Source organism: Ursus arctos, chromosome X (assembly GCF_023065955.2).
Source record: "Ursus arctos isolate Adak ecotype North America chromosome X, UrsArc2.0, whole genome shotgun sequence".
NCBI classification, from domain to species: domain Eukaryota; kingdom Metazoa; phylum Chordata; class Mammalia; order Carnivora; family Ursidae; genus Ursus; species Ursus arctos.
Genome location: NC_079873.1, coordinates 47,278,376 through 47,422,554, shown reverse-complemented (window position 1 = coordinate 47,422,554; position 144,179 = coordinate 47,278,376). Strand labels below are relative to the sequence as shown.

Sequence of the window (144,179 nt, the reverse complement as noted above, 5' to 3'; positions counted from 1 at the left end):
TGGCTTCAAGGCTTACATATAGTTATTTAGTTGATTTTGAGGGGTTTTTATTTCTTAGTATGGTGTTAGAAAGTGGTCATGTGATTCTTTTTCATGTAGCTGTCCAGTTTTCCCAAATCATTTATTAAAGTGAAAGTCTTTTCTCCAGTTAATATTCCTACCTCCTTTGTCAGAGATTAATTGACCATATAATTGTAGGAATATTTGGGGGGGCAGGTCCCTGCTCTGTGTCATTAATCTATGTGTCTATTTTTGTGCCTGAACTATCTTATTTTGATTACTGCAGACTTGCATATTATGAAATTTGATATTGTGATACTTTCTTGAGATATAATATCACCTCTTCACTATAATCAGGTACTCCACTGGTGTTTCCTTTGTTGGCTGCATGTACCCTACAGTTGTGGGTGAGCTTCGTCTGCCTTTAATCCAGTTAGCTGCACTGGCACGCTTCGCCTATTGTATGTGCACTGAGCAAGGTTCGGTCCTTGTCCTGTTTAGGGGCCTGCCTAAGGCTGCTATGTGTTTGTCGTTGGGCTTTGTCAGTAGTCATGCTACCTGCCTACTCTCAATCCATGTGTTGCAGTTGTGTGCATGTCAAACTGCAGGGCACTCTCCCTGCCTAACCCTCTGAAAGGCTTTCATTAGTCAACTGGGCCTACAGTCAGACTATATGTCTACCCCAAGTCTGAATGCTGGGGCTACAGTCACAGTGATCAGCAGATACTCTGTCTGCACTGACAAGTATAAGCTTTGGTTTCTGGGACTGTGAACACACTGGTATGTGGTTATCTTTTCCTATCTCCAGGGCAGCAGTCACTTTGGTGTGGCACCTAACCATGCCAGGGTTGCTTATAAGGTGCCTCAGTGCAAGAGTCACTGTAGTGTGATGCCTGCGCAGTGGAGCAGATTGGGTGGTGTGGATTCACAGGGAAACATGGGAGCAGAGCACACGTTGGTAGCAAAATTGGTGGGAGAGTATTTGAACTGGTTCTGGCTATTTATGCTTAGAGTGTTCTCAAGTGTCCTGGGAACAGGAATATAAATGGTACCCACCAGCACTTTTGTTCTTGTATAAGTCTAAAAAGCCCTGCCTGTCCAGTACATGTTGTTAAGTAAGATTAGTAAATAAACCTATTTTATGTATACCTGAGGCTCTATTCAAACTGCTGCTTCTATGCTGTGGCAACCTGGTTGTTATGCTAGCCCTTTAAGGTTGGGATTCAGTTCCCTTTTGCCCTCTGGCTCTCCCAGATCTATGCCCATGATTTTTTTAAGCACCCAGAATTAAGACCTGCTGATTGTAAAAACTCTCAAAGTTAAGGCCCACTAGTTCTCAAAGCCAAATGATACGGAGACTCATCTTCCCAGTTTGAGTTCCCCATGCATGGAGACCCTAGTTTGAGGTCTGATCCTCTGTTCTCTGTGTCTGTGGTGTTTCTCCCACTTATGGTTGGTCTTGTCAGGGTTTTGGTTCCTTACTGCATCTCAGCCCCTCTTAGCCTTCTTGATGTGGTCTTGTCTCTATTAACAATTGTGGAAAGTCTGTTCTGCCAGTATTCAAGTCATTTTCAGAGTTAGTTACACTGATGTGGCTGTTATCTCAGTATGTATGGGACAATGTGAGCACAAGATCTTCCTACTCTGCCATCATCCTAACCTATATTCCTAATTAGATAATATAAATAAACATGATTAGAACATAACTTGGCTGATAATGTTAAGTACTATTACTAATGTTTATTATTATTATTATTTCTTTATATAATTTTCACAAATATTTTATGCATATAATTTTTTTCATACATAGTAGGAAATAATACATGATGGTGATACATAAAGTAAGGAATTTTTTTCTTTGTTTGTTTTTGGTTTTTGTTTTTTTGTGGGTAAAGTGATAGAAAATTATTAAGTGAAGATACAGAAAAAGCTCTCAGGAGTGAGAGGGGTTGTGACAGTGTTGCCAACGAGGGCCTTTAGGGTTGGTCTTTTATAGAAAGCTAACCAGGGATTTTAAATCCTTTTAACATCTCTATTGATAACACCTTCAATGGCTTACTTCCTTTTTAGGGTCTGGTTATTATTTGTTGGTCACAGGTGATTTTCACAATGACACCCGTCCCACAGACCCACCCCAACATGACTAGGGTAGGGTGGTCCCCCACCCCACACACTTAGGGCAGAGTAGTCTTCCACCCCACATACCTAAGGTAGGGTGGTCCACCTAGGTTAGGGTGGTCTGATTTGCCCCTTATCTCTGGTTTCCCCATGCCTCCACATTTTGGGGATTTCTGTGAGCCTGATTACATAGCTCCCTATCTATCGCTCCCTTCCTAACTCCGCCTGTCCATTATTCATTCCTCCCCCTGGAATAGTAACCCTAACTGCCATTAGGGAATGGGAATATGACCACTCTGGCTACTTCCTGCTGAAATGGGGTGGCAGGCTGTGTGGCAGTTAGAATCTATCCAGGGGTTGGTCCAGGGGCTTGTGGTATGGCTCCAGGGGGTCATGATGGTCATCAATTTGTACATGCATCAGCACATGCAAAGGGATGAACATAAAACAAGTATTAGGCCCAAAATTATGATCCCATTCCTTAGATAAGATCCCCAATTACCAAGATCCCCAATCTACCAAATAGATCAGTGTATATCTTGATCTTATTCAATTGATCACAAATGTCGCCTATTAATTGGGACAACTTGCAGGAGTTAACTGTAATGTTACAACAACACATATGAGGAAAAAAAACACATATGAGGAAATTTTTCACACCATAAATGGTGTAGCAATAGTAGACAGTCAGTAGTGGTTTTTGAGAAGTCCTTCTCTGAATTTATTTAATTCTTGGCTGAGTGCATTTAGTGCCTGGGAAGTATCATTTAGAGTCCTGCTGAGCAAGCATACTGTTTTTTGCTTATTTTATATTGCAGTCCTAACGTAAGTCCTGGAAGTCTCATACTGAGCTTTGAGGCTCTTTTTACCAGGAGGGCTGTTGTATGCTTGGTTAAAGCCTTTGTTTGCAATTGTATGTCACTAGAGGTGGCTTCTAGGATAAAAGACTATGAGGGATGAAACTATAAAGAAGCTCTATGGACTCTGAGAAACAAACTGAGGGCTTCAGAGGGGAGGGGGTGGGGGAATGGGATAGACTGGTGATGGGTAGTAAGGAGGGCACATATTGCTTGGTGCACTGGGTGTTATATGAAACTAATGAATCATCGAACCTTGCATCGGAAACCAGGGATGTACTGTATGGTGACTAACATAATGTAATAAAAAAAAACGTTAAAAAAAGAAGCCCTTTTTGTTTGAGGTCCAGCCTTAACAATACCCTAATTACAAGGAATCACTGGCAAATGGGAGAAGACTTGTCTCAGGAGATAAGGGCATCCCCGAGTGCATCCTCCAATCAAATCATAAAGTGGGGGCATCTATTATCACCATGGGGTATGCTCTGGCTTTTTTTTTAATGACTTTTTATTATATTATGTTAGTCACCATACAGTACATCCCCGGTTTCCGATGTAATGCTCGATGATTCATTAGTTGCGTATAACACCCAGTGTACCATGCAATACGTGCCCTCCTTACTACCCATCACTGGTCTATTCCATTCCCCCACCTTCCTCCCCTTTGAGGCCCTCAGTTTGTTTCTCATAGTCCATAGTCTCTCATGTTTCATTCCCCCTTCTGATTACCCCCCCTTTCTTTATCCCTTTCTTCCCCTACCAATCTTCCTAGTTCTTATGTTCCATAGATGAGAGAAATCATATGATAGTTGTCTTTCTCTGCTTGACTTATTTCACTTAGCATTATCTCCTCCAGTGCCGTCCATGTTGCAGCAAATGTTGAGAACTCGTTCTTTCTGATAGCTGAGTAATATTCCATTGTATATATGGACCACAACTTCTTAATCCAGTCATCTGTGGAAGGGCATCGCGGCTCCTTCCACGATTTAGCTATTGTGGATATTGCTGCTATGAACATTGGGGTGCATATGGCCCTTCTCTTCACTACATCTGTATCTTTGGGGTAAACACCCAGTAGTGCAATGGCTGGATCATAGGGTAGCTCAATTTTTAACTTTTTAAGGGACCTCCACACTGTTTTCCAGAGTGGCTGTACCAACTTGCATTCCCAGCAACAATGGAGGAGGGATCCCCTATCTCCACATCCTCTCCAACAATTGTTGTTTCTTGCCTTGTCTATTTTGGCCATTCTAACGGGCGTAAGGTGGTATCTCAGTGTGGTTTTGATTTGAATATCCCTGATGGCTAATGATTTTGAACATTTTTACATGTGTCTGTTAGCCATTTGTATGTCTTCATTGGAAAACTGTCTGTTCATATCTTCTGCCCTTTTATGGTTTGTTTATTTGTTTCTTGTGTATTGAGTTTGAGAAGTTCTTTGTAGATCTTGGATACCAGTCTTTTATCTGTAGTGTCATTTGCAAATATATTCTCCCATTCCGTGGGCTGCCTCTTAGTTTTTCTGACTGTTTCCTTGGCTGTGCAGAAGCTTTTTATCTTGATGAAGTCCCATAAATTCATTTTATCTTTTGTTTCTCTTGCCTTTGTAGATGTGTCATGAAAAAGGTTGCTTTGGCTGATGTCGTAGAGGTTGCTGCCTATGTTCTCCTCTAGAATTTTGATGGATTCCTGTCTCACATCGAGGTCTTTCATCCATTTGGAGTTTCTTTTTGTGTATGGTGTGAGATAGTGGTCAAGTTTCATTCTGTTGCATGTAGCTGTCCAATTTTCCCAGCACCATTTATTGAAGAGACTGTCTTTTTCCCACCGGATGTTTTTTCCTGCTTTATCAAAGATTAGTCACCCAAAGAGCCGAGGGTCCATTTCTGGGTTCTCTATTCTGTTCCATTGATCTGTGTGTCTGTTTTTGTGCCAGTACCATGCTGTCTTTGTAATCACAGCTTTGTAGTACAGCTCGAAATCCGGCATTGTGATGCCCCCAGCTTTGTTTTTCCTTTTCAACAGTTCCTTGGCGATTCGGGGCCTTTTCTCTTTCCATACAAATTTAAGGACCATTTGTTCCATTCTCTGAAAAATGTCCTCAGTATTTTGATTGGGATAGCATTGAAAGCGTAGATTGCTCTGGGTAGCATGGACATTTTAACTATGTTAATTCTTCCAATCCATGAGCATGGAATATCTTTCCATCTTTTTATGTCTTCCTCAATGTCTTTCAAGAGTGATTTATAGTTTCTAGAATATAGGTCCTTTACGTCTCCGGTTAAGTTAATTCCAAGGTAACGTATGGTTTTTGGTGCTATTGTAAATGGGATGGATTGCCTAATTTCTCTTTCTTCGTTCTCGTTGTTCGTGTACAGAAATGCAACTGATTTCTGAGCATTGATTTTGTATCCCGCCACATTACTGAATTGCTCTATAACTTCTAATAGTTTGGGGGTGGATTCTTTTGGGTTTTCCATATAGAGTATCATGTCATCTGTGAAGAGAGACATTTTGACTTCTTCTCTGCCGATTTGGATACCTTTGATCCCTTTTTGTTGTCTGATTGCTGTTCACACGACTTCTAGTACTATGTTGAATAATAGTGGCGAGAGTGTGCATCATTGTCGTGTTCCTGATCTTAAGGGAAAGGCTTCCAGCTTTTTCACGTTGAGAATAATATTTGCTGTAGGCTTTTCATAGATGGCTTTTATGAGATTGAGAAATGTACCCTCTATTCCTACACTCTGAAGGGTTTTAATCAGGAAAGGATGCTATATTTTGTCAAATGCTTTTTCTGCATCAATTGAGAGGATCATATTGTTCCTGAATCTTTTCTTGTTGATATGATGTATCACGTCAATCGATTTGTGAAAGTTGAACTACGCTTGCATCCCAGGGATGAATCCCACTTGGTCATGATGTATCATCCTTTTAATGTACTGTTGGATTCTTTTTTTTTTTTTTTTGCTCTTTTATTTTTATTTTTTATTTATTTATTTTTTTTATAATGATTTTTTATTATATTATGTTAGTCACCATACACTACATCCCCGGTTTTCGATGTAAGGCTCGATGATTCATTAGTTGTGTATAACACCCAGTGCACCATGCAATATGTGCCCTCCTTACTACCCATCACCGGCCTATCCCATTCCCCCACCCCCTTCCCCTCTGTAGCCCTCAGTTTGTTTCTCATAGTCCATAGTCTCTCATGTTTCATTCCCCCTTCTGATTACCCCCCTTTCTTTATCCCTTTCTTCCACTACTGATCATTCTAGTTCTTATGTTCCATAGATGAGAGAAATCATATGATAGTTGTCTTTCTCTGCTTGACTTATTTCACTTAGCATTATCTCCTCCAGTGCCGTCCATGTTGTAGCAAATGTTGAGAACTCGTTCTTTCTGATAGCTGAGTAATATTCCATTGTATATATGGACCACAACTTCTTAATCCAGTCATCTGTTGAAGGGCATCTCGGCTCCTTCCACGATTTAGCTATTGTGGACATTGCTGCTATGAACATTGGGGTGCATATGGCCCTTCTCTTCACTACGTCTGTATCTTTGGGGTAAACACCCAGTAGTGCAATGGCTGGATCATAGGGTAGCTCAATTTTTAACTTTTTAAGGGACCTCCACACTGTTTTCCAGAGTGGCTGTACCAACTTGCATTCCCACCAACAATGTAGGAGGGATCCCCTTTCTCCACATCCTCTCCAACAATTGTTGTTTCTTGCCTTGTCTATTTTTGCCATTCTAACTGGCATAAGGTGGTATCTCAGTGTGGTTTTGATTTGAATTTCCTTGATGGCTAATGATTTTGAACATTTTCTCATGAGTCTGTTAGCCATTTGTATGTCTTCATTGGAAAAGTGTTCATATCTTCTGCCTATTTTTTGATTTGTTTATTTGTTTCTCGTGTATTGAGTTTGAGAAGTTCTTTGTAGATCTTGGATACCAGTCCTTTATCTGTAGTGTCATTTGCAAATGTATTCTCCCATTCCGTGGGCTGCCTCTTAGTTTTTCTGACTGTTTCCTTGGCTGTGCAGAAAGTTTTAATCTTGATGAAGTCCCATAAATTCATTTTATCTTTTGTTTCTCTTGCCTTTGGTGATGTATCATGAAAAAGGTTGCTTTGACCGATGTCATAGAGGTTGCTGCCTATGTTCTCCTCTAGAATTTTGATGGATTCCTGTCTCACATCGAGGTCTTTCATCCATTTGGAGTTTCTTTTTGTGTATGGTGTGAGATAGTTGTCAAGTTTCATTCTTTTGCATGTAGCTGTCCAATTTTCCCAGCACCATTTATTGAAGAGACTTTTTTCCCACCGGATGTTTTTTCCTGCTTTATCAAATATTAGTTGCCCAAAGAGCTGAGGGTCCATTTCTGGGCTCTCTATTCTGTTCCATTGGTCTATGTGTCTGTTTTTGTGCCAGTACCTTGCTGTCTTTGTGATCACAGCTTTGTAGTACAGCTCAAAATCCGGCATTGTGATGCCCCCAGCTTTGTTTTTCCTTTTCAACAGTTCCTTGGAGATTCGGGGTCTTTTGTTCCATACAAATTTAAGGACTATTTGTTCCAGTTCTTTGAAAAACATTCTCGGTATTTTGATCGGGATAGCATTGAAAGTGTAGATTGCTCTGGGTAGCATGGACATTTTAACTATGTTAATTCTTCCGATCCATGAGCATGGAATATCTTTCCATCTTTTTATGTCTTCCTCAATGTCTTTCAAGAGTGATTTATAGTTTCTAGAATAAAGGTCCTTTACTTCTCTGGTTAAGTTAATTCCAAGGTAACGTATGGTTTTTGGTGCTATTGTAAATGGGATGGATTCCCTAATTTCTCTTTCTTCGTTCTCGTTATTCGTGTACAGAAATGCAACTGATTTCTGAGCATTGATTTTGTATCCCACCACGTTACTGAATTGCTCTATAACTTCTAATAGTTTGGGAGTGGCTTCTTTTGGGTTTTCCATGTAGAGTATCATGTCATCTGCGAAGAGAGACATTTTGACTTCTTCTTTGCCGATTTGAATACCTTTGATCCCTTTTTGTTGTCTGATTGCTGTTGCAAGGACTTCTAGTACTATGTTGAGTAATAGTAGTGAGAGTGGGCATCCCTGTCGTGTTCCTGATCTTAAGGGAAAGGCTTCCAGCTTTTCCCCATTGAGAATAATATTTGCAGTAGGCTTTTCATAGATGGCTTTTATGAGATTGAGAAATGTACCTTCTATTCCTACACTCTGAAGGGTTTTAATCAGGAAAGGATGCTGTATTTTGTCAAATGCTTTTTCGGCATCGATTGAGAGGATCATATGGTTCTTGAGTCTTTTCTTGTTGATATGATGTATCACGCTGATTGATTTGCGAATATTGAACCACGCTTGCATCCCAGGTATGAATCCCACTTGATCGTGGTGGATAATCCTTTTAATGAACTGTTGGATTCTATTAGCAAGTATCTTGTTGAGGATTTTGACGTCCATATTCATTAGGGAAATCGGTCTGTAATTCTCCTTTTTGATGGGGTCTTTGTCTGGTGGGGATCAAGGTAATATTGGCGTCATAGAATGAGTTTGGTACTTTCCTTCTGTTTCTATTTTTTGAAATAGCTTTAGGAGAATAGGTATTATTTCTTTTTTGAATGCTTGGTAGAATTTCCCAGGAAAACCATCCGGGCCTGGAGTTTTGTTATGTGGAAGGTTGTTTATCACTGACTCAATTTCGTCATAATTAATTGGCCTGTTTAAGAAATCAATTTCTTCCTGTTTCAATCTTGGTAGTTTATAGGTTTCCAGGAAGGATTCCATCTCTTCCAGATTGCTTAGTTTATTGGCATATAGCTGTTGATAAAAATTTCTAATAATCCTTCCAATTTCAATGGTGTTCGTCGTGACCTCTCCTTTTTCATTCATAGTTTTAATAATCTGGGTCCTTCCTCTTTTCTTATGGATAAGTCTTGCCTGTGGTCTGTCAATTTTATTGATTCTCTCCAAGAACCAGCTTCTACTCCTGTTGATCTGCTCTACTGTACTTCTGGTTTCTGCTTGATTGATTTCAGCTTTAATTTTGGTCAACTGCTTCCTCGTGCGTGGATTAGGCCTGTCCCTCTGTTGCTGTTCCAGCTTCTTGAGGTGAGAATATAAAAACTGCATTTTAGATTTTTCTATTCTTTTGAGTGAGGCTTGGATGGCTATGTATTTCCCCCCTTAGGACCGCCTTTGCAGTATCCCATAGGTTTTGGACTGTTGTATTTTCATTCTCATTGGTCTCCATAAATTGTTTAATTTGATTTTTGATTTCTTGGTTTATCGATTCATTTCTCAGCGGGATGGTTCTTAGTCTCCAAGTGTTTGAGTTTCTTCCAAATTTTTCCTTGTGGTTGAGGTCCAATTTCAGAGCGTTGTGGTCTGAGAATATGCAGGGGATAATTTCAATCTTTTGGTATCAGCTGAGACCTGTTTTGTGTCCCAGAACATGGTCTATTCTTGAAAATATTCCATGGGCATTAGAATAGAATGAGTATTCTTTGGATCTGGGGTGTAGTGTTCTATATATATCTAAGAGGTCCAACTCATCGAGCATGGCATTCAAAGCCTTTGATTCTTTGCTTAGTTTTTGCCAGGGTGTTCTGTCTATTTCTGAGAGTGGAGTGTTGAGGTCCCCTACTATTAATGTATTTTTATTTATATGTCTCTTTATTCTGGTTAAGAGTTGGCTTGTGTATCTTGTTGCTCCCCTATTGGGGGCATATATATTTATAATTGTCATATCCACTTGTTGAATACTTCCTTTAAGAATAATATAGTGCCCTTCTGCATCTCTAACTATAGTCTGTAGTATAAAATCCAACTTATCTGATATGAGAATTGCTACCCCAGCTTTCTTTTGAGGTCCATTTGCGTGAAAGATGGTACTCCATCCCCTTACTCTCAATCTGAATGCATCTTTGGGTTCGAAATGAGTCTCTTGTAGACAGCAAATGGATGGGTCATTTCTTTTTATCCAATCTGCAACCCTGTGGCGTTTAAAGCAAGAATTTAAACCATTAATGTTAAGACTGAGTACTGAGAGATATGCTTTTAATTCTGCCATGTTGTCAGTAAAGTCTTTGTTTGTATTGGCTGTGACTTTCTGTTTTGTATCACTCTTGGGGCCTTTTTACTTTTATAGAGCCCCCCGTAATACCTCCTGTAGGGCTGGTTTCGTGGTTACGAAATTGGCTAGTGACTGTCGATTCTGAAATGTCTTTATTTCTCCATCAATTCTGAATGACAGCCTTGCTGGATAAAGGATCCTTGGCTGCATGTTTTTCTCTGAAAGCTTTAAAAATGCTCCCCCAACCCTTTCTCTCATTCCAGGTCTGTGTAGACAGGTCTGACGTAATTCTGATGCCTTTGCCTTGGTACGTGAGAAATTTCTTTGCCCTGGCCGCTTTCAATACTGTATCCTTGGATCTCATATTTGCGAATTGCACTATGACGTGACGTGGTGTAGGTCTGTCATGGTTGAGCTTGGGAGGGGTCCTCTCTGCCTCTTGGACACGAATTTTTGTTTCCCTTCCTAGATTAGGGAAGTTTTCAGCTACAATTTGTTCAAATATCTCTTCTAGGCCTCTGTTTTTCTCCACCCCCACGGGGATGCCGATGATTCTAACATTGGATCGTTTCGTTGAGTCAATAATCTCCCGTAGCCAACATTCGTGGGCGTGGATTTTTTTAAGACCATCTTCTATTTTTATTTTTTCCTCTATTAACCCATCCTCCAATTCACTAACCCTTTCCTCTGCTTCCGTGACCCTGGCCGTCAGAGCCTCTAGTTTTGCCTGCATTTGGCTCATAGAATTTGTAATTTCTGTCAAATTCGCTCTCATTTCCGCCCTTAGGGATTCTATATTCTCAGTAACATTTTTCTTAATACTTTTTTCAAGTCTACTCATTATCTTGACCATTGTTACTCTGAATTCCATTTCTGATAATTTGGTTATATCCATATCCGTTATTTCTGTGGCAGAGGCCACAGACTCAGTGTCTTTTCTTTGCTGGGGGGGGGGGTTTCTCCTTCTTGTCATTCTAATGAGGAGAGGTTGTGGGGTTGTCCAGAGCCCAAAATTATTGACTTGGTCCCAGGCCGTGCCCCTTGTTTTATAGGGATCTTAGAGATGTGGGCTTCTTCTTTAAAGATTTTATTTATTTACTCATGTGAGAGAGGGAGACAGTCAGCAAGAACGGAACAGAAGCAGGGGAGTGAGAGAGGAAGAAGCAGGCTCCCAGCGGAGGAGCCCGATGAGGGATTCCTTTCCCGCACGCTGGGATCACGCCCTAAGCCGGAGACAGGCGCTCAATGACTGCGCCACCCAGGCGCCTCGGGTTGTGGTCTTCTTGATTTTTCAGCCTGCCTTCTGTGTTCTGGGGGAGGGGCCTGCCGCGCCGATACTCAGGCAACCCTCTTTGGTTAGAGTCTCCGTGTCCCCTGCGAGGGAGGATAGGGATGTGCACTCTCTGAGCCAGTATTTCCAGGCTTTTGTTCTCTGGCGGCTTTCCCTGGCGGCCGGCTATGCCTCTTCTGAGGGTCAGAGCAGCAGAGGCTGCATTGTCACAGAACAGAGGGATTGCGGCCCGTTCTCCACTGATGTTCTGGCCACTTTAACTCTATTACTGTTGGTGCTGCTCAACCCTGCAGCGTCCCAGGATGTGCGCACCAACTCGGCGTCCCTGCCCTCACTTCCAGGGCCGGCGCGTCTCTGTCCTTTCTGTTTCTAATGCTGCCAGCCACCGGCCGGCCCGCACGCTCCCGGGTCTCCCGGTCTCAGTCTATGCCCGGTGAGCACACCTCGATTCTGCAGTTTCGTGAGAAGCCTGGTGGCGCGCGCACCCGGTTCAGGGTCTCAGTCTGCTGTTTCGCGGGTGCCGACCGGGAGTCCGCCCGCTCCCCCGTGCAGGTGGCCCGCCAGCCGCCAGCCGCCCCACGCGCGCTCCGGGAGCTCCCGGTCTTAGTCTGGATCCCGTGAGCACACCGGGATTCCGGTGTTCCGGAAGATGCCTGGTGGCGCGCTTTCACGGCTCACCGGTCTCAGTCCGCTCTCTCGCGGGTGCCCTCTGTGAGTCCGCCCGCTCCCCCATGCAGGTGGCTGCCATTTCCCGGCGCCCAAACGCGGCGGCTCCCTCCCCCTTCCGTTTATCTTCCGATATCTGTGCACGGTTTACAGCTCCCCTCTTCGTACCTCAATACTCAGCGCTGGAGATGTTCATTTGTAGAGATCCAGATGCATCATCCTGCGTCTCAGGCTGATTCTGTGGTTATTTAGGCTGGTCTGGTACCTATCCAGCTCGACTCAGGGGACCGGCTGAAAAAGGGGTCCCCTACTCCTCCGCCATCTTAACTCCCCTCTCCACTGTTGGATTCTATCATCCAGGATCTTGTTGAGGATTTTGGCGTCCATATTCATTAGGGAAATCGGTCTGTAATTCCCCTTTTTATAGGGTCTTTGCCTTGTTTAGGGATCCAGGTAATATTGGCCTCATAGAATGAGTTTAGTACTTTCCTTCTGTTTTTTATTTTTTTGAAATAGCTTTAGGAGAATAGGTATTATTTCTTCTTTGAATGTTTGGTAGAATTCCCCAGGAAAACCATCCGGGCCAAAGTTTTGTTATTTGGTAGGTTGTTATTCACTGACTCAAATTCTTCATAATTAATTGGCCTGTTTAGGAAATCAATTTCTTCCTCTTTCAGTCTTGGTAGTTTATAGGTTTCCAAGAAGGCCTCCATCTCTTCCAGATTGCTTAGTTTATTGGCATATAGCTGTTGATAAAAATTTCTAAAATCCTTCCAATTTCATTGGTGTTGGTCGTGACCTCTCCTTTTTCATTCATAATTTTAATAATCTGGGTCCTTTCTCTTTTCTTTTGGATAAGTCTTGCCAGTGTTCTGTCAATTTTATTGATTCTCTCCAAGAACCAGCTTCTAGTCCTGTTGATCTGCTCTACTGTACTTCTGGTTTCTGATTTATTGATTTCTGCTCTAATTTTGGTCAGCTGCTTCCTTGTGAGTGGATTAGGCCTGTCCCTCTGTTGCTGTTCCAGCTTCTTGAGGTGAGAATATAAAAACTGCATTTTAGGTTTTTCTATTCTTTTGAGTGAGGCTTGGATGGCTATGTATTTCCCCCTTAGGACCGCCTTTGCAGTATCCCATAGGTTTTGGACCGTTGTGTTTTCATTCTCATTGGTGTCCATAAATTGTTTAAATTGATTTTTGATTTCCTGGTTTATCCAGTCATTCTTGAGCAGGATGGTTCTTAGTCTCTAAGTGTTTGAGTTTCTTCCAAATTTTTCCTTGTGTTTGAGTTCCAATTTCAGAGCGTTGTGGTCTGAGAATATGCAGGGGATAATTTCAATCTTTTGCTATCGGTTGAGACCTGTTTTGTGTCCCAGAACATGGTCTATTCTTGAAAATGTTCCATGGGTATTAGAATAGAATGAATATTCTTTGGTTCTGGGGTGTAGTGTTCTATATATATGTATGAGGTCCAACTTGTCAAGTATGGCATTCAAAGCCATTGATTCTTTGCTTAGTTTTTGCCATAGTGTTCTGTCTATTTCTGATAGTGGGGTATTGAGTTCCCCTACTATTAATTTATTTTTGTCTATATGTCTCTTTATTCTGGTTAAGAGTTGGCTTGTGTATCTTGCTGCTCCCCTGTTGGGGGCATATATATTTATAATTGTCATATCCACTTGTTCGATACATCCTTTAAGAATAATATAATGGCCTTCTGTGTCTCTAACTGTAGTCTTTAGTTTAAAATCCAATCTATCTGATATGAGAATTGCTACCCCAGCTTTCTTTTGAGGTCCATTGGCAAGAATGATTGTGCTCCATCCCTTTACTGACAGTCTGAATGTATCTTTGGGTTCAAAATGAGTCTCTTGTAGACAGCAAATGGATGGGTCATTTCTTTTTATTCAATCTACAACCCTGTGTCGTTTTATGGGAGCATTCAAGCTATTCACATTAAGACTGAATACTGAGAGATATGATTTTAATGATGCCATATTGCCAGTAAAGTCTTTGTTTGTATCTGTTGTGACTTTCTGTTCTGTATCCCTCTTGTGGCCATTTTACCTTTATAGAACCCCCCCTTAATATCTCCTGTAGGGCTGGTTTCGTGGTTACGAAATTGGTTAATGACTGGCGATTCTGGAACGTCTTTATTTATCCATGAATTCTGAATGACAGCCTTGCCGGATTAAGGATCCTTGGCTGCATGTTTTTCTCTGAGAGAGCTTTAAAAAGCAGCCCCCCCAACCCTTTCTCTCATTCCAGGTCTGTGTAGACAGGTCTGACGTAATTCTGATACCTTTGCTTTGGTATGTGAGAAATTTATTTGCCCTGGCCACTTTCAATACTGTATCCTTGGATCTAATATTTGCGAAATGCACTATGACATGGTATGGTGTAGGTTTGTCATGGTTGCGCTTCGGAGGGGTCTTCTCTGCCTCTTGGAATGAATGTTTGTTTCCCTCACTAGATTAGGGAAGTTTTCGGCTACAATTTGTTCAAATATCTCTTCTAGACCTATGTTTTTCTTCACCCCCTCGGGGATGCCAATGATTCTGACATTGGATTGTTTCATTGAGACAGTAATCTCCTGTAACCTACACTCGTGGGAGTGGATTTTTTTAAGAGCAGCTTCTATTTTCGTTTTTTTTTCTACTAACCCATCCTCCATTTCACTAATACGTTTCTCTGTGTCGGTGACCCTGGCCGTCAGAGCCTCTAGTTTTGATTGCATTTGGCTCATAGAATTTTTAATTTCTGTCAGATTCGCTCTCATTTCCGCCCTTAGAGATTCTATATTCTCAGTAACATTTTCACTAATACTTATTTCAAGTCTACTCATCATCTTGACCATTGTTACTCTGAATTCCATTTCTGATAATTTGGTTACATCCATATCCATTATTTCTGTGGCAGAGGCCACAGACTCATTGTCTTTTCTTTTCTGGGGGAGACTTCTCCTTCTCATCATTCTGATGAGGAGAGGTTGCGGGTTTGTCCATAGTCCAAATTATTGACTGGCATCCAGGCCGTGTGCCCTTGTTTTATCGGGATCTTAGGGATGTGGGCTTCTTCTTTAAAGATTTTATTTGTTTATGTGGCAGAGAGCCAACCAGCGAGGTAGGGAACACATGCAGGGGAGTGGGAGAGGAAGAAGCAGGCTCCCAGCGGAGGAGCCCAATGAGGGACTCCTTTCCGCAACGCCGGGATCATGCCCTACGCCGAAGACAGGCGCTTAATGACTGCGCCACCCAGGCACCTCTGGATGTGGGCTTCTTGATTTTTCAGCCTCTCTTCTGGGGGAGAGGCCTGCCGCGCCGATACTCAGGCAACCCTGTTTGGGTAGAGTCTCTGTGTCCCCTGCGAGGGGTGATGGGGGTGGGCACACTCTGAGCCGGTATTTCCAGGCTTTTGTTCTCTGGCTGCTTTCCATGGCCGTTTGCTGTGCCTCTTCTGAGAGTCAGAGCAGCAGCGGCCGAATCTCAGCCTCTGTCTCAGAACAGAGGGATCGCGGACCGTTCTCCACTGATGTTCTGGCCACTTTAATTCTGTTACTGTTGGTGCTGCTCAACCCTGCAGCGTCCCGGGATGTGCGCCCCACACCCTGTGTCCCAGCCCTCACTTCCAGGGCTGGCGCGTCTCTGTCCTTTGTTTTTCTAACACCGCCAGCTGCCAGCTGCCCCACGCGCTCCTGGAGCTCCCAGTCTCAGTCTGGTTCCAGCGAGCACACAGGAGTTTCAGAGTTCTGTGAGAAGTCTGGTGGCATGCGCTCCCGGCTTAAGGTCTCCATCTGCTGTCTTGAGGGTGCCGCGTGCGAGTCCACCTGCTCCCCCGTGCAGGCGGCTACCGCTTCCTGGCGCCCGAATGTGGCGGCTCCCTCCCCCTTCCATTTATCTTCCGATATCTGTGTGGGGTTTCACGGCTCCCCGCTTCGTACCTCGATACTCAGCGCTGGAGAAGTTCATTTGTAGAGATCCAGATGTTTCTTCCTGCGTCTCAGGCTGATTCTGTGGATGTTCAGGCTGGTCTGGTACCTATCCAGCTCGACTCAGGGGACCGGCTGAAAAAGGGGTCCCCTACTCTTCCGCCATCTTAACTCCCGCTCTGGCTTTTAAAGAGCAATTTTGTCATCCCAGCCACATAGAATTTGTCAAGGTTATAGCTGAGTTATACAATTGTTGGGGAATCTACCCCATTTCCCAGTTGTTCAAGTAATCATATGCCCATGGGGTCCTGTTTTCCCCACAGTATGACAAGCAAGGAGATTGTCTATACATGAGCTATTGTTGCAATTTATGTGAGGTTTACCTCAAGTTGTCTAGCTTAGGCAAACAACATTCAAAGGTTGCAGAATACTCCATTATATGGGAGCACTAAGATTTATTTCACCAGTCCTTCTCAATAGATACTTGTGTTGCTTCCAGTCTTTGTTAACTTTAGTTTCAATAACTTCCCTAATGAAAATGCCATTGTATATATGTTCAGTCCCTATGTTATTTGGATAGTGATTTATTGTTTTTTTAATTTTTAAAAAGTTTTTGTTTTAATTCCAGTTAGAACATACAGTGTTATATTAGTTTCAGGTGAACAATATAGTAATTCAAAACTTTCATACATCGCCCTGTGTTGTTCATGAAAAGTGCACTCCTCAAATGCCCATCACTCATTTAACCCATCCCCACATGACCCTTGTCTCTGGTCAACATCATTTGTTCTTTATAATTCACAGTCCACTTCTCTGTCTCTCTCCCCTCTGTTACTTTCTTTCTTATTTTTCCCTTATTCTTTTGTTTTGTTTCTTAAATTCCACATACAAGTAAAGTCATATGGTATTTTTCTTTCTCTGACTTATTTCACACAGTATAATACCCTCTAGTTCCATCCATGTTGTTGCAAATGACAAGATTCCATTTGTTTTATGGCTCAGTAATATCCCATTGTATATTTATATACCACATCTTCTTTATTCATTCATCAGTTGATGGAACCTTCAGCTGTTACCATAATTTGGCTATTGTAGATAATGCTGCTATAAACATCAATGTACCTGTATCCCACCAAATTACTAATTTTGTATTCTTTGGGTAAATACCTAAGAGTGCAAATGCTGGATTGTAGGATAGTTCCATTTTCCTTCAAGTTTTTATTTAAATACTAGTTAGTTAACATATCTGGTGAAATTGGTTTCAGGTGTAAAATTTAGTACTTCATCATTTACAGATAACACCCAGTGCTTATCACAACAAGCGTCCTCCTTAATACCCATCACCAATTTAGCCCATCCCTCACCCACATCCCTCCATCAGCCATTAGTTTGTTCTCTATAGTTTGAGGCTCTTGTCGTTGGCTTCCATCACTCTTTTTTTTCCTTCCCCTATGTTCATCTGTTTTGTTTCTTTCACATATGAGTGAAATAATATGGTATTTGTCTTTCACTTACTGATGTATATCCCTTAGAATAAAAAATCTAGCTCCATTCACCTCATTGCAAATGGCAAGATTTCATTCTTTTGATGGTGTATATATATATACACCACTTCTTCTTTATCTGTCTATTAATCAGTCAATGAACAATTGGGCTCTCTCCATCATTTGGCTATAGTTGATAATGCTGCTATAATTATCAGGGTGCATGTGCCCCTTGAATATGTATTTTTCTATCCTTTGGTTAAATACCTAGTAGTGCAATTGCTGGGTCATAGGGTAGTTGTATTTTTAACATTTTCAGGAACCTCCATACTGTTTTCTAGAGTGGCTGCACCACTTTGCGTTCCCACTAACAGAGCAAGATGGTTCCCCTTTCTCTACATCATTGCTAATATCTATGGTTTCCTGTGTTGTTAATTATAGCCATTCTGACAGGTATGAAGTGATATCTCATCATGGTTTTGATTTGTATTTCCCTGATGATGAGTGATATTAAGCATCTTTTCATGTGTCTGTTAGCCATCTGGATGTCTTCTTTGGAAAAATGTCTGTTCATGTCTTCCGCCCATTTCTTAGCTGGATTATTTGTTTTTTGGGTGTTGAGTTTGATAAGTTCTTTATATATTTGGATACTAACCTTTTATCAGATATGTCATTTGAAAATATCTTCTCCCATTCTGTAGGCTGCCTTTTAGTTTTGCTGACTGTTTCCTTCATTGTGCAGAAGCTTTTTGTCTTGATTAAGTCCCAATAGTTCATTTCTCCTTTGGTTTCCTTTACCTCTGGAGACATGTCTAGTAAGAAGTTGCTATGACTGATGTCAAAGAGATTGCTGCCTGTGTTCCCCTCTAGGATTTTGATGGTTTCCTCTCTCTCATTTGGGTCCACCAATTTTGAATTTATTTTTGTGTGTGGTGTATGAAAGTGGTCCAGTTTCATTCACCTGCATGTGGCTGTTCAGTTTTCCCAACACCACTTGTTGAAGAGACAGTCTTATTTCCAATGGATGCTCTTTCCTGCTTTGTGTAAGATTAGTTAACCATATAGTTGTGGATCCATTCCTGGGTTTTCTATTCTGTTCCATTGATCTATGTGTCTGTTTTGTACCAGTACCATACTCTCTTCATGACTACAGCTTTGTAATACAGCTTGATGTCCATAATTGTGATGCCTTCTGCTTTACTTTTCTTTTACAGAATTTCCTTGGCTATTCAGGGTCTTAATGGTTCCATACATACTTTAGGATTACTTATGCTAGCTCTCTGAAAAATGTTGTTGATAATTTGGTAAGGATTGTGTTAAATTTGAGATTTCTTTGGGTAGTATAGATATTTTATAATGTTTATTCTTCCAATCCATGAGCAGGGAATGTTTTTGCATTTATTTGTGTCATCTTCAATTTCATTCATAAGTGTTCTATGGTTTTCTGAGTGCAGGTTTTTCACCTCTTTGGTTAGGTTTATTCCTTAGTATCTTATGGTTTTTTGGTGCAATTGTAAATGGGATAGATTCTTTGATTTCTCTTTCTGCTAGTTTATTACTGGTGTATAGAAATGCAACAGATTTCTGTACATTGATTTTATATCCTGTGACTTTGCTGAATTCATGTATCAGTTTTAGCAGGTTTTTTGTGGAGTCTGTCAGGTTTTATAGATAAATTATCATTTTACTGGCAAATAGTGAAAGTTCAACTTCTTCCTTCCTGATTTGGATGCCTTTTATTTCCTTTTGTTGTCTGATTGCTAAGGCTAAGACTTCTGGTACTATGTTAAATAACAATGGTGAGAGTGAACATACCTGTATTGTTCCTAACCATAGAAGAAAAGCTCTCAGGTTTTGTCCATTGAGGATGATATTAGCTGTGGGCTTTTCATATATGGCTGTTATTATGATGAGGTATGTTCCCTCTAAACCTACTGTCTTGAGGGTTTTTATCATGAATAGATGTTGTACTTTGTCAATTTTTTTTCCTGAATCTATTGACATGCTCATATGGTTCTTATCCTTTGTTTTATTAGTGTGGCATATCACATTGTTTGATTTGCAAATATTGAACCACCCTGGCAACACAGGAATAAGTCCCACTTGATCATAGTGTATATTTTTTTTAATATACTGTTGAATTTGTTTTGCTAGTATTTTATTGAGAATTTTTGCATCCATTTTCATCAGGGATATTGGTCTGTAGATTTCTTTTTCAGTGGAGTCTTTATCTGGTTTTGGTATCAGGGTAATGCTGACCTCATAGAATGAATTTGGTAGTTTTCTTTCCTTTTCTAATTTTTGGAATGGTTTAGGAAGAATAGGCACTTACTGTTCTTTAAATGTTTGATAAAATTTGCCTATGAAGCCATCTGGCCCTGGACTTTTGTTTGTTGGGAGATTTTTGATAACTGATTTAATTTATTTGGTGCTTATCAGTCTGCAGTATGCAATCTGTTCTGGATAATGTCTCATGAGCACTTGAAAACAAATGTGTACTGTGCTCCTTTAGGATGGAATGTTCTGAATATATTTGTTAAGTCCAACTGGTCCAGTGGGTCATTCAAAGCCATTGTTTTCTTTTTTATTTTGTTTGTCTATTGTCATACCTGGGGTATTAAAGTCCCTACTATCATTATATTATTCTCATACAGTTCCTTTATGTTTGTCATTAATTGTTTTATATATTTGGGTGTTCCCATGTTGGGTGCATAAATATGTACAATTGTTACATCAATTTGTTGGAGTGTCCCCTTTATTATGATATGGTGCTCTTGTTCATCTGCTGTTAAAATCTTTTTTTTTAAGTCCAATCTACCACCTTACACCAGTTAGAATGGCAAAAATTGACAAAGCAGGAAACAACACACGTTGGAGAGGATGTGGAGAAAGGGGATCCCTCTTACACTGTTGGTGGGAATGCAAGTTGGTACAGCCACTATGGAAAACAGTGTGGAGGTCCCTCAAAAAGTTAAAAATAGAGCTACCCTGTGACCCAGCAATTGCACTACTGGGTATTTACCTCAAAGGTACAGAGGTAGTGAAGAGAAGGACCATATGCACCCCAATGTTCATAGTAGCATTGTCCACAATAGCTACATTGTGGGAGGAGCCGAGATGCCCTTCAACAGATGAATGGATAAAGAAGATGTGGTCCATATATATGATGGAATATTACTCAGCCATCAGAAAGAACGATTATGCAACATTTGCAGCAACATGGATGGGACTGGAGGAAATTATGCCAAGCGAAATAAGTCAAGCAGAGAAAGACAATTATCATATGGTTTCACTCATTTATGGAACATAAGAAATAGCAGGAAGATCAGTAAGAGAAGGAAGGGAAGAATGGGGGGTGGTAAACAGAAGGGGGAATGAACCACGAGAGGCAATGGACTCTGGGAAACAAACTAAGGGCTTCAGAGGGGTAAGGTTAGGATAGGCCGGTGATGGGTATCAAGGAGAGCACATATAGCATCGAGCACTGTGTGTTATATGCAAATAACGAATCATGGAACACTACATCAAAAATTAAGGATGTACTGTATGGTGACTCACATAACACAATAAAAAATAAAAATAAAGAAAAATAAAGTCCAATCTTCTGATGTCTGTATTGCTACTCTGGCTTTCTTTTGACAGTCATTTGCATGATAAATGTTTCTCCATCCCCTCACTTTCAATCTGTAGGTGGTTTTAGATAAAAAATGAGTCTCTTGTAGGTAAGATATAAATGGGTCTTGTGCTTTTTTCTTTTTATCCATTCTGACTCTCTATGTCTTTTGATTGGAGAGTTTAGTCCATTTACAATCAAAACAATATTGACAGATATGTTTTCATTCCCATTTTACTATTTGTTTTGACATTGTTTCCAGAGATTTTCTCTGATCCTTTCTTCTCTTTGTCACTTTTGGTCTCTCCTTGGTACTTAGAGTCCCCTTTAATATTTCCTGCAGTGCTGGTTAGTGGTCGAAAACTCTTTCAGTTTTTTGTTTTTGTTTTTGCTTTTGACTCGGAATCTCTATCTCTCCCTCTATTTTGAATGATAGGCTTGCTCTATAGAGTATTCTTGGTTGCAGATTTTTCCCATTCAGCACTTTGAATATATCATGACATTCCATTCCAGCTTGTCAAGTGTCTGTTGAGAGATGTGTGGCTAACTTTGTGAGTCTTCCCTTGTAAGTTAAGGATTTCTTTTGTACTGCTGCTTTTAAGATTTTGTCTTTATCATTATATTTTGTAAATTTAGTTACATATGTCTTGGTGTTGGCCTGCTTTTGTTATTTTGATGGGAATTCTTTTTGCTTCCTGGATCTGGATGTCTGCCTCCTTGCCCAGAGTAGGGAAATTTTCATCTATTATTTCCTTAAATAAATTTTCTGCCCTTTTTTCTCACTTTTTATCTTGTACTTCCATAATACAAATGTTATTACATTTGATGGAGTCACTGATTTCCCTAAGTTTATTCTTGTGTTTCATAATTTTTCTTTCTCTCTTTGCTTCAGTCTAATTATTTTCCATTATTTTGTCTTCTATATCACTAATTCATCCTCTGCTTCTTCCAGCCTTTTGTTCATTGCATCAAGCCTGTTTCCAATCTCAGCTATTTCATTATTCATTTCTGACTGTATCTTTTTTTTAAACTCTTTTATCAATGTGGTAAGGGTCTCCCTGAAGTCTTCCATTCTTTTCTCAAGCTCAACTACCATCCCTATAGTTGTTATTTTAAACTCTCTAATCAGGCATATTATTTATATCCGTTTTGCTTAGATCTCTGGCCATGCCCTTATTTTGTTTCTTTCATTTGGACTGACTTCTTCCATCCTGGCATTCTGTCTATGTCTCTGCCTTCTTCTCTGTGTTAGAAAATCCCATTATGTTTCCTGCTACCAAGAGTAATGGCTTTATGAAGAAGAGGTAGTATATTGTCCAGGGCCTTATGCTTCAGTGAGAGTCTCTGGTTCGTGTTATGTGCACTCTGTTTTTGAGTTTTGGGTGCTCTATCCTTCAGGTCAATTGTCTTCAGAGCATCTCCTTGCCTGCAGTGGGCAGTGTTTGGTCTCTGGCCTGAATGTGGTGAGTGTTATCTAGGTGTGCTCTGTTCTGCTTGTGAATTGAACCCTGACACACCCTCCATCAGAACTGAGGCACTGCAGATCTCTCTGGTTAAGAGACGTGGTGTGGGCATGGGTGTCTGCTGGTCTTCTGGGTAAGGAGCCTGCTGTGCTTGGATTGAGGCAAGCTTGACCAAGAACATCATTCCTGTCAGAGCACAGGGGTTTTGGGCTTGTAGTAAGCAGGTTAGGTAGTCAGTGTGGATGCTGTGTTGCTTCCCACAGGTTGTTCTGTGTTTATGCTGAAGGGCAGAGGAGGAAAATGTTGCCAGCAAGGTCCTTTGTCCCCGGAGAGTCATATCCAGGAATGCTGCCTCTAAAGTATGTGTTCCAAGAAGAGCAAATAATCTCCCTTTGTGTGCCACAGGTGTTTTTAGATCACTGTTTCCATGTCATCTGCCCATGGGTTTTTTGCTTGGTTTCTTTCCAGGAGTAGGTCAGTGTCCTCAGCTCTCTATCACAGTCAAGCCCACTGACCTTTAAAACTCCAGTCTTTAATCTCTGCTGGTTCCATGAACTCACAAAAATCAGCCCCTCTTGTTTTCCCAGCCAATATCTTTGGGGAAATGTTCTCCTTGTGCATTTCCCTGTGTGCTCCCCTCTCTCACCTTTCTCTGTAACCAGGGCTCCCTTCCCTCCACATCATCCAGGATCTGTTTCTCCCCTAAACTACGTTTCCACACTTCCTACCATTATGTGGCTTCTTCTCTCCCTTTAGTTGTGGAGTTTGTTCTGTCAGTCTTCAGGTTGATTTCTTGGGTGTTTAGAATTATTTAATAGTTATATAATTGTGTTCATGGGACAAGATGAGCGCAGGGTCTTGTCAGTTCTCTGCCATCTTCTCTCCCCATTTAAAGAAGAGTTAATACCTATTCTCTTCAAACTATTGCAAAAAAAATATAAGGGGAGAAAAACTTCCAAATTCATTCTATGAGGTCAGCATTACCCTGATACCAAAACAAGTTTACAGACACCACAAAGAAAGAGAACTAGAGGCTGATATTTCTTTTTTTATTATAATAATATTTTTTATTATGTTAGTCACCATACAGTATATCCCTGGTTTTTGATGTAAAGTTCCATGATTCATTAGTTGTGGATAACACCCAGTGCACCATGCAATACGTGCCCTCCTTACTACCCATCACAAGCCTATCCCATTCCCCCACCCCCCTCCCCTCTGAAGCCCTCAGTTTGTTTATCAGAGTCCACAATAGCTAAATCATGGAAGGAGCCGAGATGCCCTTCAAAAGATGACTGGATTAAGAAGATGTGGTCCATATATACAATGGAATATTAGTCAGCTATCAAAAAGAACGATTTCTCAACATTTGATGCAACATGGACGGCACTGGAGGAGATAATGCTAAGTGAAATAAGTCAAGCAGAGAAAGACATTTATCATATGGTTTTTTTCATCTGTGGAACATAAGAACTAGGAAGATCAGTAGGAGAAGAAAGGGATAAAGAAAGGGGGGTAATCAGAAGGTGGAATGAAGCATGAGAGACTATGGACTCTGAGAGGCTGATATTTCTGATAAACATAGATTAGAAGTACTCCACAAATTCTTGCAAACTGAATCCAACAGTACATTAAAAAACATTCACAAATACTGATTTTTTCACTTTTTCCTTACTGATTTTATTTCTTTTTGTTGTCTGATTGTTGTGTCTAGGACTTCCAGTACTATTTTGAATAAAAGTGGTGAGCATGGACATCCTTGTCTTGCTCCTGACCTTTGGGGAAAATCTCTTAGTTTATCCCCACTAAGGATGATGTTAGCTGTGGGTTTTTCTTAGATGTTTTTTTCTTATGTTGAGGTATGTTTCTTCTAAGCCAACTTTGTTGAGGGATTTTATCATGAATGTATGTTGTCAAATGCTTTTTCTGCATCTATTGAATGGATCATATTTCTTATGAATGGATCATGTTTCTTATCCTTTCTCTTATTGATATGATGTATCATGTTGGTTGATTTGAGAATATTGAAACACACTTGCAACCCAGGAATAAATCCCACTTAATCATGGTGAATGATTTTTTAAATGTATTGAATTTGGTTTGCTAGTCTTCTCCTCAGGATTTTTGTGTCTATGTTGATCAGTGATATTGGCCTGTAGTTCTCTTTTTTGGTGGTGTCCATATATGGTTTTGGTATCAGGGTAATGTTGGCCTCATAGGATGAGTTTGGAAATTTTCCTCCCTTTTCTATTTTTTTTGATTAGTTGGAGAAAAATAGTTATTAACTCCTTTTTAAATGTTTGTTAGAATTTGCTGGTGAAGCCATCTGGTCCTGGACTTTTGTTTGTTAGGAATTTTTTGATTACTGATTCAGTTTCTTTGCTGGTGATCAGTCTGTTCAAATTTTCAATTTTGTCCTGTTTGTGTTTTAGTAGTGTATATGTTCCTAGGAACTTATCCATTTCTTCTGGGTTGTCTAATTTGTTGACATATAGTTATTCATAAAACTCTATGATTGTATTTCTGTGGTGTTGCTTATTTCTCCTCTTTGGTGATTTTATTTGACTCCTCTTTTTTTCTTGATAAGTCTGGCTAAAGGTTAATTAATTTTTAAAATTTTTTCAAAGAACAAACTCCTGGTTTCATTGATCTGTTCTATTGTTTTTTAGTTTCTGTATCATTTATATCTGCTCTAAACTTTATTTCCTTCCTTTTGCTGGTTTTATGTTTTGTTTGTTGTACTTTTTTCTAGCACCTTCAGGTGTAAGGTCAGGTTGTTTGAGATTTTTCTCACTTCTTGAGATAGGCCTGTACTGCCACAAACTTTTCTCTTAGAATCACCTTTACTGGACCCCAGTGTTTTTGGACAGTTGTATTTTCACTCGTTTCTGTGTACTTTTTAAATTCTTTTATTTCCTGGCTGACCCATTCATTGTTTAGTAGAATGTTGTTTAATCTCCATTTATTTGTACTCTTTCTATTTAAAAAAACTTTTTTCTTATAGTTGACTTCTAGTTTTAACCGTTGTGGTCAGAGAAAATGCATGGTATGACTTCTGTCCTCTTTATTTTGTAGAAGCTTGTTTTGTGGACTAATATGTGATCTATTCTGTAGAATGTTTTGTGTTTACTTGGAAAGGATGTGTGTTCTGCTGTTTTAGGATAGGTCAAAGCAGAGTCTTTAGTCACAACAGTTTCCTACCCAGGGATGGTATTTGTACTGATATAGCTTTGGAGTTTAAAAATGTCCCAATACCCTCTTATTCTATATTACTTCTTACAATAAAACGAACAAAATGTTGAGAAGAGGGATCGGCAGAAAAACTTAGCCAACTGAGCCTCTATGTCACAAACTCTTATGGAATTCCTTGTAAGAAATATATAAAAGGAGCACACAGTCTTCATGGAGCCCCATTCAGAGAAATGGCTGAATATGTTCCCCAACCCGGGGGAGGTCCTTATGTACTGAAATAGAAAAATTATTGTGTCTATACATCCCAGCTTCCTTTCTTGCCCCGTGTTACTATAATGTAGTTTCATTACAACTTTACCCAACTAATGGAAAAATTATGATCTACTCATGCCATGCTGTGTTGAGGAAACATAGAATGGAGATAAAGTCAAGATATTAGCCATGGTTTAAAATAGTTTTTATTAATAAAAAATTACAATAATCAGAGATAAGATTGCTTAGTACCCATGCACACAACCTGCTTGGCTGCCACAGAAAGTCCCACTGGCCTAGAACAGAGAATCCTCTAAGTGGCCATGCTATCTCAAGCAATTCTTGATTATCGATCTCTAATATAGTTGTATGTGAGAGATTGCTCATGATCGTAGCCTGGAAGCCATGTCTCTGGAGCAAGAATTCATATAAAATAGGGGAAAACCCAGGTGTTGTTCTACAACACTATAAGAAGGAGGCACAAACATAAGAGTAATAGAAACTAAAGCTTAATATACTGTTCTATAATTTCTTTAAACAATGACATAAAATTTAATCAATCCCTTCACTGCAGTCTCCTTTTCCTGACACACAAAAATGGAGTCAGTTTCTGAAACTGCTTTCCCACTGTGACCTCCTGTCAACAAACAGGAATGGACACCACTAGGGACTTTCTTCTTATTATTCAACAATACAATGAAAACAGCACTGCATACACATAGTTATAAGGTAATGTCCAACACAACTACTTGTACTGACCCTGGGAAATATCTACTAGAAGGGAAGGAGAGTTTCTTAACAGTTAACAAAATAGCCTTGTTCCCCCTGCCCCTGCCCCACCACCAGTAAAAGGAAATGGAAGGTAAAACCAGTGTTTGAGAATCAAAGAAATATCCTGTCACTGGTATAAATTCTATCCTCTTCCATTCCACTCCCACCCCAACCACCCCACCCCACTCCCCTCCTTATCTATATGATTTAGAGTACTGTAAGTAGAGAAAAAGAAAAATGTAACTGGTAAAATTGAACTGGCCAAAGTCTGAAGAGCTCTAGGAAATTGCTATTGTGCTTCTAACAGTGTTACATGTAATGTGGTCCAAAGAAAGTTAGCATAAGGAAATAATTCACCTTTTGAAGCAATGGATTTTGCCTACTTATTCATTCGGGCCCTTTTGTGCTTCAAGTCTGGAAACAGATGAGAATCCTACAGTTAGTAATAAAGTGAATGTAGGGGGAAGGAAGAGAAGAAATAATATTACTTCATGTGACCACTCTTCATTTATCCTTGTTAATGACTCAAATTTAGCTCTTTATGACCCAGGAGGACTAATTCTTTCCTTTATCTAGGGTAAATTAAGGACACTATGGTTATTATCATAGTGATGATCATAATACTTTGTCATTCATTTAAGGATCTCCCATTATTTTTGCCAACATCTATTAATGGGAATCCTCACAACATTTCTGTGAGGTAGATTTTTGGATTCCCCATTTTGTAGATGGGTTAACTGAGGCACAGAGAGGTGATGTGATTTGCCTAAGGTCAACCAAGTGAGAGAGGAAAATATGGAGAGAGGTAATTTAGGGTAGCACCCTTATTGTCAGAGAGCCATATTTACCAGTGAGAAAAAGTAGTGTTAAGTGTTTCTTTTGATCGGGCACACCTACTTTCTTCTGTGTCCATCTCTCTGTATAAGTATTAACACACCAAGAAGGATTAATAATTTCTCTTACTTTATCCAATGGTGGGTCAATTCCCAATGTCTTGGTTCTTGAGAAAACTTTTTCTGGGAGGAGGATAGACTCCAAGTTCCTGGAACTCATATCACAAAAATCCCCAATTCCCGAATTTTGCAGCTCACTTGGTTTCAAAGAACTGTTGGAGTTCTAAAAATGTTACTATTATGTATTAAAGCTCTATGGTCTAGTTGTTTCTCACAGTCATACAGGTTAACAATTGAGATGCCACCATATATATATATATATATATATATATATATATATATATATAGGCATTGAACAAGTAAATAAATGGATAGCAGAGTGTGGGAGCCAGGTTTCTCACTGTTGGTATGGGAGGCTATAGATAAACAAAGGTAAAAATCTAGAATGAACCATGTGGTAATGGATTGGAGTTAAATCATCAGTATAAGCTCATTTTCAGCTTAATAAAGATGGATGATTACAGATAGAAAATTTATAGATATGTGTATACATGGGTTAGTGTACCCACATATATTTCCTTGCTCTGTCAGTTGAGACAACCTAGAAGCAACAATGCCCGGTAGCAAGAGCATACTTAATGTTCAGGTATTTGCTTCTAACGTAATTCTCTAGTAAAAGGAACCAGTACACCTTAAATAGCTGGTTGATTATAGGAGTGGACCAAAAAATATATCATTAGACCAGATCATTTTGTAATGCCAGAAAATAAGGATGTCCTAAAAAAAAATTGATGAGGGCATGTCAAAAGGACTTAGGAGTCAAACAAAAGGGTGTTCAATGGCCAAAGCTGGAACAATTTTAGAAGCAAAATAAATTTGTATTGGATTATAATTCAAAGTATAAAATAAATATCCATGATTCTCTACTGACACAAGTAAATGATTGCATAAATAGATAAATGAGGGAGACAAGACAAATTTCCCATGCAAGGAATTTCAAATAATTTATCTAGATATTCACCCACAAGGGTGTGGTGCATAATGCACCAATACTTAAGTCTGGGCTTCACATAGTGACTTCTTTCCAAAAAGTACAGCATGGAGACGGGGAAGGGAAAGGTACAGAGGAGAAATCTAGCAAACACCATCTCAGCCAGATGATCAAGTTTACCATTAAGTGTATAAGTCATGTTAATATAATATGATGCAAATGGCAGTTCACCTCTATAATTGTCCTCCCCCCAAACCCATAACCTCAGTTTCATCATGAGGGAAACATCAGACAAATCTCAATCGTGGGACATATTCCTCAAAACTGTCAAGGTCATAGGAAACAAGGAAAGTCTGAGAAATTGTCACAAACAAGAGAAGCCTAAGGAGGTATGACTATTAAATGTGATGTGGTATCCTGAATAGGATGTTAGAACAGAATAAGGATATTAGGTAAAAACTGAGGCAATCTGGATAAAGTTTGGACTTTAGTTAAAAATAATGTATCAATATTACTTCATTACTTGTAACAAATGTACCATACTAATGAAAGATGTTAATAATAGGGAAAACTAGATATAGGGTTATAGGGAAACTCTCTGTACTATCTTCACAATTTTCGGTAAATCTAAAGCAGCTCTAAAGTAAAAAAAAAGAGTTTATTTAAAAAGATCTTATACCATATGATTCACTCATATGTGGAATTTAAGAAACAAAACCAACAAACATATGGGGGGGGGCAAAAGAGAGAGGGAAACAAACCATAAAAGACCTTAAAGACAGAGAACAAACTGAGGGTTGATGGAGGGAGGTGGGTGGGGGATGGGCTAGATGGGTGATGGGTATTAAGGAGGGCAATTGTTATGAGGAGCACTGGATGTTGTATGTAACTGATGAATCATTGACTTCTACTACTGAAACCAATACTGCACTGTATGTTAACTAACTAGAATTTAAATATAAATTTTTTTAAAAAGGAAAAATCAATGGAAATAAGTTTTACAGGCCTAAAAAAATCTTACTCTCAAAAACCTTTTTGTTTTACCATAATTCATTTGACCTAATCTACCCAACCAGTTCATATTTTTCATTGTTTTTCCTGAATTTTCCAATCATAATTATCAATAGTTATGTTCAGCTGCCAATTATCTACAGATGGAGGAATTCCACTGCAATAAATCCCAGAATATTATCCAATCTTATAAAACAAGGCCATCTTTTGTGCCTTAGGCAACTGTCTACAAATGGTGCTTTGCTAGCATGAACACAGTAAATTCAATTAATTCCAATTGTTATCTAAGATAGTTCCTTTCCATTTCACTGTTTATTTAGCAAACTTCTATATGGTTTTGGTGCAGTACTGGATTGTAGAGTATTTGTATCTCTGTACTCTATGAAGTACTCTAAGTGCATTTGGACATATTTCTTAAAGAATATATAAATAATTGGAAGGATTTTATCATTGTTTGGAGGGGAAAGGACAGTAATAATAGGGTTTGAAATGTTTTCTAACAATAAACAATGAACAAATTCTCACATTACTTTGAAGGGAAAAAATTGAATAAAGCCTTAAGGATGTCAGGGATACCAATATTTACAATCTTAATTTGATCACCTTAACACAACAGTATGATTGATAGACTTTATGTATTAGTAGGTTATATGCTCAGTGCAAAAGATCCTGAGGTCTGAGGGGCACAAGTTAGTTATGAACTCTGGAAAAGAAGACTCAGGATCAAGCTCTGAGGAAAATGGGTAAGCTCTTTGACTCTACTGTGAAACACCACATCAACTACTCAATTATAAGCTTAAATTCATGTGTGACAGTATTTCACAATATGTCTTACAACTACATAGAAGTTACCTTTAACAGACTGGCCTTAGATATTTCTTAGTGTTTTATCAATTATAGTGTGGAACTTGCACACCAAAGGTCAGGGGAAAGCCTGCATCAAAATAACAATAATATTAAAAATCCACATGTCATTTCGAAAAATACACAGCCCTTGAATTTATGAGAGTTTCTGGTCTGGAAAGACACTGTAAGTTGAAATGAGGTAAATCACATCTGAGATACTATAGAAAGTGTTTGAATAGAAAAATTGTGTGCCTAATGTTATATATCAATGACCATAAGCACATTTTACTATTTAATCAACTGTAAATGATATACTGTGAGTGGTCTAAAGTTTTCTGAAGCAAAACATATAAAATTGGAGAAATACTGCAGGCAATCATTTAAAATTTTCTTTAATTTAGTTTTATAATGTGATCCCTGGGAGAATAAGTGCGCAGATCTACAAGGCCTCAATGAAATATCTGCCAAAAAAATCTGACCCATATTTGTCTCATCTGTAAAATATGAATGATGGGTAAGTCTAAGTCATTAAGATCCTTTCTTGGGGCTAGAATTTTTTGATTTAGTCAGAATGGATGATCTTGGGAGGTAGTAACCTAAAGTATTCATGCAGGCACCGGTTGAATATCTGCCAAAGAAAAAGAGTTCAATATGAAGACACCTTTACAAGACAGGCTGAATTTAAAACTAAGTGTTGCAAAGCCCTCCCTGCCCCCAGGTAGAGGAAGTATGCCATGTGGAGGTAGATCTGAGGTCCATGGCCTGGAATAGAGGGTTTTATGTCCCAGAGACTGTTATAAAAGAGTCCGGTTAGGTAAACAAATGTGTGTATTATGTAACCTGGCATAATGGCTAATGAAATGGTTAAGTGTTCATAGCACCTGCAGAACATCAAATGGCTTTTTGTGTCAGTTCTCCCTAAAATCATTTTATATGCCATTTGAAACACAGGAGTTCATGCTAATAATGCCATGGAATGAACACATTTTTTTCTTCCAACCCCTCACCTCCATATAACATGGCCCCAGTGTGTGATTTCTCATCATGCAATATGCTCATAATAGTTGCTTTATGTAAACAAAAGAATAAACAGTACACTGTAACCCCTCAAGACTCTGTCTCAACAGGCTGCCATTTGAATGAGGTCTGTGATTACGGCACTTTTGATATCCTATCCAAATGAAAGTTTCCCTCTATTTGTTTTCAGAATGATCTTGGTTTTGCTTGTTCCTATCACTGCCCAACATATTGGAACACTTTTCTCCCCACTGGTATGTCACTGTGTGCTTTGAATATTTGTTCAAATTTAACCTAATAGAGAAGGTAACTGCAGCCAAATCTTTATCCTGAAGGAGGATGAAGAAGAAGAGGAGAAGTAGAAGTAGAAGGTCATTTCATTCCTTTTGACGGACCTGAGAAGAAGCAATAGCACTGTCTGAAAACTAAACTATAAGAACAAATAGGATTGGATTTACAAAACCTTTGAGTTTGCTAGGGAACTCAGCTTATTCACTGAGAATATGACCTATATTCAGGACCCACATCCCCATAAATCTTACCAGCCATCTAAACTACTATGCCTTTTTCTTTTTAGGAACTTAAATAAATAGTCATTTTAAGACATGACCAACCACTTTTAAGTACTGATTCAAAAAAAAAAAAGATAAAAATTCTAGAAAATAAGAGAAAAAATTGGAATGAGAAGAAGTGTATGTTTGTTCACAGCCTTGAATTTGATTCCTGTTTTTGTAAAGAAATGTCTTATCTCAGAGCAAAGGTGGGGTGGGGGGTTGGGGGGCAACCATGGGTGCTGCACTGGAATTCAACCCATGGGAGGCTGTAAAAACTGGAGACTGGACTGTGGAGAGGTGAAAGTGGAATATGAGTAGCCCCCATGGAAGACCATCTGTCTTTTCCTACAGTCTCATCAACCTGGCTTAGTGAGCTGCTCCTACCCCATTCCCGAGGCAAGCTGAAGTCAAAGAGGAAAAGATGGTTATGATCTGATTGTGCATGCATGCACATGCGCAAAAAAGGACCAGCACGGCTCTTCTAGTGCAGTCTATGCTGCTCACATGGTGTCATGGCGCCTGCGGTGCAGGGATAGGTGGTCAGAGCGAGAAAAGCTACGGTTGCAGTCTGTACACCGGAAAGGCTTGATGCCTGTGTGCTTGCGAAAATGGCGGGTGAGTTCATCTGAACGAGCAAATTTCCAGGAGCAGCCATCCCAGGTGCATTTATAAGGCTTCTCTCCTGAAAAGGGGAATATGACAAAACGAAGGGAATCAGAGATGTTTGGATACTGGAAAGAGAACTGAGTATGTAATCTTTTATCAAGGCTTTGGTCAAAACTTGTGGCAATCACTTTGAGGAAATATTCTCTACCCTTACAGAAATACTGAAGAGAAGCCAAGATGGCAGAGTGGAAACCACAAAGGTGCTGGCTGAATGAAAGAGGCCTTTGCTGGACTTCTGACTCTACTGCATACTAGCTGTGTGACCTTAAATAAGTCACTTCTCCCTGGTCCAGTCTGTTTTCCCATCTCTAAAGGGGGATAAAAATACCTCAAAGGATGTTTGAAAAACCTTTTCTTTCTTTCTTTTCTTTCTCTTTCTTTCTTTCTTTCTTTCTTTCTTTCTTTCTTTCTTTTTCTTTCTTTCTTTCTTTCTTTCTTTCTTTCTTTTTCTTTCTTTCTTTCTTTCTTTCTTTCTTTCTTTCTTTCTTTCTTCTTTTTCTTTCAAATCACAGTAAGCAATAAAGCTTGGATCAAAACCCAGGTCTCTGACACTTTTCACTATACCACATTATAGTAACCATTACCTCTCTTCTAATAGCTTCCAACAAAAACTCAAAAATAAAACCATATACACTGAGAGAATATGATTCACTACAATGGGCCCTCCGCTAAGGTCACAGGCCTTCTGTGTAAGGTCAGACACTCAAGGGTACGGAATGGAGTTAAAGGAAGCTCATCAAACTTTTTGAAATAGCTCCGTGCGTGGTATCTTTAGGTTGCATTGGGTTTATATATGAAATATGTATGCTCCAAATAGAAAGCTAAATGAAAAAAAGTTATAATATAAAACACATTAACACAGTATGACCCCATTATATTGTACAGATCATATACCACATATGTATATACTCAGAATAAAGGCAATATCAATATATTTAAGTGTAAATTATGAGAAATGATTAACAGTGAATGAATATATGGAAAGTGAGGGTGAGAGTAGTAGGAAAACCACCTTTTCTTTTTTCCTACCTTTCTGTATTGTTTGAATGTTTTAAAAATCATAATGTTGTATCTTATAATAAAAATTTTAAAACAGACATAAGGAGATTTGTGGTTGGAAGTTATTGATGAAGTAGGAGGACCCTAGGCTCACCTTGTCCCATGAATGCAGCAAGATAACTATCAAATCATCCTAAATACCCTAGAAATTGACCTGAAGACTGGCAGACCAAAGTCCATAACTAAAGGTAGAGACAAGGCCACGCTGAAGAATGTAGGAAGTGAAAAGAGAGTTTGGGGGAGAAACTGATTGTGGCTGCTGTGGTGGAGAGGGATCCATGGCTATGAAGAGAGGCAAGTCAGACTAACACACAGGGAATCACACAGAGAAAACAAATCCCCAGAGCAATTAGCTTGGAAAGCAAGAGGGATTGGATTTCATAAGTCTTGCAACCAAGGGCTTAAAACCTAGCGTTTTAAGTGTCAGTGGGCTTTGACAGGATACAGCCTGAAGGGCACTGGAATTGCTCCTAGAAAGAAGGCAGGCAAACAACCAATGGACATACAGCATGGGAATAGTGACTGGATGAGTGCCTAGGGCAGAGTGGAAGGGTTATTCACTCATCTTAGAGCATATCCCAGATTGGTAGTATTTAGGGAGTGATCCATCTGGGAACAAAGGAACTAGCTAGTGCCATTTCCCTCCCCTGCCCCTCAGCATAAGCACAAGACCACCTTTGGGAAGCAGCACAGTGCCTACACTCCCTACTTAACCAGCTTGCAGCCCCACCACCCCATGCTTTGGTGGAACGACCCCTCTCAGTTTAGCTTGCCTCAGTCCCAGCACAGTGGACCCCTCCCCCAGAAGACTGCCTCAAAACCCTGCTCACATTGTGTTTCCCATCTCATGAGTTTTTCAAAGACTTGGTTCCAGTAGCAGTGGTGACAGGCCTTATTTCACAACCAGTCCAGAACACAGCTAGTTCAAAAGCACCACATTCAGGCCAAGGACAAAACACTGCCCATAACAGGTAAGAGAGCCTGTATGCACAACTGGCCTGAAGGATAAAGTGGCCAGGACAAACAACAGAGCACACACACCACACAATGGAGACACTCTGGAAAGTGTGAGGACCTGAGGAACAGGGGACACGACAGAACAGGGCACTACAGGACCTGTTCTTCATAAGGCTTTACCATCAATAACAGGAGACATAGCTGACTTTCCTAACACAGAGAAACAGACACAGAGACTTAGACAAAATGAGAAGACAGAGAAATTTATTCCAAATGAAAGAAGAGGATAATGCCACATCCAGAGATCTAAGCAAAACAGATATAAGTAACATGCGTGATAGAGAATTTAAAGGAAAGATCATAAGGATACTCACTGGGCTTCAGAAAAGAGTGGAAGACATGAGTGAGACGCATAACACAGAGAACAGAGATAAGGAATAACATAGCAGAGATAAAGAGCTCCATACATGAAATGAGAAACACATTTGATGGAATGAACAGCAGGCTGGAAGAAGCAGAGGAACAAAATAGTCACCTAGAATATAGAGTAATGGAAAGTAATCAAGCTGAAAAAGAGAGCAAAGGAATAATGCAAAATGAGAATAGACTTAGGGAACTCAATGACTCCATCAGAAAATAATAACATTCATATAATAAGAGTTCCCAGAAGAAGAAGAGAAAGTGGCAGAAAATGTATTTGAAGAAATAACAGCTGAAAAGTTCCCTAATCTAGGGAAGGAAACAGATATCCAGATCAAGGTGGCACAGAGAACTCCTATCAAGGTTGATAAAGGCAGACCAACACCAAGACAAACAGTAATTAAATTGGCAAAATTTGGTTATAAAGAAACATTTTTTTTGGCAGTGGGATAAAAGACGGTAAGTGCCAAGCCCATAAAGCTAGCAGAAGATTATTCAAAAGAAACTTTGCAAGTCAGAAAGCATAATATATTCAAATTGCTGATGGGAAAAATCTGCAGACCAGGACACTCTATCCAGGAAGGCTATCATTTATAATAAAAGGAAAGATAAAGAATTTCCCAGATAAAAACTAAATAAGTTCCTGACCACTAATTAACCCTGCAAGATATATACATATTTTTTATTTTAATGTTTTTTTATTATATTATGTTAGTCACCATACAGTACATCCCTGGTTTCTGATGTAAAATTCGATGATTCATTAGTTGCATATAACACCCAGTGCACCATGCAATACATGCCCTCCTTACTACCCATCACCAGCCTATCGCATTCCCCCACCCCCCTCCCCTCTGAAGCCCTCAGTTTGTTTCTCAGAGTCCATAGTCTCTCATGCTTCATTCCCCCATCTGATTACCCCCCTTTCTTTATCCCTTTCTTCCCCTACCGATCTTCCTAGTTCTTATGTTCCATAGATGAGAGAAATCATACGATAATTGTCTTTCTCTGCTAACCCTGCAAGATATATTAACGGGGATACTTTGAGTGGTAAGGAGAGACCCAAAGTGACAGCCTGAAGGTAAGAAACACAAAAGTAATAACAATGAATATCTTTGTAAAAAATGAGCTAATGAACTGACAAATAAAAGGATGTGAAATATGATAATATTAACCCAACACATGGGGAGGACAGGAATGAAAAATGGGTTCAAACTTAAATGACAATCAACTTAGTATAGACCACTGTATGCAGAAGATGTTATACATAAGCCTAATGCAACCATATATCAAAACCCAAAGATAAGTAGGGGAAAGATATCTGTGGAGTAGGAGGACCCTAGGCTCACCTCATCCCATGAACACAACCAGATAACTATCAAGTCATCCTAAATACACAGAAATAGACCTGAAGACTGACTTTTATTGTGGAGTAAAACTCCTCAAATAAAGGGAAAGAAGAGGCCGCCTCAAAGAAAGTAGGAAGTGTGGAGACATGGTTTAGGGGAGAAATGGATCCCAGGGGCTGTGGAGGGAAAGAACCATGGTTGCAGAGAGGGGGAGAGAGAGGGGAGCACAGAGGGGAACATGCAAGATTGTTTCCCAAAGACACTGTCTTGGAAAAGGAGAAGTGCTGCAATTCATGAGTTCTTGCAATACATAAGCATGGAGTTTTAAAGGACAGCAGGAGTGGATGGTACAGAAGGCACTGCACTGCTCCAGGAGAGTAGGCAGGCAAATAACCCAGAGAGAGAGCATGGAAACAGTGATCTAAACAGTGCCTGAGGCACATGGGGAGGAGATAATTCACTCTTCTTGGAGTATGTCCCTGAGAGGCAGCATTCTCAGTGACATCTCTCTGGAAAAAAGGTGTTGGCTGACTCTATTTCTCTCCTCTGCCCCTCAGCATAAACAGATCCACCTGTGGGAAAGAGTGGAGTGCCAACACTGGCTTCCTAACTTGCATACACCTGGCCTAACACTCCTACACTCTGGTGGGAGAGCCTTTCAGAGTCATGTTTGCCTGAGAGCTAGTGCAGCGATCCCCACCCCCCAGAACACCTGCACAAACCCCTGCCCACAACATGTTTCCTAACCAGAGAGCTCTGCAGGGCCTCAGTTCTGGTGGAGGTGGTGACGAGTTTCATTTCATAAGCAGGCCAGGGCATACCAAGTAAAACTCACTAGATTCAGGCAAGGGACCAAACATTGTCCACATTAGGCAAGACAAGCCTACACAGGGAGGAGTTAAGACGGCGGAGGGGTAGGGGTCCCCTTTTTCAGCTGGTACCCTGAATTGAGCTGGATAGGTACCAGACTATCCTGAATACCCAAGAATCAGCCTGAGATGCAGGAAGATACATCTGGATCTATACAAATGAACATCTCCACCACTGAGTATTGAGGTACAAAGCGGGGATCCCTGAATCTGTGTACAGATATTGGAAGATAAACAGAAGTGGGAGAGAGCCTCTGCATGTGGGCGCCGGGAAGCAGTAGTCACCTGCACTGGGGAACAGGTGGACTCCTGGACCGGCACCCGTGAGAGAGCAGACTGAGACCATGAGCCTGGGAACACATGCAACCAGTCTGAAAATCGGAGTTCTGGAGTGCACACGAAACACACAGAAACGGAGCTCTGGAGCACATGTGGGGGCAGGTGGAGGCTGGCGGATTTAGAAACACAAAGGACAGAGACGTGCCAGCCCTGGAAGTGAGGGCTGGGACACCGGCTGTGGGGTGCACAAGCCAGGATGCTGCAGGGTTTTTAGCAGCACCAACAGAAACAGAGTTAAAGAGGCCAGAAGAGCTCAGTGGAGAGCAGACTACGATCTCTCTGTTCTGAGACAGGGGCTGGGATTCAGCCACTGCTGCTCTGAATCTCAGAAGAGGCACAGAAAACCACCAGGGAAAGCCACCAGAGAACAAAAGCTCGGAAATACCAGCTCACATTGTGCCCATCACCATCCCCCCTCGCAGAGGACAGGAAGATTCTACCCAAACAGGGTTGCCTGAGTATCAGCGTGGCAGGCCCCACACCCAGAAGGCAGGCTGAAAAATCAAGAAGCCCACATCCTTAAGGTCCCTAGAAAACAAGAGCACACTGCCTGGGTCCTGGTTTGGGCTCTGGACAACCCCGCAACCTCTTCTCATCAGAATGACGAGGAGAAATCCCCCCCAGCAAAAAAAGGACAATGAGTCTGAGGCCTCTGCCACAGAACTAATGGATATGGATATAACCAAATTATCAGAAATGGAGTTCAGAGTAACAATTGTTAGGATGATGTGTAGATTTGAAAAAAAATTAATGAAAATATTAATGAGAATATAGAATCTCTAAGGGTGGAAATGAGAGCGAATTTGGCAGAAATTAAAAATGCTATGAATCAAATGCAGTCAAAACTAGATACACTGATGGCAAGGGTAAATGAGGCAGAAGAATGAATTAGCGAATTGAAGGATGCAATGGTAGAAGAGAAAGCTAAAACAGAAACTTGGCTCAAAAAATTCCAATCTCAAGAACGTAGGTTATGGGAGATTACTGAGTCAATGAAACGTTCCAATGTCAGAACCATTGGCATCCCTGAGGGGGTGGAGAAAAAGAGAGGTCTAGAAAAGATATTTGAACAAATTGTAGCTGAAAACTTCCCCAATCTAGCAAAGGAAACAAGCATTCGTGTCCAAGAGGCAGAGAGGACCCCTCCCAAATTCAACCACGACAAACCTACACCACATCACATCATAGAGAAATTTGCAAATATTAGATTCAAACCTCTTGGATACAGTATCGAAAGTGGCCAGGGAAAAGAAATTTCTCACGTACACAGACTTGGCATGAGAGAAAGGGTTGGGGGGGTTTAAAGTGACTTCAGAGAAAAACATGCAGCCAAGGATCATTTATAAAACAAGACTGTCATTCAGAATTGATGGAGAGATAAGGACCTTCCAGAATCGCCAGGCAATGACCAAATTTGTACCCATGAAACCAGCCCTACAGGAGATATTAAGGGGGGTTCTATAAAAGTAAAAAGGCCCCAAGAGTGATACAGAACAGAAAGGTACAATCTATAGAAATAAAGACTTTACAGACAACATGGCATCATTAAAATCATATCTCTCTATATTCAGTCTCAATGTAAGTGGCCTAAATGCTCCCATAACGCCACAGGGTTGCAGATTGGATAAAAAGACATGACCCATCCATTTGCTCTCTACAGACTCATTTTGAACCTAAAGATACAACTAGACTGAAAGTAAAAGGATGGAAAATCATTTTTCATGTCAATGAACCTCAAAAGAAAGCTGGGGTAGCAATTCTTATATCAGACAGATTAGATTTTAAACTAAAGACTGTAGTTGGTGATAGAGAAGGGCACTATATTATTGTTAAACGATGTATCCAAAAAGTGCATATGACAATTATAAATATCTATGCCCCCAACAGGGGAGCAACAAGATACACAAGCTAACTGTAACCAGAATAAAGAGACATATAGATAAAAATACGTTAATAGTAGGGGAACTCAACACTCCACTATCAGCAATAGACTGAGCACCTAAGTAGCAAATCAACAAATAAACAAGAGCTTTGAATGCCATAGTAGACCAGATGTACCTCATAGATATATATAGAACACTACACTCCAGAACAAAAGAATACTGATTCTATTCTAATGCACATGGAACAGTCTCCCGTAATAGATCATGCACTGGGTCACAAAACAGGTCTCAACAGATAGCAAAAGACTGAAATTATACCCTGCATATTCTCAGAACACAATGATTTCAAGTTGGAACTCAATCACAAGGAAAAATTGTGAAGAAACTCAAACACATGGAAACTAAGAACCATCGTATCCAGGATGATTAAATAAACCAGGAAACTAAAAATCAATTTAAACAATTTATGGAGACCAATGAGAATGAAAACAAAACAGTCCAAAATCAATGGGACATGGCAAAGGCAGTCATAGCTGGAAAATACATAGCCATCCAAGACTCACTGAAAACAATAGAAAAATATAAATTCAGTTTTTATATTCTCACCTAAAGAAGCTGGAACAGCAACAGAGGGACAGGCCTAATCAACACACGAGGAAGCAGTTGACCAAGATTAGAGCAGATCAATGAATTAGAAACCAGGAGTGCAGTAGAGCAGATCAACAGAACTAGAAGCTGGTTCCTTGAGAGAATCAATAAAATTGACAAACCGCTGTCAATACTTAACAAAAAGAATAGAGAAAGGACCCAAATTAATAAAATTATGAATGAAAAAGGAGAGATCACAACCAATACCACTGAAATTGGAAGGATTACTAGAAACATTTTTCAACAGTTTATGCCAATAAATTAAGCAATCTGGAAGAGATGCAGGCCTTCCTGGAAACCTATAAACTACCAAGACTGAATCAGGAAGAAATTGATTTTTTAAACAGGCCAATTAATTATGAAGAGATTGAGTCAGTGATAACCAACCTTCCAAAGAACTAAACTCCAGGTCTGGACGATTTTCCTGGGGAATTCTACCAAACATTCAAAGAAGAAATAATACCCATTCTCCTAAAGCTATTTCAAAAAAATAAAAACAGAAGGAAAGCTACCAAACTCATTCTATGAGGCCAATATTACCTTGATCCCCAAGCCAGGCAAAGACCCCATCAAAAAGGAGAATTACAGACCGATTTCCCTAATGAATATGGACGCCAAAATCCTCAACAAGATCCTGGCTAATAGAATCCAACAGTACATTCAAAGGATTATCCATCATGACCAAGTGGGATTCATCCCTGGGATGGAAAGGTGGTTCAACATTTGCACATCGATGAGCGTGACACATCATATCAACAAGAAAAGACTCAGGAACCATATGATCCTCTCAATTGATACAGAAAAATCATTTGTCTAAATACAGCATCCTTTCCTGATTAAAACCCTTCAGAGTGTAGGGATAGAGGGTACATTCCTCAATCTATTAAAAACCATCTATGAAAAGCCTACAGCAAATATTATTCTCAATGGGGAAAAGCTGGAAGCCTTTCCCTTAAGATCAGGAACACGACAGGGATGCCCATTCTCACTACTATTACTCAACATAGTACTAGAAGTCCTTGCAACAGCAATCAGACAACAAAAAGGGATCAAAGGTATCCAAATTGGCAAAGAAGAAGTCAAAATGTCTCTCTTCACAGATGACATGATACTCTACATGGAAAACCCAAAAGAATCCATGCCCAAACTATTAGAAGTTATAGAGGAATTCAGTAATGTGGCGGGATACAAAATCAATGCTCAGAAATCAGTTGCATTTCTATACACAAACAATGAGACTGAAGAAAGAGAAATTAGGGAATCCATCCCTTTTACAATAGCACCAAAAACTATTGGTTACCTTGGAATTAGCTTAACCAGAGACGTAAAGAGTCTATATTCTAGAAGCTATAAATCACTCTTGAAAGACATTGAGGAAGACACAAAAAGATGGAAAAATATTCCATGCTCATGGATAGGAAGATTAACATAGGTAAATGTCCATGTTACCCAGAGCAATCTACACTTTCAATGCTATCCTGATCAAAATACCAAGGACATTTTTCAAAAAACTGGAACAAATAGCCCTTAAATTTGTATGGAACCAAAAAAGGCCACGAATTGCCAAGGAACTGAAGAAATGGAAAAACAAAGCTAGGGACATCACAATGCTGGCTTTCGAGCTGTACTACAAAGCTGTGATCACAAAGACAGCATGGTACTGCCACAAAAACAGACACATAGACCAATGGAGCAGAATAGAGAGCCCAGAAATGGACCCTCGGCTCTTTGGGCAACTAATATTTGATAAAGCAGGAAAAAACATTCGGTGGAAAAAAGACATTCTCTTCAATAAATGGTGCCTGGAAAATTGGACCGGTACATGCAAAGGAATGAAACTTGACCACTCTCCAACACCATACACAAAAATAAACTCCAAATGGATGAAAGACCTCGATGTAAGACAGAAATTCATCAAAATCCTAGAGGAGAACATAGGCAGCAACCTCTACGACATCGGCCAAAGCAACCTTTTTCATGACACATCTCCAAAGGCAAGAGAAACAAAAGATAAAATGAACTTGTGGGACTACATCAAGATAAAAACCTTCCACACAGCCAAGGAAACAGTCAAAAAAACTAAAGGTAGCTCACGGAATGGGAGAAGATATTTGCAAATGATGCTACAGATAAAAGACTGGTATCCAAGTACTACAAGGGCCTTCTCAAACTCAATAGGTGAGAAACAAGTAAACAAATCATAAAATGGGCAGAAGATATGAACAGACACTTTTCCAATGAAGACATACAAATGGCTAACAGACACATGAAACAATGTTCAAAATCATTAGTCATCAGGGAAATTCAGATTAAAACCACACTAAGATACCACCTTACTCCAGTTAGAATGGCAAAAATGGACAAGGCAAGAAACAACAATTGCTGCTGAGGGTGTGGAGAAAGGGGATTCCTCCTACATTGTTGGTGGGAATGCAAGTTGTTATAGCCACTCCCAAAACAGTGTGGAGGTCCTTTAAAAAGTTAAAAATTGAGCTACCCTATGACCCTGCCAGTGCACTACTGGGTGTTTACCCCAAAGATACAAACGTAGTGAAGAGAAGGGCCATATGCACCCCAATGTTCATAGCAGCATTGTCCACAATAGCCAAATCATGGAAGGAGCCGAGATGCCTTTCAACAGATGACTGGATTAAAGTTGTGGTCCATATATACAATGTAATATTACTCAGGTTTCAGAAAGAATGAGTTCTCAACATTTGCTGCAACATGGACAGCACTGTAGGATATAATGCTAAGTGAAATAAGTCATGCAGAGAAAGTCAATTATCATATGATTTCTCTTATCTATGGAACATAAGGACTAGGAAGATTGGTAGGGGAAGAAAGGGATAAAGAAAGGGGGGGTAATCAGAAGGGGAAATGAAGCATGAGAGATTATGTACTCTGAGAAACAAACTGAGGGCTTCAGATGGGAGGGAGTTGGCGAATGGGATAGACTGGTGATGGGTAGTAAGGGGGGCACGTATTGCATGGTACACTGGGTGTTATACGCAACTAATGGATCGTCAAACTTTACATCAGAAACCAGGGATGTACTGTATGGTGACTAACATAATATAATAAAAAAACATTAAAATAAAAAAAAGGTATCCGAAGTAGCAAAGAAGAAGTCAACTGTCTGTCTTCACAGATGGCATGATACTCTATATGGAAAAAACAAAATAATCGTCCCCCAAACTACTAGAAGTTATAGAGTAATTCAGTTATGTGGCAGGATACAAACTCAATTCTCAGAAATCAGTTGCATTTCTATACACGAACAATGAGACTGAAGAAAGAGAAATTAGGGTATCCATTCCATTTACAATAGCACCAAAAATCCTACGTAATCTCAGAATTAACTTAACCAGAGATGTAAAGGATATATATTGTAGAAAGTACAGATCACTTTTGAAAGACATTGAAGAAGACACAAAAAGATGGAAAAATATTCCATGCTCATGGATCGGAAGAATTAACATAGTAAAAATGTCCATGCTTCCCGGAGCAATCTACACTTTCAGTGCTATCCTGATCAAAATACCAATGACATTTTTCACAGAACTGGAACAAATAGCCCTTAAATTTGTATGGAACCAGAAAAGGCTCCGATACACCAAGGAACTGTTGAAAAGGAAAAACAAAGCTGGGGCATCACAATGCTGGATTTCGAGCTGTACTACAATGCTAGGATCACAAAGACAGCATGGTAATGGCACAAAAAGAGACACATAGACCAAAGGAACAGAATAGAGAACCCAGAAATGGATCCTCTGCTCTTTGGCAACTATTCTTTGATAAAGCAGGAAAAAACATTGGGTGGAAAAAAGACAGTCTCTTCAATAATGGTACTGGGAAAAATGGACAGCTACATGCAAAAGAATGAAACTTGACCACTCTCTCACACCATACACAAAGATAAACTCCAAATGGATGAATGATCTCGATGTGAGATAGGAATCCATCAAAATCCTAGAGGAGAACATAGGCAGCAACCTCTACGACATCGGCCAAAGCAACCTTTTTCATGACACATCTCCAAAGGCAAGAGAAACAAAAGATAAAATGAACTTGTGGGACTACATCAAGATTAAAAGCTTCTGCACAGCCAAGGAAACAGTTTAAAAAACTAAGAGGCAGCCCACGGAATGGGAGAAGATATTTGCAAATGATGCTACAGATAAAAGACTGGTATCCAAGTTCTACAAGGGCCTTCTAAAACTCAATAGGTGAGAAGCAAGTAAACAAATCATAAAATGGGCAGAAGATATGAACAGACACTTTTCCAATGAAGACATACAAATAGCTAACAGACACATGAAACAATGTTCAAAATCATTAGCCATCAGGGAAATTCAAATCAAAACCACCCTGAGATACCACCTTACTCCAGTTAGAATGGCAAAAATGGACAAGGCAAGAAACAACAATTGCTGCAGAGGGTGTGGAGAAAGGGGATCCCTCCTACATTGTTGGTGGGAATGCAAGTTGTTACAGCCACTCTGGAACACAGTGTGGAGGTCCCTTAAAAAGTTAAAAATTGAGCTACCCTCTGATCCATCCATTGCACTACTGCTTATGTACCCCAAAGATCCAGACGTAGTGAAGAGAAAGGCCATATTCACCTCAATGTTCATAGCCACATTGTCCACAATAGCTAAATCATGGTAGGAACTGAGATGCTTTTCAACAGATGACTGGATTAAGAAGTTGTGGTCCATATATACAATTTAATATTACTCAGCTATCAGAAAGAATGAGTTCTCAACATTTGCTGCAACACGGACAGCACTGGAGGATATAATGCTAAGTGAAATAAGTCAAGTAGACAAAGACAATTATCAGATGATTTCTCTCATCTATGGAACATAAGAACTAGGAAGATCGGTAGTGGAAGAAAGCAATAAAGAAAGGGGGGTAATCAGAAGGGGGAATGGGGCGCCTGGGTGGCTCAGTCGTTAAGCGTCTGCCTTCAGCTCAGGGCGCGATCCCAGCGTTCTGGGATCGAGCCCCGCATCAGGCTCCTCTGCTAGGAGCCTGCTTCTTCCTCTCCCACTCCCCCTGCTTGTGTTCCCTCTCTCGCTGGCTGTCTCTATCTCTGTCAAATAAATAAATAAAAAATCTTTAAAAAAAAAAAAAGAAGGGGGAATGAAGCATGAAAGACTATAGACTCTGAGAAACAAACTGAGGGCTTTAGAAGGGAGGGGTTGGGGGAAGGGGATATGCTGGTGATTGGTAGTAAGGAGGGCAGGTATTGCATGGTGCAGAGGGTGTTATACGCAACTAATGAATCATCGAACTTTGCATCAAAAGCCAGGGATGTACTTTATGGTGACTAACATAATATAATAAAAGAACAAACAAAAAAAATCAAAAATTATATTCATCATAAGTATTGTTAGGCTAGTAAAATATTTCAAATACCAAATGATAAGACAAATAAATTGTACTCCTACAATTTTGTTAAGCTAAATTAAATGTGAGAATTAGAACATTTATTTTTAAAGAATTTTGAGAGATATAAGTAAATGTTTTTAATATGATGTTAGGAAATGTCCCAAAATATTGGGTTGTAGAATCTGGTGAGTTGTAATTTTTTATGTATTTTCTATATTTTCTAATTTTTTCCAATGAATATATGTTACTTTTAAATTAGTGAAATAAAAAAATAAAGATCCTTGTTTAAAAAAAAAAAAGAAAGAAAAGAAGAAAAAATGAACTTGTGGGACTTCATTTAGATGAAAACTTCTGCACAGCCAAGGATACAGTCAGCAAATCTAAGAGGTAGTCCTCAGAATGGGAGAACCTATTTGCAAATGACACTATAGATAAACAACTGGCATCCAAGATCTACAAAGTACTTCTCAAACTCAATACAGAAGAAACAAATAAACAAATCAAAAAATGGGCAGAAGATATGAACAGACACTTTTCCAGTGAAGACACACAAATGGCTAACTGACACATGAAAAAATGTTCAAAATCATCAGCCATCAGGGAAATTCAAATCAAAACCACACTGAGACACCACCTTATGCCAGTTAGAATGGCAAAAATAGACAAGGCAAGAACCAACAATTGTTGGAGAGGATGTGGAGAAAGGGGATCCCTCCTCCATTGTTGCTGGGAATGCAAGTTGTTACAGCCACTCTGGAAAACAGTGTGGAGGTCCCTTAAAAAGTTGAAAATTGAGCTGCCTTATGATCCAGCCATTGCATTACTAGGTATTTACTCCAAAGATACAGACGTAGTGAAGGGAAGGGCCATATGTACCCAATGGCCATAGCAGCACTGTCCACAATAGCTAAATTGTGGAATGAGCCAAGATGCCCTTCAACAGATGACTGGATTAAGAAGATGTGGTCCATATATACAATGGAATATTACTCAGCCATCAAAAAGAAGGATTTCTCAACATTTGCTGCACTATGGACGGTACTGGAGGAGATAATGCTAAGCGAAATAAGTCAAGCAGAGAAAGACAATTATCATATGGTTTCACTCATTTATGGAACATAAGATGTAGGAAGATCAGTAGGAGAATAAAGGGATGAAGAAAGAGGGGGAAACAGAAAGGGGAATGGACCATGAGGGACTATGGACTCTGGGAAACAAACTGAGGGCTTCAGAGGGATGGTGGGTGGGGGAATGGGATAAGCTGGTGATGGGTGGTAAGGAGGGCATGTATTGCATGGTGCACTGGGATTTATATGCAAGTAATGAATCATGGAACTTTACATCAAAAACTAGGGATGTACTATATGGTGACTAACATAATATAATAAAAAAATTATTATTAAAAAATAAAAAGAAAAGAAAGCCTATACAGACAATTGACCTGAAGGATAGATCAGCCAACGCACAACAGCAGAATACATGCAACACACACCAGAGTCTCCTGGAAGTGCCAGGCCCTGGGCATTACATGACCTGTACAAATTTTAAGGAACAGGATACAGAACTGCTTTTTCTAACACACAGCAGGTAAAGACATAATAAAATGCAAAGACAGAGGATTTTATCCCAATGAAGGAACAAGTTGAGGCCAGAGGCAGAGATCTAAGTGAAGTAGATATAAGTAATAGGCCTAATGAAGAATTTACAGCAACATATATAAGGATTCACACTGAGCTTGAGAAAAATATACAAGACATCAGTGAAACCTTTACCACCGAGATAAAAGACTTAAAAAAAGAATCATTCAGAGATGAAATGTGCAATGAGATTAGATATAAACATCATGCAAGGGAGAAAAGACTGGAAGAAATAGAGAAACGAATTATAAACCTAGAAGACAAAGTAATGAAAAGTTATTAAGCTGACCAAAAGGGTGAAGGAAGAATTATGCAACATGGGAATAGACAGGGAATTCAGTGGCTCCATCAGAAATAATAACATTTGTATTATAAGGAGTCCCATTTGAAGCACACAAAAAAAGAGGGCACAAAATTTACTTGAAGAAATAATAGCTGAAAATTCCCTAATCTGGGGAAAGAAACAGATATTCAGATCCAGGAGGCACAGAGAACTCCCATCAAAATCAACAAAAGTTGGCCATCAACAAGACATTTTGTACTTAAATTTGCAAAATATAGGGACAAAGAAAAATAAATCTTAAAAGCAGGTTGAAAAAAGAAGTCCTTAACATACAAAGGAAAACACACAAGGGCAGCTGGAAATTCCTCAACAGAAATCTGCCAAGGTAGAAGGGACTGGCACGGTATATTCAAAAGGCTGAATGGGAAGAATCTGCAGCCAAGAATGGTCTATCCAGCGAAGCTTTCATTCAGAATATAAGGAGAGAAAAACAGTTTCCCAGACAAATAAAAACCAAAGGAGTTTATGACCACAAAACCAGACATGCTGAATATGTTAAAGGGCACTCATTGAGTGAAAAGGAGAGATCAAAATTGACAAAGACAAAAGGATCAGAGAAAGTATTCAGAAGCAATGTCAAAAGAAGTAATAAAATATCACTAAATACATATCTGTTAATAATTACTTTCAATGTCAATGAAATAAATCCTCCAATCAAAAGACATAGGATGTCAGAATGGATAACAATAACAAGAGTCATCTATATGCTGCTTACAAGAGACTCATTTTAGGTCTAAAAACACCTGCAGACTGAAAGTGAAGGGAAAGAGAAACATTTTTCATACAAATGAAGGTCAAAAGAAAGCCAGAGTAGCAACACTTATATCAGACAAATTAGATTTAAAACAAAGACTGTAACAAGAGAAAAATAAGACATTAAATACAATCAAAAAGAGTAAATCAAATGGGAAGATGTAAAAGTGGAAATATGTATGTACCCAATATGGGAGCACCCAAATATATAAAGCAATTAATGACAAACATAAAAGAACTAATAGACAATAATGCAATAATAGTCTTTAACATCCCTCTTACATCAATAGGCATATCAAATAAGCAGAAAATCAATGAGGAATCAGTGGCTTTGAATGACACACTGGACCAGATGGACTTAACAGATATGTTCAGAACATTTCTTCCTAAAACAGCAGAATACACATTCTTTTCAAGCACACAGGGAACATTCTGCAGAATAGATTACACATTATCCATCTATCTACGTAGATTAGGTAACACAACAGGCCTCAACAAATACAAAAAGGCTGAAATCATATTATGGTCCTTTTCCAACCACAACTGTATGAAACTAGAAGTAAATCATAAAAAAATCTGGAAAGACCATGGTGTGTCTGGGTAGCTCAGTTAATCATCTGCCTTTTGCTCAAGTCACAGTCCCAGGGTCCTTGGATCAAGCCCCATGTTGGTCTCCTTGCTCAGTGAGGAGTCTGCATCTCCCTCTCTCTCTCTGCCTCCCTCTCCCCCTGTTCATGCTCTTGCTTTCTCTCTCTCAAATAAATAAATAAAATCTTTCAAAAAATTGGAAAGACCAAAAATACAAGGAGGTTACACAACATTCTACCACAGAATGAGTGGGTCAACCAGAAAATAAAAGAAATAAAACAAATACAGGGAAACAAATGAAAATGAAAACACAACACTCCAAAAATTTGGGATGTAGCAAAAGTGGTCCAAGTGGGAAATATATAGCAATACACGCCTACCTCAAGAAGAAAGAAAAATCTCCAACAACCTAACTCCACACCTAAAAAAGCCAGAAAAAAACAACAAAGCTTAAAGACAGTAGAAGGAAAAAAATAATAAAGATTAGAGCAGAAATAAATGATATAGAAACTAAAAAAATTAGAAGAGATAAAACAAAGAGGTGGCTTTTTGAGAAAAATAATAAATTAATAAGCCCTTAGCTATAGTTATCAAAAACAAAAGGAAGAGGATGCACATAAATAAAATCACAAAAGAGAGAAGAGAAATAACAACCAATACCACAGTAATACAAACCATTATAAGAGAGTATTATGAAAAACTACATGCAAATAATTTGGACAACCTGAAAGAAATGGATAAATTTGTAGAAACACATAAACTACCAAAATTGAAACAGGAAGAGATAGAAAACTTGAGCAGCCTAATAACCAGCAAAGAAAATTAATCAGTAATAAAAAAAAATCTGTATATATATATATATATATATATATATATATATATATATATATATATATATATAACTCAGCCATTAAAAAAATGAAATCTTGCCATTTGCAATGACATGGATGGAGCTAGAGAGTATTATGCTAAGCAAAATAAGTTTGTCAGAGAAAGACAAGTAGCAAATGTTTTCATTCATACGTGGAATTTAAGAAACAAATGAGTAAATGGGGAAAAAAGAGAGACAGAGAGAGAGGCAAACCGAAAACTAAAACAATGATAAAAGAACAGACTCTTAACTATAGAGAACAAACTGATGGTACCATAGGGGAGGTGGGGTTGGGTGAATAAAAGGTGTAATGGGAATTATGAAGTGCACTTGTTGTGATGAGACTTGTGTGATATATGTTATTGTTGAATCATTATATTGTACACCTGAAACTAATATAACACTGAATACTAATCACACATTAATTTAAAATAAAATAAAATATATATTAAAAATAATTGTGATTACTAGGGGCTGATGGGATGTTAATAAGAAGTACAAATTATCAGTTTTGCAGGATACGTAAGTCCTGGAGATCTAATGTAAAATAATTTGACTATAGTTAAAAATGTTGTACTCTATACTTGAAGTTTGCTAAGAGGATAGAACTTAAGTGTTCCAATTACTAAAAAAGTAACTATGAAGTAAGGAATATGCTAATTAGCTTGATTGTGGTGACTATTTCACAATGTGTACATATATCAAATTAATAAATTGCATATATAAATATATACAATTTCATTTATTTATTAAAGTTTTTATTTAAATTCCATTTAGTTAACATACAGTGTAATGTTAGTTCCAGGTGTACAATATAGTGATTCAGCACTTCCATACAACACCTGGTGCTTATCACAAGTTCACCCCTTAATGCCCATCACCTATTTAACACCCCCCCCCCACCTCCTGTCTGGTAACAATCAGTTTGTTATCTATAGTCAAAAGTGTGTTTCCTTGGGGTGATTGAGTGGCTCAGTCAGTTAAGCGTCTGCCTTCAGCTCAGATCATGATCCCAGGATCCTGGGATCAATCCCTATGTTGGAATCTCTGTTCAGCAGGGAGCCTGCTTCTCCCTCTCCCTCTGCCTGCCACTCCCCCTGCTTGTGCACTCTCTCCCTCTCTCTTTCCCTGTTAAATAAATAAATAAATAAATAAATATCTTTTTTAAAAAAGTGTTTCTTCATTTGCCTCTCTCTTTTTTCCCTATGTTCATTTGTTTTGTTTCTTAAATTCCATATTAGTGAAATCACACGGCATTTGTCTTTCTCTGACTTACTTTGTTTAATAACCTCTGGCTCCATCCACATCACTGCAAATGGCAATATTTCATTCTATTTCAAAGCTGAATAATATTCTATTGTATATATATGCTATATCTTCTTTATCCATTCATCAGCCAATGGACACTTGGGCTGTCTCCATAATGTGGCTATTGTAGATAATGCTGCTGTAAACATCATGGTGCATGTATTCATTTGAATTAGTATTTTTGTATTTTTATGGCAAATACCTAGTAGTATGATTGCTTAACCATAGGGTAGTTCTATTTTTAATTTTTTGAGGAACCTCCATACTTTTTTTTCAGAGTGGCTACTCCAGTTTGCATTCCCACCAACAGTGCACAAGTGTTCCTTTTTCTCTATATCCTTGCCGACACCTGTTGTTTCCTGTGTTGTTGATTTTAGTCATTATGACAGGGATAAAGTGATATCTCATTGTCGTTTTGATTTTCACTTCCCTGATGATGAGTGATGTTGAGCATGTTTTCATGTGTCTGGTGGCCACCTGTATGTCTTCTTTGGAAAAATATCTCTTCGTATCTTCTGCCCATTTTTAATCGGATTATTCGTTGTTTGGATGATTAGTTTTATAAGTTCTTTATATATATTGGATACTAACCCTTTATAAGATATGTCATTTCCAAGTATCTTCTCTCATTCCACCGGTTACCTTCTGTTTTGTTGATTGTTTCCTTCATTGTGCAGAAGCTCTTTATTTGAAGTAGCCCTAACAGTTTATTTTTGCTTTTATTTCCTTGTGTTAGGAGACATATCTAGAAAGAAGTTCCATTGGCCAATGTTAGAGAAGTCACTCTCTGTGTTCTCCTCTAGGATTTTTATGGTTTCAATATTTGCATTTAGGTCTTTAATCAATTTTCAATTTATTTTTTATGGTGTAAGAAAGTGGTTCACTTTTATTCTTTTCCATATTGTTGTCCACTTTTCCCAACACCATTTGTTGAAAAGACATTCTTGTCCCATTTGATATTCTTTCTTGCTTTGTTTAATTGATTAACTGACCATATAGTTGTGTGTTCATTTCTGGGTTTTCTTCCTTCCTTCCTTCCTTCCTTCCTCTTTCTTTTTCTTCTTTTTCTTCTTTTTCTTTCTTTCTTTCTTTCTTTCTTTCTTTCTTTCTTTCTTTCTTTCTTTCGTTCGTTCGTTTTCCTATTCTGTTTCATTGATCTACATGTCTATTTTTGTGCCAGTACCATGTTTTGATTACTAATGCTTTGTAATATTACTTGAAGTTCACAGTTGTGTGCCTCCACCTTTGCTTTTCTTTTTCAAGGTTGCTTTGGCTATTCAGGGTCTTGTGTGGTTCCATACAAATTTTAAGAATGTTTATTCTAACTCTGTGAAAAATGATGTTGGTATTTAAATATTAATTACATTGAAACTGTAGATTTCCTTGGATAGTACGGACATTTTAACAATATTTCTTCTTCCAATCTATGACCATAGAATGTCTTTTCATTTCTTACATGAGTGTTTATAGTTTTCACAGTACAGGTCTTTCACCTCTTTGTTTATGCTTATTCTTATGTATCTTTTGGTTTTTGTGTAATCGTAATGGATTGTTTTGTTAATTTCTCTTTCTGTTGCCTCATTATTGGTGTATAGAAATGCAACAGTTTCTGTACATCTATTATTTTATCCTGTGACTTTGCCCAATTCATTGATTAGTTCTAACAGCTTTTTTTTTGGTGGAGACTTTTAGGTTTTCTATATAGAGTATCATATTATCTGCAAATAGTGAAAGTTTTACTTCCTCCTTGTTGATTTGGATGCCTTTTATGTCTTTTCATTGTCTGATTCATGCGGCTAGGACTTACAGCATTATGTTAAATAACAGTGGTGTTAGTGGACATTCCTGTCTTCTTCCTGAGAGTAGAGGAAAACCTTTCAGTTTTTCCCCATTAAGAAAGATATTAGCTGTGGGTTTTTCATATATGGTCTTTATTATGTTGAGGTATGTTCCCTCTAACCCTACTTTGTTGAGGGCTTTTATCATGAACGGATGTTGTACTTTCATCAAATGTTTTTTCTGTACCTATTGAAATAATCATATAGATCTTAGACTTTCTTTTATTAACGTGGTGTATCATATTGATTGATTTGTGAATATGAGACACAATTTTAACCTGGAAATAAATCCCACTTGATTGTGGTAAATGATTTTTTAAATGTAATTTTGAATTCAGTTTGCTAGTATTTTATTGAGAACTTTTGCGTCTGTGTCCATCAGGTATATTGGTCTGTACTTCCATTTATTTATTTATTTATTTATTTATTTATTTATTTATTTATTATTTTTTGTGTCTTTATCTGGTTTTGGTAGCAGGGTAATGCAGGCCTCATAGAATGAATTTGGAAGTTTTCCACCCTTTCTTATTTTTTGGAAAAGTTTGAGAATAATAGGTATTAACTCTTCTTAAATATTTTGTAGAAGTACCTGTGTAGCCATCTTGTCTTGGAGTTTTGTTTGTTGGCAGTTTTTTTTTTTTTATTACTGATTCAATTTCTACCCTGGTTATTATTCTGTTCAAGTTGTCATTTCTTAATGTTTCAGTTTTGGTAGTTTTTATGACCTTAGGATCTTACCCAATTCTCCAGGTTGTCCAATTTTTGGGCTTATCATTTTTCATAATATCCTCTTATACTAGTTTGTATTTCTGTGGTGTTGGTTGTTATTTCTCCTCTTTTTTATTTGGGTCCTTTCACTTTTTGATGGGTCTGGTTAGAGGTTTATGAATTTCATTAATTTTTCAATGAACCAGCTCTTTGTTTCATTGATCTGCTTTATTTATTTATTCATTTAATTTTAGCTTTTGTATCATTAGTTTCTGCTCTAATCTTTATTTCCTTCCTTCTGTTGGCTTTTGCCTTGTTTTTCTTATCCTAGATTCTTTAGGTGTATGTTTGAGTTGTTTATTTGAGATTTTCTTACTTCTTGAAATAGGCCTATATTGCTATATACTTCCCTCTTAGGACTGCTTTTGCTGCATCTGAAAGGTTTTGGACCATTGTTTTCATTATCATTTGTTTCTATGTATTTTTAAATTTCTTCTTTGATTTTCTGGTTGATCCATTCATTATTTAGCAGCATATTGTTTAACCTCCATGTATTTGTGTTCTCTCCATTTTTTTTCTTGTGGTTGACTTCTAGTTTCATAGCGTTGTCATCAGAAAAGTTGCATGGTATGTTTTAAATATTTCGTATTTGTTGAGGTCTTTTTTGTGACCTAATATATGATCTATTCTGGAGAATGTTCCAAGTGCACTTGAAAAGAATGTGTACTCTGCTATTTTAGCATGGAATCTTTTGAATATATCTGGTAAGCCCACCTGATATAGTGTGTTATTCAATGCCATTTTTTCTTTGTTTATTTTCTGTTTAGTTCCTCTGTTCATTGATATAAGTAGGGTGTTCAAGTCTTTTACTGGGGTGCCTGGATGGCTCAGTTGGTTAAGCATCTACCTTTGGCTCAGATCATGTTCCTGGCATCCTGGAATTGAGCCCTGTGTCTGCCTTCCTGCCCAGTGGGGAGCCTGTTTCTCTCTCTCCCTCTGCTGCTTTCCCTGCTTGTGCTTGCTCTTTTTCTCTCTGTGTTAAATAATGTCTTAAAAAATATATAAAGTCCCCTACTATTGTTGTATTCTTTTCAATTAGTCTTTTTATATTTGTTATAATTAATTATTTTATATATTTGGCTGCTCCCATGTAGGGTGTATAAATGTTTATAGAACTGTAATATCTTCTCATTGGATTGTCATCTTTATGATTATATATTGCCCTTATTTGTGTCTTGTTAAAGTCTTTGTTTTAAATCTAGTTTGTCTAATGTAAGTATTGACACAGGCTTTATTTTGACAGCCATTTGCATAATAAAATTTCTCTGTCCCCTCATTTTCAGTCTGCAGGTGTCTTCAGGTCCAAAATGAGTTTCTTGTAGGCAGCAATAGATGAGTTTAATTTTTTTTATCCATTCTGACACCTTATGCCTTTTGATTGGAGCATTTAATCCATTTACATTCAAAGTAATTATTGATAGGTATGTATTTAGCGCCATTTTGTTGCTTGTTTTGTCCTTGTTTCTGGACATCTTCTCTGATCCTCTCTTGTCTTTGTCATTTTGGGCTTCTCCTTTGCACTCAATGAGTCCTCTTCAATAATTCCTGCACATCTGGTTTAGTAGTCCCAAACTGCTTTAGTTCTTACTTTTCTGGGAAACTCTCTTTTTTTGTTTTTATTTAAATTCCAGTTAGTTACCATATATGTAATATTTGTTTCAGGGTAAAAAAATGGAGACTCAATGCTTCCATACAACACCAAATGTGCATTAAGAACAAATGCACACCTTAATCTTTATCACCTATTTAACCCATGCCCCTATTCACTTCCACTTTGGTAACCATTAGTTTGTTCTCTATAGTTAATAGTCTGTTTCTCAGGTTGCTTCTCTTTCTTTCTTTTTTCCCCTTTGCTCAGTTGTTTCTTAGATTCCAAATCATAGGTTATTTGTATTTCTGTGCATGTCTAATTTTGGTTGGCATATGCCTCTCTACCTGCATCCATGTCATTGGTAATGGCAAGTTTTCATTCTTTCTTTTTAAATAGCTGACTAATATTCCATTGTGTGTGTGTGTGTGTGTGTGTGTCTCACTTCTTTTCTTCTTCTTCTTCTTCTTCTTCTTCTTCTTCTTCTTCTTCTTCTTCTCCTCCTCCTCCTCCTTCTTCTCTTCCTCCTCCTCCTGCTTCATCTCCTTCTCCTTTCTCTCCTTGTTCCTCTTCTCAAATGTGGAGTTAGGTTCTATGGCCTGGGTAAGGGAATATGCCTAGTCTCCTGAAGTATAGAGAACTCTCTAGAGGTTGAGATTTAGGGTTATGGATTAGGGGTTAGGGTTAGTGTTAGGGTTAAGGTGTTAGTGGATTATATTAATGAAAGAAGGTGACAGTTGAATGACAGTTTAAACACAGTGTAGTTCCAATGTGTTAAAGCTCAGGGCACTTCCCTTATTCTCCTATGCATCCATTTACAAACACACATATATTAATGAAAGAGGTGCACAACTCAAACCCCTGCCAGCCGGGAATCGAGAGATGGCATTCTGGTTCTGGTTCCAAGATGGCGGGGGAGCAGGAGACCTAAAGTTCATCTGGTCCCAGGAATTCAGCAAGAGAGCTACCAAACCATTCTAATTACCAATGAACGCAACTGGAGAATGAAGAAAAGAGTAGCAGAAAATGTATGAAAAGAAAAGCAACCACTATCTGCAAGAAGAAAAGATGGCAGAGGAGTAGGGGACCCCTTTCTCAGCTGGTCCCTTGAGTCGAGCTGGATATCTACTGGACCATACTGAAAACCCACAGAATCAGCCTGAGATGCAGGGAGATACATCTGGATCTCTACAAATGAACATCTCCAGTGCTGAATATTGGGGTACGAAGTGGGGAGCTGTGAAGCTGTGCACAGATATTGGAGGATAAATGGAAGGGGGAGGGAGCCAATGTGCTTGGGCGCTGGGAACAAGTACCCACTTGCAAGGGGGAGCAGGCTGGACTCCCAGACTGGCACCCACTAGATAGCAGACTGAGACCACGAGCCTGGGAACGCGCGTGCCACCAGGCTGAAAACTGGAGCTCTGGAGCACTCATTGGAACCAGATTAAAACCGGGAGCTTGGGAGCATGCGTGTCGAAACTGAAAACCGGAGCTCTGGAGTGCACACTCGAACTAGACTGAAACCCAGAGCTTGAGAGTGTGCGACTAGACTGAAAACCGGAGCTCCGGAGCACTCACTGAACCAGCCTGATGCTGGGAGCTCGGGAGCGTGTGCGCAACCAGACTGAAAACCAGCGCTCCAAAGCGCACGCACCACATTGAAACAGGGAGGTCAGGAGCACACCTAGGAACCAGGGGCAGCTGGTGTTGTTAGAAGCACAATGGACAGAGACGTGACGGACCTGGAAATGAGGAATGGGACAGCAGGTGTGGGGCACACAAGCCGGGACGCTACAGGGTTTTTAGCAGCACCAACAGAAACAGAGTTAAACTTTCCAAGAAAGCTCAGTGGAGAGCAGACTGTGATCTCTCTGTTCTGAGACAGAGGCTAAGATAAAGCCACTGCTGCTCTGACCCTCAGAAGAGTCACAGAATACCGCAAGGGAAAGCCACCAAAGAACAAAAGCCCAGAAATACCAGCTCACATTGTGCCCATCCCCATCCCCCCTTGCAGGGGACAGGGAGACTCTACCCAAAGAGGGTTGCCTGAGTATCAGTGTGGCAGGCCCCTCCCCCAGAAGGCAGGCTGAAAAATCAAGAAGCCCACATCCCTAAGGTCCCTCTAAAACAAGTGCACACTGCCTGGGTCCAGGTCAATAATTTGGGCTCTGGGCATCCCCACAAGCTCTTCTCATCAGAATGACAAGGAGGAGAAATCCACCCAAGCAAAGAAAAGACAATGAGTCTGTGGCCTGTGCCACAGAACTGATGGATATGGGTATAACCAAATTGTCAGAAATGGAGTTCAGAGTAACAATGGTCAAGATGATGTGTAGGTTTCAAAAAAATATTATGAAAATATTAACGAGAATATAGAATCTCTAAGGGTGGAAATGAGACCGAATCTGGCAGAAATTAAAAATGCTATGATTCAAATGCAGTCTAAACTAGATGCTCTGACGCCCAGGGTAAATGAGGCAGAAGAACGAATTAGTGAATTGGAGGGTGGGATGGTAGAAGAGAAAGCTAAAACAGAAACTTGGCTCACAAAAATCCAATCTCAAGAATGTAGATTATGGGAGATTACTGACTGAATGAAACATTTCAATGTCAGAATCATCGACATCCCCAAGGGGGTGGAGAAAGAGAGAGGTCTAGAAGAGATATTTGAACAAATTGTAGCTGAGAACATTCCTAATCTGGCAAAGGAAACAAGCATTCATGTACAAGAGGCAGAGAGAACCCCTCCCAAGGTCAATGAGACCAGACCTACACCACATCACGTCATAGTGCATTTCACAAATATTAGATCCAAGGATACAATATTGAAAGCAGCCAGGGGGAAGAATCCTCACTTACAGAGGGAAAAATATCAGAATAATGTCAGACCTGTCTACAGAGACCTGGCAGGCTAGGAAGGGTCGGCAGAGTATTTTCAAAATTCTATCTGAGAAGAACAAGTAGCCAAGGATCTTTTATCCAGCAAGGCTGTCATTCAGAATTGATGGAGACATAAGGAACTTCCAGGATCTGCAGAAACTGAAGGAATTTGTAACCACCAAACCAGCCCTACAAGAGATATTAAGGGGGGGTCTATAAAAGTAAAAATGCCCCAAGAGTGATACAGAACAGAAATTTACAATCTAAAGAAACAAAGACTTCACAGGCAACATGACATCATTAAAATCATATGTCTCAATAATCACTCTCAATGTGATTGGCCTAAAAGCTCCCATAAAGTGCCACGGGGTTGCAGATTGGATAAAAAGACATGACCCATCCATTTGCTGTCTACAAGAGACTCATCCTGAACCTAAAGATACATCCAGACTGAAAGTGAAGGGATGGAAAAAATTTTCATGCCAAAGGACCTCTACGAAAGCTGGGGTAGCAATTCTCATATCAGACAGATTACATATTAAACTACAGACTGTTGTTAGAGATACAGAAGGACACTATATTATTCTGAAAGAATGTATCCAACAAGTGCATATGACAATTATAAATATCTATGCCCCCAACAGGGGAATAGCTAGATACACAAGCCAATTCTTAACCAGAATAAAGAGACATATAGATAAAAATAGGTTAATCGTAGGGGACCTGAATACTCCACTCTCAGCATTAACAGATAACCTAAGCAGAAAATTAACAAACAAACAAGAGCTTTGAATGACATAGTGGGCCAGATGGACCTCATAGATATATATAGAACACTACACCCCAGAACAACAGAATACTCATTCTTTTCTAATGCACATGGAACTTTCTACAGAATAGACCATATACTGGGTCACAAAGAAGGTCTCAACCAATACCAAAAGACTGAGATTATCCCCTGCATATTCTCAGACCACAATGCTTTGAAATTGGAACTCAATCACAAGGAAAAATTTGGAAGAACTCAAAAACTTGGAAACTAACAACCATCCTGCTCAAGAATGATTGGGTAAACCAGGAAATTAAAAATCAGTTTAAACAATTTTTGGAGATGAATGAAAATGAAAATACATTGGTCCAAAACCTATGGTACACTGCAAAGGCGGTCCTAAGGGGAAAATACATAGCCATTCAAGCCTCACTCAAGAGAATAGAAAAATCTAAAATACAGTTTTTATAATCTTACCTCAAGAACATGGAGGTGGAACAGAAGAACAGGCCTAACCCACACACGAGAAGGCAGGTGATCAAGATTAGAGCAGAGATCAATGAATTAGAAACCAGGAGCACAGTAGAGCAGAGCAACAGAACTAGAAGCTGATTCTTTGAAAGCATAAATAAGACTGATAAGCCAATGGCAAGACTTATTCCAAAGAATAGAGAAAGGACCCAAATTAATAAAATTATGAATGAAAAAGGAGTGATCACAACCAACACCAATGATATATGAAGGATCATTAGAAAATTTTCTCAACAGTTTCAAGCCAATAAATTAAACAACCTGGAAGAAATGGATGGGATCCTCGAAACCTATAAACTACTAAGACAGAGACAGGAGGAAATTGATTTTTTAAACAGACCAATTAATTATGAAGAGATTGAAGCAGTGATCAAAAACCTTCTGAAAAACAAGCGTCCAGGGCCTGATGGATTCCCTGGGGAATTCTACCAAACATTCAAAGAAGAAATAATACCTATTCTTCTGAAGCTGTTTCAAAAAATAGAAACAGGAAGAAAACTACCAAACTCATTCTATGAGGACAGCAATACCTTGATCCCCAAACCAGGCATAGACCCCATCTAAAAGGAGAATTACAGACCGATATCCCTGATGAATATGGATGCCAAAATTATCAACAAGATCCTAGTTAATAGGATCCTACAGTACCTTAAAAGGATTATTCATCATGACAATGTGAGATTCACCCCTGGGACGCATGGGTGGTTCATCATACGCAAATCAAATAGTGTGATAGATCATATCAACAAGAAAAGAGTCAAGAACCATATGACCCTCTCAATTGATGCAGAAAATTCATTTGACAAAATACAGCATCCTTTCCTGATTAAACCCTTCAGAGTGTAGGGATAGAGGGTATATTCCTCAATTTCATAAAAATCATCTATGAAAAGCCTACAGCGAATATCATTCTTAATGGGGAAAAGCTGAAAGCCTTTCCCCTAAGATCAGGAACACGACAAGAGCATGCCCACTCTTGCCATTATTATTCAACATAGTAGTAGAAGTCCTTGCAATAGCAACCAGACAACAAAAAGGGATAAAAGGTAACCAAATCGGCAGAGAAGTCAAACTGTCTCCCTTCTCAGATGACATGATACTCTATATGGAAAACCCAAAAGAATCCACGCCCAAACTACTAGAAGTCATAGAGCATTCAGTAATGTGGTGGGATACAAAATCAATGCTCAGAAATCAGTTGCATTTCTATACACGAACAATGAGACTGAAGAGAGAAATTAGGGAATCGATTCCGTTTACAATAACACCAAAAATCATACGTTATCTCAGAAATAACTTAGGCAGAGATGTAAAGGATCTATATTCTAGAGACTACAAATCACTCTTGAAAGACATTGAAGAAGACACAAAAAGATGGAAAAATATTCCATGCTCATGGATCGGAAGAATTAACATCATTAAAATGTCCATGCTATCCAGAGCATTCTACACTTTCCATGCCATCCGGATCAAAATACCAATGACATTTTTCAAAGAACTGGATCAAACAGCCCTGAAATTTGTGCGGAACCAGAAAAGGCCCCACATCGCCAAATAATTGTTGAACAGGAAAAACAAAGCTGGGGGCATCACATTGCCGGATTTCAAGGTATACTACCAAGCTGTGATCACAAAGACAGCATGGTACTGGCACAGAAACAGACACATAGACCAATGGAACAGAATAGAGAACCCAGAAATGGACCCTCAGCTCTTTGGGCAGCTAATCTTTGACAAAGCAGGAAAAAACATCCTGTGGGAAAAAAGACAGTCTCTTCACTAAATGGTGATGGGAAAATTGGACAGCTACATGCAAAAGAATGAAACTTGACCACTCTCTCACACCATACACAAAGATAAACTCCAAATGGATGAAAGACCTCGATGTGAGACAGGAATCCATCAAAAATGTAGAAGAGACCACTAGGAGACCACAAAGGAGAGCAACCCCTTTGACATAAGCCACAGCAACTTCTTGCATGACACGTCTCCAATGGCAATAGAAACAAAATATAAAATGATCTTGTGGGACTTCATCAAGAAAAAAAGCTTCTGCACAGCCAAGGAAACAGTCAAAAAATGAAGAGGCAGCCCATGGAATGGGACAAGATACTTGCAAATTACACTACATATAAAAGACTAGTATCCAAGATCTGGAAAGAACTTCTCAAACTCAATACACGAGAAACAAATAATCAAATCAAAAAATGGGCAGACGGTATGAACAGACACTTTTGCAATGAAGACATACAAATGGCTAACAGACACATGAAAAAATGTTCAAAATCATTAGCCATCAGGGAAATTCAAATCATAACCACACAAAGATACCACCTTACGCCAGTTAAAATGGCAAAAATTTGCAAGGCAAGAAACAACAATTGTTGGGGGGAGAGAGTTAAGATGGCGGAGGAGTAAGGGAGCCCTTTTTCAGCCGGTCCCCTGAGTCGAGCTGGATAGGTACCAGACCAGCCTAAACAACCATGGAATCAGCCTGAAACACAAGAAGATATATCTGGATCTCTACAAATGAATATATCCAGTGCTGAGTATTGAGTTACGAAGCGGGGAGCCATGAAACCGCACACAGATATCAGAAGATAAAGGGAAGGAGGAGGGAGCCGCCGCATTTGGGCGCTGGGAAGCGGTAGCCACCTGCATGGGGGAGCGGGCGGCAGACTGAGACCGAGAGCCAGTAGCATGCGCCACCAGGCATCTCACGGAACTCTGGAATCCTGGTGTGCTCACTGGATTCAGACTGAGACCGGGAGCTCCGGGATTGCACGGGTGCGGCTGGCAGCTGGCGGCTGGTGGCTGGTGGCCTTAGAAACACAAAGGACAGAGACACACCAGCCCTGGAAGTGAGGGCTGGCATGCCGGGTGTGGGGCACACATCCCGGGATGCGGCAGGGTTGAGCAGTACCAACGGTAACAGAGGTAAAGTGGCCAGAATATCAGTGGAAAACGGGCCGCAATCCCTCTGTTCTGTGACAGAGGCTGAAATTCGGCCACTGCTGCTCTGACTCTCAGAAGAGGCACAGCAGACCGCTAAGGAAAGCCGCCAGAGAACAAAAGCCTGGAAATACTGGCTCACAGTGTGCCCATCCCCATCCCCCATCGCAGGGAACACGGAGACTCTACCCAAACAGGGTTGCCTGAGTATCCGCGCAGCAGGCCCCTCCCCCAGAACACAGAAGGCAGACTAAAAAATCAAGAAGCCCACAACCCGGGGCACCTGGGTGGCACAGTCATTGAGCGCCTGTCTCCAGCTTAGGGCATGATCCCGGCGTTCCGGAAAGGAGTCCCTCATCGGGCTCCTCCAATGGGAGCCTGCTTCTTCCTCTCCCACTCCCCTGCTTGTGTTCCCTCTCTCGCTGGTTGGCTCTCTGCCACATAAATAAATAAATAAATAAATAAATAAATAAATAAATAAATAAAATCTTTAAAGAAGAAGCCCACATCCCTAAGATTCCTATAAAACAAGGGGCACGGCCTGTGTCCCAGTCAATAATTTGGGCTCTGGACAACCCCGCAACCTCTCCTCATCAGAATGACAAGAAGGAGAACCCAGCAAAGAAAAGACAGTGAGTCTGTGGCCTCTGCCACAGAAATAATGGATAGGGATGTAACCAAATTATCAGAAATGGAATTCAGAGTAATGAGGGTCAAAATGATGAGTAGCATTGAAAAAAGTATTAACGAAAAGGTTACTGAGAATATAGAATCCCTAAGGGTGGAAATGAGAGCAAATCTGACAGAAATTAAAAATTCTATGAGCCAAATGCAGGCAAAACTAGAGGCTCTGACGGCCAGGGTCACCAAAGCAGAGGTACATGTTAGTGAAATGGAGGATGGGTTAATAGAGGAAAAAACGAAAATAGAAGCTGGTCTTTGAAAAATCCACACCCACGAATGTAGGTTACAGGAGATTACTGTCTCAATGAAACGATCCAATGTCAGAATCATCAGCATCCCTGAGGGGGTGGAGAAAAACATAAGTCTAGAGGAGATATTTGAACAAATTGTAGCCAAAAACTTCCCTAATCTAGTGAGGGAATCAAACATTCATGTCCAAAAGGCAGAGAAGACCCCTCCCAAGCTCAACCACGACAAACCTACACCACGTCACGTCATAGTGCATATTCGCAAATATTAGATCCAAGGATACAGTACTGAAAGCAGCCAGGGCAAAGAAATTTCTCACGTATGAAGGCAAAGGTATCAGAATTACGTCAGACCTGTCTACACAGACCTGGAATGAGAGAAAGGGTGGGGGGGGCGTTTTTAAAGCTCTTTCAGAGAAAAACATGCAGCCAAGGATCCTTTATCCAGCAAGGCTGTCATTCAGAATGATGGAGAAATAAAGACGTTCCAGAATCGCCAGTCATTATCCAATTTCGTAACCACGAAACCAGCCTTACAGGAGATATTAAGGGGGGTTCTATAAAGGTAAAAAGGCCCCAAGAGTGATACAGTACAGAAAGTCACAACCGATACAAACAAAGACTTTACTGGAACATGGCATCATTAAAATTCTCTCTCTCAGTTCTTAGTGTCAATGTTAATGGTTTAAATGCTCCCATAAAACTCCACAGGGTTGCAGATTGGATAAAAAGAAATGACCCATCCATTTGCTGTCTACAGGAGACTCATTTCGAACCGAAAGATGCATTCAGACTGAGAGTAAGGGGATGGAGTACCATCTCTCACGCTAATGGACCTCAAAAGAAAGCTGGGGTAGTAATTCTCATATCAGATAGATTGGATTTTAAACTAGAGACTATAGTTAGAGATGCAGAAGGGCACTATATTATTCTTAAAGGAAGTATTCAACAAGTGGATATGACAATTATAAATATATATGCCCCCAACAGGGGAGCAGCAAGATACACAAGCCAACTCTTAACCAGAATAAAGAGACATATAGATAAAAATACATTAATAGTAGGGGTCCTCAACGCTCCACTATCAGAAATAGACAGAACACCCCGGCAAAATGTAAGCAAAGAATCAAAGGCTTTGAATGCCATACTCGACGAGTTGGACCTCATAGATATATATAGAACACTACACCCCAGAACCAAAGAATACACATTCTATTCTAAAGCCCATGGAACATTCTCAAGAATAGACCATGTTCTGGGACACAAAATAGGTCTCAACCGATAGCAAAAGATTGAAATTATCCCCTGCATATTCTCAGACCACAACGCTCTGAAATTGGAACTCAACCACAAGGAAAAATTTGGAAGAAACTCAAACACTTGAAGACTAAGAACCATCCTGCTCAAGAATGACTCAATAAACCAGGAAATCAAAAACCAATTTAGACAATTTATTGAGACTAATGATAATGAAAACACAACAGTCCAAAATCTATGGGATACTGCAAAGGCAGTCCTAAGGGGGAAATACATAGCCATCCAAGCCTCACTCAAAAGAATAGAAAAATCTAAAATGCAGTTTTTATATTCTCACCTCAAGAAGCTGGAACAGCAACAGAGGGACAGGCCTAATCCACTCACAGGGAAGCAGTTGACCAAAATTTGAGCAGAAATTAATGAATTAGAAGCCAGAAGTATAGTAGAGCGGATCAACAGGACTAGAAGCTGGTTCTTTGAGAGAATCAATAAAATTGACAGACCACTGGCAAGACTTACCCAAAAGAAAAGAGAAAGGACCCAAATTATTTAAATTATGAATGAAAACGGAGAGGTCACGACCAACACCAATGAAATTGGAAGGATTATTTGAAACTATTATCAACAGCTATATGCCAAAAAAACTAAGCAATCTGGAAGAGATGGAGGCTTTCCTGGAAACCTATAAACTACCAAGACTGAAACAGGAAGAAATTGATTTTTTACACAGGCCAATTAATTATGAAGAAATTGAGTCACTGATAAACAACCTTCCAAATAAAAAACCTCCAGGCCCGGATGGTTTTCCTGGGGAATTCTTCCAAACATTCAAAGAGAAATAATACCTATTCTCCTAAACCTATTTCAAAAAATAGAAACAGAAGGAAAGCTACCAAACTCATTCTATGAGGCCAATATTACCTTGATCCCCAAAGCAGGCAAAGACCCCATCAAAAAGGAGAATTACAGAACAATTTCCCTAATGAATATGGATGCCAAAATCCTCAATAACATTCTGGATGATAGAATCCAACAGTAGATTAAAAGGATTATCCATCATGACCAAGTGGGATTCATACCTGGGAGGCAAGCGTGGTTCAACATTCGCAAATAGATCATCGTGATACATCATATCAACAAGAAAAGACTCAGGAACCATATGATCCTCTCGATGCAGAAAAAGCATTTGACAAAATACAGCATCCTTTCCTGATTAAAACCCTTCAGAGTGTATGAATTGAGGGTACATTTCTCAATCTCATAAAAGCCATCTATGAAAAGCCTACAGCAAATATTATTCTCAATGGGGAAAAGCTGGAAGCCTTTCACTTAAGATCAGGAACACGACAAGGATGCCCACTCTTGCCACTATTATTCAACAAGTTACTAGAAGTCCTGGCAACAGCAATCAGACTACAAAAAGGGATCAAAGGTATCCAAATTGGCAAAGAGGAAGTCAACATGTCTCTCTTCTCAGATCACATGATACTTTATATGGAAAACCCAAAAGAATCCACTCCCAAACTATTAGAAGTTATAGAACAATTCAGTAATGTGGCAGGATACAAAATCAATGCTCAGAAATCAGTTGCCTTTCTATACACGAATAACGAGACCAAAGAAAGAGAAATTAGGCAATCCATCCCATTTACAATAGCACCAAATACCATACGTTACCTTGGAATTAACTTAACTGGAGATGAAAAGGACCTATAGTCTAGAAACCATAAATCACTCTTGAAAGACATTGAGGAAGACATAAAAAGATGGAAGAATATTCCATGCTCATGGATCGGAAGAATTAACATAGTTAAAATGTCCATGCTACTCAGAGCAATCTACACTTTCAATGCTATCCCGATCAAAATACCGAGGGCATTTTTCAAAGAACTGGAACAAATAGTCCTTAAATTTGTATGGAACCAGAAAAGACCCCGAATCTCCAAGGAACTGTTGAAAAGGAAAAACAAAGCTGGGGGCACCTCAATGCCAGATTTCGAGCTGTACTACAAAGCTGTGATCACAAAGACAGCATGGTACTGGCGCAAAAACAGACACATAGACCAAGGGAATAGAATATAGAACCCAGAAATGGACCCTCAGCTCTTTGGGCAACTAAATATTTTATAAAGCAGGAAAAAACATCCTGTGGGATAAAGACAGTCTCTTCAATAAGTGGTGCTGGGAAAATTGGACAGCTACATACAAAAGAATGAAACTTGAGCACTCTCTCACACCATACACAAAGGTAAACTCCAAATGGATGAAAGTCCTCGATATGAAACAGGAATCCATCAAAACTCTAAAGGAGAATATAGGCAGCCACCTCTACGACATCGGCCAAAGCAACTTTTTCATGACACATCTCCAAAGGCAAGAGAAACAAAAGATAAAATGAACTTGTGGGACTTCATCAAGATCAAAAGCTTCTGTACAGCCAAGGAAACAGTCAGAAAAACTAAGAGGCAGCCCACAGAATAGGAGAATATATTTGCAAATGACACTACAGTTAAAGGACTGGTATCCAAGATCTACAAAGAACTTCTCAAACTCAATACACGAGAAACAAATAAACAAATCAAAAAATGGGCAGAAGATATGAACAGACACTTTTCCAATGAAGACATACAAATGGCTAACAGACACATGAAAAAATGTTCAAAATCATTAGCCATCAAGGAAATTCAAATCAAAACCACACTGAGCTATCACCTTACGCCAGTTAGAATGGCAAAAATAGACAAGGCAAGAAACAACAATTGTTGGAGAGGATGTGGAGAAAGGGGATCCCTCCTACATTGTTGGTGGGAATGCAAGTTGGTACAGCCACTCTGGAGAACAGTGTGGAGGTCCCTTAAAAAGTTAAAAATTGAGCTACCCTATGATCCAGCCATTGCACTACTGGGTGTTTACCCCAAAGATACAGACATAGTGAAGAGAAGGGCCATATGCACCCCAATGTTCATAGCAGCAATGTCCACAATAGCTAAATCGTGGAAGGAGCCGAGATGCCCTTCAACAGATGACTGGATTAAGAAGTTGTGGTCCATATATACAATGGAATATTACTCAGCTATCAGAAAAAACGAATTCTCAACATTTGCTGCAACATGGACGGCACTGGAGCAGATAATGCTAAGTGAAATAAGTCAAGCAGAGAAAGACAACTATCATATGATTTCTCTCATCTATGGAACATAAGAACTAGGAAGATCGGTTGGGGAAGAAATGGATAAAGAAAGGGGGGTAATCAGAAGGGGGAATGAAGCATGAGAGACTATGGACCATGAGAAACAAATTGAGGGCCTCAGAGGGGAGGGGGTGTGGGAATGGGATAGACTGGTGATGGGTAGTAAGGAGGGCACATATTGCATGATGCACTCGGTGTTATATGCAACTGATGAATCATTGAACTTTACATCGGAAACCGGGGATGTAGTGTATGGTGACTAACATAATATAATAAAAAAACATTTAAAAAAAAGAAGTTAAAAATTGAGCTACCTTATGACCCAGCCATTGCACTACTGGTATTTACCCCAATGATATAGACGTAGTGAAGGGAAGAGCCAAATACACCCCAATGTTCATAGCAGCATTGTCCACAATAGCTAAACTGTGGAAGGAGCCGAGATGCCCTTCAACAGATGACTGGATTAAGAAATTTTGGTCCATATACACAATGGAATATTACTCAGCTTTCAGAAAGAACGAGTTTCAGCATTTGCTGCAACGTGGATGGCACTGGAGGAGATAATGCTAAGTGAAATAAGTCAAGCAGAGAAAGACAATTATCATATGATTTCTCTCATCTATGGAACATAAGAACTAGGAAGATCGCTAGGGGAAGAAAGGGATAAAGAAAGGGGGGTAATCAGAAGGTGGAGTGAAGCAGGAGAGACTATGGACTCTGAGAAACAAACTGAGGGCTTCAGATTGGAGAGGGGTGGGAGAATGGGATAGACTGGTGATGGATAGTAAGGAGGGCTCGTATTGCATGGTCCACTGGGGTTATACGCAATAATGGATCATCGAACTTTACATCAGTAACCAGTGATGTACTGTATGGTGAGTAGCATAATAAAAAAACATTAAAATAAAAAAAATCAATTTCTTCCTGTTTCTGTCTTGGTAATTTATAGGTTTCCAGGGAGGCCTCCATCTCTCCCAGGTTGCTTAATTTATTGGCATAAAGCTGGTGATAAAATTTCCTTATGATCTTTCCGATTTAATTTGTGTTGGTTGTGACCTCTCCCTTTTCATTCATAATTTTGTTAATTTCTGTCCTTTCTCTATTCTTTTGGATAAGTCTTGCCAGTTGTTTATGGATCTGATTTATTCGTCCAAAGAACCAGCTTCCAGTTCTGTTGTTCTGCTCTACTGTGCTCCTGGTTTCTAATTCATTGATCTCTGCTCTAATCTTGATCAACTGCTTTCTAGTGCATGAATTAGGCCTTTCTTCTGTTGGTGTTCCATCTTCTTGAGGTGAGAATATAAAAAGGGCATTTTATTTTTATTTTATTTTATTATTATTTTAAACGATTTTTTATTATATTCTGTTAGTCACCATATAGTACATCCCCCGTTTCCGATGTAAAGTTTGATGATTCATTAGTTGCGTATAACACCCAGTGCATTTTAGATTTTTCTAATCTTTTGAATGAGGCTTGGATAGCTATGTATTTTCCCCTTAGGGCTGCCTTTGCAGTCCCATAGGTTTTGGATCATTGTGTTTTCATTCTTATTGGTCTCCATAAATTGTTTAATTTGATTTTTGTTTTCCTGGTTATCGAATCATTCTTGAGCAGGATGGTTCTTACTTTCCAAGTGTTTGAGTTTCTTCCAAATTTTTCCTTTCCAATTTCAAATCATTGTGGTGTGAGAATATGCGGGGAATAATTTCAGTCTTTTGGTATTGCTTGAGACCTGTTTCATGACCCAGCACATGATCTATTCTGGAGAATATTCCATGTGCATTCGAATAGAATGTATATTCTGTTGTTCTGTGGTGTAGTGTTCTATATGTATCTATGAGGTCCATCTGGTCCACTATGTCATTCAAAGCTCTTGTTTTTTGTTTATTTTCTGCTTAGGTGATCTGTCTATTGCTGATTGTGGAGTATTGAGGTTCCCTTCTATTAATGTATTTTTATGTATATATCTCTATTCCGTGTAAGAGTTGGCTCGTGTATCTTGCTGCTCCCCTGTTGGGAGCATAGTTATTTATAACTGTCATATCCACGTGTTGGATACATCCTTTAAGAATAATATAGTGTCCTTCTGTATCTCTAACTACAGTCTTTAGTTTACAATCCAATCTGTCTGATCTGAGATTTGCTACCCCAGCTTTCTTTTGAAGCCCATTGACATGAAAAATGGCTTCCATCCCTTCAGTTTTAGTCTGGATTTGTCTTTAGGTTCAAAATGAGTCTCTTGCAGACAGCAAATGAATGGGTCATGTCTTTTTATCCAATCTGCAACCCTGTGGCATTTTATGGGAGCATTTATGCCATTCATGTTGATTGTAATTATTGAGAGATATGATTTTAATGATGTCATGTTGCCTGTAAAGTCTTTGTTTCTATAGATTGTAACTTTCTGTTCTGTATCACTCTTGGGTTTTTTTTACTTTTATAGACCCCCCCCTTAATATCACCTGTAGGGTTGGTTTCATGGTTATGAAATTAGTCAGTGACTGGCGATTCTGGAAGGTCCTTATCTCTCCATCAATACTGAATGATATCCTTGCTGGATAAAGGATCCTTGGCTGCATGTTTTTCTCTGAAGGAGCTTTAAAAATGCCCACCCAACCCTTTCTCTCATTCTAGGTCTGTGTAGACATCTCTGACGTAATCCTGATACTTTTGCCTTGGTACGTGAGAAATTTCTCTGCCCTGGCCACTTTCAATACTCGATCCTTGTATCTAATATTTGTGAATTGTACTATGATGTTATGTGGCGTAGGTTTGTCGTGGTTGAATTTGGGAGGGGTCCTCTCTGCCTCTTGGACATGAATGCTTGTTTCCTTTGCTAGATTAGGGAAGTTTTCAGCTACAATTTTTTCAAATATCTCTTGTAGTCCTCTCTTTTTCTCCACCTCCTCGGGGATGCCGATGATTCTGACATTGGAACATTTCATTGAGTCAGTAATCTCCCATAATCTACATTCTTGAGATTGGATTTTTTTTGAGCCAAGTTTCTGTTTTAGCTTTCTTTTCTACCATCCCATCCTCCAGTTGTCTAATTCGTTCTTCTGCCTCATTACCCTGGCTGTCTGAGCATCTAGTTTTGACTTCATTTGATTCATAGCATTTTTAATTTCTGCCAGATTTGCTCTCATTTCCACCCTTAGAGATTCTATATTCTCGTTAATATTTTCATTAATATTTTTTTCATGTCTACACATCATCTTAACCATTGTTACTCTGAACTCCATTTCTGATAATTTGGTTATATCTATATCCATTAGTTCTGTGGCAGAGGCCACAGACTCATTGTACTTTCTTTGGTGGGGGTGATTTCTCCTCATCATTCTGATGAGGAGAGGTTGTGTGGTTGTCCAGAGCCCAAATTATTGACCAGGACCCAGGCAGTGTGCTCTTCTCTCCTAGGGAACTTAAGGATGTGGGCTTCTTGATTTTTCAGCTGGCTTTCAGGGGGAGGGGCCTGCCACACTGATACTCAAGCAACCGTGTGTGGGTAGAGTCTCCCCATCCCCTGGGAGGGGGGATAGGGATGGGCACAGTGTGAGCCGGTATTTCTGAGCTTTTGTTCTCTCGTGGCTTTCCCTGGCAGTTTGCTCTGCCTTTTCTAAGAGTCAGAGCAGCAGTGGCTGAATCCCAGCGTCTGTCTCAGAACAGAGAGATAGAAGTCCGCTCCCCACTGAACTCTTCTGACCTTTTAAACTCTGTTTCTGTTGGTGCTGCTAAACCCTACAGCATCCTGGGATGTGCACCCCACACCCAGTGTCCCAGCCCTCACTTCCAGGGCTGGCATGTCTCTGTCCTTTGTATTTCTAACACCGCCAGCTGCCAGCCACCCCCGCACAGTCCAGAGCTCCATTTCAGTGTGGTTCATGGGCACTCCAAAGCTCAGATAATCAGACTGGTTGCATGCGTTCCCAGGCTCATGGTCTCAGTCTTCTCTCTCCAGTCTTCTCTCTCGTGGGTGCTGGTCTGCGAGTCTGCTCGCTCCCCAGTGCAGGTGACTACCACTTCCCGGCGCCTCAATGCAGAGGCTCCCTCCCCCCTCTGTTTATCTTCTGATATCTCTGTGCAGATTCAGGGATCCCCGCTTTGTACCTCAATACTCAGTGCTGGAGATGTTCTTTTGTCAAGATCCAGATGTATCTTCATGTGTCTCAGGCTGATTCCGTCGGTGTTCAGGATGGTCTGCTACCTATCCATGTCAACTCAGGGGACTAGCTGAAAAAGGGGACCCTTACTCCTCCTCCATCTTAACTCCTCCCCAGCCTGCTGGCCTTTAAATCTCCATGCTTGAAACCCTGGTGGTTGCAAGAACTGGGGAAATTCAGCCCCTCTCTTTTTCTAAGCCAATGTCTTTGGGTAAACATTTTCCTTGTGTGTTTCCTGTGTGATCTTCTCTCATCCTTCTTTGTGACCATGGCTCCCCTCCCTCTGCAGCACTAGCAATCCATTTCTCCCCAAACCACATCTCCAGACTTCCTACCTTCTTTGATGTGGGCTCGCCTTTCCTTTTAGTTATGTAGTTTGTTCTGTATTTCTTCATATGTATTTCTGGGATATTTAGGATGATTTGATAGTTATCTGTTTGTGTTCATGGGACAAAGTGAGCCTAAGGTCCTTCTACTCCACCACCATTGTTCTCTACCTCAAATATATACAATTTTAATTCTCAACTACAGTTCATCAATGTTGTTGGGAAAAAAAATTAAACAATACAAAAGCTTAAAGGGAGGTGGCAGTGAGATCGGAACTGAGAGCATCTTAATAATAACTAATATTTGTTGAATATTTCCTCTATTCCAAATATTATTCTGTTTCACACTATTAATATTCCTAGATAAGGAAAGTGAGGCAGAAAAAGGTGAAGTAACTTTCTGCTAATGATGGTAGACTGGGGATGTCCAATGCAGACAGCGCAGCTTCACAATATATGTTCTTGGCCATTATGTCTACATCCTCAATAAAAGAATTATTTGAAGAATGAAATAATGGAAATTTAGAAACAAATAACCAAGGGCATAAAAGAATGTTAAAAATCAATGATACATTTTGATCCAAGGTGATTGGGTGATGCCATTATTAAAAACAAGAACTTGAAAGTTATGTTTAGTAGAAATTATTGTATCTGAATTTCCTGCTTTGTATAATTATAAGCTCAGTAGAGATGAATGGCTGCATTTTATGCTAGAAGTGGTACCCAAATAAGGACAAACCTCATGGTTCCTTGCTGAGAGAGTGTCTACCAGAGACAAGGATATTATTTTCTGGGACCTATTGCAATGAACCCTAATCTTTGGAAGTCAATGAAGCACGCATTTCTGCAGTTACCTCAGTTCCAAAGAACCTGTGCAATACAGAAATGTATACCTTGGCTGCACACCAAGGCTTAATTCCCACTTAGTGTGTTGATCATTGGAAAACACTCTATCTCTGTAAACGACACCTCTGTCCACCCAGTCCCCCAAAACAGAAATCTGAGTGTTATCAGTGTCCCCTCAATCATCAATACATTTCCTTTCCTGCACATCCACTCCCAACATACTAGTCAGGTTTTCTTCTTTTTTTGCCTGGATCACTACAGTAGCATCGTAAGTGGTCTTCCTCCTTCCACTCTTGTACCAGAATGTTTCTCCCGCCAATCACTGTACTCAATATGCCCTAGCTATGCTGAACTTTTGTTAGTTATTAAATAAGGCAAGCTTATCCCCCATATCACCGCTTTTGTACTCTGCCTAGCCAAGAACACTCTTTCCTCAATCTTTGGCATACCTGGCTCCTTCTCATATTGAGTAAATTACTCTATGTATGACCCTTGTTTAAATCTTGATTTGAACAAACATTTAAAAAAAATTTACTAGACTGTTGGGGAAATCTGATATTAAGAAATATGATATTGAGAGGGAAGAGTTAAGATGACAGAGAAGTAGGGGACCTGGGGCTTTCCTTTCCCTTGAACACGAGTGTATTGAGGTCAGATAACTTGGAACACCAAGGAAATCTATTTGAGGACTTGAAGAAGTATTTCCGTGGTTGGACAAAGAAAACATGGCAGGTGTGAGATGTGTGGAAACTAATTGGGAGAGGAAAAAGCTGCTGTGCTGTGGGGCACAGGGAACCCTTTCCACAGGGAGAGAAAAGGTAGAGAGGTGTTGAGAGAGTGTGGGGTGGGGTTTGCACAAGAAGAAAACCTCTCAGACTATAGACTGGAGAGATAAGGGAACAGATTGGGGCAGGTAATTTTGCAAACAGTGAATGTAGCTCAAACTCTGAACTTTGGAAGTGCTGGACTTTCACTGGAGGGGAGCTGTAGCATGTGCTGCTGGAGAGAAGGAGGGCTCTGGCCCAGAAGCACTCCCAAAGTGGTGTGGGGATCTCAGGGGTCTCACTGGGATAGTTCCCCTTTCTGGAACACATTTGGAAGAGGGCATATTGACTCTTAAAGGACAAAAGACCCTACAGGCACCAGCAAACAACCTTTCATTGGCAAGTGTCCAAGGCATGTGCAGAGGGTGGCTTAAGTAACCACTCCATTTCTCATTGCTACAGCATAGAATCCGGGCACTGTGCAGGTGGGGGACTGTTTTTCTGGGGCAATGGCACTAGTCAGAGCATAGTGATCCTCTAATCTGGAGGAGGGAGCAGATCAAATCAGTGCTGGCTCCTTTAAGATCTGGAGTTTTGAATCCCAGCACCATGCCAAAGAAAAAACACAGATTTGGAGTTTTAAATCGCAGCTTCACCAGAGATAAATGCAGGAAAGGTGTGCTCCAGGCATGCTGATGGCCCTCACTTTCCTGTGAGGGCTTCCTAAACAGCTTGGGTGGTGAGATCCCCTGTCCAGGGACCAGAGAGTGGGGCGTCATTTTACCTTCAATACCAACCCAGTGGGACATCAGAGAGCAGCACAGTGGCCCCCAGTGGAAGTGGAAGCTGCTTATATCAAACCTCGCCCCCTTGTGCTTGGGAAGTGCTTTTCTTTTACTGGGGCAGGACTGACTCTAAGCCAGCACAGCAGGCCTCTCACCCCGAAAAGCAATGCAGGCAGCACTCTGCATGCACCAAGTCTACTGAACATACAGAGCCCCATAGCAGCCCTTTCAGTTCTGGTGGAAATAGAACCAGGCTGCATTACTTCTTCTCTTCTCTCCTCTTCTCTCCTCTTCTCTCCTCTTCTCTTTCTTTCTTTCTTCTTTCTTTCTTTCTTTCTTTCTTTCTTTCTTTCTTTCTTTCTTTCTTTCTTTCCTCTTGGAATCAAGCTTATAGTTTTTTGTTTGTTAGTGAGGTTTTTTTTTTTTCCATTTCCTTTTCTCACCTTATGGATCAGGCTTCTTTTTCTCTTTTCCATTTCTTAGTTTTTTTTTCCTTATTTTTCTTTGGAACTGGCTTATAGTTTTTATTTTATTTTATTTTATTTTATTTTATTTTATTTTATTTTATTTTATTTTATTTTATTTTATTTTATATTTCCCCCATCACTTTTCCTTTTCTCTTATATTTGAAACACGCTTTCCTTTCTTTTCTTTTTCTTTCTCTCTTCTTTCCTTCCTTCCTTCCTTTCTTTTTTTCAGGTTTTTTTAAACAAACAAATTGAAGCACACCTAGATAAAGGTACAAACACCCCACACTGCAAGCAAGGGGAACACTACAGAGGAAAAACCAGTGGGAAAGACAGCCAAAAATGAAACAGCAGAGTGCTTACAGCATACACCAGAAGCATTTCCTCAAGTGCCAAGCCCTGGACAGTGGATGATCACATTTTAACATAACATTATTCTGAGGTGCAGGATATATAACAAATTTTCATGGCATGCAAAATATAGAAACTTAGCCAAACTGACAAGACAGAGAAATTCTCCCCAAAAGAAAGGCCAGGAAGATATCACAGCAAAGGACATGCTCAAGGCAGATATGAACAATATATCTGCACAAGAATTTAGAAAACAGTCATGAGACTACTTTCGATTTGAAAAAAGCATAGATGACACCAGAGAAATGCTTGCTGCAGAGATAAAGACCTAAAAACTAGTCAGGTTGATATTAAAAATGCTACAACTGAGATGCAAAACAGATTCAATATAATTACTACAAGGAATGAAGAAGCAGAAGAGAGTATAGGTGATATGGAAGATAAAATGATGGAAAAATAATAAAGCTGAAGAAAAGAGGGAAAGAAAACTATAAGATCATGAAGGTAGACAGGGAATTCAGTGATTCCATAGAGTAAAAAAAAATCTGTATCATAGGAGTCCCAGCAGAAGAGCAGGAAAAGAGGGCTGAGTGTTTATTTGAACAAATTATAATTGAAAACTTCCCTAATCTGGGGAAAGAAATAGGCATTCATGTTCAAGAGGTAAAGAAAACTCCCCTCAAAATCAACAAAACAAGTCAACACCATGACATATATAGTGAAACTTGCAAAATACAAAGATAAAGAAATGAGAGAATTCTGAAAGCAGCTCAGGAGAAAAAGTCCTTAAACTACAAGGGTAGACACATAAGGCTGGCAGCAGATCTGTCCACAGAGACCTAGCAAGCCAGAATGGGCTGGCATGATATATTCAGTGTTGAAATGGGGGGAAATGCAGCCAAGAATATTTTTTATCCAGCAAGTCTGTCATTCAGAATAGAAGAAAAGATAAAGGGTTTCTAAGGCAAACAGAAACTAAAGGAGTTCATGAACACAAAACAAGCCCTGGAAGAAATATTAAAGGGAACGTTTTGACTGGAAAGTGAGACCAAAAGTAACAAAAACTAGAAAGGAACAGAGAAAATCTACAGGAACAGCAACCTTACAGGTAATACAATGGCACTAAATTCTTATCTTTCAATAATTACTCTGAATGTAAATGGAGTCAATGCTCCAGTCAAAAGACATAGGGTATCAGAATGGATAACAAAACAACACTCATCAATATGCTGCTTACAAGAGACTCATTTTATACCCAAAGACACCTCCAGATTGAAGGTGAAGGGGTGGAGAAACATCTACCATTCTAATGGACATCAAAAGAAAGCTGGATGAGCCATTCTTATATCAGACAAATTAGATTTTAAACCAAAAATTGTTCATGGAACACTACATCAGAAACTAAGGATATACTGCATGGTGACTAACATAACATAATAAAAAATTATTATTAAAAAAATAAAATAAACCAAAGATTGTAGTAAGAGATGAAGGACACTATATCATAACAAAGGGGTCTATCCAACAATAAGATCAAAACTTGTAAATATTTATGTCTCTAACTTGGGAGCAGCCAAATATATGAATCAATTAATAAGAAACTTAAGAAACATATTGATGATAACACAATAATAGAACGGGACTTTAACACCACACTTGCAGCAATGGAAAGATCACCTAAGCAAAAGATCAACAAGGAAAAAAAGGCATTGAATGACACACTGGACCAGATGGACATCACAGATATATTCAGAGCATTTCATCCTAAAGCAGCAGAATACAAATTCTTTTTATTTTTTTTTATGTGGCTTAACAGAAATTTATTTCCCCACAATTCTGGAGGCAGGAAGTCCAAAATCAAGGTGTCAACAAGGACGTGTTCTCTTAAAGGCTCTAGAGGATGATCTGTTCCATGCCTTTCTCTCTTTCTTTTTTTCCCCTCTTTTTTCAGGTCTTTCTCTTAGCTCGTGGGTATTGTGATAGTTTATGGTATTCCTTGGCTTGCAGCTGCATAACTCCAATCTCTGCCTTCATAGTCACATGGCATTCTCCCTCTGTGTCTGTCTTTATCGGACTCTCTCCACTCTGTATCTCTCTTCTCTCTCTCTTTTTTTTAATGTATTATGTTAGTCACCATACAGTACATCCCTGGTTTCTGATGTAAAGTTCGATGATTCATTAATTGCGTATAACACCCAGTGCACCATACAACTCGTGCCCTCCTTACTACCCATCACCAGCCTATCCCATTAACCCACCCCCACCCCTCTGAAGCCCTCAGTTTGTGTCTCAGACTTCATAGTCTCTCATGCTTCATTCCCCCTTCTGATGACCCCCTTTCTATATTCCTTTATTCCCCTAATGATCTTCCTAGGTCTTATGTTCCATAGATGAGAGAAATCATATGATAATTGTCTTTCTCTGCTTGACTTATTTCACTTAATATTATCTCCTCCAGTGCCATCCATGTTGCAGCAAATGTTGAGAACTCTTTCTGATAGCTGAGGAATATTCCATTGTATATATGGACCACAACTTCTTAATCCAGTCATCTGTTGAAGGGCATCTCGGTTCCTTCTGCGATTTAGCTATTGTGGAGAATGTTGCTACGAACATTGGGGTGCATATGACCCTTCTCTTCACTACGTCTGTATCTCTGGGGTAAATACTCAAGAGTGCAATGGCAGGGTCATAGAGTAGCTCAATTTTTAGCTTTTTAAGGGACGTCCACACTGTTTTCCAGAGTGGCTGTACCAACTTGCATTCCCACCAACTGTGTAAGAGGGGTTCCCTTACTCCACATCTTCTCCAGCAATTGTTGTTTCTTGCCTTGTCTATTTTTGCCATTCTAACTGGCGTAAGGTGGTATCTTAGTGTGGTTTTGATTTCAATTTCCCTGATGGCTAATGATTTTGAACATTTTTTGATGCGTCTGCTAGCTATTTGTATGTCTTCATTGGACAAGTGTCTGTTCATATCTTCTGCCCATTTTTGTTTCTCACGTATTGAGTTTGAGAATTCTTTGTAGATCTTGGATACCAGTCTTTTATCTGTAGTATCATTTCCAAATATATTCTCCCATTCTGTGGGCTGCCTCTTAGTTTTTCTGACTGTTTCCTTGGCTGTGCAGAAGGTTTTTATTGCGATGAAGTCCCACAAGTTCATTTTATCTTTTGTTTCTCTTGCCTTTGGAGATGTGTCATGAAAAAGGTTGCTTTGGCTGATGTCATAGAGGTTGCTGCCTATGTTCTCCTCTAGGATTTTGATGGATTCCTGTGTCACATTGAGGACATTCATTTATTTGGAGTTTATCTTTGTGTATGGTGTGAGAGAGTGGGCAAGTTTCATTCTTTTGCATGTAGCTGTCCAATTTTCCCAACACCATTTACTGAAGAGACTGTCTTTTTTTCCATTGGTTGTTTTTTCTTGCTTTATCAAATATTAGTTGCCCAAAGAGCCGAGGGTCCATTTCTGGGTTCTCTATTCTGTTCCATTGGTCTATGTGTCTGTTTTTGTGCCAGTACCATGCTGTCTTTGTGATCACAGCTTTGTAGTACAACTTGAAATCCGGCATTATGATGCCCCCGGCTTTGTTTTGCCTTTTCAACAGTTCCTTGGCGATTCGGGGCCTTTCTGGTTCCATACAAATTTAAGGACTATTTGTTCCAGTTCTTTGAAAAATGTCATTGGTATTTTGATAAGGATACCACTGAAAGTGTAGATTGCTCTGGGTAGCACGGACATTTTAACTATGTTAATTCTTCCGATCCATGAGCATGGAATATCTTTCCATCTTTTTATGTCTTCCTCAATGTCTTTCAAGAGTGATTTATAGTTTCTAGAATATAGGTCCTTTACGTCTCTGGTTAAGTTAATTCCAAGGTAACATATGGTTTTTGGTGCTATTGTAAATGGGATGGATTCCCTAATTTCTCTTTCTTCAGTCTCGTTATTCGTGAATAGAAATGCAACTGATTTCTGAGAATTGATTTTGTATCCTGTCACATTACTGAATTGCTCTCTAACTTCTAATAGTTTGGGAGTGGATTCTTTTGGGTTTTCCATATAGAGTATCATGTCATCTGCAAAGAGAGACGTGTTAACTTCTTCTTTGCCGATTTGGGTACCTTTGATCCCTTTTTGTCGTCTGATTGCTGTTGCAAGGACTTCTAGTACTATGTTGACTAATAGTGGCGAGAGTGGGCATCTTTGTCCTGTTCCTGATCTTAAGGGAAAGGCTTCCAGCTTTTCCCATTGAGAATAATATTTGCTGTAGGCTTTTCATAGATTGCTTTTATGAGATTGAGAAATGTACCCTCTATTCCTACACTCTGAACGGTTTCAATCAGGAAAGGATGCTGTATTTTGTCAAATGCTTTTTCTGCATCAATTGAGAGGATCATATGATTCCTGAGTCTTATCTTGTTGATATGATGTATCATGCTGATTGATTTGCGAATGTTGTACCACGCTTGCATCCCAGGGATGAATCCCACTTGGTCATGATGGATAATCCTTTTAATGTACTGCTGGATAGAATTCCCCAGAAAACCGTCCGGGCCTGGTGTTTTGTTATTTGGAAGGTTGTTTATCACTGACTCAATCTCTTCATAATTAATTGGCCTGTTTAAGAAATCAATTTCTTCCTCTTTCAATCTTGGTAATTTACAGGTTTCCAGGAAGGCCTCCATCACTTCCAGATTCCTTAGTTTTTTGGATATAGCTATTGATAATAGTTTCTAATAATCCTTCCAATTTCATTGGTGTTGGTCGTGACCTCTTCTTTTTCATTTTAATTATAATAATTTGGGTCCTTTCTCTTTTCTCTTGGATAAGTCTTGCCAGTGGTCTGTCAATTTTATTGATTCTCTCAAAGAACCAGCTTCTATTCCTGTTGATCTGCTCTATGGTACTTCTGGTTTCTAATTCATTGATTTCTGCTCTCATCTTGGTCAACTGCTTCCTCGTGAGTGGATTAGGCCGGTCCCTCTGTTGCTGTTCCAGCTTCTTGAGGTGAGAATATAAAAACTGCATTTTAGATTTTTCTATTCTTTTGAGTGAGGCTTGGATGGCTATGTATTTCCCCCTTAGGACTGCCTTTGCAGTATCCCGTAGGTTTTGGACTGTTGTGTTTTCATTTTCATAGGCCTCCATAAATTGTTTAAATTGATTTTTGATATCCTGGTTTATTGAGTCATTCCTGAGCAGGATGGTTCTTAGTCTCCAAGTGTTTGAGTTTCCTCCAAATTTCTCCTTGTGGTTGAGTTCCAATTTCAGAGTGTTGTGGTCTGAGAATATGCAGGGCATAATTTCAGTCTTTTGGTATTGGTTGAGACCTGATTTGTGTCCCAGAACATTGTCTATTCTTGAGAATGTTCCATGGGCATTAGAATAGAGTGAGTATTCTTTGGTTCTGGTTTGTACTATTCTATATATATCTATGAGGTCCAACTCATTGAGTATGGCATTCAAAGCCTTTTATTCTTTCTTAGTTTTTGCCAGGGTGTTCTGTCTATTTCTGATAGTGGAGTGTTGAGGTCCCCTACTATTTACATATTTTTATCTATATGTCTCTTTATTCTGGTTAAGACTTGGCTTGTGTATCTTGCTGCTCCCCTTTTGGGTGTATATATATTTATAATTGTCACATCCGCTTGTTGGATAATTCCTTTAAGAATAATATAGTGCCCTTCTGCGTCTCTACTATAATCTCTATTTTAAAATCCAATTTATCTGATATGAGAATTGCTACCCCAGCTTTCTTTTGAGGTCCATTTGTGTGAAAGATGGTACTTCATCCACTTACTCACAGTCTGAGTGCATCTTTGGGTTCGAAATGAGTCTCTTGTAGACAGCAAATGGATGGGTCATTTCTTTTTATCCAATATGCAACCCTGTAGAGTTTTATGGGAGCGTTTAAACCATTTACATTGACACTACGAACTGAGAGATAGAATTTTAATGATGCCATGTTGCCAGTAAAGTCTTTGTTTGTATCAGTTGTGACTTTCTGTTCTGTATCACTCTTAGGGCCTTTTTACCTTTATAGAACCTCCCTTAATATCTCCTGTAGGGCTGCTTTCGTGGTTACGAAATTGGTTAATGACTGGCAATTCTGGAAGGTCTTTATTTCTCCATCATTCTGAAGGACAACCTTGCTGGATAAAGGATCCTTGGCTGCATGTTCTTCTCTGAAAGTGCTTTAAAAATGCCTCTCCAACCCTTTCTCTCATTCCAGGTCTGTGTAGACAGGTCTGATGTAATTCTGAAGGCTTTGCCTTGGTATGAGAGAAATTTCTTTGCCCTGGGTGCTTTCAATACTGTATCCTTGAATCTAATATTTGCGAATTGCACTATGACGTGACGTGGCATAGGTTTGTCGTGGTTGAGCTTGGGAGGGGTCCTCTCTGCCTCTTGGACATGAATGTTTGTTTACCTCACTAGATTAGAGAAGTTCTCAGCTACAATTTGTTCAAATATCTCTTCTAGACCTCTGTTTTTCTCCACCCCCTCAGGGATGCCAATGAATCTGACATTGGATAGTTTCATTGAGTCAGTAATCTCCCGTAACCTACAGTCGTGGGCGTGGATTTTTTTAAGACCAGCTTCTATTTTTGTTTTTCCTCTATTAACCCATTCTCAAATTCACTGATACGTCCCTCTGCTTCGTTGTCCCTGGCCGTCAGAGCCTGTAGTTTTGCCTGCATTTGGCTCATAGAATTTGTAATTTCTGTCAGATTCACTCTCATTTCAGTCCTTTGGGGTTCTATATTCTCAGTAACCTTTTCGTTAATACTTTTTTCAATTCTACTCATCATTTTGACCATCGTTACTCTGAATTCCATTTCTGATAAATTGGTTACATCCATATCCATTATTTCTGTGGCAGAGGCCACAGACTCACTGTCTTTTCCTTGCTGTGGGGGGCTTCTCCTTTCTGTCATTCTGATGAGGAGAGGTTGCTGGTTGTCCAGAGGCCAAATTACTGACTGGGTCCCAGGCATTGCCCTTGTTTTATAGAGATCTTAGGGATGTGGGCTTCTTCTTTAAAGATTTTATTTATTTATTTATGTGGAATTGAGACAAACAGCGAGAGAGGGAACACATGCAGGGGAGTGGGAGAGGAAGAAGCAGGCTCCCAGCGGAGGAGCCCGATGAGAGACTCCTTTCCGGAATGCCGGGATCATGCCCTAAGCCCAAGATAGGCGCTCAATGACTGCACAACCCAGGTGCCCTGGGTAGTGGGCTTCTTGATTTTTCAGCCTGCCTTCTGTGTTCTGGGGCAGGGGCCTGCCGCGCTGACACTCAGGCAACCCTGTTTGGGTAGAGTCTCTGTGTCCCCTGTGAGGGGGGATGGGGATGGGCATGCTGTGAGCCGGTATTTTCAGGCTTTTGTTTCTGGCGGTTTTCCCTGGCGGTCTGCTGTGCCTCTTCTGAGAGTCAGAGCAGCAGTAGCTGAATCTCAGCCTCTGTCTCAGAACAGAGGGATCGCGGACCATTCTCCACTGATGTTCTGGCCACTTTAACTCTGTTACTGTTGTTGCTGCTCAATCCTGCAGTGTCCCAGGGTGTGCGCCCCACACCCGGCATCCCAGCCCTCACTTCCAGGGCCAGTGCGTCTCTGTCCTTTGTGTTTTTAATGCCGCCAGCCGCCAGCCGCCCTCGCACGCTCCCGGAGCTCCCAGTCTCAGTCTGCTGTTTCGCGGGTACCGGTCCGGGAGCCCGCCCACTCCCCCGTGCAGGTTGCTACTGCTTCCCGGCTCCCGAATGCTGCGGCTCCCTCCCCTTTCCGTTTATCTTCCGATATCTGTGCGCGGTTTCACGGCTCCCCGCTTCGTTCCTCAATACTCAGTGCTGGAGATATTCATTTGTAGAGATCCAGATGTATCTTCCTGTGTCTCAGGCTAATTCTGTGGTTGTTTAGGCTGGTCTGGTACCTATCCAACTCGACTTAGGGGACCGGCTGAAAAAGGGGTCCCCTACTCCTCCGCCATCTTAACTCCTCCTCTCTGGAGATTCTTGAATCTCTGAAGGGTTTTAATCAGGAAAGGATGCAGTATTTTATCAAATGCTTTTTCTGCATCTATTGAGAGAATCATATGATTTTTGGCTTTTTCCTTTTGGATAAAATCTAAGACACCGATCAATTTGCGAATGTTGAACCACCCTTGCATCCCAGGGATGAATCCCACTTTGTCATGATGGATAAACCTTTTAATGTACTGTTGGATTCTATTAGCCAGGATCTTGTGAGAATTTTGGTGTCCATATTCATTAGGGAAATCAGTCTGTAATTCTCCTTTTTGATGGTGGCTTTGCCTTCTTTGGGGATCAAGGTAATATTGGCCTCATAGAATGAGTTTGGTAGCTTTCCTTCTGTTTCTATTTTTTGAAATAGCTTTAGGAGAATAGGTATTAATTCTTCTTTGAATGTTTGGTAGAATTCCCCAGGAAAACCGTCCTGGCCTGGAGTTTTGTTTTTTGGAAGGTTGTTTATCACTGTTTCAATCTCTTCATAATTAATTGGTCTATTTAAAAAATCAATTTCTTCCTATTTCAATCTTGGTAGTCTGTAGCTTTCCAGGAAGTCCTCCATCTTTTCCAGATTGCTTAATTTATTGGCATAAAGCTGTTGATAAAAGTTTCTAATAATCCTTCCAATTTCATTGGTGTTGGTTGTGACCTCTCCTTTTTCATTCATAATTTTCTTACTTTGGGTCTTTTCTCTGTACTCTTGGATAAGTCTTGCCAGTGGTCTGTCAATTTTATTAATTTTTTCAAAGAACCAACTTCTAGTTCTGTTGATCTGCTCTACTGTACTCCTGGTTTCTAATTCATTGATTTCTGGTCTCATCTTGGTCAACTGCTTCCTCGTGCATGGATTAGGCCTATCCCTCTGTTGCTGTTCCAGCTTCTTGAGGTGAGAATATAAAAACTGCATTTTAGATTTTTCTATTCTTTTGAGTGAGGATTGGATGGCTATGTATTTCCCCCTTAGGACTGCCTTTGCAGTATCCCATAGGTTTTGGACTGTTGTACTTTCATTCTCTTTGGTTTCCATAAATTGTTTAAATTGATTTTTGATTTCCTGGTTTAGCGAATCATTCTAAGCAGGATGGTTCTTAGTCCCCAAGTGTTTGAGTTTCTTCCAAATTTTTCCTGTGGTTGAGTTCCAATTTCAAAGCATTGTGTTCTGAGAATAGCAGGGCATATTTTCAGTCTTTTGGTATTGGTTGAGACCTGTTTTGTGACCCAGATCATGGTCTATTATTGAGAATGTTCCATGGGCATTAGAATAGAATGAGTATTCTTAGGTTCTGGGGTGTAGTGTTCTATATATAACTATGAGGTCCAAATCGTCGAGTATGGCATTCAAAGCTCTTGTTTCCTTGTTGATTTCTTGCTTAGGTGATCTCTCTATTGCTGATAGTGGAGTTTTGAGGTCCCATACTATTAATGTATTTTTTTCTATATGTCTCTTATTGTGGTTAAGAGCTGGCTTGTGTATCTTGCTGCTCCCCTGTTGGGGGCATAGATATTTATAATTGTCATATCCACTTGTTGGATACATCCTTTGACAATAATATAGTGGCCTTCTGTGTCTCTAACTATAGTCTTTAGTTTAAAATCCAATCTGTCTGATTTGAGAATTGGTACCCCAGCTTTATTTTGAGGTACACTGGCATGAAAGATGGTATTCCATCCCTTTACTTTCAGTCTGCATGTGTCTTTAGGTTCAAAATGATTCTCTTGTAGACAGCAAATGGATGGGTCATGTTTTTTTATCCCATCTGCAACCCTGTGGCGTTTATGGGAGCATTTAGGCCATTTACATTGAGACTGATTATTCAGAGATACGATTTTAATGATGCCACGTTGCCAGTAAAGTCTTTGTTTCTATAGATTGTACCTTTCTCTTCTGTATCACTCTTGGGGCCTTTTTACTTTTTTAGATCCCCCCTTAATATCTCCTGTAGGGCTGGTTTCGTGGATACGAAATTGGTCAATGAGTTGCGATTCTGGAAGGTCTTTATTTCTCCATCAATTCTGAATGACAGCCTTGTTGGTTAAAGGATCCTTGGCTGCATGTTTTTCTTTGAAAGAGCTTTAAAAATGCCCCCCCAACCCTTTTTTTCATTCCAGGTCTGTGTAGACAGGTCTGACCTAATTCTGATACCTTTGCCTTGGTACATGAAAATTTTCTTTGCCCTGCCCGCTTTCAATACTGTATCCTTGGATCTAATATTTGTGAATTGCACTGTGATGTGACATGACATAAGTTTGTCATGGTTGAGCTTGGGGGGGGTCCTCTCTGCCTCTTGGAAATGAATGCTTGCTTCCTTTGTTAGATTAGGGAAGTTTTCAGCTACAATTTGTTCAAATATCTCTTCTAGACCTCTGTTTTTCTCCACCCCATCTGGGATGCCGATGATTCTGTCCTTGGAACGTTTCATTGAGTCAGTAATCTCCCATAACCTACATTCTTGAGATTGGATTTTTTTGAGCCCAGATTCTATTTTAGCTTTCTCTTCCACTAACCCATCTTCCAATTCACTAATATGTTCTTCTGCCTCATTCACCCTGGCCGTCAGAGCCTCTAGTTTTTTTTTTTCTTGGTTGTTTTTTTTTTATAATTATTTTTTATTATATTATGTTAGTCACCATACAGTACATCCCCAGTTTCCGATGTAACAGAGCCTCTAGTTTTGATTGCATTTGGCTCATAGAATTTTTAATTTCTGCCAGATTCGCTCTCATTTCCGCCCTTAGAGATTCTATATTCTCATTAACATTTTCATTAATACTTTTTTCAAGTCCACACATCATCTTGACCATTGTTTCTCTGAATTTCATTTTTGATAATTTGGTTATATCCATATCCATTAGTTCTGTGGCAGAGGCCACAGACTCTTTGTCTTTTCTTTGCTGGGGCGATTTCTCCTTCTTGGCATTCTGATGAGGAGAGGTTGCGGGGCTGTCCAGAGCCCAAATTATTGATCGGGACCCAGTCAGTGCGCACTTGTTTTATAGGGATCTTAGGGATGTGGCCTTCTTGATTTTTCAGCCTGCCTTGTGGGGGAGGGGCCTCCTGCACTGATACTCAGGCAACCCTCTTTGGGTAGAGTGTCTGTGTCCCCTGCGATGGGGGAATGGGGATGGGCACACTGTGAGCCAGTATTTCCAGGCTTTTGTTCTCTGGCAGCTTTCCCTGGCAGTTTGCTGTGCCTCTTCTGAGAGTCAGAGCAGCAGTAGCTGAATCTCAGCCTCTGTCTCAGAACAGAGGGATCGTGGACCATTCTCTACTGATGTTCTGGCCACTTTAACTCTGTTTCTGTTGGTGCTGCTCAACCCTGCAGTGTCCCAGGTTGTGTGCCCCACACCTGGCGTCCCAGCCCTCACTTCCAGTGTTGGCGCATCTCTGTCTGTTGTGTTTCTAGCACTGCCAGCCGCCAGTCACCAGCCGCTCCCATGTGCTCCAGAGCTCCCGGTCTCAGTCTGGTTCCAGTGAGCACACCGGAGCTCCATTTCAGTGTGGTCATACACGCTCCCCAGCTCATGGTCTCAGTCTGCTCTCTCATGTGTGCTGGTCCGTGATTCCACCCACTCCCCCGTGCAGGTGGCTACCACTTCCCGGCACCCAAATGTGGTGGCTCCCTCTCCCTTCCATTTATTTTTAATATCTGTGTGCAGTTTCACAGCTCCCTGTTTCATACCTCAATACTCAGCGCTAGAGATGTTCATTTGTAGAGATCCAGATGTATCTTCCTGCATCTCATGCTGATTCTGTGGATGTTCAGAATGGTCTGTTACCTATCCAACTAGACTCAGGGGACCTTCTGAAAAAGGGTTCCCCTACTCCTCCACCATCTTAACTCCCTTCTCAGAATACAAATTCTTTTTGATTGCACATGGAACATTCGCCAGAATAAATCACATGCTGGGTCACAACTCAGGACTTCAACCAATATAAAAAGATTGAGATAATGCCATGCATATTTTCAGATCACAATGCTTAAAAATATGAGCCTAATCACAAGAAAAAAATTGGAAGAAACACAAATACATGAATGTTAAAGAACATACTACTAAAGATTGAGTGGGTCAACCAGGAAATCAAAGAAGAATTTAAAATATGTGGAAGCAAATGCAAATGAAAACACGAAAGTTGAAAAGCTTTAGGATGCAACAAAGACTGCCTTACAAGGAAAGTATATAGTAATACAGGCCTTTCTCAAGAAACAAGAAGTGTCTTAAATACACAACGTAACCTTGCACCTAAAGGAGCTGGGGAAAAAAAGCCCAGACAGCATATTAAGCCTAAGTCCAGCAAGAGAAGGGAAATAATAATGATTAGAACAGAAATCAATGATATAGGAATAATCAGAACAGAACAGATCAACAAAACTAGGAACTGCTCCTTTGAAAGAATTAACAAAATTGATAAAGCCCTAGCCAGACTTATCAAAAACAAAAGAGAAAGGACCAAACAAATAAAATCATGAATGAAAGAGGAGAGATCACAACCATCACTGAAGAAATACAAACAAGTATAAGAGAATATTATGAACAATTATATGCTAACAAATTAGGCAATCTGGAAGAAATGGATACATTCCTAGAAACATATAAATGACCAAAACTGAAACAGGAAGAAATAGAAACATACCCATAACAAGCAACAAAATTGAATCAGTTCTCAAAAATCTCTCAACAAATAAGAGTCCAACCTGGATGGTTTTCAGGGAAATGCTATCAAATATTTAAGGAATCATTAATATTTATCCCTTTTTTAACAACATTTTATTATTTTTTTGGCAGAGAGAGACAGAGCACAATCAGGAGGACTGCCAGGCAGAGGGAGAACAAGAAGCAGATTCTCTGCAGGGAGCCTGATGTGGGGCTCAATCCCAGGACCCTGGGATCATAACCTGAGCTGAAGGCAGACACTTACCCGACTGAGCCACCCACACACCCCAATATTTATTCTTCTGAAACTGTTCCAATAAATAGAATTAGAAGGAAAACTTCCAAACTCATTCAATGAGACCAGCATTACCTTGATCCCAAAATTAGATAATGTCCCCACTAAAAGGAGAATGACAGATATTCCTGATGAACATCGATACAAAAATTCTCAGCAAGATACTAGCTAATGGGATCCAAGAGTATATTAAAAGGATTATTCACTACGACCAAGTGGGTTTTACTCTGGGGCTGCAGGGATGGTTCAAAATCTGAGAATCCATCATCCTGGTACACGACATTAATAAAGGAAAGGTTAAGAAACACATGATCCTCTCAAAGGATGCAGAAAAAGCATATGACAAAATACAGTATCCTTTCTTGATAAAAACTCTGAACAAAGTAGGGATAGAAAGAACATACCTCAACATCATAAAGGACATATATGAGAGACCCACAGCTAATATCATCCTCAGTGGGGAAAACCTGACATCTTTTCCCTTAAGGTCAGGAATACGACAGGGATGTCAACTCTAACCACTGTTGTTCAGCACTGTACTGGAAGTCCAAGCGTCAGCAATCAGACAACAAAAAGAAATAAGCATCCAAATCAGCAAAGAAGAAGTCAAATTTTCACTCTTCACGGACGACATGATACTCTCTAGAAAACCCAAAAGACTTCAGCAAAAATTGATAGACCTGATACAGGAATTCAGCAAAGTCACAGGATATAAATTTAATGCACAGATGTCTGTTGCATTTCTACAGACTAACAATGAGGTAGAAGGAAGAGAAATTGAGGAATAGATCACATTCACAATTGCACTCAAAACCATAAGATACCTAGGAATAAACCTAACCAAATATATAAAATTGTGTACTCTGAAAATTATAGAACACTTATGAAAGAAATTGAGGAAGACACAAATATAAAAACATTCCATGCACATGGATTGGAAGAACAAATAATGTTAAAATGTCTATAGTATGTGAACATAATCTACAAATTCAGTACAATCCCTATAAAAATAACAGCAGCATTTTTCACAGAGCTTGAACAAAGAATTCTGAAATTTGTATGGAACCAAAAAAGACCCTGAATAGCCAAAGGCATTTTGAAAAAGAAAACCAAACCCAGGGACGACTGAGTGGTTCAGTCAGTTAAGTGTCTGCCTTCAGCTCAGGTCACGGTCCCAGAGTCCTGGGATTGAGTCCCACATCAGGCTCCTTGCTCGGTGGGGAGCTTGCTTCTCTCTCTGCCTGTCACTCTCCCTGCTTGCTCTCTCTCTCTCTTTCTCTCTCTGACAAATAAAAATAAATAAATACATAATACATATATACATACAAAAAGTCTTCAAAAAAATAAAAGAAGGGGTGCCTGGGTGGCTCAGTTATTAAGCTTCTGCCTTTGACTCAGGGCGTGATCCCGGAGTTCTGGGATCGAGCCCACATCAGGCTCCTCCGCGGGAAGCCTGCTTCTTCCTCTCCCACTCCCTCTGCTTGTGTTCCCTCTCTTGCTGGCTGTCTTTCTCTCTGTGTCAAATAAGTAAATAAAATCCTTAAAAAATAAATAAAAGAAAAGCAAAGCTGGAGCCATCACAATTCTGGACTTCAAGATGTATTACAAGCTGTAATCATCAAGACGATATGGTATTGACACAAAAACAGATGCATAGATCAGTGAAACAGAACAGAGAACCCAGCAATGAACCCTCAACTCTATGGAAAACTAATCCTCAACAAAGCAGGAAGGAATATCCAATGGAGAAAAAGACAGTGTCTTCAACAAATGGTATTGGGAAAATTGGACAGCCACATATAGAGCAGTGAAACTGGACCACTGTCTTACAAAATACAAAATATAAATTCAGCATGGATGAAAGACCTAAATAAATTCAGAAAGTCCTAAATATGAGACAGGAATCCATCAATGTCATAGAGGGGAACTCCAGCTGGCAATCTCTTTGACTTGGCCACAGCATCTTCTTGTTAGACACCTCTCCAGAGGTGAGGGAAACAAGAGCAAAAATGAACTATTGGTACGTCAACAGGAAAAAAAGCTTTTGCACACTAGAGGAAACAATCAACATAATTAAAAGGCAACATACAGAATGGGAGACGATATTTGCAAATGACTTATGAGATAAAGGGCTGGTATCCAAAATTTATGAAGAACTTACAGAAATTTACCTGGTTACCTATCAAACCATTTTGAACACCCACAATATCAGCCTGAGATGTAAGAATATATATCTGGATCTCTGCAAGCGGAAAAGCGACTGCTCTTTGCAAGGTAGGACATGTGGAGTTGTGAATCTATGGGAAGATATCAGAAGATAAACAAGGGGTGTGAGCCTCCATAAGATGGCTCCTGGAAAGTGATATAACACCAGAGCACTAAATCAGAACCCTTAGAAATCTGCTCTAGGGAGAGACATCCCTATCTGAAAGGGGATTTGGAAATGAAAAGGCAGAATTCTAGGTAGGGCATTGTGGTCTCAGGTAATGAGAGACCACAGAGCAAAAGCAGACTGTTTTTAAAAAGATTTTATTTATTTCTTTGACAGAGAGTGACAGCCAGCAAGAGAGGGAACACAAGCAGGGGGAGTAGGAGATGAAGAAGCAGGCTCCCAGTGGAGCAGGGAGCCCAATGCGGGACTCAATCCCAGGACCCTGGGACCACGCCCTGAGCTGAAGGCAGACGCTTAATGACTGAGCCACCCAGGTGCCCCAAAAAGCGGATTCCTGGTAGAGGGCCTGAGCATTGGAACTAGTATGCAGGTGATGGTCAGTGAGCCCAGGAAGGGACTCTCAGCTTGGATCACCATAAACGTCGAGCCAGGGCAGTAGATAACTGCTCTTTCCTTGAATAGCATGAAAAATTCTGGAATGTGGGCCTGTGACCAGGCAAAAACTCACAGAGGGGTAGTGGGCAGGAAAGGGCCTTGGGGTGGAACACAGACCTGATTCTGGAGCTTCAGGTGCATGTGCAAGCCTGCAGCTGCTTGCAGTGTTAGAATCACAAAGGGCAGAGATACTCCCAGCCCCCTGAGACTGCCTCTAAGAGAGTTGCTGAGGCATGCACTGAGGGAGGCTACATTTTTCAGTGGTGCATGCAGAAGAGGAGACTGTCCTGGAGGGTCTATTATAGAGGGCAGACTGAGATTTTTCTGCTCTGGGCCAGAGGTTTGGCTTTGGCAATTTTTGCTCAGAGCCTCTGAAGAGGCTCAGAAAGCACCCAGGGAACAAAAGCTACACAGAAGACTGGTTTCCACTGAACCCATCCCTGATGGGGGTGGGGTGGGGCAACTCCACACATGCAGGGTTACTTGAGAAATTCATGACAGGCCCCTCCTCTGGAAAACAGGCTGGAAAAACAGGTGGATAACAATTCTCTGGATCCCATAAGACTGTAAATGGCAATACCAAGAGAAAATTGTATACTGAGCTCCAGGTGTGGGCTCACGATTTGTTTATTTTTCTTTTTTTTTCTTTTTTTTTTCTTTTTTTTTTTTAATAATGATTTTTTATTATATTATGTTAGTCACCATACGGTACATCCCCGGTTTTCGATGTAAGGCTCGATGATTCATTAGTTGTGTATAACACCCAGTGCACCATGCAATATGTGCCCTCCTTACTACCCATCACCGGTCTATCCCATTCCCCCACCCCCCTCCCCTCTGTAGCCCTCAGTTTGTTTCTCATAGTCCATAGTCTCTCATGTTTCATTCCCCCTTCTGATTACCCCCCCTTTCTTTATCCGTTTCTTCCCATACTGATCATTCTAGTTCTTATGTTCCATAGATGAGAGAAATCATATGATAGTTGTCTTTCTCTGCTTGACTTATTTCACTTAGCATTATCTCCTCCAGTGCCGTCCATGTTGTAGCAAATGTTCAGAACTCATTCTTTCTGATTGCTGAGTAATATTCCATTGTATATATGGACCACAACTTCTTAATCCAGTCATCTGTTGCAGGGCATCTCGGCTCCTTCCACGATTTAGCTATTGTGGACATTGCTGCTATGAACATTGGGGTGCATATGGCCCTTCTCTTCACTCCGTCTGTATCTTTGGGGTAAACACCCAGTAGTGCAATGGCTGGATCATAGGGTAGCTCAATTTTTAACTTTTTAAGGGACCTCCACACGGTTTTCCAGAGTGGCTGTACCAACTTGCATTCCCACCAACAATGTAGGAGGGATCCCCTTTCTCCACATCCTCTCCAACAATTGTTGTTTCTTGCCTTGTCTATTTTTGCCATTCTAACTGGCGTAAGGTGGTATCTCAGTGTGGTTTTGATTTGAATTTCCTTGATGGCTAATGATTTTGAACATTTTTTCATGTGTCTCTTAGCCATTTGTATGTCTTCATTGGAAAAGTGTCTGTTCATATCTTCTGCCCATTTTTTGATTTGTTTATTTGTTTCTCGTGTATTGAGTTTGAGAAGTTCTTTGTAGATCTTGGATACCAGTCCTTTATCTGTAGTGTCATTTGCAAATATATTCTCCCATTCCGTGGGCTGCCTCTTAGTTTTTCTGACTGTTTCCTTGGATGTGCAGAAACTTTTAATCTTGATGAAGTCCCATAAATTCATTTTATCTTTTGTTTCTCTTGCCTTTGGGGATGTATCATGAAAAAGGTTGCTTTGGCCGATGTCGTAGAGGTTGCTGCCTATGTTCTCCTCTAGAATTTTGATGGATTCCTGTCTCACATCGAGGTCTTTCATCCATTTGGAGTTTCTTTTTGTGTATGGTGTGAGATAGTGGTCAAGTTTCATTCTTTTGCATGTAGCTGTCCAATTTTCCCAGCACCATTTATTGAAGAGACTGTCTTTTTCCCACCGGATGTTTTTTCCTGCTTTATCAAATATTAGTTGCCCAAAGAGCTGAGGGTCCATTTCTGGGCTCTCTATTCTGTTCCATTGGTCTATGTGTCTGTTTTTGTGCCAGTACCATGCTGTCTTTGTGATCACAGCTTTGTAGTACAGCTCGAAATCCGGCATTGTGATGCCCCCAGCTTTGTTTTTCCTTTTCAACAGTTCCTTGGAGATTCGGGGTCTTTTCTGGTTCCATATAAATTTAAGGACTATTTGTTCCAGTTCTTTGAAAAACGTTCTCGGTATTTTGATCGGGATAGCATTGAAAGTGTAGATTGCTCTGGGTAGCATGGACATTTTAACTATGTTAATTCTTCCGATCCATGAGCATGGAATATCTTTCCATCTTTTTATGTCTTCCTCAATGTCTCTTAAGAGTGATTTATAGTTTCTAGAATAAAGGTCCTTTACGTCTCTGGTTAAGTTAATTCCAAGGTAACGTATGGTTTTTGGTGCTATTGTAAATGGGATGGATTCCCTGATTTCTCTTTCTTCGTTCTCGTTATTCGTGTACAGAAATGCAACTGATTTCTGAGCATTGATTTTGTATCCCGCCACGTTACTGAATTGCTCTATAACTTCTAATAGTTTGGGAGTGGCTTCTTTTGGGTTTTCCATATAGAGTATCATGTCGTCTGCGAAGAGAGACATTTTGACTTCTTCTTTGCCGATTTGAATACCTTTGATCCCTTTTTGTCGTCTGATTGCTGTTGCAAGGACTTCTAGTACTATGTTGAATAATAGTGGCGAGAGTGGGCATCCTTGTCGTGTTCCTGATCTTAAGGGAAAGGCTTCCAGCTTTTCCCCATTGAGAATAATATTTGCAGTAGGCTTTTCATAGATGGATTTTATGAGATTGAGAAATGTACCTTCTATTCCTACACTCTGAAGGGTTTTAATCAGGAAAGGATGTTGTATTTTGTCAAATGCTTTTTCGGCATCGATTGAGAGGATCATATGGTTCTTGAGTCTTTTCTTGTTGATATGATGTATCACGCTGATTGATTTGCGAATATTGAACCACGCTTGCATCCCAGGTATGAATCCCACTTGATCGTGATGGATAATCCTTTTAATGAACTGTTGGATTCTATTAGCAAGTATCTTGTTGAGGATTTTGGCGTCCATATTCATTAGGGAAATCGGTCTGTAATTCTCCTTTTTGAGGGGGTCTTTGCCTGGTTTGGGGATCAAGGTAATATTGGCCTCATAGAATGAGTTTGGTAGCTTTCCTTCTGTTTCTATTTTTTGAAATAGCTTTAGGAGAATAGGTATTATTTCTTCTTTGAATGTTTGGTAGAATTCCCCAGGAAAACCGTCCGGGCCTGGAGTTTTGTTATTTGGAAGGTTGTTTATCACTGACTCAATTTCTTCATAATTAATTGGCCTGTTTAAGAAATCAATTTCTTCCTTTTTCAATCTTGGTAGTTTATAGGTTTCCAGGAAGGATTCCATCTCTTCCAGATTGCTTAGTTTATTGGCATATAGCTGTTGATAAAAATTTCTAATAATCCTTCCAATTTCAATGGTGTTCGTCGTGACCTCTCCTTTTTCATTCATAATTTTAATAATCTGGGTCCTTTCTCTTTTCTTTTGGATAAGTCTTGCCAGGGGTCTGTCAATTTTATTGATTCTCTCCAAGAACCAGCTTCTAGTCCTGTTGATCTGCTCTACTGTACTTCTGGTTTCTGCTTGATTGATTTCAGCTTTAATTTTGGTCAACTGCTTCCTTGTGCGTGGATTAGGCCTGTCCCTCTGTTGCTGTTCCAGCTTCTTGAGGTGAGAATATAAAAACTGCATTTTAGACTTTTCTATTCTTTTGAGTGAGGCTTGGATGGCTATGTATTTCCCCCTTAGGACTGCCTGTGCAGTATCCCATAGGTTTTGGACTGTTGTATTTTCATTCTCATTGGTCTCCATAAATTGTTTAATTTGATTTTTGATTTCCTGGTTTATCGAGTCATTCCTGAGCAGGATGGTTCTTAGTCTCCAAGTGTTTGAGTTTCTTCCAAATTTTTCCTTGTGGTTGAGTTCCAATTTCAGAGCGTTGTGGTCTGAGAATATGCAGGGGATAATTTTAATCTTTTGGTATCGGCTGAGACCTGTTTTGTGTCCCAGAACATGGTCTATTCTTGAAAATGTTCCATGGGCATTAGAATAGAATGAGTATTCTTTGGTTCTGGGGTGTAGTGTTCTATATATATCTAAGAGGTCCAACTCGTCGAGTATGGCATTCAAAGCCTTTGATTCTTTGCTTAGTTTTTGCCAGGGTGTTCTGTCTATTTCTGAGAGTGGAGTGTTGAGGTCCCCTACTATTAATGTATTTTTATCTATATGTCTCTTTATTCTGGTTAAGAGTTGGCTTGTGTATCTTGCTGCTCCCCTGTTGGGGGCATATATATTTATAATTGTCATATCCACTTGTTGAATACTTCCTTTAAGAATAACATAGTGCCCTTCTGCATCTCTAACTATAGTCTGTAGTTTAAAATCCAATTTATCTGATATGAGAATTGCTACCCCAGCTTTCTTTTGAGGTCCATTTGTGTGAAAGATGGTACTCCATCCCCTTACTCTCAGTCTGAATGCATCTTTGGGTTCGAAATGAGTCTCTTGTAGACAGCAAATGGATGGGTCATTTCTTTTTATCCAATCTGCAACCCTGTGGCGTTTAAAGCAAGAATTTAAACCATTAATGTTCAGGCTGAGTACTGAGAGATGTGCTTTTAATTCTGCCATGTTGTCAGTAAAGTCTTTGTTTGTATTGGCTGTGACTTTCTGTTTTGTATCACTCTTGGGGCCTTTTTACTTTTATAGAACCCCCCGTAATACCTCCTGTAGGGCTGGTTTCGTGGTTACGAAATTGGCTAGTGACTGTCGATTCTGAAATGTCTTTATTTCTCCATCAATTCTGAATGACAGCCTTGCTGGATAAAGGATCCTTGGCTGCATGTTTTTCTCTGAAAGAGCTTTAAAAATGCTCCCCCAACCCTTTCTCTCATTCCAGGTCTGTGTAGACAGGTCTGACGGAATTCTGATGCCTTTGCCTTGGTACGTGAGAAATTTCTTTGCCCTGGCCGCTTTCAATACTGTATCCTTGGATCTCATATTTGCGAAATGCACTATGACGTGACGTGGTGTAGGTCTGTCATGGTTGAGCTTGGGAGGGGTCCTCTCTGCCTCTTGGACACGAATTTTTGTTTCCCTTCCTAGATTAGGGAAGTTTTCAGCTACAATTTGTTCAAATATCTCTTCTAGGCCTCTGTTTTTCTCCACCCCCTCGGGGATGCCGATGATTCTAACATTGGATCGTTTCGTTGAGTCAGTAATCTCCCGTAGCCAACATTCGTGGGCGTGGATTTTTTTAAGACCATCTTCTATTTTTATTTTTTCCTCTATTAACCCATCCTCCAATTCACTAACCCTTTCCTCCGCTTCCGTGACCCTGGCCGTCAGAGCCTCTAGTTTTGCCTGCATTTGGCTCATAGAATTTTTAATTTCTGTCAAATTCGCTCTCATTTCCGCCCTTAGGGATTCTATATTCTCAGTAATATTTTCCTGAATACTTTTTTCAAGTCTACTCATTATCTTGACCATTGTTACTCTGAATTCCATTTCTGATAATTTGGTTACATCCATATCCGTTACTTCTGTGGCAGAGGCCACTGACTCACTGTCTTTTCTTTGCTGGGGGGGGCTTCTCCTTCTTGTTATTCTGATGAAGAGAGGTTGCGGGGTTTCCAGAGCCCAAAATTATTGACTGGGTCCCAGGCCGTGCCCCTTGTTTTATAGGGATCTTAGAGATGTGGGCTTCTTCTTTATTTTTTATTTTTTTTTTAAAAGATTTTATTTATTTATTTATTTGACAGAGAGAGAGAGAGACAGCCAGCGAGAGAGGGAACACAAGCAGGGGGAGTGGGAGAGGAAGAAGCAGGCTCCCAGCGGAGGAGCCTGATGTGGGGCTCGATCCCAGAACACCGGGATCATGCCCTGAGCCGAAGGCAGATGCTTAATGACTGAGCCACCCAGGCGCCCCATGGGCTTCTTCTTTAAAGATTTTATTTATTTACTTATCTGAGAGAGGGAGACATACAGTGAGCAAGAACGAAACAGAAGCAGGGGAGTGAGAGAGGAAGAAGCAGGCTCCCAGCGGAGGAGCCCGATGAGGGACTCCTTTCCGGAACGCTGGGATCACGCCCTAAGCCAGAGACAGGAGCTCAATGACTGCGCCACCCAGGCGCCTGGGTTGTGGGCTTCTTGATTTTTCAGCCTGCCTTCTGTGTTCTGGGGCAGGGGTCTGCCGCGCCGATACTCAGGCAACCCTGTTTGGTTAGAGTCTTCATGTCCCATGCGAGGGAGGATGGGATGGGCACTCTCTGAGCCGTTATTTCCAGGTTTTTGTTCTCTGGCGGCTTTCCCTGGCGGCCGGCTATGCCTCTTCTGAGGGTCAGAGCAGCAGAGGCTGCATTGTCGCAGAACAGAGGGATTGCGGCCCATTCTCCACTGATGTTCTGGCCACTTTAACTCTATTACTGTTGGTGCTGCTCAACCCTGCAGCGTCCCGGGATGTGCGCCCCACACCCGGCGTCCCTGCCCTCACTTCCAGGGCCGGCGCGTCTCTGTCCTTTGTGTTTCTAATGCCGCCAGCCACCGGCCGCCCCGCAGGCTCCCGGGTCTCCCGGTCTCAGTCTATGCCCGGTGACCACACCTCGATTCCGGAGTTCCGTGAGAAGCCTGGTGGCGCGCGCACCCGGTTCAGGGTCTCAGTCTGCTGTTTCGCGGGTGCCGACCGGGAGTCCGCCCGCTCCCCCGTGCAGGTGGCCCGCCAGCCGCCAGCCGCCCCGCGCGCGCTCCGGGAGTTCCCGGTCTCAGTCTGGATCCCCTGAGCACACCGGGATTCCGGTGTTCCGGAAGATGCCTGGTGGCGCGCTTTCACGGCTCACCGGTCTCAGTCCGCTCTCTCGAGGGTGCCCTCTGTGAGTCCGCCCGCTCCCCCGTGCACGTGGCTACCGCTTCCCGGCGCCCGAACGCGGCGGCTCCCTCCCCCTTCCGTTTATCTTCCGATATCCATGCACGGTTTACAGCTCCCCTCTTCGTACCTCAATACGCAGCGCTGGAGATGTTCATTTGTAGAGATCCAGATGCATCATCCTGCGTCTCAGGCTGATTCCGTGGTTATTTAGGCTGGTCTGGTACCTATCCAGCTCGACTCAGGGGACTGGCTGAAAAAGGGGTCCCCTACTCCTCCGCCATCTTAACTCCCCCCACGATTTGTTTATTTTTCAGATAAAATTCTCCTCTTCTTTTCTTTCTTTCTTTTTTTTGCCTTTTCTCATATTTTTTCTCTGTTGTATTTTTCTTTTTACCATCTCCTAATTTCAACTAGATGTCTATTATATCAACATTTTTCATAGTCACTTTTTAACTTGTATTTTTACACACCTATATATTTTTTATAGATATATGCTTTATTTTAGTCTCTTTTTTATAATATTTTATTATATTATGTTATTCAGCATACAGTATATCCCTGGTTTTTGATGTAAAGTATTTTAGTCTCTTTTTCCACCTTATTCAGGTTTACCTTTTTATATATACAGGTTTTACTTTCCTTGTAATTTTGGGATGTACTGTCCTCTAACACAGACACCAAAATACACCAAGGAACAACTGAAACACCCTGCTTTGTCCACACTGAGAGATTACAGCTCCCCTTGCCCTCCCCCCCCTTTTTTCAATTTTTCGATTTTTTAATTTTATTCTTGTGTTTCATTTTACCTTTGTTTTTTCAGTGGTGGCGTCTGACCACTCCTGATTTTGCTAAGGTACATCTAGCTTGGGTCATGTTTGATTTATTGGACTCTGCTCATTCGTTCATCTATCCCTTAACAGAATAACTATGAGGAGGAATTCTCAACAAAGGAAAGAACCAGAGACAGTGTCCTATGTCCCAGAACTTTGACATGTTTATAAGCAAGTTGTCAGAGACAGAGTTCAGAATAGCAATCATAAGTCAATAGCTAGGCTTGAAAAAAGCAATAGGAACAATATAGAATCTCTAAGGGCAGAAATGCTATGAATGAGATGCAGTCTAAACTGGATACTATAACAGCCAGGGTAAATGAGGTAGAAGAGCAAATCAGGGATCTAGAAGATAAGCTGATAGAAAGGACGGAATAGGGGGAAACAGGGGTAGGCAGCTAGTAGCCCATGAAAATAGAGAGATCAATGATGCCATGAAAATTCCAATGTCAGAATTATTAGGATCCCCAAGGGGGCTAAAGACAGAGAGAGGACTAGAAGGTATATTTGAATGAATCATACCTGAGAAGTTCCCTAATCTGGAGAAGGAAACAAGCATTCATGTCCAAGAGGCAGAGAGGACCCCTCCCAAAATCAATAAAAATAGATCAATGCTTCCAAATCTTAGAGCCAAGGATGCTATCCTGAGAGCAGCTAAAGGAAGAGATGTCTTATGTACGGAGGGAGGAACATTAGAATAACATCAGACCTGTCTCCAGAAACCTGGTAAGCCAGAAAGGGCTGGCACGACATATTCAGAATACTAAATGAAAAGATCATGAGGCCAAGATACTTTACCCAGCAAAGCTGTCATGCAGAACGGATGGAGAGATAAAGAGCTTTCAGTACAGGTAGAAACTGAAAGTATATGTGACCACGAAGCCAGCCCTACAAGACATATTAAGGGGGATTCTGTAAATGAAGAGAGACACCAAGACTCACATAGACCAGAAAGAAACAGAAAATCTACAGAAACGGGATTTTGCAAGCAATATAATAGCACTAAATTAACATCTTTCAGTTAGTTACTCTGAATATAAATGGGCTCAATGCTCCCATGAAGAGACACAGGGTATCAAACTGGACAAAAAAGCAGGACCTATCCATATGTTGTCAACAGGAGACTCATGTTGAACCTAAAGATACCTCCAGACTGAAAATGAGGGGATAGAGAACCATTTAGCATGCTAATGGACTTCAAAAGAAAGCTGGGGTAGCAATTCTTCTATCAGGCAAATTACATTTTAAACCAAAGACTATAGTAAGAGATGTAGAGAGACACTATATCATACTTAAAGGATCAATCCAACAAGAAGATCTCTTGATTGTAAATATCTATGCCCCCAACATGGGAGCAGCCAATTATACAAACCAATCAATAAACAAAATAAAGAAACATACAGATAATAATGCATTAATAGTAAGAGACCTCAACACTCCACTCACAGCAATGGACAGATCAACTAAGCATAAGATCAACAAAGAAACAAGAGCTTTGAATGACACATTGAATGAGATGGACTACACAGATATATTCATAACATTCTAACCTAAACAACAGAATGCTTATTCTTCTCGAATGCATATGGAACTTTCTCTAGAGTAAACCACATACTGCATCACAAATCAGGGCTCAAATGATACCAAAAGATTGAGATTATTCCCTGCATATTTTAAGACCAAAATGCTATGATAACTGGAACTCACCTACTAGAAGAAATTTGGAAGAAACTAAAATACCTGGAAGTTAAAGTACATCCTGCTAAAGAATGTTTGCATCAACTAGGAATTTAAAGAACTTAAACAATTCATTGAAACTAATGAGGATGAAAACATATTGGCCAAAACCTATGGAATACTGCAAACACGGTCCAAGAAGGGAAATCCACAGAAATAGAAACCAGAAAAACAGTAGAACAGGTCAACCAAACTAAGAGCTAGTTCTTTGAAAGAATTAAAAAGATCGATAAACCTCTGGCCAAACTTACCCAAAGGAACCGGGAAAGGACCCAAATTAGTAAACTCATGAATGAAAGGGGAGAGATCATAACCAAAATGAAGGAAATACAAGATGATTATTAGAAATTCTTACCAGCAACCATGTGCCATAAAATTACACAAACTAGAAGTGGATGCATTCCTGGAAACATATAAATTACCAAGACTGAAACAGGAAGAAACTGACAGCATGAATAGACCAATAACCAGTAACAAAATTGAAGCAGCAATCAAAAGCCTCCCAAAAAACAAGAGTCCAGGGTTGGATGGATTCCCTGAGGGAATTCCACCAAACATTCAAAGAAGAAATAATACCTATACTCCTGAAGCTGTTTCAAAAACTGGAAACAGAAGGAAAACTTCCAAACTTGATGTATGAAGCCAGCATTACTCTGATCCCAAAATCATGAAAAGACCCCATCAAAAAGGAGAATTACAGACCAATCTCCCTTATGAGCATGGATGTCCAAATACTCAACAAGATCCTAACCAATAGGCTCCAACTGTACGTTAAAAGGATTATTCACCACAATCAAGTGCGATTTATTCCTGTGATGGAGGCATGGTTCAAAATTCACAAATAAATCAACATGATAAAGCACATTTAAAAAAAGAGACAAGAACCATATGATCCTCTCAATTGATGCAGAAGAGCATTTGACAAAATATAGCATCTTTTCCTGATTAAATGTCTTAAAAATATAGGGATAGAGGGAACACCCCTCCATATCATAAAAGCCATCTAGGAAAAGCCAACAGCGAATATATTCTCAATGGGGAAAAACTGAGAGCTTTCCCCTTAAGATTAGGAACAGGACAGGGATGCCCACTCTCATCATTCTTGTTCAACATAGTACTAAAAGTCCTTGCAACATCAATCAGACGACAAAAAGGGATCAAAGGTATTCAAATCGGCAAAGAAGAAGTCAAAATGTCTCTCTTTGCAGATGACATGATACTCTATATGGAAAACCCAAAAGAAGCCACTCCCAAACTATTAGAAGTTATAGAACAATTCAGTAACGTGGCAGGATACAAAATCAATGCTCAGAAATCAGTTGCATTTCTGTACACGAATAACGAGACTGAAGAAAGAGAAATTAGGGAATCCATCCCATTTACAATAGCACCAAAAACCATACGTTACCTTGGAATTAACTTAACCAGAGACGTAAAGGACCTATATTCTAGAAACTACAAATCACTCTTGAAAGACATTGAGGAAGACATAAAAAGATGGAAAGATACTCCATGCTCATGGATCGGAAGAATTAACATAGTTAAAATGTCCATGCTACCCAGAGCAATCTACACTTTCAATGCTATCCCGATCAAAATACCGAGGACATTTTTCAAAGAACTGGAACAAACAGTCCTTAAATTTGTATGGAAACAGAAAAGGCCCCGCATCTCCAAGGAACTGTTGAAAAGGAAAAACAAAGCTGGGGGCATCACAATGCCGGACTTTGAGCTGTACTACAAAGCTGTGATCACAAAGACAGCATGGTACTGGCACAAAAACAGACACATAGACCAATGGAACAGAATAGAGAGCCCAGAAATGGACCCTCGGCTCTTTGGGCAACTAATATTTGATAAAGCAGGAAAAAACATCCGGTGGGAAAAAGACAGTCTCTTCAATAAATGGTGCTGGGAAAATTGGACAGCTACATGCAAAAGAATGAAACTTGACCACTATCTCACACCATACACAAAAAGAAACTCCAAATGGATGAAAGACCTTGATGTGAGACAGGAATCCATCAAAATTCTAGAGGAGAACATAGGCAACAACCTCTACGACATCGGCCAAAGCAACCTTTTTCATGATACATCCCCAAAGGCAAGAGAAACAAAAGATAAAATGAATTTATGGGACTTCATCAAGATTAAAAGTTTCTGCACAGCCAAGGAAACAGTCAGAAAAACTAAGAGGCAGCCCACAGAATGGGAGAAGATATTTGCAAATGACACTACAGATAAAGGACTGGTATCCAAGATCTACAAAGAACTTCTCAAACTCAATACACGAGAAACAAATAAACAAATCAAAAAATGGGCAGAAGATATGAACAGACACTTTTCCAATGATACATACAAATGGCTAACAGACACATGAAAAAATGTTCAAAATCATTAGCCATCAAGGAAATTCAAATCACACTGAGATACCACCTTACGCCAGTTAGAATGGCAAAAATAGACAAGGCAAGAAACAACAATTGTTGGAGAGGATGTGGAGAAAGGGGATCCCTCCTACATTGTTGGTGGGAATGCAAGTTGGTACAGCCACTCTGGAAAACAGTGTGGAGGTCCCTTAAAAAGTTAAAAATTGAGCTACCCTATGATCCAGCCATTGCACTACTGGGTGTTTACCCCAAAGATACAGACGGAGTGAAGAGAAGGGCCATATGCACCCCAATGTTCATAGAAGCAATGTCCACAATAGCTAAATCGTGGAAGGAGCCGAGATGCCCTTCAACAGATGACTGGATTAAGAAGTTGTGGTCCATATATACAATGGAATATTACTCAGCTATCAGAAAGAACGAGTTCTCAACATTTGCTACAACATGGACGGCACTGGAGGAGATAATGCTAAGTGAAATAAGTCAAGCAGAGAAAGACAACTATCATATGATTTCTCTCATCTATGGAACATAAGAACTAGGAAGATTGGTAGGGGAAGAAAGGGATAAAGAAAGGGGGGGTAATCAGAAGGGGGAATGAAACATGAGAGACTATGGACTATGAGAAACAAATTGAGGACTTCAGAGGGAAGGGGGGTGGGGGAATGGGATAGACCGGTGATGGGTAGTAAGGAGGGCACGTATTGCATGGTGCACTGGGTGTTATACACAACTAATGAATCATCGAGTCTTACATTGGAAACCGGGGATGTACTGTATGGTGACTAACATAATATAATAAAAAATCATTAAAAAAATAAATAAAGGTGGTAGTGATAGAAAAAAAAATAAATCATCAAAAAAAAAGAAAGTCCTAGAATCAACAATCAGAAACAAAAAGGGAAAAAAGGTAATCAAATTGGCAAAGAAGTCAAACTCTCTCTCTCTTCACAAATGAAATGGTACTTTATGTGGAAAACCCAAAAGACTCCATCCTTAAGTTACTAGAACTCATACAGCAATTCAGCAATGTGGCAGGATACAAAACCAATGCACAGAAATCAGCTGCAGTTCTATACACTAAAATGTAACTGACGAAAGAGAAGGTAAGGAATTGATTCCGTTTACAATAGCACCAAAACCCATAAGATACCTAGGAATAAATCTAACTGAAGAGGTCAAGGATCTATATTCTAGAAACTACAGAAGACTTATGAAAGAAATCGAGGAAGACACAAAAAGATGGAAAAACATATCATGCTCGTGGATTGGAAGAATAAACATTGTTAAAATATGTATGCTACCCAGAGCAATCTATATTTCCAATGCCATCCCAATCAGAATACCAATGCCATTTTTCAAAGTGCTGTAACAAACAACGCTAAAATTTGTATGGAAGCAGAAAAGATCCTGAATCGCCAGGGAAATGCTGAAAAAGAAAAACAAAACAGGGGCAACCTGATGCCTGATTTCAAGCTATATTACAAAGCTGTGATCACCAAGACAGCATGGTACTGGCACAAAAACAGACACATAGATCAATGGAACAGAATAGAGACTCCAGAAATGGACCCTCAACTCTATGGTCAACTAATCTTCAACAAAGCAGGAAAAAACGTGCAATGGAAAAAAAGACATTCTCTTCGATAAATGGTGCTGGGAAAAGTGGACAGCTATATACAGAAGAATGATATTCAAACATTCTCTCACACCATACACAAAGACAAACTCTAAATGGATGAAAGACCTCAATGTGAGACAGGAATCTATCAAAATCATAAAGGAGAACATAGGCAGTAACTGCCTTGACATGATTCACAGCCACTTCTTTCAAGACATGTCTCCAAAGGCTAGGGGAAAAAAAGGAAGAACAAACTTTTGGGACTTCATCAAGACAAAAAGCTTCTATACAGCAAAGGAAACAGTCAACAAAACAAAGAGGCTATCCACGGAAATGGAGAAGATATTTGCAAATTACATTGCAGATAATGGACTGGTATCCAGGGAGGTGGTGAAATGTGGCAGAGGAGTAGGGGACCCTAGTTCAACCGGTCCCCTGGATCAAGCTGGATATCTACCAGACCATTCTGAACACCCATGAAATCAGCCTTAGATGTAAGAAGCTCTACCTGGATCTCTAAAAACAGAACATCTCTGGTGGTTGGTCTCAAGGTATGAAGTGGGGAGCTTGGAATCTGCGGGCAGATATCGGAAGATAAATGGAAGGGAGAGGGAGCCTCCGTGCTTTTGCACCAGGAAGGTAAAAGCCTCCCGCGCTGGGGAGCAGGCCAGATTTGCAGACCAGAAGCAGTGGGGAAATGTCTTTAGGAAACCGCCACAGACTGAAACCTGGAACTTGGTTCTGCACGTGTGAACCAGCAACAGCTGGCGGTTTTCAAAGCACAGAGGTCAGAGATGTGCTGGCCTTGGGAGTGAGGACTGGGAGAGTGGCTGTGGGACGTATAAACTAGGAAGATTCAGGTTTTTAGCAGCACTGACAGAAACGGAGTCAGTGTGTCCTGGAAAGCTCAGTGAAGAGCAGAGATCTCTCTGTTCTGAGCAGAGGTTTGGATATGGTCACTGCTGCTCTGACTCTCAGAAGAAACATAGAAAGCTGCCAGGGAAACCTGCCAGAGAACAAAAGCTCCAAAAAACCAGTTCTCACCGAGCCCGTCTCCCCCAACAGGGAGCAGGGAAACTCTGCCCAAATAGGGTTGCCTGAATATGAGCCCAGCATGCTCCTCCCCCAGAATTCAGGCTGAAAGAACAAGAAGCCAACATCCCTAAGGTCCCTATAAGACAGGTGCATCTTGCTTGGGTCCTGGTAAATAATTTGGACTCTGTACATCCCTGAAACCACACCTCATCAGAACGACAGAGAGGAAGAACCACCAACAGAAGAATGAAAGTGAGGCTGTGGGCTCTGCCAGAGAAATAATGGATATGGATATAACCAAGAAGTCAGAAATGGATTTCAGAGTAACAATTATCAAGCTGATGTATAGGGTTGAGAAAAATATTAACGAAAACATAGAATCTCTAAGGGCTGAAATGAGAACAGATCTGGCGGAAACTAAGAATGCTATGAATGAAATGCAGTCTAAACTGGATACTCTGACTGTCAGGGTAAACGGGGGCAGGGGGGACGAATTAGGGAGTTAGAGGATGAGATGATAGGAAAGACAAAAAAAGAGGAAGCATGGGGAAAAGAATCCAATTTCAAGAAAATAAGCTGCCAGAGATTATTGACTCAATGAAACATTTCAGTGTCAGAATTAACAGGATCCCTGAGGGGGTGGAGAAAGAGAGGGGTCTAGAAGAGATATTTGAGCAAATTGTAGCTGAGAAGTTCCCTAATCTGGGAAAGGAAACAAGCATTCATGTCCAAGAGGCAGAGAGGACCCCTCCTAAGATCAATGAGAACATACCAACAACAAAACATACAATACTTCAATTTGCAAATCATAGATCCAAGAAAACAATCTTGAAAGAGGTGGGGGGGGGGCGCCTGGGTGGCTCAGTCGTTAAGCGTCTGCCTTTGGCTCAGGGCGTGATCCCAGGGTCCCGGGATCGAGCCCCACATCAGGCTCCTCCACTGGGAGGCTGCTTTTTCCTCTCCTGCCCCCCTGCCCGCGTTCCCTCTCTTGCTGGCTGTCTCTCTCTCCATCAAATAAATAAATAAAATCTTAAAAAAAAAAAAAAGAAAGAGGTAAGGGGGAGCAGAGACTGGATATGGATTTAGTAAAACGGACCTTGCCCTTTGAGTCTTGTCCCTACCTACTTCTTTTTTTTTAAAGATTTTATTTATTTTTGGAGGAAAAAAAGATAGCGAAGGAGTGGGGGACCCTTTTTTCAACCGGTCCCTTGAATAGAGCTGGATATCTACCAGACCATTCTGAACACCCACGAAATCAGCCTGAGACGCAGGAAGATACCTCTGGATCTCTACAAATGAACATCTCCAGCACTGAGTTTTGAGGCATGAAGCGGGGAGCTGTGAATCTGCACAGAGATATTGGAAGATAAATGGAAGGGGGAGGGAGCCACCATGCTAGGGCGCCAGGAAGCACTAGCCACCTGCCCTGGGGAGTGGCCAGACTCGCGGAGAGGCACGCGTGAGAAAGCAGACTGAGACAGTAAGCCCGGGAACGAAGTTCGACCAGACTGAAAACCAGAGCTCCAGAGTGCTCACTAGAATGAGACTGAAACCAGGAGCTTGGGATCGCGCACAACCAGATGGAAAATTGGTGCTCCAGAGCACACGAACCACACTGAAACAGGGAGCTCGGGATCATGCAAGGGAACCAGGGGATGGCTGGCAGTGTTGGAAGCACAAAGGACAGAGATGTGCCAGCAATGGAAGTGAGGGCTGGGAGGGTGGCTGTGGGGTTCACATCCCGGGACACTGTGGGGTTTTGAGCAACACTGATGGAAACAGTTAAAGTGGCCAGGAGAGCTCAGTGGAGAGTGGACTGTGATCTCTCTGTTCTGAAACAGACGTTAGGATGAGGCCACTGCTGCTCTGACTCTCAGAAGACTCACAGAAAACCACCAGGGAAAGTCGCCTGAGAACAAAAGCCTGGAAATACCTGTTCACATTGTGCCCATCCCCATCCCCCCTTGCAGGGGACAAGGCAACTCTACCCAAACAGGGTTGTCTGAGGATCAACGTGGCAGGCCCTTCTCCCAGAAGGCAAGGTGAAAAATCAAGAAGCTCATATTCCTAAGGTCCCCATAAAACAAGTGCGCACTGCCTGGGTCCTGGTCAATAATTTGGGCTGTGTGCATGCCTACAACCTCTCCTCATCAGAATGACGAGGAGGAGGAACCCTCAGCAAAGAAAGGAGACATAGACTGTGGCCCCTGCCACAGAACTGATGGATATGGATATAACCAAATTGTCAGAAATGGAGTACAGAGTAACAATGGTCAAGATGATGTGTAGGCTTGAAAAAAATATTAACGAAAATATTAATGAGAATATAGAATCTCTAAGGGTGGAAATGAGAGTGAATCTGACAGAAATTAAAAATGGTATGAATCAAATGAAGTCTAAACTAGATGCTCTGATGGCCACGGTAAATAAGGCAGAATGAATTAGTGAATTGGAGAAAGGGATGGTAAAAGAGAAAGATAAAACAGAAACTTGGCTCAAAAAAATCCAATCTCAAGAATGTAGATTACTGGAGATTACTGGCTCAATGAAAAGTTCCAATGTCAGAATCATCAGTATCCCTGAGGGGGTGGAGAAAGAGGCAGGTTTAGAAAGGATATTTGAACAAATTGTAGCTGAGAACTTCCTCAATCTGGCAAAGGAAACAAGGATTCATGTCCAAGAGGCAGAGAGGACCCCTCCCAAGCTCAATGAGAACAGATCTACACCACGTCACATCATAGTGCAATTAGCAAATATTAGATCCAAGGATACAGTCTTGAAAGTGGCCGGGGGAAGGAAATCCTTACATACAGAGGGAAGAATATCAATATCGTCAGACCTGTCTACAGAGACCTGGCAGGCTAGGAAGGGTTGGCAGGGTATTTTCAAAGCTCTATCCGAGTAGAACATGCAGCCAAGGATCCTTTATCCAGCAAGGCTGTCATTCAGAATTGATGGAGAGATAAGGACCTTCCAGGATCGGCAGAAACTGACCAAAATTTTTAACCACTAAACCAGCCCTACATGAGATATTAAAGGCGGGGGTTCTATAAAAGTAAAAAGGCCCCAAGAGTGATACAGAACAGAAATTTACAATCTATAGAAAAAAAGACTTTACAGGCAACACGACATCATTCAAATCATATCTCTCAATAATCACTCTCAATGTGAATGGCCTAAAAGCTCCCATAAAAAGCCACAGGGTTGCAGATTGGATAAAAAGACATGACCCATCCATTTGCTGTCTAAAAGAGACTAATCTTGAACCTAAAGATACATCCACATTGGAGGTGAACGGATGGAAACCCATTTTTCATGCCAATGGACCTCAAAAGAAAGCTGGGGTAGCAATTCACATATCAGATAGATTAGATTTTAAACTAAAGACTGTAGTTAGAGATACAGAAGGGCACTATATTATTCTTAAAGGATGTATCCAACAAGTGGATATGATGATTATGAATATCTATGCCCCCAACAGGGAAGCAGCTAGATACACAAGACAACGATTAACAAGAATAAAGAGACATATAGATAATAATACGTTAATAGTAGGGAACCCTCAACACTCTACTCTCAGCAATAGACAGATCACCTAAGCAGAAAATCAACAAAGAAACAAGAGCTTTGAATGATATATTGGACAGGATGGACCTCATAGATATATACAGAACACTACACACCAGAACAACAGAATACTCATTCTTTTAGAATGCACACGGAACGTTCTCCAGAACAGATGATAAACTGGGTCAGAAAACAGGTCTCAACCAATACCAAAAGACTGAGATTATTCCTGCATATTCTCAGACCACAATGCTTTGAAACTAGAACTCAATCACAAGGAAAATTTTGGAAGAAACTCACACATTTGGAAACTAAGAACCATCTTCCTTAAGAAAATTGGGTAAACCAGGGAATTAAGAAGGAGATGAAACAATTTTTGGAGACCATCGAAAATGAAAACACATTAGTCTAAAACCTATGGGACACTGCAAAGGCAGTCCTAAGGGGGAAATAAATAGCCATCCATGCTTCACTCAAAAGAATAGAAAAACTTAAAATGCAGTTTTTATATTCTCACCTCAAGAAGCTGGAGGTGGAACAGAAGAAGACAAACCCATGCACGAGAAGGCAGGTGGTCAAGATTAGAGGAGAGATCAATGAATTAGAAACCAGGAGCACAGTAGAGCAGATCAACCGAACTAGAAGCTGGTTCTTTAAAAAAAAACCCAGAAGATCCAAAAGCCACTGGCCAGATTTTTTGAAAAGAATAGAGAAAGGACCCAAATTAATAAAATTATGAATGAAAGGGGAGAGATCACGACCAACACCAATGAAATAGGTAGGATCATTAGAAATTTTTATCAACATCTTTATGCCAATAAATTAAACAACCTGGAAGAAATGTATGCCTTCCTGGAAACTTATAAACTACCAAGACTGAAACAGGAAGAAATTGATTATTTAAACAGACTGATTAATTATGAAGAGATTGAAGCAGTGATCAGAAACCACCCAAAAACAAGAGTCCAGGGCCTGACAGATTCTCTGGGGAATTCTACTGAACATTCAAAGAAGAAATAATACCTATTCTCCTGAAGCTGTTTCAAAAAATAGAAACATGAAGAAAAACAACAAACTCATTCTATGCAGCCAGTATTACCTTGATCCCCAACCCAGGCACAGACGCATCAAAAAGGAGAATTACGGACCAATATCCCTGATGAATATGGATGCCAAAATTCTCAACAAGAACCTAGCTAACAGGATCCAACAGTACATTAAAAGGATTATCCATCATGACCAAGTGGGATTCATCACTGGGATGCAAGGGTGGTTCAACATTCACAAATTGATCAGTGTGATAGATGATATCATCAAGAAAAGAGTCAAAAACCATATGACCCTCTCAAGTGATGCAGAAAAAGTATTTGACAAAATACAGCATCCTTTCCTGATTAAAACCTTTCTGAGTGCAGGGATAGAGGGTACATTCCTCAATTTCATAAAAACTCTCTATGAAAACCCCACAGTGAATATCATTCTCAATGGGGGAAATGCTGAAAGCCATTCCCTTAAGATCAGGAACACGACAAGGATGCCCACTCTCACCATTATTATTCAATATATAGTAGTGGAAGTCCTTGCAACAGCAATCAGACAACAAAAAGGGTTAAAAGGTATCCAAATCGGCAAAGAAGAAGTCTCTGTCTCTCTTTGCAGATGACATGATACTCTATATGGAAAACCCAAATGAGTACACTTCCAAATTACTAGAACTCAAACAGCAATTCAGTAATGTGGCGGGATACAATATCAATGCTCAGAAATCATTTGCATTTCTATACATGAACAATGAGACTGAAGAAAGAGAAATTAGGGAATCCATCCCATTTACAATAGCACCATATGTTATCTCGGAATTAATCAGGGAGGTAAAGGATCTATATTCTAGAAAGTACAGATCACTATTGAAAGACATTGAAGAAGACACAAAAAGATGGAAAAATATTCCATGCTCATGGATCGGAAGAATTAACATAGTTAAAATGTCTATGCTACCCAGAGCAGTCTACACTTTCAATGCTATCCCGATCAAAATACCAATGACATTTTTCAAAGATCTGGAACAAACAGCCCTTAAATGTGTGTGGAAGCAGAAAAGGCCCCAAATCGCCAAGGAATTGTTGAAAAGGAAAAACAAAGCTGGGGGCATCACAATGCCGGATTTCAAGCTATACTACAAAGCTGTAATCACAAAGACAGCATGGTACTAGCAGAAAAACAGACACATAGGTAAATGGAACAGAATAGAGAACCCAGAAATGGACCCTCGGCTCTTTGGGCAACTAATCTTTGATAAAGCAGGAACAAACATCCAGTGGAAAAAAGACAGTCTCTTCAATAAATGGTGCTGGGAAAATTGGACAGCTACATGCAAAAGAATGAAACTTGACCACTCTCTCACACCATACACAAAGATACTCCAAATGGATGAAAGACCTCGATGTGAGACAGGAGTCCTTCAACATCAAAGAGGAGAACATAGGCTGCAACCTCTTTGACATTGGCCACAGCAATTTTTTTCATGATACATCTCTAAAGATAAGAGAAACAAAAGAATAAATGAACTTTTGGGAATTCATCAAGATAAAAAGCTTCTGCATAGCCAAGGAAACAGTCAAAAAAACTAAAAGGTAGCCCATGGAATGGGAGAAGGTATTTGCAAATGACACTACAAATAAAAGACTGGTATCCAAGATCTAAAATGGTCAACATCATTAGCCATCAGGGAAATTCAAATGGAAAACACCATGAGATACCATCTTATGCCAGTTAGAATGGCAAAAATTGACAAGGCAAGGAAGAACAAATGTTGGAGAGGATGTGGTGAAAGGGGATCCCTCTTATACTCTTGGTGGGAATGTAAGTTGGTACAGCTACTTTGGAAAACAGTGTGGAGGCTCCTCAAAATTTAAAAATAGAGCTACCTTATGACTCAGCAATTGCACCACTGTGTTTAACCCAAAGGTACAGATATAGTGAAGAGAATGGCCACGTGCACCCTTATGTTCATAACAGCAATGTGCACAATAGCCAAACTGTGGAAGAAGCTGAGATGCCTTTTAACAGATGAATGGATATAGAAGATGTGGTCCATATGTACAATGGAATATTACTCAGTTATCAGAAAGGATGATTACCAAACATTTGCATCAACGTGGATGGAACTGGAGGACATTATGCTAAGTGAAATAAGTCAAGGAGAGAATAACAATTATCATATGGTTTCACTTATTTGTGGAACATAAGGAATAGAAGGGAGGTCATTAGGAGAAGGAAGGGGAAAATGAAGGGTGGGAAAACAAGGGGGAGATGAAACATGAGAGACTATGGTCTCCAGGAACAAACTGAGGGTTTTAGAGGGGAATTGGTTGGGGTGATGGGCTAGCCTGTTGAAAGGAATTAAATAGGACATGTATTGCATGGAGCACTGGGTGTTATACAGAAACAATGAATCCTGGAACACTACATCAAAAGCTAATAATGTACTATACTGTGACTAACATATAATAAAAAAAAAGAAATTTAAAAAAAGGGCTGGTATCCAAGATCTTTAAAGAACTTCTCAAATTCAACACCCATAAAACAGATAACCAAGTGAAGAAATGGGCAGAAGTTATGAACAGACACTTCTCCAAAGAAGATACTCAAATGGCTAACAGACGCATGTAAAAATTTCAACATCATTTGTCATCAGGGAAATTCAAATCAAAACCACAATGAGACACCACCTTATACCAGACAGAATGGCAAAAATTGACAAGGGAAGAAACAACAAAAGTTGGAGAGGATGTGGAGAAAGGGGAACCCTCTTACACTGTTGGTGGAAATGCAAGTTGGTACAGCCACTTTGGTAAACAGTGTGGAGTTTCTTCAATAAGTTAAAAATAGAGCTACCTTATAACCCAACAATTGCACTACTGATTATTTACTCCAAAGGTACAGTTGTAAAGAAGGGCCATATGCACCCCAATGTTCATAGCAGCATTGTCCACAATAACCAAACTGTGGAAGGAGCTTAGATGCTCTTCAACAGATGAATGGATAAGGAAGATGTGGTTCATATATACAATGGAATATTACTTAGCCATAAGAAAGGATGAATTCCCACCATTTTCATCGATATGGAGGGGATTATGCTAAGTGAAATAAGTCAAGCAGAGAAAGAAAATTTTCATATGGTTTCACTTATATATGGAACATAAGGAATGACATGGTGGACATTATGGGAAGGACTGGAAAAATGATTGGAGGAAATCAGAGGGGGGGACGAACTATGAGATACTATGGACTCCAGGAAAGGAACTGAGGGTTTCAGAGGGGAGCGGTGTGGGGGGTGTGTTAGCCCAGTGGTGGGTATTAAGGAGGGCATGTTTTGCTATGAGCACTGGGTGTTATTCTCAAATAATGGATTGTGGAACACTACATCAAAAACCAATGAAGTACTGTTTGGTTAGTGACATAAAAAAATAAAAATAGAAATAAATAAAAGTAAAAGAATAATGATATTGATATTAAGGAAATTTGATATCAGGAATTTTTATGTGATAGTAATTTTGTGCCTATTTTTGGAATTCTTTATCTTTTAAAAATATTTTTTGAAGAATTTATGGCTAAGACGATATGATGTCTGTAATTTGTTCTAAAATAATACTGTGGAGAACCAGGGAATCAGTAGCGGTGTGAAAATAAAAAAATTAGCCATATACTGATATAGTTATTAAAGGTGGGTGAAGGGTACATGAGTGTCTAGTAAACTATTCTACTTTTACATTTCAAAATTCTTAGTTTAAATACTTAGTATATATTTATACATGTATATACATATACCTGTGTGTGTGAGTGGAATCAGCCTGCACACTACATGAAGAGGAAGCAAACAAAACATCAATAAGATTGTCACAGGAATACTGTGACAAAGCAGCCTGGAAATTGATCATAGCTTCAGGGCACAGCATCTCGGATTCTGGTTTCTTCTATACAAATCCTAACACTGCAAATGTAATGCAGTATGTGTTTACAAGAGAGCAAGGCTCCTTTCTTATCCATGGTGTCCAAGCCTCAATTCTAAGCTGGAGATTTTTGGGTAGAAAGAGTTTCCAAAGCAGAGGGTATAAACTAATGACTGACAATCTACATCTGGCCCATCAGCAGGTTTCTTTGAATATATGGTGTTATAATAATTTTTAATTATATGGCAACATTCAAAATCTAGGACACGTAACATAAAAATCTTGATTTTCTCATTCTTTAAAATATGGGAAATTTGGTAATACTTAGTTGGGTTTGAATGACAGTTCTCTTTCAGATGGGGCACTGCCCTCCAGTTTGGCTCAATCTCCATGAGGTCTGCTTTAATTTTTTAAAATATTCACCTTTTTGTCTAGTGAACAAAGGTATGCTATAGGTTAGTGGATTGTGCTTAGCTCCAAAAGCCTGCTTTAATTTCACTTAGTTTAAATTGCCTTTGTGCTTTTCAATACTCAGTAAAAACCTGTGGGACTCTGGTAACAAGGGAGGGAGTGATGCCTTAGCTGCTTAATCTTGCATAAGTGTTATTACTTCCCTATTAGAAAGACCCACGAATGTTCAATGGGGATAATGCCTATTCAGAAGACATCAGACTTAGTATTTCCCTGGGTTGGTTTTATAAAAGCTACACTTGAGTAGGAACAAGACATAGGTTAAAATCCTGTGTGCATGAGTATAAATGGATCAGTCATTGTTTCAAGACTTTTTTCTCTTCCTATCTTTCACAGACTCCGTGTGTGTGTGTGTGTGTGTGTGTGTGTTGGGGATGAGGTGGAGGTGTGCAGACCTGTATGGATTCTGCGGTGGGCTTTCAGGTGGGAGCTTTTTGTGTACACTTTGCTGCATCCTGCAAAATCACATTGGTGAATCCGTCTTCTTTTCAACTCAAGAGACTCTTCTCCCTGCATTTGGGTCATTGCTGATGGTCTGAGCAAAGAAAGAGAGACAGTACCAAAGAATGATTTTACCGTGGAAGCTAAATTAATGGACTTGCATACAGTGGAATCACCTCATACATGCATTTAATTTATGCAAATTTAAGAGGAGGCCTTCAAGAGAAGAAATAATTGAGATAGTTCAAGCAATTCCCTCAACTAGGCTATTCTTCTCGGTAAGTGCAGGTCCTAGGAGGTGGTAATGTTTCCTTGGGTGGTTTTTGTTCCCAGTGTGAGCATTTCAGTCTAATAAAACTCTTTTTTGTTGTTACATAAATGTATTTTTTCATGCTACATAGTTGTTAAAATGCAAGACAACTATTTTATTAGTTCTAACATTGCAAGACAAGAGGGCTCTAAACTTACAGAGAAAAACAGTATGCAACTGTACTTATGGGAAATTTATAGATTTTTCAAGGGCAAAATTGGTGGTCTAGACAATTAGGACATAACTCTGTCATAACATGCCATGTCCATGCACATGTATGCATACAAACTCACGCCTTTGCTGGGAAGGCAATTTACCTGTATTTTGTTATTCTTTAAATGCTTGCTATTGTGTCTGAGAATTTCTTCCAATTCTATCACAGACACGCACGTTTATACACAGACAGACTTGAAATAAAGACAGAAGTACTCACTCTTGCTGTAGTCCCCGAATACCCTGTAAAGCTGAAGATCCACTCTCAATTGTACTCTCCTCACTGTCACTTAGGATAGCCAGTGAAGACGTGGAGGTGGGGTCAACTTTTACTAAAAGCAAAGAAAAAGAGCAGTGTCAGCTACAAATATATGTGCCTCTGTAATCATTTTCAGGATTCCCAGTTTGGCCCACAATGAGAAGTAGCAGCAAGATAGAGAAATAAAGAGAAAGCAAAGATGAAAGAAGTGTATTTGTATGGAAGAAGAGAAGAACATTTAAAAGTTTTAGCATAGCTAAAATTCCTTTGAAGGAAAAGTAATAAGGATCATTCTGGTACCATTGGAATGAGCTTATCTAGGATAGTGAGTTAAGTAGGATATGGCCTGGGTATGATTTAACTTTCTATCTCCAGCCTTCACAACAAGGGTGTCCTGAAGAGTCAGACTCAATGTGTGTTTTTTGAGTTGAACTTTCTGAGTAGTTCACTGGCTATCCAAAGATTGATGCCTAAGTTCACCTCAAAGATGAGAACATCTCCTTTGGCTTTTGTGCCCCTAAATGGAAATGGGTCAATGAGCTGAAGCACATACCTAGTACCTAGTTGGTGCTCAATACATGTTGGCATACTTCCCTTCCACCTATTTTGGGAGAAGCCCTCAAATATTTATTATCAACCACTGATGTTTCAGATCTCTACCAAAACTCAATCAAATGCCCATCAGTCTCCTAGATCTAGTAAAAATTTCAAAATTTCTGTATAGAAGAAACTTAAAGGTAGCAATAAGGTTGGGGGGAGGGTGGAACATTTGGCTAGTGTAGTTATCTCCATACACTGATTGTGTATCATTCACTAAAAAGTTTTAAGCATACATCTCAATTCGTATGTGTGTTTGTGTGTGTGTGCATATGCTACAAATGCACTAGTATACTAAATTTTTGTGTACATTATGAAAAATAGAAATAGAAATGTTGATACTTTCTTCTTGTGCTCCAATTGTTTTGTGTGCATTCCTCACTCCCCCACTTCCCAACCAAGGTGTAAGCATACCATTTTGGAGACTACTGGGCTAATGGTTTTTGTTTAAAATTACATTGAAATGTTTAAAACTTATTTTGTTATTTAGAGTGGTTCTTGTTGACTGATGGATATTATGGGGGCAATTCAAAGCCCTATCAAATCATTGTTTTGTGCTATCACTACCTTGATATCAGCATATTCTCAGGGAATTTTATTTTCCCATTTCCTTTTTTTCTTTGTCTCTCTCTTCCCATATGAGAACTGATATCAAAATTTTCATTAACCCCTGAGGAGAATCTCAAAAACAAGACTGTTATAAACACTTATCATTACCACAATTAACCACTAGAAGATTATCATTTTTATTCAGGAAAACACTACAGAGTCTCAGCAGTTTGATGCTCAGTACGTTGTTTTTCAGTCTCCTACATTTGGTGATGGAATGATTATAAGGCATTAAATTTCAAAGATAGAAAACTGTTAGAAAGTGTTTTTCTTTTTTTTTTTAAGATTTTATTTATTTATTTGACAGAGATAGAGACAGCCAGCGAGAGAGGGAACACAAGCAGGGGGAGTGGGAGAGGAAGAAGCAGGCTCATAGCAGAGGAGCCTGATGTGGGGCTCGATCCCAGAACGCCGGGATCACGCCCTGAGCCGAAGGCAGACGCTTAACCGCTGTGCCACCCAGGCGCCCCAGAAAGTGTTTTTCTATACTGAGCTAAGATCTGATTTTTAGTCATTTCCACCCACACATCTCCCTTTTGGATTTTTAAATTCATGCTAAGTATTTGTCAGCTCCTTGTTTGACATGTGTTTGAAATATCTCACCATCCTAACTCTTTCTTCTGATTATACTCCAACTTCCCAATGTCCTTTGTAAGGCACAACATACAAAACTGATTGTAATTCTACAGCTGTGGTGAGGCTAAATATTTTGAACCACTCCAGAGGCCATATAATTTTACTTGATCATTACCAATTACAAACTAAACTAGACACATTTCCATGATGGGAACTGGGTGGCTGGGAGATAGTGGTGAAAGAGGCACTTAATTTATTCCTTTCTGAATTCTGAACTTATTTTTAAGATTAAACAAAAAGGAAGATTATAGCATATGAACTCTCTCCTGTACATATTTTCAAGTTTGTTCATCAAATTATTTGTTGCAGGGCAACTACTATCTATCACTGTGTTAAGTTCTCTGGAGACACACAAATGGAAATTAGATAGTTTTGTCCTTGAGGAATTTACAATTCAATTGGTAAGAATGCCATATACTTGTAACACAGGCAAATAAAAAACTAAAATGGAGGGTAATAGATGCCAAATGGAGGGGAGCACAGGAAAGATGGCAACATTTTAAAGAAGAATATTTTACCTGCAGGGAAGAGAAAAGATACGGTATTGGGAGAGGCAGGTGCTAAGCCTGGCTACATATGTAGGGCTAGAAATGTTCTCAACTTTTCCACAAAAGCATTCCTAATGGCGGAGACAAATAAACACATTTTCCTAGAAAGTCCCAGGGTGTGTGCCTTAATAAGCTTAAAACTATTTTTGATATTTGTGTTTTATCTTAAAAGGTTATTCAAATTGTACATTTTTCTCTAATAAAATCATATTTTTAAATATAAAATCTTTTAAATTGTTTATTATCAAATAACACACAGGTTCTAGGAAGATACATAGTATTTCACTCAAAAATATGTATGCCCCAATTTGAGAAGCATGGACTGAACAAAAGAGCATCATTGTACACTCTTAAGCACTGAAGAGATATGATGAGAACAGTCTTTATAAATAATTATTCTTGAAGCAGTGTGCAATAATAATTAGAAGAGATGAAAAGAGATAAGAGATAAGACAATTCCAAAAGAGAATAGATGGAGGAAGGTAAGGCCCAGGAAAGAGCACATTGGTGCTTACCTGATCCAGCATTTTTACCATCTCCTCCAATAAGTGGGACTGTAATGGCTGCAGGGCCACCATCTGCAGGGAAAGTAGTATACAGCATGGGAAGTGACTGTACCACCACTGGGATGGTCTTCAGGCCACCCAACTTATTTGGCAGCCTGACTGAGGGGATGGTGTGAATCACATGTAAGATCTGCTGGCCACCAGTGCCCTGAGAGGAGGCCAGGATAGAGCCTGGAGTCAGAACAGTAGGGATATTTGTTGATGTGCTTGTGTCAGATGTTGAAGTGGACACTACAAGTGTCTGGAGAGCAGGCTGTGGCTTTGGAGGGTGTACTGGAGCTTGCAGCAGGCTGGCGGGCTGGAGAGAAGCCTTGGGCTTGTGAAAAGAGAGGTCGACTGGTTCCATCTGGGGCAGGTTGAAATCATTAGCCAGAAGTTCTTCTGGGGGCTCAATCTTGATGTCACTAATTAGTGCTGGGTTCTCCATAGGTTTGGCATCCAAGAATGGTGGAGATGTCATCTTCCTTCTGTTTGCTGACTTAGGAGGATCTCTGATATGAATAGAGCCAGTGACCTTAAATAAATAAATGAATGAAAGGTGGAAAATAGTCAGTGCCCTGAAGAAGAGACATGTGAACAATGAAAGCAAGAACTCTGTATTTTCTTCTCATAGACACAATACATAGGGAGTTGAGAGAAATGAAGCAGGAGTATGAGGAAAAAAGAAGGGAAACTTTAGGGAACACTAGTACCAGGCACTGTATCAGGCAACTGATACAAATTATTTCATTTAATCTTTATAATAACCCTGCAAGATTACTTAACGTCAACATTTTCTGAATATCAACTGTAAGTACTGTGTGAAGCTGGGTGACGGCAAATGTGAGTAAGGGACTACCCATGAAGCGCATACTAAATACTAACTATAATGATAGAATAACGTGAATGACTTAAAAGTCATACCATAATAAGCGATGCAGGAGACATATAAGCAAGGAATTTTAGAAAAAGAAAAGGGAATAATTCATTCTGTCTAAACAAGATGAGAGAAGACTTCAAGGAGATAGAACTATTATATATGGATCTTAGAGAATTGATAAGAATTCTTTAGGCAGAGAAGGGGTAAGAGATATTCCTGTCTGTAGAGATGTAACAACAGACAATATGCTTAGGGAATAATGATGCAGTATTGTCAGCTATGTTATATGCAAAACCAAAATATCCAACTTTTAAATTTAAAAGTATGAGTTAAATGATCACTTTATAGGTAACATACATTTAAAAAAACACATAAAACCTCAACCTAGTTAAAAACTTCCTAAAAATTCCATTAATGTAAAGGTTAATGATATTGTGAACTGTGTATGTCATTGCCAAGCAACACCCTGGACTTTGAAGGTGGTCTTGGAAATACTGGTGCTACTTTAGCCAGTTAACAAAACAAGACTTCATTCTCTATCACAATTAGATTTGGGTTACATGAGTTTTGAATTATGAAAGCTGTTCAATAATGCATCCCTTACACAAAATAAAACTATCTTTCATTTTTGCATATTAGGAATATGATGGAAAGTTGAGTTTGAGGAAAGGCTGGGCTATAAAATATAATTGTTTCAAAGAGGGGAGTGACATGTGCAGAACTATTTTGGTGGGAATTAACTAGCTCCTCAATGAAGGATAGATTTAAGGAGGAACAAGTGCATTCAAAGAGACCATAAAGAAAGCAAGAGGGAAAATACTGGTGACACATTTATGAGACAATTGGAAAAATTTGAATATTGACTGGATATTGGATGATATTAAAGAATTATTGTTAATGTTTATAGGTTTGATATAGTTGTTGGAAGATGGCGGGAGTAGGAAGACCCTAGGATACAACTAGATAACTATCAAATCATCCTAAATACTCCAGAAATTGACCTGAGGACTAGCAGAACAAATTCCACATCTAGAGGTAGAGAAGAGGCCACATCAAAGAAGGTAGGAAGAGTGGAGATGTGGTTTGGGAGAGAAATGGATTGTGGCTGCTGCATTGGGGAGGGAGCCACAGTCACGGAAGAGGGTGAGAGACAGACTAACATACAGGGAGTGCACAGATAGCAATTGGCTTGGAAAGTGAGAGGGGCTGAATTTTGTGACTTCTGACAACCAGCGGAACTTAACGCCTGGAGTTTTAAAGGTCAATGGGCTTGGCTGGGATAAACTCTGGATGGCATTGTACTGCTCTTGGAGAAAAGGCAGGGAAACAACTTGTGGAAATAGAGCATGGAAAGTGATCTGAAGAGCACCTGAGGCACAGAGTAGGGAGGTTATTTGCTCATTTTGGAGTGCATCCCACAGAGGCAGCGTCCATGGAGAGAACTTCTGGGAACAAAGGAACTGGCTGGAACCACTTCTCACACCTGCTCCTCAATATAAGTACAGGGCCACCTGCAAGAACAAGCCCACACCAATGTTCACTGCCTAACTTGTTTATACCAAGGCCCCATGCTCCAGAAAATGTCCCCTCCCAGTCTTGCCTGCCTCAGTCCCAGCATTGTAGGCCCCCTTCCCTAGAAGACAGGCACAAATCCTTGCTCATACCATGTCCCCCAACTTGGGAGATTTGCAGAGCCTTGTTTCCAGTCATGGTGATGACAGCTCTCATTTCACAAGCAGACCAGAGTACACCTAGTTAAAATATACCACATTTATCCCGGGGGCCAAATACTTCCCATAACAGGGAAAGACAGCCTCTGGAACTATTGGCCTGAAGGATAAAGCAGCTAGGACAAAACAACAGTGCACATGCAGAACAGATTGGAGACACTCCCAGATGTACCAGGCCCTGGGAAACAAAGGACACTACACAGCAGGACACTACAATTGACTGTCTGAACGTAGGCAACACAAAAACAGTAAAAATGAATATTTTGGTAAAAAAATAGTCAAGGAATTCACAAAAGAAAGGATGCAAAATGGGACAAAATTTACCTGAAACATGGAGAGGATAGGATTCAAGAATGGGTTCAAACTTAAATAACCATCAACTTCATATAGACTGCTGTATGCAGAAAGGGTTATATACAAACTTAATGCTACCCATACAGCAAAAAAAAAAAACCTAATAAATATGCAAAGAATAGAGAGAAAAAAATCCAAATACACCACTACAGAAATCCAGCAAAGCGTGAAAGATAGAAAAGACAGGATCAGAGAAAATCTTCAGAAATAACCACATAACAAATAATAAAATGACAATAAATCACATATCTATCAATTATTGCATTGAATGTTAATGGAATAAATGCTCCAATAAAAAAATAAGGTCATAGAATGGATTAAAAAAAACAAGACCCATCTACATGTTGCCTACAGGAGTCTCATTTTAGACGTAAAGAAAACTGCAGACTGAAAGTGAGGGGACTGAGAAATATCTATCATGCAGATGGATGTCAAAAGAAAGCTGTAGTAGCAATACTTATATTAGACAAACTAGATGTTAAAACAGTGCAACAAGAGAAAAAAAAGGACACTACACAATAATAAAGAGGACAATCCACCAAGAATATAAAACAATTGTAAGTATTTATGCACCCAGTACAGGAGCACCCATATACAAAAAAATAATAACAAACATAAAGGAGCTAATTGATAGTAATACAATAACGGTGGGGGACTTTAAAATCCCACTTACAAAGACAGCATGGTACTGGCACAAAAACAGACCAATGGAACAGAATAGAGAAACCAGAAATGGACCCTCGGCTCTTTGGGCAACTAATCTTTGATAAAGCAGGAAAAAACATCCAGTGGGAAAAAAGACAGTCTCTTCAATAAATGGTGCTGGGAAAATTGGACGGCTACATGCACAAGAATGAAACTTGACCACTCTCTCACACCATACACAAAGATAAACTCCAAATGGATGAAAGACCTCGATGTGAGACAGGAATCCATCAAAATCCTAGAGGAGAACATAGGCAGCAACCTCTACGACATCAGCCACAGCAACCTTTTTCATGACACATCTCCAAAGGCAAGAGAAACAAAGGATAATATGAACTTGTGGGACTTCATCAAGATTAAAACTTCTGCACAGCCAAGGAAACAGTCAAAAACACTAAGAGGCAGCCCACGGAATGGGAGAATATATTTGCAAATGATACTACAGATAAAAGACTGGTATCCAAGATCTACAAAGAACTTCTCAAACTCAATACGCGAGAAACAAATAAATCATAAAATGGGCAGAAGATATGAACAGACACTTTTCCAATGAAGACATACAAATGGCTAACAGATACATGAAAAAATGTTCAAAATCATTAGCATCAGGGAAATTCAAATCAAAACCACACTGAGATACCACCTTATGCCAGTTAGAATGGCAAAAATAGACAAGGCAAGAAACAACAATTGCTGGAGAGGATGTGGAGAAAGGGATCCCTCCTACATTGTTGGTGGGAATGCAAGTTGGTACAGCCACTCTGGAAAACAGTGTGGCGGTCCCTTAAAAAGTTAAAAATTGAGCTACCCTATGACCCAGCCAGTGCACTACTTGGTATTTACCCCAAAGATACAGACGTAGTGAAGAGAAGGGCCATATGCACCCCAGTGTTCAGAGCAGCATTGTCCACAATAGCTAAATCATGGAAGGAGGTGAGATGCCCTTCAACAGATGACTGGATTAAGAAGTTGTGGTCCATATATACAATTTAATATTACTCAGCTATCAGAAGGAACGAGTTCTCAACATTTGTTGCAACATGGACGGCACTGGAGAAGATAATGCTAAGTGAAATAAGTCAAGCAGAGAAAGACAATTATCATATGATTGCTCTCATCTATGGAACATAAGAGCTAGGAAGATCGGTAGGGGAAGAATGGGATCAAGAAAGGGGGGGTAATCAGAAGGGGGAATGAAGCATGAGAGACTATGGACTCTGAGAAACAAACTGAGGGCTTCAGAGGGGAGGGGGTGGGGGAATGGTATAGGATGGTGATGGGTAGTAAGGAGGGCATGTATTGCATGGTGCACTGGGTGTTATACGCAACTAATGAATCATCGAACTTTACATCAGAAACCAGGGATGTACTGTATGGTGACTAACATAACATAATAAAAAAAATTAAAAGAAAAAAAAGAAAACTTCCTTAATCTGGGAAGAAAACAGACATCCAAATCCAGCAGGCACAGCGAACGCCCATCAAAATCAAAGAAAACAGAACAGCAAGACATATGGCAGCAAAATTTGAAAAATATAGAGATAAAGAAAAAATCCTGAAAACAGCAAGTGAAAAGAAAACCTACAAAGGAAGAAAAATCAGGTTCATGGCAGATCTTTCCACAGAAACTTGGTCAGCCAGAAGACAGTAGTATACTATATTCAACTTGCTGAATGGGAAAAATATGCAGCCAACAATACTTTATCCAGCAAGGATGTCATTTAGAATAGAAGGATAGGTAAAGAGTTTCCAAGAAAAACAAAAACTAAAGGAATTCGTGAACACTATAACAGTCTTGCAAGAAATATTAAAGGAGATTTTTTGAGTGGGAAATAAAGACCAAGCGCAACAAAGACTACAGAGGATCAGAGAAAATTTCCAGAAACAACGACTTTGTATGTAATACAATGGCAATAAATTGATATCTACCAATAATCCCTCTGAATGTAAATGGACTAAATTCTTCAATTAAATACATAAGGTATCAGAAAGGACCAAAAAAACAAACAACAACAACAACAACAACAACAAAAACCCAGGACCTATCTATATGCTGCCTAGAAGAGACTCATTTTAGAGGTAAAGACACATGCAGATTGAAAGTGAGTGCATGGAGTACCATCTATCATGTTAATGGATGTCAAAAGAAGGCTGGAGTAGGGGTGCCTGGGTGACTCAGTCAGTTGAGTTGTGGTTTCAGCTCAGGTCATGATTTCATGGTTTGTGAAATTGAGCCCCAAGTCAGTCTCTGGTCTGAGTGGGGGTCTGCTTTGGGAATTTTCCACCCTCCCTCCCCATTTGGGCATGTGTGAGCTCTCTGCCTTTCTATAATAAGTAAATAAATATATTTTTAAAAGATTTTTTAAAATAAAAAAAGCTGGAGTAACCATACTTAGACAAATTAAATTTTATTTTACTTTTTAAGATTTTATTTATTTATTTGTGTGTGAGAGAGAGAGCACAAGCAGGGGGAGCATCAGGCAAAGGGAGAAGCAGGCTCCCTACTGAGGAAGGAGCCTGATGCAGGACTCAATCCCAGGACCCTGGGATCATGAGCTGAGCCAAAGACAGATGCTTAACTGACTGAACCCCTCAGGTGTCCCGAGAATAATTAGATTTTAAACCAAAGACTGTAAATAGAGTTGAAGAAGGGCACTATATCATAATAAAGGGGAATATCCAACAGGTGATCTAACAGTAACAAATATTCATGCCCTCAACTCGGAGCACTTAAATATATAAATTAATAATAGCAAACATAAAGAAACTCATTGATAACAATACAATAAGAGTCGGGGACTTTAACACCTCACTTATAGCAATGGAAAGATCATCTAAACAGGAAATCAACAAGAAACAATGTCTTTGACTGACACACTGAACCAGGTAAACATAACAGATCTATTCAGAACATTTCATCCTAAAGCAGCATAATACACATTCTTTTACATGGAGTACCACAACGTGCTTCAACTCATGACACTGAGATTAAGACCTAAGATGAAATAATGAGTCAGACACTTAACTGATTGAGCCAGTAGGCTCCCCACACATTCTTTTTGAGTACACATGGAACATTCTCCAGAATAGATCACATACTGAGTCATGAATCAGTACTCAACAACTAAAAAGAGATTCTGATCACACCATTCATATTGTCAGACCACAGCGCTATGAAACTTGAAAGCAACCACAAGAAAAAATTTGGAAGGACCACAAATACATGGAGGTGAAACAACATCTGACTAAGGAATGAATGGGTTAACCAGGAAAGTAAAGAAGAAATTTAAAAAATACATGGAGAGAGAGGAATTAAGTTGTCAGAGGAGTAGGGGACCCTAAGTTCAACTGGTCCCTGGAATTCAGCTAGATAGTTAGCAAATCATTCTTAATACCTGCTAAATCAATTGGAGATCTGAGAAAAGAAATGCTACAATTCCACAAATAGAAAAGCAACCACATGGTGGAAGTTAGGAGGTGTGTAAAATGAATCCAGGATGATATATCAGAGGAAATGGCAGTGGGGCAGAAGCCAACTTAAGGAGGCTCCTGAAAAGTACTATAAGCAGTGGAGCATAAAATCTGAACTTTTAGAAATCTAGTGGAGTGGGGCACATCTCTGGCTTGAAGGTGCTCAGTTGGCAAGGTGGAGCCAAATCCCAGGTGGAATAACAGGGTCTCAGGATCCCTGGGGTCACAAGAAGAATGGGGGTGCCTGAGTACAGCAGAGTTCCCAAGTATCAGAGTGGGAAAGCCAGCTGAAAATAGAGAGTCAAAGCCCTGGCTTCTACTTGGTGTTGCCATAAACTGTGAACCACTACATGGTGGCACCACCACTTTCCTGGCAGGGGCCCAGCAAAAGGCAGAAGCATGGTGAGACCTCTCCCTCCCCTGGGAGGAACAGTGCAGGTCCACACCCTGGAAGTCCATAAAATTTGGAGAATGAAACTCAGTTGTGTGCCTGAGATAAAAATGCTCAGTCACTGGCTGGGTGAACACAGAGTTTGGACAGAAACCAGAGAGACAGAAGTAATTGACTGCTTTTCTGCAAGGGCTCACTGAAGAGTGGGAGGTGGGAATTTTCAGTTCTGGGTTGAGAGAGTAGGACGCCACTATTTTCATCCCCCAAATCAGTGCTGCAAGCCTTCAGGGAGTAAAACAACACCACGTAGTGGAACCCAGAGCTGCTTACACCAAGCCAACACTCTGGCAATGGAGGCGCATTTCCAACACGGCAAGAAGACCTGAGAATCAGTGAAACAGGCCCCTCCCCCAGTAGACCAGAAAGGACAACTAGATAGCAATAAGTTTACCAATCATAGAGAAATGCTAAAATTCAGCTCTTGAGGAAAACAGTATGTAACATTCATGGTGTATTTTTCTAAATTATTTAATATTTTAGTTTTATATTTTTTCAGCTATTTTCTTATTTTTTCAATTCTTTTTATATTCTTTCATAATTTTTATTATATGTATATGTTGTATATATTATTTTTGGTTTCTGTTTGCTGCATTTTTATAATTTATTTTATTTTCATATATATATGAATTTTTCTTTCTTTCTTATTTTGGGATTTAATTTCTTTTACAAAGGAGACAAAAATACACCCAGGATTTAGTTTATTGTTTTGTTTTGTTTTGTTTTGTTTTCTTTCTGGTTTGATTCTTTCATATTTGTTTTGTTTTTGTTTTCTTCTGGTTTGTTTTGTTATTTTTTTCTGCTGTTGCTGTTGGTATTATTGTCTTTTCTCTTTCTTCTATTCTTTTATGGACATAATGATGAGATGGAGAAATTCACCACCAAAGAGAGAACAGGAGGTAGTACTCACTGCCAGGGATCTAAGCAATACAGATATAAATAAGATGTCTGAACTAGAATTTAAAACAGCAATTATAAAGATACTAGCTGGGAATGAAAAAAAGCAGAGAAGACCCTAGAGAGTCCCTTACTGTAGAAATAAAAGAACTATATTTTAAAAAGCCAAAATTAAAAATGCTATTACTGAGATGCAGTCACAAATGGAGGCTTTAACAAGGATAAATGAGGCAGAAGGGAGAGTCAGTGGTATAGAAGACAAAATGATGGAAAATAAGGAAGCTGAAAAGAAGAGAGAACGGTAACTACTGAATCACAAAGGAGACTTCAAGAACTCAGAGATTCCATACAGTGAAATAATATCTGGATAATAGGGGTCCCAGAAGATGAAGAGAGAGAGGGGTGGGGCAGAAGGTTTATTTGAATAAATTATAGCTGAGAATTTCCCTAATCTAAGGAAGGAAACAGGCATTTAAGTCAAGGAGGCACAGAGAACCCCCCTCAAAATCAACAAAAATAGGTCAACACCTCAAGACATAATAGTGAAGCTTGAAAATTTCAGAGATAAAGAGAAAAATCATGAAACCAGCTTGCGACAAGAGGTTCTTAAACTACAAGGGTAGAAACATAAGTATAGCAGCAGGCTTATACACAAGGACCTGGCAGGCCAGAAAGCTCTGGCATGATATATTCAATGTGCTAAATGGGAAAAATATGCAGCCTATCCAACAAGGCTGCATTCAGAATAGAAGGAGACATAAAGAGTTACGAGGACAAACAAAACTAAAGGAATTTGTCAACACTAAATGAGCCCCACAAAAAATATTAAAGGGGATCTTTCAAGCACAGAGAGTCCCAAAGAACCAAAGACCAGAAAGGAACAGAGACAATTGACAGAAACAGCGACTTTACAGGTAATACAATGGCACTAAATTCATAACTTTCCATAATTACTCTGAATGTAAATGGACTCAATGCTCCAAAAAAAAGAAGACATAAGGTAGCAGAATGGATTAAACACATGGGGTAGCAGAATGGATTAAAAAACAAGACCCCTCAACATGCTGTCTCCAAAAGACTCATTTGAAAACCAAAAAAAAAAAACCCTCCAGATTGAAAGTGCGGGGGTGGAGAACCATTTATGATGCTAATGGACGTCAGAGGAAAGCTGGAGTAGCCATCCTTATAATCAGACAAACTAGATGTTAAACCAAAGACTGTAATGAGAGATGAGGAAGGGCACTATATCATAATAAAAAGATTTAACCAACAAGAAGATCTAAAAATTTTAAGTATTTATGTCTCTAACTTGGGAGCAGCCAAATATGTAACCAAATTAATAACAAACACAAAGACACTCATTAATAATAATACAATGATACTAGTGGACTGTAACACCCCACACACAGCAAGAGACAGATCATCTAAGCATAAGATCAACAAGGAAACAAGGGCTTTGAATGACACACTGGACCAGATGGACATCACAGATATAGTCAGAGCATTTCATTCTAAAGCAACAGAATACACATTCTTCTCCAGTGCACACAGGACATTCTCCAGAATATAGCATACTGGGTCACAAATCAGGTTTCAACCAGTACAAAAAGATTGAGGTCATCCCATGCATATTTCAGACAACAATGCTTTAAAACCATGAACTCAATCAAAAGAAAAAATTTCAAAAGACCACAAATACATGGAGGTTAAAGAGCATCCTACTAAACAAGGAAATTAAGGAAGAATTGAAAAATACATGGAAGCAAATGAAAATGAAAACACAACAGTTCAGAACCTTTGGGATGGAGCAAAGGTGATCATAAGAGGGAACTATATAGCAATAAAGGCTTTTCTCAAGGAACAAGAAGAGTCTCAAATACACAACCTAACCTTACAATTAAAGGAGCTGGAAAAAGAACAGCAAATTAAGCTTAAATCAAGCAGGAGATGAGAAATAATAAAGATTAGAGAAGAAAACATGATATAGAAATTTAAAAAAAAAAGAGTGGAACATTTCAACAAAACGAGACTGCTCTACAAAACAATAAGATTGATAAACCCCTACCCAGACTTATCAAAAAGAAAAGAGAAAGGACCCACATAAATAAAATGAATGAAAGAGAAGAGATCACAACCAACACCAAAGAAATAAAAGCAATCCTAAGAGAGATATTATGAGCAATTATATGACAACAAATTAGGCAATCTGGAAGAAATTGATGCATTCCTAGAAACATATAAACAATCAAAACTGAAATAGGAAGAAATAGAAAACCTGAAAAGACCCATATCCAACAAAGAAATTGAATCAGTACCCAAAAACTCTCCCACCGAGCAAGAGACCAGGGCTGGATGGTCTCCCAGCAGAATTCTACCAAACATCTAAAGAAGAATTAAAGCCTATTCTTCTGAAACTGTTTCAAAAAATAGAAATAGAAGGAAAACTTCCAAACTCACTCTATGAGGCAGGCATTTCCTTGATCCCAAAACCAGATAAAGATCACACTGAAAGGAGAATTACAGACCAATATCCCTAATGGACACGGATGCAAAAATTTTCAAGATGCTAGCTAATCAGATCCAACAGTACATTAAAGGCATTATTCACCATGACCAAGTGGGATTTATTCCTGGTCTGCAGGGGTGGTTCAAAATCCACAATCAATCATCGGGATACACCACATTGATGAAAGAAAGATAAAAAACACACGATCCTGTCAATAGATGCAGAAAAAGCATTTGACAAAATACAGCATCCTTTCTTGATAAAAAACGTCCACCATGTAGGGAAAGAGGGAACATACCTCAACATCATGAAGGCCATATACAAGAGACTCACAGCTAATACAATCCTCAGTGGGGAAGACCTGACAGCTTTTCCTCTAAGGTTAGGAACACGACAGGGATGTCCACTCTCACCACTACTGTTCCACATAGCACTGGAAGTCATTGTCTCAGCAATCAAAAGAAGAAAAAAAAATAAAAGACATCCCAATTGTCAAAGAAGTTAACCTTTCAATCTTTGCAGATGACATGATTCTGTATATAGAAAACCCCAAAGACTCCACAAAAAAATTGCTAGAACTGATACAGTAATTCAGCAATGTCGCAGGATAAAATCAAGGCTCTGAAGTCTGTTGCATTTGTATGCACCAAAATGAAGCAGCAGGAAGAGAAATCAAGGAATTGATCCCACTTACAATTGTACCCAGAATTATAAGGTACGTAGGAAGAAATCTAACCAAAGTGGTAAATAATCTGTAATCTGAAAACTTTAGAACACTTATGAAGGAAATTGAGGAAGACACAAAGAAATGGAAAAGCATTCCATGCTCATGAATTCGAAGAACATTCTTAAAATGTCTATGTTACCCAAGGCAATCTACACATTCCATGGAATCCTTATCAAAATAACAACAGCATTTTTCACAAAGCTGGAGCAAATGATTCTAAAATTTCTGTGGAACCAGAAAAGACCCCCAAACCAAAGTACATTAAAATGGAAAACCAAAGCTGAGGGGTGCCTGTGTCACTCAGTCAGTTAAGTGTCTGCCTTTGGCTAAGGTCATGATCTCAGCCCCATGTTGGGCTCCCTGCTCAGTGGGGAGTCTGCTTCTCTCTCTCCCTCTGCTGCTCCCCCTGCTTGTTCTCTTTCCCTCTCTCTAAAATAAATAAATAAAATAAAATAAAATAAAATAAAATAAAATAAAATAAAATAAAATAAAATAAAAACCAAAGCCAGAGGCATCAAAATTCTGGATTTCAAGGTGTATTACAAAACTGTAATCATCAAGACAGTATGTTACCGGCATAAAAACAGACACATAGATCCATGGAACAGAACAGAGAACCCAGAAATGGACCCTCAACTCTAAGGTCAACTAATGTTTGAAAAGCAGGAAAAAGTATCCAGTGGGAAAGACAGTCTCTTCCACAAATGGCATTGGGAAAATTGGACAGCCTAATGCAGAAGAATGAAACTGCACCACTTTCTTACATTATACACAAAATAAACTCAAAGTGGATGGAAGACCTAAATATGAGACAGGAATCCATCAAAATCCTAGAGGAGAACAGTCAACAACCTCTTTGACCTTGGTCACAGCACCTGCTTGCTAGACAAGTCTCTAAAGGCAAGAGAAAGAAAAGCAAAAATAAACTATTAGGATTTCATCAAGTTAAAGGGCTTTTGCATAACAAAGGAAATAGCCACCAAAACTAAGAGGCAATCTATGGAATTGGAGAAAATATTTGCAAAAGTCTTGACAGATATAGGGATAGTACTAAATATCTAATAAACAACTTATGAATCTCAACACCCAAAAAACAAAAGATGCAGTCAAGAAATGGGCAGAAGACATGAACAGACATTTCTCCAAAGAAGACATACAAATAGCCAACAGACACATGTAAAAAAATGCTCGACGTCTCTCAGCATCACAGAAATTCAAATCAAAATCACAATGAGATACCACCTCACACCAGTAAGAATGGCTAAGATGAACAACTCAGGAATCAACAGATGTTGGCAAGTATGGGGAGATAGGGGAACTCTCTTACACTATTTTTGGGAGTGCAAACTGTTACAACCACTCTGGAAAACAGTATGGAGACTCCAATAAGTTGAAAATAGAGCTACCTTATGGCCCAACAATTGCAGTACTGGGTATTTATCCCAAAGAAACAAATGTAGTGTTCCAAAGGGACACCTGCACACCAATGTTTATAGCAGCAATGTCCACAATAGCCAAATTATGGAAAGAACCCAGATGTCCATTGACAGATGAATGGATAAAGAAGAGGTGGTATATATACACAATGAAATATTACACAGCCATCAGAAACACGGAATCTTGCCATTTGCATATACATGGCTGGAATTAGAGTGTATTATGCTAAGCAAAATAATTCAATTGGAGAAAGACAATTATCATATGATCTCACTGATATGTGGAATTTAAGAAACAAGGCAGAGGATCATAGGGGAAAAGAGGAAAAAATGAAAGAAGACAAAACCAGAGAGGGAGATAAACCATAAGAGACTCTTAATCTTAGGAAACAAACTGAGGGTTGCTGGAGCAGAGGGAGTAGGGGGGATGGAGTAACTGGGTGATGGACATAGGGGAGGATATGTGTTGTAATGAGCACTGGGTATTATGTAAGACTGACGAATCACAGAACTGTACCCCTGAAACAAATAGTACATTATATGTTAATTAATTGAATTTAAATTAACAAAAACCTCATGGGACCTAAGTTTATAACAATAGCTAGGCATAATACTATAACTTGTCCCTGATCTGGAAAATCTAGGTTTTTAAATTATTAAGTAGCACAAGGCTTACATTCTCTACAATTTCACAGCTTTCAAGATTGTACTGGAAAAAGGCCTAGGATGGGGTGCCTGGGTGGCACAGTCATTAAGCGTCTGCCTTCGACTCAGGGTGTGATCCCGGCATTCTGGGGTCGAGCCCCACATTGGGCTCATCCGCTGGGAGCCTGCTTCTTTCTCTCCCACTCCCCCTGCTTGTGTTCCCTCTCTCACTGGCTGTCTCTCTCTGTCAATAAATAAATAAAAATCTTTTTTTAAAAAAGGAAAAAGTCCTAGGAAATCTTATTTTAAGGTCTGAGTCCACCCCTCCCAAGTGTGACTTTTTTCAGAAGCCTTTATCCTTTTAGTCTCATGATTTTTCCTGATGTATCTAAAGCCTGGAAGTTGTCAATCTTAAAATTGGCAATAAATTTGAAGGTAATAAATCTTTTAAAAAATGACCACATTCGTAAAACTAGGAGTTGGTTCTTTGAAAACCTTTATAAAATAGATAAACCACCAGCCAGCCTTATTTAAAGAAATGAGAAAGAACCCTAGTAAATAAAATCATGAATGAAAGCAGGGAGATCACGACCAACACCACAGAAATACAAATAGTTATAAATGAATATTATAAAAAATTATATGCCAACAAATTGGGCAATCTGGAAGGAATGGATAAATTTGTAGAAATATATAAATTACCAACACTGAAACCAGAAGAAACATAAAATTTGAACAGACCTATAACCAACAAGGAAATGGAATCAGTATTCAAAAATCTCCCCCCAAAAAACAAGTCTAGAGTGAGATGGCTTCCCAGAGACATTCTACCAGATATTTAGAGAACTGTTAATACTTATTTTTCTCAAAACGTTCCAAAAATCGAAATGGAAGGAAAACTTCTAAACTCATTCTACAAGGCCAGCATTACCTTGATTCTAAAACACTGCAAAGACCCCATTTAAAAGGAGAAATATAGGCCAATATCCCTGATGAACAGGGATGCAAAAATTCTCACCAATATACAAGCAAATCAAATCCAACAGTATATTAAAAGAATTATTCACAATAAAGAAGTCAAAATTTTCAGTATTCACAGACCACATAATATTCTATGTAAAAATACAAAAGACTACACCAAAAACTTGCTAGAAGTGATACAGGCATTCAGCAAAGTTGCAGGATACAAAATCAGCATAAAGAAATCTGTTGCATTTCTTTTTTAAAAAAGATTTTATTTATGTATTTGACAGAGGTAGAGACAGCAAGCGAGAGAGGGAACACAAGCAGGGGGAGTGGGAGAGGAAGAAGCAGGCTCCCAGCAGAAGAGCCTGACGTGGGGCTCGATCCCAGAATGCAGGGATCACGCCCTGAGCCAAAGGCAGATGCTTAACGACTGAGACACCCAGGCACCCCACATTTCTATACACCAATAATGAAGCAGCAGAAAGAGAAATCAGAGAATCAATCCCATTTCCAATTGTACCAGGAACTACAAGATGCATAGGAATAAACCTAATCAAAGTGGTAAAAAGATCTGTATTCTGAATGCTATAGAACACTTACGAAAGAAATTGAAGATGACACAAAGAAATGGAAAAACATTCCATGCTCATGGTTTCAAGGAGCAAATATCATTAAAATGTCTATAATAACCAAAGCAATCTACACATTTAATTCAATTCGTATCAAAACACCACCAGCAATTTTCACAGAGCTAGAACAAACAATCCTAAAATTTGAATGGATCCACAAAAAACCCTCAATAGCCAAAACAATTTAGAAAAGAAAACCAAAACTGGAGGCGTCACAATTCCAGATTTCAAGCTATATTGCAAAGCTATACTCATTAAGATGGCATGGTCCTGGCACAAAAATAGACACATAGATCAATGGAACAGAATAGAAAATCCAGAAATGCACTCACAATTACATGGTCAACTAATTTGTGATAAGCAGGAAAGAATATCCAATGCAAAAAAGACAGTTTCTTCAACAAATGCTGCTGGGCAAACTGGACAGCTACAAGCAAAATAATGAAACTGGACCACTTTTGTACATCATATACAAAAATAATTTCAAAATGGATGAAAGGCCTAGCTGTGAGACTGGAAACCATCAAAATCCTCGAGGAAAACACAGGCAGTAAACTCTTTGACACTGACCATAGGAATTTCTTATTAGAAGTGTCTCCTGGGGCAAGGGAGACAAAAGTAAAAATAAACTATTGGAACTTCATCAAGATAAAAACTTCTGCACAGTAAAGGAAAAAAAAAACTAAAATGCAGCCTACAGAATGGGAAAATATATTTGCAAATGACATATCTGATAAAGGATTACTATCCAAAATCCATGAGGAATTTCTCAAACTCAACACCCAATAAACAAATAATCCAGTTAAGAAATGGGAAAAAGACATGAATAGACATGTCTCCAAAGAAGACATAGAGATGGATAACAGACACATGAAAAGGTGCTCAACATCACTCATCATCGGGGAAATACTAAGCAAAACCATTATGAGATAACATCTCACACCTGTCTGGCTAAAAATAACAACACAGGAAACAAAAGATGTTCACAAGGATGCAGAGAAAGTGGAACACTTTTACACTGTTAGTGGGAATGAAAACTGGTGCAGCCACTCTGGAAAACAGGATGGAGTTTCCTGAAAATGTTAAAAATACAACTATCCTATGACCCAGCAATTGCACTACTAGGAATTTACCCAAAGGATACAAAAATACTGAATCAAAGTGGCACATACACCCGATGATCACAGTAACATTATCAAGTCAAATTATGGAAAGACTACTATCCACTAATGTATGGTTAAAGAAGAAGAGGTTATATATATATATATAATGGAATATCACTCCTCCAATAAAAAGAATGAAATCTTGCCATTTGCAATGATGTGGATGGAGCTAGTTAAGTGTTGTGTTAAGTGAAATAAATCAGCCAAAGAAAGACAAATGTCACATGGTTTCCCTCATATGTGGAATTTAAAAAACAAAACAGATGAACACAGGGAAGGAAAAAAGAGAGAGAAGGAGGCAAACCAAAAGAGAATCTTTTTTTTTAATTTTAAGGAAGATTTTATTATTTTTTATTTTTATTTTTTTTAAGATTTTATTTATTTATTTGACAGAGATAGAGACAGCCAGCGAGAGAGGGAACACAAGCAGGGGGAGCGGGAGAGGAAGAAGCAGGCTCATAGCAGAAGAGCCTGACGTGGGGCTCGATCCCAGATCGCCGGGATCAAGCCCTGAGCCGAAGGCAGACGCTTAACCGCTGTGCCACCCAGGCGCCCCTATTTTTTATTTTTTAATAATATTTTTTCATTATATTATGTTAGTCACCACATAGTACATCCCTAGTTTCTGAGGTAAAGTTCCATGATTCATTACTTGCATATAACACCCAGTGCACCATCCAATACATGCCCTCCTGAATACCCATCACCAGATTATCCCATTCCCGCCCCTCCGCCAAAGCGTCAGTTTGTTTCCCAGAGTCCATAGTCTCTCATGGCTCATTCCCCCTTCTGTTTACCCCCTCCTTCTTCTTCCCTTTCTTCTCCTACTGATCTTCCTACTTCTACTGTTCCATAAATGAGAGAAACCATATGATAATTGTCCTTCTTTGCTTGACTTATTTTGCTTAGCATTATCTCCTCCAGTGCCGTCCATGTTGCAGCAAATGTTGAGAAATTGTTCTTTTTGATGGCTGAGTAATAGTCCATTGTACATATGGACCACATCTTCTTAATCCAGTCATCTGTTGAAGGGCATCTCGGCTCCTTCCATGATTTAGCTATTGTGGACAATGCTGCTATGAACATTGGAGTGCGTGGCCCTTCTCTTCGCTACATCTGTATCGTTGGGGTAAATACCGAGTAGTGCAATTGCTGGATCATAGGGTAGCTCAATTTTTAATGTTTTAAGGGACCTTCACACTGTTTTCCAAAGTGGCTGTACCAACTTGCATTCCCACCAGCAGTGTAGGAGGGATTCCCTTTCTCCACATCCTCTCCAACATTTGTTGTTTCCTGCCTTGTCAATTTTTGCCATTCTAACTGGCATAAGGTGGTATCTCAATGTGGTTTTGATTTGAATTTCCCTCATGGCTAATGATTTTGCACATTTTTTCATGTGTCTGTTCGCCATTTGTATGTCTTCTTTGGAAAAGTGTCTGTTCATATCTTCTGCCCATTTTTTGATTTGATTATTTGTTTCTAGTATATTGAGTTTGAGAAGTTCTTTGTAGATCTTGGTGCCAAGGAATTGTTGAAAAGGAAAAACAAAAGTGGGGGCATCACATTGCCATATTTCAAGCTATACTACAAAGCTGTGATCACCAAGACAGCATGGTACTGGCACAAAAACAGAAACATAGACCAATGGAACAGAATAGAGAACCCAGAAATGGACCTTCAGCTCTTCGGGCAACTAATCTTTGAGGAAGCAAGAAAAAACATCCAGTGGAAAAAAGACAGTCTCTTCAATAAATGGTGCTGGGAAAATGGGACAGCTACATGCAAAAGAATGAAAATTGACCACTCTCTCACACCATACACAAAGATAAACTCCAAATGGATGAAAGACCTCGATGTGAGACAGGAATCCATCAAAATCCTAGAAGAGAATGTAGGCAGTGACCTCTTTGACATCAGCCACAGCAAATTCTTGCATGACACATCTCCAAAGGCAAGAGAAACAAAAAAGAAAATGAATTTGTGGGACTTCATCAAGATAAAATCTTCTGCACAGCCAAGGAAACAGTCAAAAAAACTAAGAGGCAGCCCCCAGAACAGGAGAAGATATTTGCAAATGACACTACAGATAAAAGACTGGTATCCAAGATCTACAAAGAAGTTCTCAAACTCAGTACATGAGAAACAAATAATCAAATCAAAAAATGGGCAGAAGATATGAACAGACACTTTTTCAATGAAGACATACAAATGGCGAACAGACACATGAAAAAATGTGCAAAATCATTAGCCATCAGGGAAATTCAAATCAAAATCACATTGACATGCCACCTTATGCCAGTTAGAATGGCAAAAATTGACAAGGCAGGAAACAACAAATGTTGGAGAGGATGTGGAGAAAGGGGATCCCTCTTTCTTACATTGTTGGTGGGAAAGCACGTTGGTACAGCCATTTTGGAAAATAGTGTGGACTTTCCTTAAAACGTTAAAAAATGAGCTACCCTATGACCCAGCCATTACACTACTGGGTATTTACCCCAAAGATACAGGCGGAGTGAAGAGAAGGGCCATATGCACCCCAATGTTCATAGCAGCATTGTCCACAATAGCTAAGTCATGGAAGGAGCTGAGATGCTCTTCAACAGATGACTGGATTAAGAAGATGTGGTCCATCTATACAATGGAATATTATTCAGCCGTCCAAAAGAATTATTTCTCAGCATTTGCTGCAACATGGATGGGAGTGGCAGAGATAATGCCAAGTGAAATAAGCCAAGCAGAAAAAGATAATTATCATATGATTTTACTCATTTATGGAACATAAGAAGCAGGAAATTGGTAGGGTAAGAAAAGGAAGAAGAAAGGGGGGTAAACAGAAAGGGGAATGAACCATGAGAGTCTATGGACTCTGGGAAACAAACTGAGGGCTTCAGAGGGGAGGGAGGTGGGGGAATGGGATAGGCTGGTGATGGGTATTAAGGAGGGTATGTATTGCATGGTGCACTGGGTGTTATATGCAAGTAATGAATCATGGAACTTTACATCAAAAGCTGGGGATGTATTGTATGGTGCCTAACATAATATAATAAAATTATTATAATAAAAAAAAGTCTGAACGTCTCCACGAAAAAAAAACTGCTAGAACTGATGAATCAATTCAGTAACCTCACAGCAATATAAAATCTGTTGATTTCTATAAGCCAAGAATGATATAGCACAAAAAGAAATCAATGCACCTATCCCATTTACAGTTGCACGAAAACCATTAAGATACCTATGAACAAACCTAGCCAAAGAGATGAAAGACCTGTAGTATGAAAACCATAGAACACTTATGGAATAAATTGAAGACTACACAAAGAAATGGAAAGACATTTCAAACACATGAATTGTAAGAACAAATACTGTTTAAATATTTATTGTACCCAAAACTATCTACACATTTAATGTAATCTCTATCAAAAAAGGGGGGGTAAACAGAAGGGGGAATGAACCATGAGAGACTATGGACTCTGGGAAACAAACTGAGGGCTTCAGAGGGGAGGGGGTTGGGGGATTGGAATAGGCCGGTGATGGGTATTAAGGAGGGCACGTATTTCATGTTGCCCTGGGTCTTATACGCAAGTAATGAAATATGGAACTTTACATCAAAAACTAGGGATGTACTGTATGGTGACTAACATAATATAATTAAAAAATTTAAAAAAATAAAAAAAAAATAAGGAGGGAACTTGTGTTGAGCACTGAGTGTTACATATTAATGATGAATCACTGAAGTCTACTCCTGAAATCAACATTACACTATATGTTAGGCAACTAGAATTTAAATACAACCCTGAAACAACAACAAAACAATTCCTTATTCTCTGAATCTTTGAAATCAACTTCAGCTCCTATTTTTTCCTACATTTCCCACTTGTCTCTTAACCTAACTAGCTCCCTTCCCTGATTAAAAGGCAGAATCCCAGGAATCTCAAGGAAGAGTAGGACAGCTGTTACTCAATCCGCAGTGATTCATTTTATTGAAAGACACGTTATTCCGGAAAATCCATATTGGAACCTGACCAATAAGAGTATAGAAAATGAAGAACATATAGACTATTCTTTTTTTAGTATATGTGCTGCCGAAGCGAGCACAAACTATTCTTTTTTTTAAGTGTTTTTGAGTATAGTCAACATACAACAGTGCATTAGTTTCGAATGTACAACATAATGATTCAACAACTTGATACATTATGCTATACTCAGCACAGGTGTACCTATGATCTGACACCATACAACACTATCACAATATCACTGACTATATTCTTTATAGTGCCTTTTATTCCTGTTACTTATTTATTTCATAACTGGAAGCCCGTGTCTCCCACTCCTCTTCATCAATTTTGCACATCCCCTCATCTCTCTGGCAGCCATCAGTTTGTTCTCTGTATTTATAGATCTGATTCTGCTTTTTATTTGTTTATTCAGTATTTTTTTAGAATGAAAAACAGTAGTTGTCTTTCTCAATCTGACTTATTACACTTGGCATAGCACCATATAGGTTCACCCATGTTGTTGAAAATGACAATATCTCATCTTTTTTTGTGGCTGCATAATATTCCTGTGTGTGTGGGTGTGTGTGTTTGTGTGTACCACATCTTCCCTCTACCTTCATCCATCAGTGGATACTTAGGTTACTTTCATACCATATAGACTATTCTTATTGCCTTTATGACATAAGATATTGCAAGGCTTTTTTCAGCACCCATTATGACTTATGCTTCTGTAGACCAAGCTTTCCCTATGGTCTATCAATTCTTAACAAAAACCCTGTCCATAATAGGGCTTCAATCATTACTCCTCTTCTGCCAACATTATAAGACTTTGAAAGTAATGTTGGAAGGCCAGTTGTTTGGTTTTTCCTGTTTTTTTTTTTAAGATTTTGTTTATTTATTTGAGAGAGAGGGTGTGTGAGCAGGGGAGGGAGAGGGACAAGCAGACTTCAACATGGGGCTTGATTCCATAACCCTGAGATCATGACCTGAGCCAAAATCAAGAGTCATACACTTAACCAACTGAGCCATCCAGGTGCCCCTGGGTTTTCCTGTTTTAACAGTAACTTCTTCACAGTGTATCATCACATATTTCCTTCTGTATATATCACTTTCAACTGTACCTGTTATGCCTAAGTGAATCCAGTCCGTGGCAAGGATTTTCTGATTTGTGAATACTATACTATGCATGTCAGCTTCCTCAAGAAAAGACTATGCTCAAAAGCTGCTCTGAAGATTGAACTTACTGTTTCTTGCTGTGTAGCACGATGATATAATAGGACAAGTATTCATATCTACACATTACTATAGTGAATATTTTTTGTGTGCACTGAGAATTCTCTTTTCCATATGGTCAAATAATTTAAATAATAATTCTAATATTCAGTCTGATTTCTTCCATATTTTGAATATAACTACACCTATTTTTAACCAACCAACCAAACAAAAAACCCCAGGCACTATCTGCTTTACCTTCTCGTTGTACATGACATACTAAACTTAAAGGTTCTGAAGAGACATAATGTCAGGAGTGAGTTTTCAGCCCTAGGGTTTTGGTGATTTTTAAAAAATTCTCACTGAGATGACTCAAGATGGCTTCCCATTCCATATATTGAATATAATCACCACAGTTTTAGTAGTTCATCTAAGGATTAACATAAAGCTGTGCCATCAGATTTTTCCCTTTAAATAACCTCTTTTCATCTTCAACATTGTGTGATGGCTTCAGTTTTTAAGTGTTCTGTAGTTACTATCACTTTTCAAAGAAGAGAATAGCCACTTTGCCTATTTGCTATTTTAAGAACTTCAGAATGCAGCTTTCTCAAATTTCTGAGCCTATGAAGAAGGTTGGCTATTTAAAAAAAACATGTGTATGGGGGTAGTTCAAAGAGGAATTTTTTATTTCCACAGTCTTTCTCAAATGTCCACAATCCTTATCAGATTTTAAGTCAATTTGAGTTGACATAAAAAGAGCTATTTATTGATATATCATCAAAGATGATGGATAAAGGCACTTAGGGCCCTCAATTCTAGAAAGAATCCAGGGGAAAAGTGGTCAATTCACAAATATTTAAGCTCTTGAGCATTTGCTGAAGATAGGCAGAATGCCTTGGGAGGATGAGGATCAGGGATTCAACTGTCTATAATAGCTCTGATTTATTTTTTTTTATTTTAATTTTCCCAAGTTTTTATTTAAATTCCAATTAGTATACAGTATGATATTAGTTTCAGGTGTAGAAATTATGATTCAACATTTACATACAACACCCAGTGCCCTCACAAGTGAACTCCTTAATCCCCATCATCTATTTAATCCACCCCCCTACACACCTACCCTCTGATTACCATCAGTTTGTTCTCTATAATTAAGAGTCTGTTTCTTGGTTTGCCTCTTTTTTCCCCATAATCATTTTTCTTTTGCTTCTTAAATTCCACATATGAGTGAAATCATGATAATTGTCTTTCTCTGTTATTTTCCTTTAGCATACTTTTCCAGCTCCATCTATGTCATTAAAAATGGTAAGCTTTCAATCATTTTTATGGCTGAGTGATATTTCATTGTATATATGTCTACTACATCGTCCTTATCCATCCACTGATTAATGGACACTTGGGGAAAAAAAGGAATACTGGGTGTAAAAATGCCGAGTAGATGTATGCTACTTTCTTTTCTATTTTGAAACAGTTTTTTATAATATTTTTTATGTTATGTTACTCACCATACAGTATATCACTAGTTTTTGATGTCCTGTTCCATGATTCATTATTTGTGTATGACACCCAATGCACCATGCAATATGTGCCCTCCTTACCACCCATCACTGGCCTATCCCAATCCCCCAACCCCCTCCCCTCTGAAGCTCTCAGTTTATTTCCCAGTGTCTGTAGTCTCTCATGCTTCATTCCCCCTTCCGTTTACCCCCCTTCATTCTTCCCTTCCTTCTCCTACAGATCTTCCTATTTCTTATGTTTCGTAAATGAGAGAAACCATATGATAATTGTCATTCTCTGCTTATTTCACATAGCATAATCTCCTCCAGTCCCATCCATGTTGCTGCAAAAGTTGTGTAACCATTCTTTCTGATGGCTGAGTAATATTCCATTGTATATATGGACGACATCTTCTTAATCCAGTCATCTGTTGAAGGGCATCTAAGCTCCTTCCAGAGTTTAGCTATGGTGGACAATGCTGCTATGAACATTAGGGTACATATGGCCCTTCCCTTCACTACATCTGTACCTTTGGGGTAATTACCCAGTAGTGCAATTGCTGGATCATAGAGTAGTTCAACTTTTAACTTTTTAAAGGACCTCTACACTGTTTTCCAAAGTGGCTGTACCAACTAGCATTCCCACCAACAGTGTAAGAGGGATCCCCATTCTCCACATCCTCCCCAACATTTGTTGTTTCCTGCCTTGTCAATTTTTGCCATTCTAACTGGCATAAGGTGGCATGTCAATGTGGTTTTGATTTGAATTTCCCTGATGGCTAATGATTTTGAATATTTTTTCATGTGTCTGTTAGCCATTTGTATATCTGCATTGGAAAAGTGTCTGTTCATATCTTCTGCCAATTTTTTTGATTTGATTATTTGATTCCATGTATTGAGTTTGAGAATTTCTTGGCAGATCTGGGATACTAGTCTTTTCTCTGTAGTTTCATTTTCAAACATCTTCTCCCATTCCGTGGGCTGCCTCTTAGTTTTTTTTGACTGTTTCCTTGGCTATGCAGAAGTTTTTTATCTTGAAGAAGTCCCACAAGTTCATTTTATCTTTTGTTTCTCTTGCCTTTGGAGATGCCTCATGAAAAAAGTTACTGTGGCTGATATCAAAGAGGTTGCTGCCAATGTTCTCCTCTAGGATTTTGAAAGATTCCTATGTCACATGGAGGCCTTTCATCTACTTTACATTTATATTTTGTAAGATGTAAGGAAATGGTCCAGTTTCATTCTTCTATATGTAGCTGTCCAATTTTCCCAGCACCATTTATTGAAGAGACTGTCTTTTTTCCACTGGGTGTTTTTTCTTCCTTCCTCAAAGATTAGTTGCCCAAAGAGCCGAGGGTCCATTTCTGGGTTCTCTATTCTGTTCCATTGGTCTATGTGTCTGTTTTTGTGCCAGTACCATGCTGTCTTGGTGATCACAGCTTTGTAGTATAGCTTGAAATACGGCAACGTGATGCCCCTAGATTTTTTTTTTTCCTATTCAACAATGCCTCGGCGATTCGGGGCCTTTTCTGGGTCCACACAAATTTAAGGGCTATTTGTTCCAGTTCTTTGAAAAATGTCATTGGTATTTTGATCGGGATAGCATTGAAAGTATAGATTGCTCTGGGTAGCATAGACATTTTAACTATGTTAATTCTTCCGATCCATGAGCATGGAATACTTTTGCATCTTTTTGTGTTTTCTTCTTCAATGTCTTTCAAGAGTGATTTGTATAGATTCTTTACGTCTCTGGATAAGTTAATTCGGAGACCACGTAGGATTTTTGGTGCTATTGT

At 39.6% G+C, this 144,179-nt stretch overlaps 1 protein-coding gene across 1 annotated transcript; it reads right to left on the bottom strand.

Moving 5' to 3' along the window:
* Positions 1-32,549: 32,549 nt before the first annotated feature.
* On the bottom strand, positions 32,550-119,989 carry KLF8 (KLF transcription factor 8). Its single transcript, XM_044380385.2, has 5 exons — positions 119,945-119,989; positions 119,097-119,661; positions 116,153-116,264; positions 115,364-115,503; positions 32,550-32,731 (listed from the first exon to the last, which is right to left on the bottom strand). Exons 1-5 carry the CDS (start codon positions 119,987-119,989, stop codon positions 32,550-32,552), a joined length of 1,044 nt encoding a protein of 347 aa, XP_044236320.2.
* Positions 119,990-144,179: the final 24,190 nt, after the last annotated feature.

What these genes read in the sequence shown, in the direction of transcription:
- KLF8 (XM_044380385.2), bottom strand. Translation starts at nt 119,989, where the DNA reads ATGGGTAGTCCCTTACTCACATTTGCCGTCACCCAGCTTCACACA. An exon ending in ATTCGGGGACTACAGCAAGA is followed by an intron (nt 115,504 to 116,152) that starts GTGAGTACTTCT and finishes TTCTTTGCTCAG; the next exon opens with ACCATCAGCAATGACCCAAA. An exon ending in CCACCGCAGAATCCATACAG is followed by an intron (nt 32,732 to 115,363) that starts GTCTGCACACCT and finishes TCCCCTTTTCAG; the next exon opens with GAGAGAAGCCTTATAAATGC.